At 37.7% G+C, this 144179-nt stretch overlaps 1 protein-coding gene across 2 annotated transcripts; it reads right to left on the bottom strand.

Annotated features, from left to right (window-relative positions):
• Window positions 1-74156: 74156 nt before the first annotated feature.
• Window positions 74157-143702, bottom strand: SNX13 (sorting nexin 13). Of its 2 annotated transcripts, none has more exons than XM_071805080.1 (26): window positions 143462-143702; window positions 121734-121846; window positions 116337-116439; window positions 111314-111403; window positions 110610-110731; window positions 108503-108624; window positions 108245-108346; window positions 107534-107622; window positions 107033-107116; window positions 104520-104658; window positions 103943-104031; window positions 102059-102158; window positions 100894-101087; window positions 98763-98867; window positions 97408-97540; window positions 96649-96686; window positions 93124-93193; window positions 90315-90487; window positions 87489-87596; window positions 86457-86567; window positions 85002-85163; window positions 83705-83776; window positions 81088-81233; window positions 79437-79505; window positions 78184-78296; window positions 74157-77713 (listed from the first exon to the last, which is right to left on the bottom strand). In XM_071805080.1, exons 1-26 carry the CDS (start codon window positions 143471-143473, stop codon window positions 77466-77468), a joined length of 2907 nt encoding a protein of 968 aa, XP_071661181.1. In that variant the 5' UTR covers window positions 143474-143702; the 3' UTR covers window positions 74157-77465. The 2 variants fall into 2 exon arrangements, with proteins under 2 accessions (XP_071661181.1, XP_065687220.2); XM_065831148.2 differs by having other exon boundaries at window positions 90315-90454.
• Window positions 143703-144179: the final 477 nt, after the last annotated feature.

The raw sequence follows: 144179 nt of genomic DNA, 5'->3' as shown, positions 1-144179 counted from the left end.
ATGTCTCTGCACCAGGCCCGAACAGACGGTGGTCAAAACCAATGTGTTCCTTTCCACATGCTTCAGGGACCTTCAGCTTGAATAGTTTGTAGGTCAGAAGGAATGCAGCAGAGACAATGCTCCCCAACTAGAGCGTGGAGTTTGCCAACATGCAGCTGGTGTCCCCATCCCAACTCAGAGTCCCTGTTTGATCCTTGGCCAGCTGCTTGGAACACATAATACACCTGCAGGTCACCACACAACCCAGCAGAGATGTTACCTGGGATCCTGGACATGGTACAGCTGTGCTGGCGGCAGTGTCAGAGGTCTCCTCTTTGTACATCCCTCAGGATCCCCGTGTGCCAGCTCCATGCACCATGTGCTCCCTCACAGGTGTCCCGATTTCCTCATCTGCACTTAGAGGCAGTAATTCCCAACTGCAACAGAACAGAAGTGCATTAAGATTGATGAACTCACATGCTGTGGCAGTGGAAGCCCAAAGGATAGCTAAGGTAACATATGCACAGTGTTACAGTACTATTTTTGCAAAATAAGGAAATGAGTGACATAAAACTTAATATTGAAAGAGCAAGTTTAAGTATCATTGATTTAAACAGCAGCTCTGAACTTTTTTATTATTACTTTTACCAGAATATTCTGTTATATATTTCAGAAAAAGTTCATCCTGCTTGTAAGAGGAAAGAGAAGGGGAAAAATAAGGAAAACAAAAAATTCTGAAAGGCCCAGAAACAATAAAAAAATTAAGAAGCAAGCAGTACATCCGAATAGTAAAAATGGTAACATAATGAAAATGTCTGTAACTACGGAGATAATATACTTTGAAGCAACCTGCTTATAACAAAGTTTCACTTACTGGATTACTTCAAGTATTTAATAACTTGTAGCATTGCCAAAGCTCAGACAAAACTATAGTTATTTTCCCTGTCAAAAGCTATTCAGCTGTGCAATGTCAAGCCACCAGAAGTGTTCTTTATAGCATCCGTATGAGAAAACCTAACCACATTTCATTTTTGTACAGTAACGGTTTTCTTTTTGTTTGCATGCTATGAATGTATTCAGAGATCAAAAAGCTGTTATTTAAAACAAAATGTTAGAATGGTTCAAATTAAAAATAAATCATATTCATTTGTTTAACTGGGAAGACAGTGAGCAATCTAGCTGTGTGATTGCAAATAACACAGACTAATAACATAGAAAATGAACTTATGAAATATAGGTGTATTTCTCATGACTTATTTTAAAAATATCCATGAATAGTAATCTTCCAGCTTTCAGAATGTCCCAAAGACACTCACACGTTTTGATAAATTGATCACAAAATAATGTAATCTCCAAGTTTTGCTGCTTAAATGTGAAAGTATCATCTCCTTACATGGTCAGGTCACCTTGTGAAAAGAAATACCTTATCTGACTTTCAGAATGCAAAAGAAAATTTGCATGTAAAGAACATGAAGCATTAAGTACTTCTTTTTGTCATTACATCTAATTTTTAGTCTTCAGTGTAGTGATTCATTAAGATGCCTTGGAAAGTATCTTTAAGCCTCCTGTTGCACCTGGTAGTTCATCTCAAAATTAAAATATTTTATTAATGCAACCAATAAAATTAAAACACTATGTAATTTAAGGTGTTTCTTGAGAGATTTGACTGAAGGTAGATGAAGCCTTCTGAAAATATGATCTGTTGTTCAACAAGTTATGCAGTTCTCTCACTTGGTAATTTGGACCAATATTTCTCTGTTCACTTAAGAACAGAGTCTGTATTTCCTCTGATATATTAGAAAGCATTAGATAGCATTTGTGCATTCATAATGCCATGCTGACAAAACTGGGCTGAACTGTGAAAAAAATATATATTCAGTTCTGATCCTGAGTACTTTTTTTGCTCTCATTTATTTTGTCCACAATTGATGGACAAATGTGTGCACAGTCTTCACAAATTCATTTTGGTATTCCAATGGAGAGCTCTGGACCTTTAACTAAGAGTAAAAATTAAGAGAGGATTGTCACTCTGTTTACATATGTAAGTATAAAATACTTTCTAAGAAAACCATGCCTGCAAGACATCCAGACAAAATATTTGCTTTAATGACATTCATATAACTATTAAACACTTTTATGCTTTAATGTCAGCCATCGCTTAGCCTATCTGTCATTTCTACAGAAATTCCACATGCAGTGGAATTTATGGTTTATCCAACCATAATTAGCACTTTTGTTGTACACAATGTCTTGCACAATAAAAAATTATTGAGAGTGAGGTTTACAGAGAGAAAAAAAAAAACAACAGAAAACAGCTTTAGAGGCTGCAGGCAGAGGAGTGGAAGCACTCTAGAAATAAGGAAAGCTAGAGAAAGTTGCTACTGAAAGGTAAAAAACAACAGGGAACAGTCTGTGTGGTGCCACATGGAAACCAGAGGAAGAAGACATCAAGAAAAAGTGAACAGAAGCCTTTACAGGAAACACATGGCTTGTAGGGAAAGCAAGACACTGAAGAAATGCAAAGAACTGGTGAAGAAGCTATAACAGCTGATATGACAGAAGTAGATGGAAACCGCCAAAAGAGAAGGTGGTACCGCTGGAATTCTTCAGATAAACATGCAGAAAAAAAACCCCTATAAATATCAGGATTTTAGGTAGAAAATCTGGCAAAATTTTTACTACCTTCATATGTAAAAAAGTTGACGAATTATATAGGCATTCATTATTCACTAGCTATTCATTAGGTTTTGTCAAATTTGTGAAAAAAAACAAATACTCCTCAGATACCTGGATTTACAACAAACCTGCTTCTGCACTGATGCAAAATATTCCCTGCACAGTTCTAAAGGACTGTTTCTTAAAAGTCTTTTCTAATTGAATTCAGTAAATAAACTCACATCAACTTTAATGTGTTGGGTATTTTTTTTTCCCTGTTAGGATATATATATATATAAAAATTCTCTTTCCACTCCATCTTCTGGAATACATTTATTTTTAAAATGTGTTTTTGGAAGACTATTTTAAACACACAGACAGTCTATTAGCTTTTTCATCTTGCTGGGTTATTACCACAGAATTAGCAATAGCAATAGCAGAACCATCTATTGCATATTCAGTATGCAGTACAGACTTCTGCTTAGCCCTAAGGGAATGCAATCCAGCAAGGAAGGAAAAATATTCCTCTTTTCTTTTTCCACAGGGTTGTTTTCATTTCCTCCTGCTTTCCACTGGAAGACATCAGACTTTCCCAAGAGAGGCCAGCTTCAGAGTCTGAAAGCCAAATGACCTAGAACAGATAGATCTGTGGCATTCTTTTTTTTTTTTACATCTATTCAACATTGCCTACATGTAAAAGCTACATAGAGGAATGAAAGGCAACTGTTTGTTAATTATTCCACCTAATTGCAGGCAGAAACTACCCTGTAGGATTGTATTTATTTTATTGTATGTGAAGACTTGTGCAAATGAATCAATATTAATGCAGGTAGACAGGAAACGAAGGCAACCAGCAGGTCAGAAGTGCAGTAGACTTGCCATCCCTGTCTGCATAGCTTGTCCTCAGTACAGAAGACAGGGAACTGTGCATAGAAATGATAGGAAGCAGCCAGCCCTCAAGTGTGATTATAAAATAGCACTCTAAATGTTATAACTAAACTTTCAAGTGTTTGAAGTAAATGTTTAGAATAGTTCTGGTTTTCTTTCATGATATTTTGAAATTCTAGAATGCTATGCAACATAATTTTACTTCTACATCCCTGTCTTATGAAAGGTCATATTAGCAGCACAGGATTATTTGAGTAGTACAGTAAATGAAATTATCACAGAGTGTTTTTTTTACATATGCTGTTTTTATAATTTCAGAAAGCAGATGTTAAATCCCAAAACTTTAACAAAGGCAATGCTGTGGTCAGGAACAGAAATGCAAATGCTCCTTGTGAGCAAGAATTTAAGCTATGGTGCTCTGGGATCACAATTTCCCTAGCATTTGCTTCATAGAAAATAATTCTTTCACAGCTTCAGAGCTTGCTATGGAGAACAGGATTTATCCCATGTAACTTTCAGTATTTAAAAATTAGCTTTTAGTAAAAGTCGCTGCCTTAATTAATAAAGTGCTCCTTACCCCCAAAGACTTCATCTCAAGCTAGAAGCCGTAAGACACTACTTCCAGAAGCAATGTTGTCTGCTCCTTTCCTCCAGTGAGCACCAAGGCAGGACACCTAGAAGTGTAGCTCAGGCTTCCTATCCAACTTCTCGGCACCCTGAGTGAGGTCCAACAAATCCCCTAATTTCACTCAGTGAAATGGCATTAAATATCTCTCTGTCTTATTTTATATTATGCCTCATGTCAGCAGACATTAAAGGATGTAACAGAGCATGTGACTTCCCTGTGGCTACTCATCCTTACAGCAGTGAATGAATCAGTACTATTTGCAAGGGCTGGGACTTCGATAAAGTCTGGGAAAATAACTATGGCTACAATTTTGAAAAGCAGTGAAATGGTTCTGAAAGCTGGCCAGAACAAGGCAATTTGACTTCTAGCTTCTAGTAAACAAGCTTGCTTGTTTTTTCCCTCAGAAGAAAAAATCACCTTGAGCGAAAAGATTCAGAGGTTGTCTATGTACAACTAGAAGGAAGAGACACATAATTTAGAAACAGTCTGTCACATACAGTCATTTCCCCTATGCCCATGCTTTTTCAAAATGATAAGAGCAAAGGTTATATAGCAAAAGGTTAAAGGTATTTCCTCTCTAAACAGGGCAAGTTATACTTCAATTTTAGAAGTCTTTGACCTTCCTTAAACTAAGTATGACTTCTGCTAATGATCAGAATTTTTTTCCCATAAAGTGGTTTAAAGTTTATCCATTTCTCACACCTCATTTTTTTGGGGTGGGAAAGATAGTTAGACTTTAAGACAAATTAAAGGCATTTTTGACAAGCCAGGGTAGTTAATTATAGTTACAGTACTGCAAGCCAGCATTTTCCATTTTACATGCAAAACCATGAGTAATTTGCCCAACACACTTTGATATTTCTTCAGACCATTAATTGTCAGCTGACCAATCTAGATTTCTCAGTATGTAGGGTTTCTTTTTTAAAGTACTTTCAAAATAACTTATGACAAAATTTATCCTCAGAGCTATTTGGGATCTCTTCTTTCTGAGCTTGTTCTACAAAATTTATTTCAGCAGGGAAGCAGCATACATTTGGAAATATAGTGTTGTACACATCATGAAGGAAAAAGGGTCTGGATGGAAGACTTCATGGAGCTGAAGAGCAGTGATGACTCTTAAAAGAATGTGACTAGGAAATAATCAGTGCACCATAAAAACTTAGTGAATTGCTACTAACATTCACAAAACCATAAGTCTTCAGGGTGTTTTTAGTGAACAATTAACATACATTCAATTAGTCATAAACTGCAATTATAAGATATCATAAAAATATAAGCAACAAAATATAGTAATTGCTTGTATTTATGACACTATTTTTTAATTACCTAGGATATCTTGAACTAATAATCAGTCAACAAACTTTTTTACAGAGATTTTGGGCAAATAAGTTTAATTTTAAAATTACTACCCTTTTTAAGTACCAATCAAACGGACTGAAAGGGAAGAATGCTGCAGAGCAAAATATTAGTACTCATTTTGCCTTGAGAGTTATGCTAAACTACACCTTGTGGGGCATTAAGCCAGCCTGTATGTCTCCGCAGTCAAGGGTTAGTTGGCCCACAAACACAGAAAACTAGATTGCATAAGGCTGGGAAGTTATGAGAATAAGGAATTCATAAGAAACTGTTCCCTACAGCACACTACAAGGAATAAGGATGTTGGCAAGCTGACAAAATTAAGTCTACAATTTGACTATTCCTGAAATATTACACAGAAAGCATCCAAATTAGGTGCATTTTCTGCATTCTCTAAATTACAACAAAATAAAATTCATCAGAAAATTCTCCAGCGCTGGTTCTTCTCCCACTATTATGTGTGGCTGTGCAATTCAAAATGAAGTGTTTTACAGAGACAGTAATGTGCATCTTTATAGTATAGTCCATGATTTATGTGTATATGGACATGTATTTGTATATTCTAGATATATATATCGCACATAAAACTGTCCATAATTCTTGAAAAAAGTTCAGTGATTCCTTTGCCATAAATACGTGGAGGTTTGCTTTTAACCCACTATAGTAGCGGCTGTTTGTCACTTAAAAACTCTTCTGGCAACAGAACCCAGACCGGTCTGAAATCCTCTTTCTGCTAAGAGAAGCATGATCATCTCTTCTAGCCAGGCAAAGCTGAAATCCCAAAATGTGACAGGGACTCTCTGGAGACTCAACTATTCAAGAGTGACTCACTTCTTTTGAGAAAGAGAAGGAAGATGAGGATCTTTGTGGAAGATGCCACAGGGGAGGCAAAGGAGGCTACTAGTTTGAATACCCAATGCAGGGCACTGGGGCCCTAAGCTGCATATGAGGCTTGTGTCACATCACTGCTATTATTGTGTGGGGAAGGGTGGAGGGACAGATTTCTTTCTGGAAATGCTGCTGAGTCTGTCTATTTATTCATCCTCCCACTGGCCGTTGACCTGGCTGGCTCTGCTTGCCCATTACCAGCCTCAGGCTGGATAAACATCACCTAGACACCCATATTAACTAATGTACCAGTGGTCATGAAGCACAACTTACACCCAAACCCATCTGATCTTGATGCAAGGAAGACCTAGGCAGATGAAAAAAAGTCTCTTCTATCAGCGGTAACATTAGTCAGTCAAAGTAAACGTCATCTCTTCAAATACCTTTCTAGCTAACATTCTGACTCCAAGGTGGTGATTAGTAGAATTTGAGGTTTTCAGCCTCAAAAACTGTCTTCTCCAATGCACATTGCGTAGGTTGCTCGCTTTACTGAGTTTTGGACAGATTTCCAGAAAATTCTTTCCTGCCCTGAAGACTTTCTTTGCATGTCTTGCACCAGCCTCTTGGAAGCTTGTGTCTCAGGCTGAGAGGAAAAGAGAATTTTCCTGTATTCATCTGGGGACCACCTGGCAGTGCATGCATTTAGTTGAATCTTCTGTATATGCTTCGTAGTGAGAGGTGCTTTTAATTCCTTCACCTAAAGACACCTTAAAATTAATATCCCACTGGCATTATTTTGATGAGCAGATATGATGTTACCCTATCAATGATGGGATAGAAGTCCCAGGCTTTTATTTTGGATTCTGTGAAGCAAAGTGGCTGAAGTTTGAACCATGAGTGTAAACTTTAGGTAAACCATCCCAAACAACTCCATGGTATGACAGTGGAAAATCCCACAGTTTGCCAAGAGGGCAATTTGGAATTTACCTGACATATCCCTATCAAATTTGTACTACTAAGCAAGCCAGAAAAGTAGAAGTTAATCTTCCTGACAACAGTTCCTACGGTTCGGTAAAAACCAAGATAATTGATAGACCTCATCTTTATAAGATGAACACTAAGTTTGATATGGACTGCTCTGCTTGAACCTTGACACAAAGGTGTCCTTCTAAACAGGATGTTTCAGATTTTTCTAAACTATGTTAATGACATTATTCCACAAGGATTTTTATATGAGGAAAGCAACAACAACAATGAATTTAGTAGCTTTTAGTGAGCTGTTGGAATCCATTGTCAAAGGAGAGCACAGGTGGAAGCATAGGGAGGGAGCACAAAGTCTGTTCATAAGGAGGGGTGGAGTGGCTCATCTGGTCTAAATCAGTCTAACTGACTTCTTAGAAGGATTTCAGTTTACACCAGCTAAGGACACAGCTCTAACAGAAAGAAGGGAAAAATAAGGGGGTGAGAGGAAATGTCACCTTCAGAAATTAAGATAAGGATTCAGTGCATTTCACTCCCAGAAGTAATATTTGCAACCACATTTAGCTTTTGGACTTTGATGGGGTTACTCACTAATCTTTAAATGAGCAGATCGGAGCTAGTACATTTCAGATTAGTAATTTCCATGATGCTTCCCAGGGTCAGTCTTCAGAGCTATACAGTTAAATATTCCCAAAGCTACATAAATGAATTCACTCAGAAAACAAAATCTGTTCTCTGGCTAATATAAATAAGAGAGGTAAAACCACAGGTCACATATGGGGACAGAAGTGTAAGGAAACAATTAAAGATTTAAGAAGCATTTTAAGTATGTAAAATACTAATTCTTCCAGGGACTATCTTCCAAGGACAACCCAAGGAAGCAAGGTTTCTTTTCAAAATAAATGTTATTTCCTTGCCCTGAAGCACAGAAAAAATATTCAGGAAAGAGGCAGTCATTGAATTAACAAAAATTTTCAGGATTACTGGTTGTTTTGGTTTTGATTTTTTTTCTGCCAGGTAGGTCATTGAAATTAATTATTGATCATGACAAAGATGTAATTTTTAAACAGTGATGTCCTAGATTTCACTTTCTTGACCTTTGATTTGCAACACATTTTTCTATGTTTTCTTTGGAAAAGCAGTTTAAACAAGCACCTTAGCTTTTAACATTTCATCTGACTTATGAACAGCAATGAGTTTACATAAGCAAGACCCAAGAAATCTTACTTTGAAATATTATTTGAAAAACTTCTATTTTTTCCTTTCATGAACCTGGGCCTTCGTTAAGTTCCCAGTCACACTGATGAACATTCCAAGTTACTCTAAAAAAATCCAACCCGTTTAAGGGTGTGAAAGCATCAAAGGAAAAAGCCACAGGATAAGTGTTCTATGAACAGCATGTGCTAATGGCACATGGTTAAACTAGTCACCAGGAGACTTGCACCCATCTACTCACAGCTTTTCAGAACACTCAGTTTAGAAGACGAAGTACAATGAGTAAGTCCTGATGACAGAATGGGATGGGATGGGATGGGATGGGATGGGATGGGATGGGATGGGATGGGATGGGATGGGATGGGATGGGATGGGATGGGATGGGATGGAGAGGCTCAGAAAAAGCATAACTTAAAGCAAGAGATGGCTGCCAATCCAAGGGGAAGCCAATGGATGCAAGAAGGACTCAGCAGCTGACATCCTTCATCTCATCTCATCTCATCTCATCTCATCTCATCTCATCTCATCTCATCTCATCTCATCACTAAAAATCCAAAGCAGACCGTTTGAACATAAGTGCCTTGATGACTGCGTGTCGAACAGACCACTTGTATACGCACATCTCAGTGGAGGAGTGACAGTCTGAGTATAAATGGGTAAAATCGGTTTTACTTCAGTTTTAATTTTAAATGAAATCCTCTTCCTCTCCCATCAGGGCTTGCATTGAGCTTTGTAAAACTGTTGCTCTCATATTTCAACAGTATTTCAGAACCTCAAAACTCCCTCTCAGTAGTGACTTGCCTGGGAGGCACAGAGAGTCCACATGTATCTGTATTCCTGCTCATACAACTCCCCAGACACTTGGTTTTTCTGGGTTTATCCAGGACTGTGTGACACCCGCACTTCCCATTGGGTTTGATCTTCAAGACATGCTCTGAACAGAGGAGGAAGTCATACTGGAGTGGGGCAGTTTCAAACAGTCGTTGCACCACATGGCAGGATAGCATATTTGCATAGTAGGCCTGCACTATTCCAGGAAGTGTTAAATATATGAATTTAATTCTGATTTACACTACACATGAGTAATATAACTGACATTTCCACCAATGATCTATGACACCAGTACAGAGCATCCAGCATAGTACAGGACTCACCCCTACACTTCTACACTCACCCTTACCTGTACTGCTACTGCCAGCGCGTCTGAAGTCCTGGGCTACCCCGCACACAGACACACAAATAACATGTACCTAAAGCTGGATTTGACAACAACAGTCTTTATCCAACAGCCAAAGGGCTGAATCACTCAGCCATGCTACTGCTCTCCCTGCTCTGTCAGAAAGGCAACTTTTTGAGCAAGGACTATAGCATCCTGAATAGAAGTCTTCCTTACATGGTTTTCTCAGTCCCTGTTCTTGAACCTATGCCATATTGTAGAATTATCTAAATGATTTGTGGAAGAGAGAATGAAATCCAGATTTCCACTTTCTCCAAGTTTTGTGACGTGCATGATTACAGCACTTTCATGAGACAACAAGCATTTAATTAAAATATAACAGCCCCAATGAGAGGGATATATTCTTTCCAGTTGTCTGTCCCTTCCTCTGTAGTTATATACACCAATAGAATTATTATCAAGCTTATTACATTTGTTTGGAAGATGACAAAGACTCAAAATTCAGCAACCAATAGAAGGAAATGGATTTGGTTATCTCACATTTGCATGAGTGTCCAAATCGCTGAATTATTGAACTAAAGAAGGGCAGTGTAGTACCAGCACAGCCACTACATAGGAAACAGGTAAACAAGCAACATTATTCAATAGCAATCCCCCAGCAAAGCAAGGTGTTTCCCTCACACCATATTAAGCATCTATCTTCATGGAAGTTTCCTCCTGTCTAGAATAGTCAGGTTTCCACTGCAAGATTACTCCAGGTTCCACAGTTCCACTGCTCCAGGTGCTAAATCCAGCCTAGTAAAGGTTTTTCAGATTTTCTTTTAGATTTTTCTATAGTCTATAATGTAGATGTACCTAGAGAAGAGACACACATCTCTTAGAAAACTTAGATCCATGCTTTTAGTAAACAGCAGATGGCCAAAAAGTTATACCTTCAAAGAAAGCAGAGACAGATCCATCACTGCCTCAACCCAGCCTTGAGGCTAATTAGTCTAGGTATTATATGGTGTTTATTTAGCTACGTTTCTACTGAAGCCCAAGATGGTTACTATTTATTGAGCAAGATAAAGTATTATGCCACAAAAATATAGAAACTAGTTTGGGTATAGTTTCAGTTTTCTAACATGCCATTAAATTATTTCAGCCTAGCCCTAACCTTGCTAAAGTAATCAAATATCAGAGACTGTGGTATTTGAGACTCTTTTTATCAAATTCACCATCTTTTGAGCAAGTTCCCAGAGCAAAAGTTTGATACCATCACTGTTAATACCACACTACCTGACTGAATAATTGTGTTTGGCTCCTGCATCATAAGGAATCACCTTCAATCAGCACAAGTAACAGTCCATCCTAGAATAAGATCACTGTAAAAATCAAATGAGAAATCACTCCTCAGGATATAACCATTTCAGACAAATGCTGGAGATCTAAATTCCATACTTACAGAAGTTAGAGTATTCAATTTTTGAGCCATACAATTCTATTTACTTCGAAATCAGCCTTAAAAATGTAAAGATACTGCACAGATTTGTAGAATGACATGGAGCAATTATGAAGTTAAAGGAGAACATGTTGAATATCAAGTCTGATCTCCCGCGGGTTTTTTTGGGAAGATTATTTTTTTTAATAAAAGGATTCTTGAAGCAATCTCAAGCAAATTCAACTTTTTGTTTCACACAGGGATATTAAAATCCAAGAATAAAGCTAAGAAAACTCATGGTTATAGTTTACAGAATTACATCTTGTGGTTCACAGAAGACCAGAATGATAGCTCTCATGTAAGCTTTTTACATTTTTCCCAATTAAAATAGGTCTAGCTTTCTCATAACTCTCTGCTGGTGGTCTGGTTATGTGACCACAAACTCATCTCATTCTCTTACCTCATTGCTGTGAGTGCCAAGTAAAACTAGTTTGTAGGTCTCTTGGAATGCACATTACATTTACTGCTGGACTGAATAGTTTTTTAGTAATTAAATAGCTCTCTCAAAGCTCACTAAAACTGGCTTTTCAGCCAGAGGGAAAGTTAGTGAATGGCATGTAGCAGAAAATTAGAATGGCATGCAGCAGCCCAAGGAGAACTATTTAGAGCAGGAATGGGAGTAGGAGAGATGTTAGATATAGAGAGAATATGAAATCAGTTAGGAGAGGGACTGGTCCCAGAAGGCACAGAGTTGGCTGAAGGTGATGGAGAAACAAGTTTCCCTTGTTTTAAAGGATGTGTAAACAGATCAGATAGATCAAAACCACCTCCTAGATCATCCCAGTAGGTGTCTAAAATATGCAATTTTAAAAGAAGTGGAGTGGCAAGAGATTTCTAAAAAGGACAGAGAAAAGTTTAAATCTAAAAACTATTAGTTGTGACAGAAAGGAGCAAGTTGGCTTCAGTTTATTCTATAGAAGCTCTCAAATACAACACAATACATAGAAAATTAAAATTCATTATTGCCAATGTAATAAAGGATAGCTACCTTCCCAATTTGGATTCTTTTTCTCCCTCCTTTTTTTTTTTTTTTTCATTTTCTTAAGCCACAAGTTTAAAAACATGCAAAGCTGCAAAAAGGAAATACAAATGTAAAATAAAGTGAAACATTAACCAAACATTGGGGGCATAAAATGCATACACACTTTCAGTAATAATAACCAAAAAGTTTGCTTTGACACAGAAAAATATAAAATGCTTTGTTTCCACCTGTCCATTCTTTTTTTTTTTCCCTTTTTTTTTTTTTAAGTGATGTATGAAAACTCACAAGAGCGAGAGCAGTTATAAAATATAAAATAACTATATGAAGGTGAAAACATTACATTTCTATGATTTACTATGTATTTGTTGAATATTTTTGAGTTTATAGCAATAGGTGCAGATACTGTAAAAAGCTCTTTTAGGAGCTTCTCCCTCATCAGGGAGAAAATTTTAGATTCAGCAGGTGAGATTCCAGTCAGCTTATTTCTAACATCCAAATCCAAGACATGGGGGAGCTGTTATCCAAGGTTCTCTTTGCAACTGAAAAGCAGCTGTATTAAAAATATTAATGTGATGAACATTCCTTCTCCTGTACTGTCACCAGTGACAGAAGTTTTTGCAGCCAGGCTGTGTAAGGCCATCCAGCTAAGTAAATCCATAATATTTCATGTTTTCAATGGCTTCTATTCAATGTCATTGCACATTTCAAGTGATTTTGCAGTTCTCACTTAAAGCAGAGCACCATGCACTAGAGAAATAATAGTTCAATTCAGTAAGTTTGGGCCGTGGAAATAAAATAAATAACAGAAGACAACAGCTACTTTTAAGTTGCTGTGTTTTAGACCATGGTTGTTACAGAGTATAGCAAAAAGTCCATACTTGTTTGATAACAGGATTTAAAATAACTACAAATTGCTGTGATACTGAGAAGATATTGCAGGAACATATCTGACTTTCGAAAACGCAGTTTGTATCTTGTTAAATGTCATCTCCTATGTAGAGTCCTAAAACTGGCAAGAAGAAATTTTTCAGGAAGAAGCAGCAAATGAGTTCCCAGATCTGATCACCTCTGCCACCTTTACGCTTTCTCAGATGGCACTTCTCCCAGCAGTCTCTCAACAAAATTCTCTCAGACATTTATTTTAGCACTTGCAACCAATCTCAGGATCTTTGTGCCTTAAAAATTTGGTGCTCCTTTCTTTACGTTGGAAAGCAAGACATGGAGATTTAATTAATTGTGTTTGCAGAAAGTTTAAACAGCAAAAACAGAAGAAAAATACAGACCTATGTATTTTTAGGCTCCTGCTGTAATTGTAGCAAAGCACAGCAGCACAGCTTGCAGTACTTTATAGGCTTGATCTCCTCAAGGGCTGCTGGCTGTTTCCTGGATCTGGAATTCTGGGTGCTCAGCCTCTCTCAAAACAAGATCTATTTTTATGCCTTGAATAGAGAGTCCTCCAAATCAAAACCTTATCTTAGCTCTCTGTGTCCTGATCTCCTTCATTGCTTTGTGTTGTCACCACTCAAGAAATGGCTTCTTGCTTTTGTGCTTAAAATCATTTAAAATTAATTGGGCTTTCATGAAGTGCCTTGATTCTGTGCTGACACTCCGGGCTCAGTTACCTCATGGACATACTAAATCCCAAACAAAAGCACAAATCTTATTCTCTTTAGCTGCTTAAACAAAACCACTCTCAGAGGAATTTTGAAGATGTTCACAGCCTTTGCAATTGGGAAGGATGGACCGCCCATGAGCTTTTCTCAAGCCTGAATCTCTGGCTTGAGCACATGGGGGCCAGCTGGCTGTCATTGACAGCAGGAGTTAGTTTTGCATTCACTTTCTATAACATTGGGTTAGATATTTTTCTGAAGGACATCTTGGCATTTGCAAATAAACACCACATTCAAGAAAATCTGTGTGTACACAGCCTCAGTCGCTTACAGAAGAGCAGGATGCTTCTGAATAAGATGTTAAATTTAGACTGAAACTTCTCATTCACAAACAAATCTATTCAAAATAATTTTTTCTTTTTTTCCCAATAATTTTTACATCTCTCCTTTTGAGTTTACCAAATATATATGATTATCTCCTTGAGCATAATAGCACAAAGTTTTCATCCAGAACCAAAGAGAAGGTAAGCAACAAATAGATACTTATTCAAATGATTTTTTTTTTTTTCAGCCAAGATGTGTCTTTTCTTAAGTACTTTGAAGTTTTCTACTGAATACTAAGGTGTTCGGTGTTCTTTGAACTAACATTTATGTAACTTTGGGAACAATTAAATGTTTGCTTGCTAAATAGGTCTTTCTAATGCCGGACTATAAAAATTGAGAAACAAGTCATTAAATGTGCTAGGAGATATACATAGCCAACAAAGCAAAAGAACTACTTTATTTGGAGTGAGCTTGTGTTTTTCATTTCTCTGCCATATTGAAAGCTTATATTTTCTCACAAAAAGACCTTCCCAGTTGATGTAGCACTATAAGTGGTTATTGTAATTTTATGTGTTTATGTTTTTATTATTGAATATATTAGAGCATGTAAGCATAAATTGCAGACAGATTTTCTAGGAGAAACAGATGTTGGAGTGACAGGGAGGGAAGGGGACCAGGTAGGTGGAATCAGACTATTCCATCAGGAACATTGGTGTTGCAAAGGCATTGATTTTAAAATAATCCAAAATGTAAATATATGACATACCGTTGGCAGTTTTGAAGTCTTAGCCTCTCTTAGTAGGATGTAGCCCCACAGAAAGAAGTATTCAGTTCCTGTATGCTAGTAATGAGTTTAAGCACATATGTGTTTTGAAAAGCAGCAAAAGATAAAGAGATGTGTGTAGTGCATTGCATGGAAAACATCAGCCCTGAAACTGTGATGTGGGGAGATCTGCGTGTATCCGCTATGATCAGGCTGTGCTAACGTTACTGTACAATCTCCTCCCCTTCACCTGCTTCTCAGACAGAGCACATCCTACTTCCCAACACAAAGCTCTTTTGGGCTCCCTACACAAGCTTACAAAGCAGAATAAAATAAAGGTATTTTTTGGACCTGGAAACAGAAGGTATCAGTGCTGAGAGGGTTCCGAGAGAAGATTTTTTTCATCTTATTGCAGGTATCACTAAAATTTTATGTACGTATTGTAAAGCAAGATTCTATCAAGTCTGACTCCAAGAAAAGAAACCATAGTAGAAAATAAAAATAATATTCCTCTGTTACAATGTTTCTTTTTAAAGATAATTTGATCTAAATATAGATAATAAGATCAGTCAGCAGCTGATGTGGCATTTCACTTCAGAACAGTCAAGCCATTAATGCCCCAGGCAGCAGCTTTAATTTCATTAGGCAAAAAATAATTTGGGTTTGCTGTCACTGATAGCTGAAAATAATTCTAAAAAAAGTAAATGGACAAGTTGTCCTTTAATGAATGTATTTGTGTGGCAAAGAGGGTAGAATTTAGCTGAGAGATGACATGAAAAATACTCTGATGCTTTTTGGTTAAGGCAAAACCTCTGCTACTCTGCCTATTCTTAGTTTAGATGATGTGAATGTTGTAAATAGCGACTCTGCAACTTCTGTAACAACATTTCTGGAGTAAATCTTTTCATATTTGGTGGCAAATGAATAGGTAGGATGGTGACCATCTTTGCATCCAAGGTACAGAGATACAGGTACTGGCAGTGCATTGTGCCAGAACAGTGGGCAGGGAAGGGGAGCAGATTTTTCTCTACAGCTACACTGTGTTGTTGGCTGGTGTGGCCATAGCTTGTTCAAATCCCCATGACTTTGATCTCAGAGAAGGGGAGTCAGGGCTGCACTGGATCTGGCTTTGTGGAGTGATGAGCGAACAAAGAACAACTCGTTTACCTTTGCTTTTCCATTTCCATTTCTTGCACAGAGAGTCTGGAAACAATCTTATTTCTTCCAGGTTTTGTTCTCTTCCTCATCCTAATCAGCCGTTGTAATTGAGATCTGCTGTTGTGTTCTTGAAGATGATGAACAGAAATCTCAACTCGTTCAAGAACCCATTTACTTTCCTCATAACACCTCTAGACTCTAGATAGCTTCTCATGAAAAAGAATTTAATTTATTAAATCTAAGATATAAAAATATAAAGAAAAGTAGTCTTGAAAATAATTCTCTTAATGCTTATATCACCTATTTATATTCTTAAGCATAATACATGATTTCACAAAGCTTTTTCTTCTGGTGTATAGGCATAATTCCAGTCCTTGAAGAAATGCTGCACTGTTTGCAGTTAGGGATGCCAGACTTTTAGGAAAGCCATTGCATGCAGGGGAGTTTGCTTTCTGCTTTCATGTCTGTAATAGAAATTTAACTCTTGAGGCAGAAAAGCTCACTGTAAGGCAGACATTGCAAAACAGGATGATATTCCTGGGCAAAAAACTCAAAGTCCTAGCCTGTTTATGCACAAAATAGATGGGGCTGAAATATTCATGCTCTGTAACTCTTGCAGTGGAGAATGGGCATTTAGGCCCTTTATAATCTGATGCTACTCAGGAAAGGGGGCCTAATGTAAAGTTTAATTGTGAGTAAAGCCTACAGTAAATATTTGCAATGTTCTTCAACTCCCTTCCCACAGTTCTGTGCAACAAACAAAACCATCACAACGTCAAGTTTCAAACCAAAATACAGAAACATTGTTTCAGAGATAACTTAAATGTTTATGTACCTAACGTAGTGTCACCAGGGTGTTTTCTGTTTTAGACAGAGATGGCAAACTTACGGCTTACTCCTCTCCTACCTGAGTTCTAGTATGCTTTCCTAGTGACTTTGCAGAAAGGAGAGTCCAGCTGTCATAACTTGATTTTGCATTATCTTGACACCTGGTAACATTATTTTCCCCAACATTTCATAGAGGTGCTTCACACCTTGAAGAAACTACTCAGCACCTCTTAGAGTCAAACATGGGCATGTTTTTTGGCAGCTAGATGGAGAAGCAACACGAGTTAGGAACATATGGCCTTGACAGGTGCATATTTAGCCATTTTTACTTCCCAGAAATACGAGATTGTATCTGAGCTGATAAAATAGTGAGTTGTTCTCTTACTTTTTTTTTTATTTTGGGACACCAGGAGATATCCATGGTCTTTACAATCTGATGATATTTGTAGTAACACCTGGAAGCCCCAGATGACGCATAAGTCTTACTCTAATACAATCATACAGATCGATGTTGAAAAGGATATTCATATAACAGTCAAGGCTTGTAATTTCACATCTGCAGTCTGAAAACTTCTATATGTGCCTTGCCATACTGGACTTAATGAGATAGTTTACCTAAGCAATGTCATGAACATGCATGTGAGCATGACTCACTCCTCTGATAGATATGTAGGTGGAAAAAAAAATGTTATGAATAAATAAGACAAAGGCTAAACAGCCAAAGGCTGTAGACCAGCCCATTCTCCAGGCCCTCCTTCTCTTTGAAAAATCATCATCATTCATTATAGTGGAGCACGTGGAGCTCTTTTTGAACAGGTACCATCACTGGTATTGTGGGAGAATGACTGACACCTAGTAGGACTAAGCAGGGATGTCGTAACTGTGTCAGTCATCAGGAATGAATCAGTAAATAGTAAAGATAAGAGCAGCAAAAAGGCTTTTTATGCTGTGTGTTTTGGACACAGGCAGGACTCTTTCAGTACATCAGTTAAATGTATGCTCAGATTGTAATGTCACCTTTGTGACCTCAAATTCTGTTTAGGCTGAAACTTCACTGAATGCATTTCATTTAATAAATTCATCAGTAAGTATTCATTTCTTATAGTGTTTTCGCAAGTTTTCCCAAATGCAAGGAATGTGCTTGAAAACGCTCACAAAAAAGAAGTTTTAGATACATTTGCACAAAAGCTTCCTTTGTTTGTCAAATATGCCTAACAAAAAAAGCATATTGTGTAAGATTTTTTTGTAGGGGAAGATGTGAAATGATTCTGAAGTAATTCATTTATGGAGCCGTAATTTTCCTTTAAGTAAAGAAACCCAATTTAAAGAGGTCCCTGTGTTGGTTTGTATACACTGTACAGGAGCAGGTGATTCCCATGGTGGTGTGTGCTGAGCGGATTCTCGTTTCATGAGTGTTTGTGTGGACACAATGGAGAAAACAAAGCTGTGGTGATTTATTAAATGTTTTCTGGGTATACAGAAAACATCCCTCCCTTCCCCTCTTTCCTCTGGTCAGGCAAAGGTCAGGAGGAAAACAGGCATGGTATGGAAGGAGGAACTGTGGCAAGAGCAGCTAGCTCCTCAAGCAAAGGCAGAAACACTATGATTTGCCTCAAAAGCCCCAACCAAAGCCAAAATCCCCTCAGATATGCCTCCTCAGCACCCTCCATACTAAGGGGTTGAGGGGGAGGATGGCTGTCCAGCCATTTCCTGGGCAGGAAGGGCACTCCATGAACAAGAAGCTGCTTGCAAGAGGAGAGTTACTAAAAACAAAAGCATAGTTTTGCCATGGAGACCAGGAGACTGTATCCTTCCCACACCCAGTTTGCCCAGGTACTTACTCATACATATGTACACTCACCTCTGTCCTGGATTATTACTAAAAGAAGGATGAAGAAAAATCAAACCCATACAAATCCCAGTTCAGCAAAGTGACGAGCATTTAATGCTCTGATGATTAAGCCTTCAAAGTAAAAAGGGTGAGCTGAACAGCATTCTGCATGGCAGAGACAAAAGGTTTTGGTGAAAACTATTAATTTCAATCAAAACCCACATAATTCTTAGCATAAAACCAAACAGCAGACAGTGATCCTACATTTGAGACATGGGAAATTTTAAAAAACCCAACCTGTAGGTAATCTTCCCTGTTGCCTTCTGGCAGTTCACCAGGGAGCAAAGCATGTTGCTTCCCCAGACCAACGAGCAGTCCCTCGTACATTTGCTGGACTGGGAGGTCACATAGCACTGCTGAGAGGGAGTAAACTGTGCTGAGATGTGGCAAGCTTTCAGTGATGAACATTTTCCATACAGCCCTGTTGGTGCCTATAGGGAGCTTAGGTTACTGGGTTCTCATTTTGATAGGATACATGACACCACTCCTGCTTTCACTGATATATTGCACGCACCCATGCACTTGGAAGCTCTCCTGAGCTGTCAGTTTGAAGAAAAATGGAAAGCTCATCAATGGTCCAAAAATGCTTTTTGTGGGCCATTGTTGTTTATGTTGGGCTGTTCACTCCAAGGGTTATTTTGGAATGTACTTGAGTTTGGGTTTGAGGTTTTCCAGAAGAAAAAACGCAGTTTATATTTACATTTAAAATACTCTTTTTTAGAAGAAAGGGTAAAATCATTTGTTTTGTATATTTATCCAAGATACACTTTATTGTTATATTTTCAATTCTTTATCCTGTTGTGCTGTATCTTTCTGTTTAAGTCATTGGTTTAAAATGATATAGGCCAACAAAGAATTTTATTTGTCCTTTTCCCACTTCACTCACACCTCCACAAAAAAAATATGCAAGTTGTATTGTCTTGAATGAAGGTCCTAATCTCAAAGGAATGAAAGGGTAGTGTGATATCACCTCCACCACCTACAGAATTGGTTTAGATCAGAAGACTTTAGAAAATAGTGAATTCAAGAATCAAAATAGCTTTCTTAGGAAAAATAAATTATTTTAAATATCATGAAAACATTTGTAACATTTAAAATTATAATGTCATTTACCCAAGAGATTATACATCTCACTTCTGCACTGTTTAACCCATGGACTGGAGAGGTAAATACAGTTCTTCTGGTAAGTAGCAAGGAAGTCAGTGGGCTGTGATTCAATACAGATTTGTGGTCTTGTCTAGCAACAATAAATAAAAGACGTCTTAGCCACTCCACAGTTTCTAATTCCCTGTGAAACAATTTTATGCATGAATAACTTTCATTCACCAATGTATACAAACTTTTAAGTCTAATATTCATGAGTTAATGTATCTAACTACTGTAAGTAGAAACACAGATTTCAGGCAATCAGAATGATATAAGTAGTCTAAAGAGTCATTGTTAAGTAATTACAGAAAATTTATGACTAAATAACATCTCTACTTGAAAGCAAATGCTTCAAATTTTCACTTAAAGGATTAGAACTTAGAAAATGTGAGGATTAAACTCACTATACTAACTTGTCTAGCATTTCTGGTGGAACAAAATCCCAGAAAAATAAGAAGGAGCATAATATCTCTGTGTTGTCCACTTTGCAGCCACTGTATAGAAGACCTGCAGTGACCACGTTTATGGCAGACACAAAGTGTGAGGGGTATTTCTTTGCTTTAATGTCTTCTGGAGAAGAATCAGCTAAGCAAAATTTAACAAAGCCCTGAATAAGGTTGTTCTTACCTATACAATGGAAAAAAAAAAAAATATTAGGAAGTAGACTAAAATTTTCTTGCTTTCTGCTTTCTCCTGCACTCGTAGGCAGAAAATGGCTTGGCCAGAGCAGAGGGTGAGGGTCAGTGTGTGCTTTTATTTTGACATAAAACACCATGACCCATTTAAGCTTAGGGGAAATACATTGCATTCAGACTGATTTTTAGCAGAGACCACAGAGAGGCTATTCTGTACTTAAATTAACAAGCACATGCCTTCCAAATTGTGCTCTGAATGGGATCTGGTTTTGGTGAGGAGGAGAGGTTTGTTGCTCCCACACCAAGGACTTATGAAACATTTTAATAAACAATAAGGCTTTGTCTGAAGAGGGAGCCTTGACAGCCAGTACGCAGAACTCAGATATATGCACAATATGTTCATACTGAACCACTGTTACATTCAGAGAAACCATGGCAGACTAGTGGATGAAGTCCTTACTCGCACAATTGTACGCTTATTGAAGTGGCCTTTCCCATAGTACTTTCACAGGGGATTTAACTCCATGCCAGTCATGTTTCCTCCTGTGTTCTATCCTGATGTGAGCATTTTTCAGCCTTTAAGTAACAGGCGATCTTGTGTGGGAAAATGTTTTGTCATTATACCTTTCAAAGAAAGGATCTCTCCCTCTGAAAGATGTTGTCATTAATTGCTCTAATCCCAGGTTCTATGTGTATGTTTATTCTGAAGTATACTCACAAAAGTTTATGAACCACAGTTTTTCTTTGCTCAGCTTGCTGGAAAAACTCTTAGGAAAACATTTACAGTATAAAAACTGTAAAATTTGTTCCTAGCTATATTAGTACAAGACAAATATAATGAGGACCATTCCAGGCTTCGAATACCCACATCTCTGGTCATACATGAGATATATCAGGCTCAAAAAGGCTGGAATACAGAATCGGAGATCTGTATACAACGGTGTGGGCATTTGTTTAATGGTTCACATATGAGGACGTACTATTAAAATGTCAGAAGACACTGCTCTCTGTCTCAGCATTCTCCTAGAAATGGAGTAAAAAATTTCTGTTTCATACACTCACATGGAGACTGAGGGATATGGAGGCCTCCTTGGAGTTTGATTCCAGATTTCATGACTCACCAATGGCGACTTTTTCATTTTGTTTTCCAAACTATCTCATTGTTTACTTCCACTGAAGTTGCAGGCAAAATTTCCATTGACTTCAGAGGAAGTCAAATGGCGCCAGTAAGGTTCTTGTAGTTTAATAATACTATCCAAATTTGTCACTAGCTTCAAGAATTTGGTCTGAAAAGTCCTTTTATATGTGGGTTAATTACTGTGGTAATAAATACAGCCACTTGTATGTACCAAGATTTTTTAGCTTCTCTTCATACTGTAATTATATGTATTATCATACATCACTAATTAAGTTCAAATGGTCTCTTCCTAACCCTGTAATTAATAAACTGTAAAAGAATGTCCAGAACAAAACTAAAGAAAAAAATCCACTGTAAAGACCACTTGTGAGAGCATAATCTATTTTTTTTTTTACAGCTGGTTTTCAGATACTGCCTCAGGGACTTCATTTGGGTGGTCAAGTAATTCTGCCTGATGAGTAATAAACAAATAATTCTACACCCAATTCTGTTTTATTCCCACTGAGCAGTAGTTCCTTATGCAAGTAGTTCCACTTCAGTATTTAGGCATGCAGTTAATCCTAGCTATTTATATGGCTGGATACCACTCCCTGAAACAAGGGATACAGTATTAGGCCATGTGTAAAAAAGTAGTAAATTGCCCAATAAAATACAAAAAATCCTATGTTGAAAAGATAGACATTATGTTCAGAACTCAGACACCAAACTAATTACAGTTTTCAGTTAAAAATAAAACTTCTGAATATCATGTCTTAAATTTTTTTGGTCTAAAATTTAGAGGGTCATTAATGAAATTCACATACCTGTTTTTTGATTAACTGGATTATCACTGATGTTTGGATCTTTCAAATAGTCAGATACTAATGTTAACAAGAGCTTTTTTTCATGCTAAGAATATTTCTCTGAATGTTAACTGTTGTTTTACATTATATTTCAGTAGTAGCTCTTTAGTAATTTTAACCAGATCTGCATTACTCTTTGGTTGGTTGGTTGGTTGGTTGGTTTGGTTTTGTTTTCCTGTAAAAATCACTCATCAGTAACTGTCTGCATTACATCTGCTACCAACATCCACCATAGGAGCCATAGGATACACAGAGCTTCAGGACACAGCAGTGCTGCAGGAACTGAATTTCTTAAAGACCTATCAGGCTTTGCAATTTCTTGGAAACAATATTGTTTATTTGTGGGAGGAAAAAAAGAAAAAGGAGAAAGGAGAAGGGGAAGGAGAAGGGGAAGAGGAAGGAGAAGGGGAAAGAGAAGGAGAAGGAGAAGGAGAAGGAGAAGGAGAAGGAGAAGGAAAAGGAAAAGGAAAAGGAAAAGGAAAAGGAAAAGGAAAAGGAAAAGGAAAAGGAAAAGGAAAAGGAGAAGGAGGAGGAGGAGGAGAAGGAGAAGGAGGAGGAGGAGGAGAAGGAGGAGGAGAAGGAGGAGGAGAAGGAGGAGGAGGAGGAGGAGGAGAAGGAGGAGGAGGAGGAGGAGGAGAAGGAGAAGGAGAAGGAGAAGGAGAAGGAGAAGGAGAAGGAGAAGGAGAAGGAGAAGGAGAAGGAGAAGGAGAAGGAGAAGGAGAAGGAGAAGGAAAAAAAGGAAAAGGAAATTACTGTACTTTCTGGCCCTCACTCCAAAACACTTTGGTGGAAAATCTAGAAAACATTATTTTATTAATGGTTTAACTAAAAACAGAGTTTGGCATCTAATCTTCTAAACATCTTAGCATAATCAACTACTTTCCTCCTCCTTTGGAGTAAAATATGTACCATACTTTGGAGACCAAAATTAAGGATGTGAAATACTTATTAATAATACATTTTGATATATAGGTACTCTTGCAAGTTTTTTTTAGAAAGATATCACTGCAGCTCAAGTTCTATAAAAAAAATGAACAGTTCAGTCTAGGAGTTTTATCTGCTAGTCTTTAGGGGTGAAAATTTGACTCCCTTATTGAAGTTAATCCATCAGAATTAGCAGTGAGATTTAGTCAGCATCAGTGAAAGCTGGAGCAGGCAACAGAGGCCCCTGCATCAAAGCACCATGGAAAACATATTGTTTGTGTCGTTGGTTACCCCTGCAGCCTAGTTGGGCTATAACTGCAGGTAGAAAACACAGTGAGCCTCACTATATGAATTTCTACATCTGAAGATTGTTTTCAAACACTGCCCCATTTCGCAGTGCATGCAAGCACACACACATATACAGTTACATGCCTGTATACACTGACAGACAGCAAAGTGTCAAAGGGTCCTGCTGCAAATTTCCTTTTATTGGGAACATCCTTATCATTATTTTTTTCAGATTTTGGCTCAGTTTAATCAGTTTACTTAAGAAACAAAGATCCTTATGGCCACTTCTGGCAAATGGGAGAACAGCATCTTAATCTCTGATTGCAAAACCAGCATAAAGAATTTTGGTTTAAGCAACTGCCTGTCTTGTTGAATTTCAGAGACTACATTCTGCTCTGCCTGTTCTCAAGCACTATAAAAATCAAATTTGGTAAAGCTCATGCAGCTGTGTCTGGCACAATTTTGGCTCTGTATTGTGAGACTGTTGCCATCTTGTATTGGTTACTTCTAATAAAAAAATTCCCAGAATAAACCTCAAGGACGACTAGCAAATGTGATTTAAAAGCAAAATGTGACAACATTAAAGGAAATGAAGTGTGTTTTCTTGTACCTTAAGATAACTTTCCATCAGAGTAAACTTTTTAATAGTCTTTAGTGTTTCAGGGCAGCAGAAACTTTGAAAAATATGTTGTTCACACTCTTAATAATGAATAATCATAATAATATAAAGATTAGGAATTAAGATTAGAAATGACAGCTTTATGTCAAACAGGATAAGGATAATTCACAGTAGGTATATGCATTTGTTGACTATGGTAGTAACTAGCGCCTCTGCATTAGCTCTAGAGATGCCAACCTCAGCCACAGAAAACACGCATTAAAGAGATAATGAAGATCCTGTGTAATATTTCAATAATAAAGGAAGATAAAGTAAACCAATGACTCTCCACCTCTGCTGGGCATGATTCTCTAGAAGGGCCCCTTCTTTGTCATCTGATGAATTGTCTCTGTGGAATGGGAGACAGCACAGCTACCAACCTCTGACACCTGCAAGATATATTCCTTGGTTTGGGATCTACCCAACAGCCTGTTAAGCTCTTGTTCTGAAGCTTTAGTAGTCTAGTTTATCCAGTGTGAGTCCTATCCAATATTTTGAAGGTTTAAAGCACAGACTGTGATTTATCTATGGGTTTATATTTTTTTTTGCTCTCAAGTATGAACTGAGGCTGGGTGTGGGAAAAATCTTTCCTTTTCTAGTGCTCTGTTTTCTTGCTGAATTAGCTGGGAACAGCAGAAGTTCGGAAACTCTGAAAATGAGCTTCTGTTATTTAAGCCGCTTACACTGTTGCAACTCTGAATTTTGTTGTCGAAGTGCATTAACTCAACTTAGCATAATAAATTGTACACTTTGGGGTTTAGGCCAAGAGACCCTTTAAAGTCTATTTTGCCTATGGATTCCTCAGATGCTAACTATTACAGTTTGTTTTCCTGTAAAGTAGTCTACGAATAGAACAGTAATGAAGAGCATTTGACAAGAAACAGAAGTGTATCGTACAAAACACCAAAATGCTCACATTCTTCCTCACCTCCACTAAGGGTTTCATTTTATTTTTTTTTCCCCCAGTCAAAAAAGTAGAATTCTGGAGCCAGCACCCACAACCCTTTATAAGCCTGTTTATAAGGGTAGCTCTTGCTTCATTCAGGACAGAGAACAGAAAGATTTCTCTTTTTTTTTTTTTTTTTTTTTTTCCCAGATATAAACATAAATCTCAATAGAAGGCATCAGTTTCAGTTGACTGTACCACAAGGCTGACTTATGCTTCTCGTTGGTTTCTTTGAAGTGATCTGGGACATAGCTGTGCTCTGTGATGAAACCCATTTTTTAGAGCTCTGAAGACATCCTTGCAGAGCGTGTGAACCAGTTACACCACTCATCTGTTCATTTTAGACAGTTGTTCTTTTTTATAAGATGCTACTAATGTCTTGAGTGATCTATTCTGAACACCTTTTTTCCTAAAGAAAAAGTTGCAATGTGTGAAATAATTTGAATTTTGATGTCCCCACCTATTACACAGGGCTGCTGTCAGCTCCAATGGGAGTAGAGCGGTTATAACCACATTGCTCTGTGAAAGAAAGGCAACTCTGCTCTAAGGTCTCTCTATGCAGGATCACCAAAGCATGGCTGTACTAAAGAAATAATTATACATAAACTAACCAAAACAACACAGTTAAAGGACAGGTACCACACTTTAGTTTTATTTCCTGAAGATTCATTTGGGTGCTGTGGAAACTAAAACATCACATGACATGTTTACTAACAGAACAAAACAAATGAGACTGGGAGAGATGCACAGACCCTGAACAAACAGGAGTAAAATCCATAAATAGGCACTCAGCAAGCCAGGTGCTATGTCCTAATGTCCTTCTTTAATAAACAGTGGAAGTACAAGATGCAGTCCATTACTAAGGACAATCCTGCTATTTTATCTGTCCTGGGAAATGTATGATGGTGAAAGACCCATGTAACTACAAATACAGCTTTTAACACAAGACAGTATTCTCACATAGAGACATCCAAAGAGAAAGATGAAGGGAATATTTGTTCAGCCACTCAGTTTATCTGTATCCTTGATAAGGAAGAAAGCTCTGCCCTCCTTCACATAAATAAATAACCATCCTGATCTGGTGCTCAAAATTCTGTCAAAAATATAAATATTTTATATAAAAATGTCTCAAGACAGCTGGTGTTTCATCTAAAAGTACAAAATACATGTGATTTTATTTCAATGGACACAAAAACATAATAGAAGACATTAAAATGAAATATAGAAAATAATTTGGGGAAGCTGCTTCACTTAGAACAACATCAAAGAGCTCATTAATATATCTCAAGTTAAGTAAGCATGCTGTTGCTCTAACAGACTGGTTTTAATTTGTTCAAACCACTCTGTTGGGATGATTTATATTCCAATATTTCTGGAAAACACATTTAGGAGAGTTAATTGTCTTTCCTGAAAAGCCTGACAAGTTTTCATTGACTGAACTGAGGTGCAGAGTATTTTCATATATGTTCAATAACTTTGAACAGGCTATTTAAATTGGATGTTTTAATTAAGCATCCCCAACACAAATCAGAATCTAGCATTTCAGTTTAAAAAAGGCCTTTTAGCTTTCTTTTTTTCTGATCTTGCAAGTTCCTTTCACTGCTTAGTTCTAGAGGAAGTTTGTGGGATAGACTGAGAACTTCAGTGAATCCACAGGAACAAATACTCCACCATAGTTTGCTGCCTGTTCAGCTGCACCAATGCAACCCTTTACAAGAAGGGGGTTTTTTGCCTTTTTTTTGTTTGTGTGGGGGTTTTTTTGTTTGTTTTTTTGTTGTTGTTGTTGTAAGTTTGTTTTTTGTTTGTTTGTTGGCTTGTTTGGTTTTTTTGTTTTAAGTGTAGATGATTTCAGTAATTCAGCTGAGTAGCCCCACATGTTGCTGTTCTTGTGCAATGAGGATGAGGTTTCTCTACAGCTTAAACCCATCTAAATTGGCTTTGCCGCCACCCTCCCTCCCTCTTTCTTGCAATCTCCACCCCTCTTACACCAGCACTGATGGTTCCCAGTGACTCGGAGCTGGTACAAAAAGCTTTACAGAAAGCTATCAGGGCTTTGTGGAGGGTTTCCTGGCACTCTCAGTGCCAGGGGTAGTACAAGAAAGGCTTTGGGCAAGCCAGAGTGAAGTATTCAGATGAGACCACAGCTGTGCTGACTCAGATTGGTTTAATTTGTCACAGAAGTGCAACCTGAGGGTATGGTAAACACTAGCGAGGGGATACAAGGCGCCAGGGCAGAGCGGGGGACTGGAAAATTCTGAAGCCAGCTTTTCCAGCAATGTCGATGTCTTGAGTAATTCCAGTCACAGGGCTAAGACTGGCATAGGTGGAGCCTGGAGCTCACAGTGTGTCCTGTCACAGCTAGGCCCCCTGCATGTCCCCATACTGCCTATTACGGTAGGAGAGGCAGTGGTGGGAAGCAGAGGACTGGTGGACTTGCCACAACTAGGAGACTATCCTCTGAAAGAAAACTCTATCGGCCGTGTTCAGACTGTTTAGATTCTTTCCCACTCTCAAGTAGCAAACTGCCTGTTATACCACTTTACAAGTTGGGTTGCTGCTTGTCTTTCTACTCTTCCACCCATCGCATCTGCAGTGTGTTAATGGCTAACTCTGTTATTTAGATTATTTGGGCGATTTCTCACTTGGGTCATTTTTGTGCCTTTTTCAAGCAGAACTGCGGATCAGAGTGAACATTCAGGATCCACATTCACCCAGTAAAGGGTAATCATGTTCAAGCAGAGAAAACACAGTCAAACCTGTAAGGATAATGTCATGTCTGGTCAGTGGAAGGGGATCACAAATTCCCTTTACAGACACAGCACTGTTTGAACTGGTTCACAATGAAGTTTTTAAACCCTCTTTTATTAAAAGAGGCGTTGCCCCATACTCTGTGTTTATGCCTTCAGTGGGTAGTGGTTTGAGAAGCATTTCAGGACTGGAAGGGGTTCTCAGAAATTTCCTAGACAACTCACCAGTGACTAAAACAACAGTATCATGGAGGAATTCAATTATGTTCCATACAAATTAATCTGAAAACATAGGGAAGAATAAAAAAAAATAAATAAAAAAGACACCTGTATTAGTTGTTTGTTTTGACAAACAATCTGCTCTATGCAATTCCATAGGAGCTACCAGAGAGTTTATGGAAGGTTCAACATTTTTGTTTCAATCTTTTTGGCCCATTTCAGAGTTCAATGACCTGTGGGAAGTACTATGGATGCTTACTCAGAAAAATGCCTGAAATACCACTGTACGCTCTGACTGTTCAAATGACAAGGAAGAATGGCTTAACTGCTGGCCATGACCAAATGTGAATGACAATAGTTAATGTGGGATTCTCATCTCAGTAGAAATTTATTTCAGCATCTCCGACATACAACAATAGAAGGAAATAGTGGAAACCAATAGCAGGATTTCCTTTGATAATTCACTTTTATTCTTTCTTCCCTTAAATTCCTTTATTCTTGCCTAGTAAAAATTGTATACATCAGTAGCAGCTGGAGGGAATGCAACTTCTGGCCCAAAAGCACCTCAATCCATCAGCAGAGAGGTGTGGCAGCTGGTCAGTTTACTGTCACATAGGAAGGAAGTCATAGCCTTTGCTTTGAGTCATGAGAAACAGCTAAGGAGGGAAATATCAATAGTGGATAGATGGTGGATACAGTAGGGTCAAGCTCTGGACGAAACTTGTGCATAGAAGATACCATCATGAAAAGCTGCTCAGTCACCAAGTTCCATCAAACACCAAATTATATCTATGTTCACAACAAGAATCTGAGATACTGTCTGTATCTGCGTTAGCAAGTGGCAGATTGTAATAGGAGCATATCTTTAGAGAGAAAAAGTTTTCCCAAGGACCCAGCTTCTGCACATTGCTCATTACAGGGGATTTTATGTCAGACTTGTTCTAGTCTGGTCCGATGGGTCAGAGTGGTGTGAGGGCATGAGGACCCTGTCTACATTTCATCTACTAATCCGGAAGCTCTTCAGTTTGGTTCACATTGTAATGTGGTCTTGGAGCAAAATACAAGAGGTGGGCATAGCAGGCAACTTGTTTCAGAAGTTAAGTCAACTCCTGATGTAAACTAAAATGATAATGCTGACGGTCTTATAGCAGCTGTTTTTCCTCTACTTCGCTAGCGAACAAGTTGGGAGATCAACATCATGATAACAGGAAGAAAGGAGATATGCTGACCTTGGAAAGGAGCTACAAGCAATGATCCTTGGAAGGACAGATCCTATCATTGCCCCTGCAGTCACATCAGAGGGGTGACTTCCGGTCATGAGTTGTGAGATCACAGCAAATTACTGCTGAGAATACCCAAGAAGCTATGGCATGACACAAGCTCTCCGTGACAACCTGTGTGAGAGGATATAAACTTAAAACACATAATACATCTCCAAAGAAAATCTTCCCTATCCATCACCTCTACAAGCTTTTTTGAAGTTTCTGAAGAATGAAGGCTAAAAAAATTTTCACCAGACAAGAATATAGTGTTCAGACCAGGTGAAAACAAATACTCCCTTTCTGTTCCTTTCTTGTGCAGAGCTTATTATGGTGCATCATAGTAGTAGAAGCACAACCAACAGCACTTGGTTATACAGGGAAGCTGAAGGATGCTGGATCAGCTCTTGGTTGGCTGCCTTGGTTCCCTCTGAGTTAGCAGCAGACTCCAGAGAAAACACTCTGAAGAGCTGAGAAAGACTATTGTGAAGAAACAGATCATATACAACAGCATCTTCTATCCACTGTCAAATAGTAATAAACACAAACCATTGGAAACGCAGGTCATTTATCTTCAAAAGACTACAGGAGAAGATGTGCTTTTTGGAGCAAACATGAAAAAGCAACTTGGCAAAACTCATGCTGTGCCCATCGTGCTGACACAGGCCATACAAGAAATAAAAAGAGAGAGAGTCTGATCTTCTTACACTCTGACCTGGCTATGTTTGATTAAGTGCTGTACAAAACATAGCCAAATACCCAGAAATGTTACAAAAACACTGTTAGCATTCTTGCTTCTATTTGCATAGGCAGAAGAAATCTAGAATTATGGCTGAAACTCCAGTCTCAACACATATTCATAGACTTCTTTTAAAATACTTCTTATGCTTATATACTTCGGAATATGTGAGTCTAGTTAATTTTAAGAAATCCACCCAAATCTGCAAGCTCTTAAAGTTGTTGGGTGTTTTAAATTTCTTTTTTTGTTTTGTTTTGGTTTTTTTTTCCACACAGATGATCAGCTGACTAATCAACATCAGGGGATTAGCTACTGTTGTTATTTCTTCACTGAATGCATGTAAAGATACAGATTTAAGTTCTTCCTGCATCATACATTACCAACAAATAAACCAAGATCAACTGAATTCAGTATGAAACCCCATTGATTTTACTAGAGCTGAGATTTTCCTGCGGTCTAACAGCAGAACAAGCAATGAGACCTCATCTTTCTTTCGGTGTTTTTTTTCTCTTGCCTACCAATGTCTTGATATTTGACTGTTATGTTAGTGTCTAATGTGTTTCAACTACTAAGTTTCGCTTAATAAAATGTTTTATTTTAAGAGGAAATTATTATTATTGTTAAATTACTATAACTGTTATTATTTTAGTAGAAATCAATTTTGCAACATCTATGAAATTGCATCACGGTTCCCCGGCCCTTCAGAACTGAATGTTATTAAGGTAATCCTTGAATGACTATTCTCTTTCATTTTAAACAAAAAATCTTTCTCTATAATGCTACAGCTCTTACTTTTGATCACGTCCATAACTGATGACTTCTGAAAATTTACAAAGTAGACTTTAGTAACAAAAACAGTGAACCTCTGTTCAATATCTATTGATTTCATAAAAATGCATGGAAAATTAGCACACTGAAATTAAAGCAAGTGGATGAGGATAAGCACACACTTGACTGTTAAGTCATCCTCTGCATTCTAAATTTGATTAATGAGAGCTGTTTTCTTCTATCAATGGTCAAAGCTTCCATTAAATAGAAATGGCTTATGTAAAGTTGGATGAAATCACAATCTCAAAGAAAACCTCCAAAGGCACGTGCATACATGTTTACTCATACAGACCATCACCTTTCAAAATGTTTCTAGCTGGCTGATCTCAGAGCAAATCTGTGGATATCTCAAATCTTGTATGACTGGACTGAAATTGAACACCTCATAAAAGGGCTTAGAATGAGCAAATGGGAACATAAGGCCCACCTCTCCTCTCAGACTCATATCAATGCAAATTAGGATTAATACTGGATTAAATTTTTTGACAAGTTGCAGAAGTTGCATGAAATAAGGCAGTTTCTAGGAAACCCAAGGCTGAAAAAACACTTCAAACAGGAATACATTTTTGGCATTTTATTCAGAAAGAATTTTCATTTTGAAACTAACTTTTTTAACTTGAAATGTTTTAATAAATCAAAAGTAAATCCAAACTGTATGGATAAATTATTTGTCCTTTCTGCAAATGGGAAAATGTTACATTACTTCTTGAGTTCTTTTTGTCTTTGTGAAGCATTTTGAACTCTATCTTCTTTGCTTATTCTTCCTTGAAAGACAAACAATTTCAGTGTTAAACAGCCCCATGAACTGTAGCATGGACTGCTCTCTGTGATGCTCTAGAAGCTGGTAAAATAGCTCTTCCCATAGTGAGTTCACTGTCTTAGCTACGTATCTAGTTTAGATAACTAGCTATTCAGACTAGACAAAGCAATATCTAGGATGGCAGAAGGGAGACAGTAAAAATATCAGTACTAGATGGGTAGGACAGATTGATGACATTGTTATTGGTTAAGTATTTGTTCTGTTTGGGTACAGGAAAAACGCTTAAAAATCCTCTCTGTCTTTGATGGAAAAGTTGAAGAATGACTGTGGCTTCAAAATGCTGGTCGGCTTCTGAATATTGTCATCACAGATAAGCCACTGGGAAAAAGTAGGAGTGAAGTCATAAGGATGAGTTTTGCCTTGCCAGCTCTTGTAAGGAGAAAAAGGATATTGCCAGGCCACTGCCATCAACAGGTTCTCAGGCCCTTCCCGCACGCTCTGAAGGACTAGGTCATTGTGTGGAACTGCAGCGCATTTCCTTTCCAAACCTGAGAAAGGAAACAGGAGCACAAGGGAACAAAAGAAGAAAGAGAAGTCCAGAGATAGTTCCATTATAACCACATGTGACACTGCAAAATATTTCCCTTCTCTTCCCCCATAAAAACATCTAAATTAAACTAAAGTATGAACCTGGACAAGAAGTGGTCTTCAGTCCACCTTGGAGTTGCCCTCTTTTAATGCATGTTCAAACTTCTGTCATATGATTGGTATTAACTTATTTTTTCCTTTCCTGCCCAGCAATAAGCCTGTAGTGCCTGACTAGCCAGCCAGGAAAAATACACAGATTGGTAAATTACCAGAAAACCTTCCTGATTAGCTCCTTCTCATTTTAAAGGGGATTCAACAGATTTATTGCTTAAAAATACAATTAAAAAAAAAAAAAAGCTTTTATTTTCCTCCCTTTCCCTGAGCAAAACAGTAATGCTCATTTTTTCCTGGAAAGATATCCACCCTAGTCTAGCAATAGAAGATTAATAAGTCACTGTTATTGCTAAACCAAAGGCACTAGAAGAATGCTTGCACTTCAAGACTCCATTGAGTCCAGTAGGCTTTGTACTGGGACCTCTAGGGGAAACGTAATATGGGATTAAACAGGTTTACCAGTAATTACAGTTATTCATTCTTCCTAGTGCAATAAGACACAGCAAAGATCACTCACTATTAACCAAGAAACTTTTTAGATTTCCAAATATATTTTTCCCCAGCTAAACTCATTTATCAACAGCTTGAGAATACAGTTTAATTGTTTCTCCAGTATTCATTATTGAAACACAAAAAGATTCGTTCACACTTCCACTGAAACAGTTAAATGCTGAAATTTAAAAAGGATCTTTCCATAACAGGATTAGGAGTATTACCTCTAGGCTAACGCATAGAGTAAAGGAAATTAAAAGAGGCTGCAAAGCAAAAGTAAAAGTAGAATTGGCTCTTACTGAAGTCAATGGTAAAATTCCTTTCAACTGCAGTAAGACAAGACCAAGCCCCAGCAGTCTGGATTCACTACAAAGCCAAGGGAGGCTTTAAAACATAAGTAATAAAAATAAGGAAAAGCAAAACAATTATGAATACTACAAAGTTAGAAATCACACTTCTTAGTATTTGAAATGCATTTCCAAATGAACACTTTAATTTCTTTTTAGGATTAGTACTTCAGTTATCAATACAAAGCAAGAATCTATTTTCTTAGTCTAATTGTTGTCGGTTTTTTTCTTCACAGTACATATGCAGTGTAAATGCATTCATATTTGTATATATCTTTACCATTTGTGCCTGCAGAGAGGGAAGGACCACAGTTACATGGGCAGGAAACAGAAAATGTTCCATTTTCCAAGCTTATCCTCACCTTCAAATCATTACAATGCCAGATTTTATCAGGAACACTGCTTTAAAAAAATTAAAGACAATTTCAGTTCCAGATGGATTCTACAGTAATGTTACAAAGATAATATAAAGAACAGAAAGTGGAAACAGATGTGTCATTTTTGCAGAGATGGATTACATTAGCATAAAACTCTCCAAATGTTATTTGAGTTGTGACATCTGCAGCAATATTTTCAGACCTGGGTAGATCTCTTCCCCTCTTCCTGTGGATTTCCTGGTTTGGATGGTCATTTCTCTCTTTGCAGCTTCATAGACTGCAAGGAACCATTTAGCCTGACCCTCTCACAGTCTGCAGGACTTCCCAGAATTAATTCCCAAAACCTTTAATTGCAGCAATAGACAACCCATGACTATACTTGCTAGACATATTAATGAATTTTTTGTTGGTAGACCAAAAAGCTGAAACCGAACTTCTCAGAAGAGGCATCCTCTGGGCCTGCTCACAGGATTGTCACCACTTTTGCACAATCATCTGCTCCTGGTGTTGTGTTGCTCTAACTTTTCATTCTTGGATGAAAATCCTATATGAAAATAAATTTTTCTCTCTCTCTCTCTCTGCATCAGTACCCTGGGCCCTTCTTTTTGCATGGTTTATTTCATGCCCAGTCTCAATGTCTCCTGAGAACCCTATCAGGAATAATATTCATGTTTTGTTTTGTATCAGTGATGAAAATATTACTGGTGTAAAGGCCAAGAACCACCTGTCCTTTTATTAATGACAACTTGCTGAGATGATTACAGTTTGAGAACTCATGCTGAGGTTTTACTCTATGTTGTTTACTGATTGTCCCTTTCATGCCTTGACCAGAATGTCAAGTGTCAAAACGTTTGTGTCATCATCTTTGTCAATAAAACTTCTCTCCATCTTTTGAGAATAAGAAATCAAAAGCTGTTTTCTGTAAATCTATGTCAATTTATGCTGACACTTAGGACGCTCCTTTCATTATTTGTATAAAAGTTCTTTAGCACCTTCCCACAATTGCTCCAGCTATTTGAGTTACCCTCTTGATCTTTATAAATATTAGTACAGGATTAGCTTTTCCCAGCTCTAGATGAGGACAAATATTTAGAGGGAGGTTTATCAAGCTAGCTGATTTTAAAACACATAGTTTGAATGGTATGCATTCAATGTCTTTCTTAAATACTGGATGACTGGTGTGACTATAACTCTCGGCTCTCTCTCTGTATTCAGGACATAACTACTTGCTGAGCAGTTCTGCCCCTTTGTGTCATTATAGACAATTACCACTTTATTTCAGTAATGGAGCAACACAATTGTAAGATTTCTCAGTATATTTTAAAACTTCCCTCTTGCACTTTAGAAATTATCTGGAGTTCTCTCTTTGTGTGCTTTTTTTTCCCCCCTCAACAAGTGTTGAATGATTCCTATCTTCTGACTTGTACCACTACAAAATCTGCCTTTCTTCCATTTTTATATAAATTCACATTTTTCCCGGTTTTGGTGGTTTTGTCTGTGTGTGTTTCATATCTGCTTCAACTTTCCCTTTGAGACAGGATTTTGTTTTGTTTTATTTGGGTGGTATTATTTTTTAAACCAATACAGCCTTCTCTGTGGTTTTTGGAGCATTCGGTAAAATATTCCTAAGCAGCTCCCAATTATCATTCACATTTTTCTGTTTAAATGCTTTCTCCCAAATGATTTAGTTCTTAATTGTTTTCAGATTTATGAAACAGATCTTTCAAAGCACTAAAAGAGTGGGTGTGTGAATTTTTATTTTTACTGGTTTTGCTAGTATGAGCACTGTTTTGTTTTCATATACCAAATATAATATTGCTGAAGATATAGCTAAGCATTAATGATAGTATTTACACTAGGTTGTAATTTCCTTGTTACCTATCAAGTTAAAGTTCAGTAGAGGGCTCAATATTCCAGAAATACTTTCAGAATTAAGAAATGGGTAAAAAGAAAATCCTGCAACTTTTATAACATCAGATATAGGCATTTAAAGCACCAGTCATCATAGTCTATCCTATCCCTTGACAATGTAATGTTCTTATGAGAAGAGGAAAATTAAAACTAGGGTTTGATTTGTAATTTGCCACCAGATAAGTAGATAAATCTTCTTCCTGTAAGACTGGTTAGATCTTCTCAAGAGATGTGCTCACCACTGCACTTCAGATTTCCATCATTCCTCCAAAATCTTCCTCAAGTATCTTGACATTGACTGAATCAATTATCTTGACTTTTGCTGGATGCCTGGGGAAAAACAAGCAGGCTTTTCAACAGAACACTGATCTGATCTCTTTAGGAGGGAATGGTTTTTGGAGAGACAAACTCTCAAATCAGTTTCTATATTCAAAAGCGATAAGGTTTATATATTCACAAGAAAGACACAATAAAATGTTTGATTTTTTGAATGCCCTAAGTGCTCAACTACATCTGATCAGCAGGTCAATAGCCAAGCTGTTTCAAGTTGAGTTGAGAGATACTTTGGTTTACTCAGAAGAATTACAACTAGGTGACAATATATTTTTTTTTTAGAATCCATCCAATGACATCTATTTAGATCAATTCAGCGGGAACATGGGGGAAAAATAAGGAACAGTGACAAAGAATAACATCCTTCTTTATTTTTCTAATCAAAGTTAAAAACATTTCAAACTGATATTCATTGCTGACCTGCTGGAACAAGCAAAGAAATTTCTCCCAAGTGTTACATAATTCAATTATGGGCTTTGTTTAATGATTCAGAGCACACTTTAGATCATTTTTCCAATGAGCTCCTTAACTAAATAATCACTATTCTCTTCTTAACAGGATTAGAAGATATGTAGTAACTCACATGAACTACAAGAGAATTAGTTGAAATAGTCACTTGAAGAGATCCAGTGTGGAATAGGCAGAAGTAATTTGGACGCCAAGATCAATTTTCCTGTTACTGCAGGGGAGTTGGTGCTTCTGAAATTAATGATACTGAATTGAAAGACCGTCAAGATTATATTACCAAATAGTTTTAATAAATTAATTGGAAGGGGTGAGGGATGGTCACTTATGGAGATGTGTCAAAACAAGTAGTCTACAATTTTAGTGACATATTGAAGGTGTTTCCAGACAACTTCTAAGTATGTGATTTGGAATCCCCTTTCGACATAATCAACTACATATCTTAATGCTGATGAGTTTTACCTGTGCCTAGTCAGTAATAATGCTCAGGAGGGGACCTGGGTAGCTGGGGGAGGGACAGTGTTTGTTTTATAATGTAGGCATGCAGATATTTATTCTGCAAACATGAATGTTACCAGTCACGAACCTTTTCAAGAATGAGCAGACTTATGTGGTCAGCCATCTCCATTTTCTGTATCAGAAGAATAGTACAAAATTTTTCAAAGCATTTAGTCTTCATTTCACTTATCATGTCAAGAAGTGAATGATTGAAACAGGTAAGCAGAAAAGTTCAACTAATTGCTTTTCTTAGTTCAATGACTGATTTGAAGGAAACAAAACAGCACAGAAATAAAAATGTTTTTCTGACTGAAAGGAATAAAATGTTTTTAAAAAGAAGGTGTCACAGACTGAAAGGAAATTTTTATTTAGAGAGGGAGTACTTCCTTCAAAGTGTCTGTAGTAAGAGCCTCAGAAACAAAAACTAGATTTAAGGAGAATGTTTAACACTTTTGCCAAATACCTCTACAAGTAAAATAATGCCCACACCCATAGAGAATTTGGCTCCATTTATTGAGGAGTTTTAAATCTACATCATCTCAATAAATGTCTGAACAATCAAGCTGTAGACTTGTATTGGAGAGAGTACCCTCAGACTCTCATTGCTTTTCCTCACTTCATGTTAAAACACAAGGTAATAATCAGAAATAATCACAGATCAGAAATCTGTTTTCTCATCTCCCAAGGTGATGGACCTAATTATCAGGCTGGAAAAATAATATTTTCTGTGCTTCCAAAAAATATTTAGATAACTCACAAAAGACAAAAAAGATAGAAGAGGGCAGCCTGTACGGGGATAATTAAATAAGGAACATTAGAGTACTCTTACGAGTGCAGATTATCCATTTTATGCGTGCAATGCTCTTAAAACCCTTTAGAGATGAAAAGTGATTAGGATCTAAATCTCTCAATGTCTAAATCAGTCCTCTGACTTCTGGCTATTATTCACCAGATTCTTCATCCCTCTTCTCATAAACACACCCCCAGCAGCATGTTAAGATAAATCTTATACCATTACTATGTATTAGGAACCATAGAAATAACAGCCCCAGAAATGAAACTTCCAAAGAACTAAGGCAAGGGGAAGTCTAATTTCTTGACCCCAAACATCATCAAGCAAAAGGTAAGCTACTGTAGGGAGTTTAGTCAAACCAGACGACCTTCTGGTGCATACCCAGTCATCATCTCAAGCGATTGGAATGGCTTATTTCCAGTCATCAATGGCATCTGTTATATCAGGTATGCTCCCAGGGGCTGGATCAGATTTCTTTTTCTCCATCTTCCACATGTTCAACAAAACTGCAGCTTAGCTGCTATTGAAAATCTTTCCCACCATGCGTTTACCTACATTTTGCAGTTATCAAAGCCAATTGCCATTCTGCATGTACAGATGTGTTGAGAAAGACCCAGTAAAACCATGTAATATTCTCCCAGGCTTCTGCTGGATTTCCACAGGCCAGGTGTCCACTGGAGCTCCGCCTTATGCTGAGTCTCTCCACTACTATAGCCAAGTGCAACACTTGACAGTTTTATCTTCCTCCAGCATCTAGATTATTAATACCAGCTCGGGAGTCATGCTTTACACTGTCCATTTCCATTTTATAGATATTACTGTCAGTCCTTGGTTCCCTGGTGAACTACCTTCCTTGCTTAGCAGATTCATGCTAGATTGTGATAATAAGAACTACAGTGTTTCAAAAAAGAGGAGTAAAAGGATGCCCTTGAGCATATTTTGAGGTTAAAGTCACCTCCTCAGTAAGAGACCAGCAGTATGATTAAGGACAAGAAAGGTGATAGGGGAGGGAAGGGAATGGAAACTTCCAGTGATGGAGATATACAAAGAGCAGAAGAAAAAAATACATATATGCATCCATACCGATGTAAATAAGCACATTAAAACGTAAATCAATAAGAAAACAAAATGAACTGGAAATAGAAGGAAGATTCAAATAAATGGTAATGGAAAGAAAAAAAAAAAAAGAGCAAGAAAATGAAAAATATTAGAAACCATTCAATCCACCTCATTTTTCACGGTCAGGCTAAACCTGAAAGCGAAAACAAAAACAATTTTCCTGGGAAAAAGATACATTATTAAATAATTTATGCTTGTTGCCTTTATAAAAGCTATAAATGTTTTTTCTTCTTAGCACCACTGAAGTGAATGGCAAAACTGGTTATGACCATTTTGGTACAGAAACATCTTCCATGTTTTTACAAAAGATATAAGCAGAGTATTTCCAACCTGATCAGGCCACTAAGGCTTGAAAAGCTATAACAAAAAGGGGAAAAATACAACAGATTCTAAGAGTTTAATTAGGAGATCCCAACGGATTGTGTCAGCTTTCCCTTTATTCAAAATTTAATCTGGTGTTAAGTCTGAAGCTGACATGGATAGAGCGATAATGATTAGAAGAAGATATAGAGCAAATGCCTTTCTCATTTAATTCTCATTCATGTATTTTTATATGAGTCAGCTGGCTCTCAAACAAACTGGGCAGTGGGAAAGATTTAAGAGAAGCAGCAACTCATCTGAATGGCAGCAGTTTTCCAGAATAAAGAGGAAAATGCTTTTTATTTACAAAAACTCAGATGCTTCAAAGTGGCAGAATATGTCTCCAAGAAAAAACATCTACGGTGAACTTAGCTGAGACACTGAAGTTTCGCAATTGAAAAAGCCTCCCCTCTAAATGAATAAGACATATATGAGATCTCTTTCTTCCACTGGTAATGGGCACCGACAGCGGTGCAATGTCACAGCTGCCCCTCTCCCCTTGCCAGTGACAGCAGCGATGCTGATGATGAAAATTAGATTTCCCTGGGTACACACAGTGTTCAAAAACCAAATTGGAAGAGACAGTGTCAATGAGGTTTTTAATAATCATGGGAATATGGAGGAGATTGTCAAGGAAATGGGGGTTGTGGGAAGACAAACTGCATTGAAGACGGAAGGTAATATCTTGAAATTCAGGAGTCAAGGGCAAAACTTCTGCAGGGCCAGGCACTCACCTTCAACATGTAAAACAGTGAATGCAAAACTTACTAAAGAGACTGAATCATTCCCATATGAGAAAACATTCTGTCAATGATTCACTCCCCCTGATAAACCTTCTATGATGATTTAGAAGAAAATCTTCTCATTGCCACTAATGGTGATGTAAATGAACTTTAAAATGACCATGAGAAAGAAGCTTCTGAAATTATGGGATGCTTGTTATGGCAGCATGTTAACTTGTGACAGGAGTCACAAGACTTCTCCCTAAGATGAATATTTTGAAATAAATTTCAGAGTACGACAGAGGTATGTCAATTCACAGTGGAAAACCTCCCTACACACTCAGGGACCAATATGTGTGAGGGCCTTCCTATAATCAAACAAAACTGAATAACATATCCGTAGCTGGCCTTGGTCAGAATACACACTTTAATCATCTTACTTTGCCTAGAAATAGGAGTAACATTACAACTGAAATAAAATTTGTAAGACAGCAGTTAACAACACCAGCAACTCAGAAGAGAATTAGCCTGAATGAAAAGCTGACATCCCAGTTTCCAAAAGTTAAAATCTACTCCAGTTCCTTCCCTCTCTGTTCATTTTCCTCTGCTGAAAAGTGACAGTGATTGATGTCTTCTCCCACCCGAAGTATGCTGCGGTTATTGCTCCTTATGGTTAGAATTAAACTAACAGCCCAGCTCAAACACTCACCCATTTAGATGAAGTATTTATTAGCCACGAATCTCTCTGTTCTTACACCACCTCAAAGTTCTTGTGTACGTCACTGAGGAACACAAAGGGAAGGACCCTGATGTTCAGTCAGAGGCTCCAGCACCAAACCCTCTAATAAAGCAAGCAGGCATGGAACAGCTCCGAAGGCCCAGATGTTGAAACCATATGAAGCTGCAGAATAAAATAAGGAACAGCTGAATTACAAAGGAGGGAAGGATACAATGTTTGTCTATGGTTAAACTACTGTAAACTTTGAAATCTGTATTATGGAATCCATTAGAAAACCCATAACTTTGATTTAAAAGTAATAGTCATAAGATTCTTACTTCACCATTATATATGGTATAATGAGAAGGTATGTTACTAGAATCCCACAAACTAAATAGATGGATTTCATTAAAACTGTCCTCATGAAGAGTAAAATTGAAGGAAAAAGGAAATAACAATTTTTATTTGATGCCAATTTATTTTCATAGAGCTCTTTGCACAGCAGAAACCTAGGAAGATGAAAAGACAAGGAATTTTTTTTCTTTTCTTCCACAGCACAGTGGAGCTTTTTAATAGTATTTGAAGGGCGGAAATGACCTACTTCCAGTTGTTTCTATATTAAGAATCTGGCTACATATCCAAGACTGCCTGAAGAATCAAAGCAATGTACAAAATCAGATCAGGATTGATTTGTCAACACATTGGTTAAATAGAAAATTTGTTGCTAAGAGGGTGCTGTAAAAAGGAGTACTTGAAAGTCCATCCTGGTAGGGTCCTTCAGGGACATACCTCAGATGCTCTCCTTGCCTCCCTCCCTGCTCCCTCTTCCTCTCTCTGCTCTGATGGCTGTCCTGGAGAAGCAGAAATCGCAGGAGTATTATGGTTTTGTGCCCCTATTTCAGGTCAGCTTTTCATTTCAAAGAGCCCACAAACCAAGTCTTCACAAAGTGGAACCAGGCCTGCCATGGACCCTGCACTTTTCGTGAGAATCCTCTCCCTGCTGGACTCAAAGGAGCAACATGAGCTCACCCACTTGCCCCTTCCCCAAAACAGCTCCTGCCAGAGTGATTTCTCATATCACTCTTCTAGAAAGACTACCGTGACTACAGCAAAGAGACTGTCCTGTCCTACAAATTCAATTTCAAAATAAGCATCAGGTGAAGTCTGCCTGTCTCTTTGGTGGGAAACCAGCACCAAGCCAAGGTCTGTCCAGGGCATGCAGCAGAAAGGCTGCTCTTCTCTCCCTCCTCCCCAAGAACATTGCGTAGTGGTTTATGCTTGTGGTATCGAGACAGATGATACATCATGTAACATCATTTCTGGGGCTGCACCCACCCCACGCAGATTGCTGGTGGGAGAGGAATGAACGACCCAGTATTTGCACATGATTATCTCATGGAGACATAGGAAGGACATAGGCTTTCCTGAACTACATACTCAGAATTAAAGAGACAGTATAGTCTACAGTTGGTTTTGTAATAAATAGAGGGGATTCTGTCCCCAAACTCCATCTCTCTACTTTTCAGCTCAAATGGCCACTTCCCCCCTACTAGTTCTGTGCTGCCACTTTCCTGCATTCTAGATCATTTTTCTGGCAGGCTACCATTGGCTTCCCCTGGCATGTTAGTGCTTGTTCACTTCCAGGCCACACTCACCACTACCCAAGGCTGGGTGCAGTCTTCCAGGTGAGTGCTCAGACGGCCCCAGGTCAGAGGTGCCAAAGTTCTTCTGACTTCACTCGAAAAGGCTCTTCAGTTTTATTCTAGATCACACTTAGATTTTTGAATGACAGAGTATATCAGTAGCCCATTAGTCACCACCATAACTCAAGCTTTCTTTTCACTTGTTGCCTCATGATGTACTTTTGGCTTACTGTTCCTAGATATGAGCCTTTGCATTTTATTTTAATATGTGTTTCTCCTTCAGATGGCTGGAGTCCTCATGCTCATCCACCCTTGCAGCACTGTGTTCCAGTCCTTATCTACATCAGCAGCACTTCCCTAATTTGTGTCACTCCCTCATTTTGTAATAGCCTCTGGTATGTTGTGCTGAGACCATAGCCCAGCAGAAGCTGAAGTCTGAAAACAAACCACATCTCACTAAATATCTGGAAAAATTAATAATTTTTTTGCAGTTTTTCATAATAAAGTTGCATCTACTGGTGCACACATGTGCATCTCACGTGTACTCCTGTGTGTACACACAGAATACAAGAATTAAAAGACTGATCTTTAAAACTACTCAGTCATTTTAGTAATTTCACACTCTCAGTTATTAAACTAATGGCCTGAGCAGCTGAATTTCTTTGGGATGACATGTTCTCAGATAGATTGTAAATCCAAATTCTGAAGAAACTTCAGTGCTCCCATTTCTTGTTCCTATTCTTATGTTTTAAAGTGTTCATGTTGATTTATTTGAAGTTACATAATTGCAAGAAAATAAAAGCCATGGAGTGCTTTTCATTCGTTTATCTTTAAATCTGCAGACTTTTTTAGCATCATTGCCTTACAGTGACACCTTCTGGAAAAAGCTTGGAGAGCGGAAAAGCTTCTCTGTGGAGGAATGTGTGTGGAACGAGCATGAATGAGCAGAGATCAGCTTTGGAGCACTCATTCCTGGCAGACTTCTGATGTTAAAATACCTGTGTAGTGCTGTTATAGCCATCCTTCAGCTTCAGCTGTCTTTAAGACAATTAATCTATTATTAAGTAATTAATCTCATCATATTCGTTTTTGCCATAAAAGAGTACTCAACTGTAGGATGGCAGTAGTGTCACACCCTGTTTGGCATTTCATAGAGTCAGGAAAAAAAGAAAAACAGAAGAAAGTATTTATACTGGATATAAATTTCTTCTGCTTCGAATCTTCTCTAAAAATGTTACTGTATTTAGTATTTTTGAGAATAGTCAAAGTAGACTTCTAGCTTGGTTAGGCAGACAAAACGGGGCAGGGGTGGGAAATCTGTTAAAGAAGAATAGCAGAAGATGTGAAAACACATTATCCATTTCTAGAGAGCAGTTCAGCTGCTGACAATCCACTGCCATGGCACAGCTCCCAGTTTCATCCTCTGCTACCTCAGTTTTTAACTCCGAAGGGAGTTACATCGGCATCAAGGGTAGTTTCTGAGGCTGCTCACAACACACTATTGCAGAACTGGCACTGTTGTGTCTCACTAGACTTCCAAACAAAAAGAGCTTTCAGATTTGTTGCAATTTAAGCAGAAACAGGTTTTACAAGTAAGGTCTAGGACCTGGGATGGCCACGTTTGGTTCGTTAGCAGCACTACGCTGAAGTATAGCTTGTGCAGGAATGGCGTAGAAGTAGAAACAGTGTATTATGAAAAGCTGAAATCTAATGGAAAGCAGAGCTCGAGGCCCCCGCAAAGAGTACGGAAGGGTGATTTTCCAAATTCTCAGCTATGGACGTCACAAAATGTCTCAACATCCTTACTCACATTGTCACTGATGACCCAGTGCCATGAGTCTCCATCCATTTATATAACAGTGCTAGCTGTAAATTTCCAGCTCTTGAGTTACTTTACGTAAGCATGTGTTAGAACTTCCCTAACACATGAAATCAGCATCGTCATCGTGATTTAAACCAGATGAGGGTCTGACCTTTAGTTTGGACACAGGATCGTGTGGGAGAGGAAACTATTATATGGGAAAGAGCCATTACAACCACCAAAACAAGGCATCGGTCAGGTGAGCTCAGCTGTACTTGTAGGGGACTGAAGCTTGTACCCAAAGCCACCAGGCTGGCTGGCACTGACTCAGCCCCAAGTACAACAGGCTGAGTGCTGCTACCACCAAGTCCTCACCCCTGAGAGATGAGGCAGGCTGGCACCATGCCATGATAAATCCTGGCCTGATCTGCCACCTGTGCAGATAGGCTGTGCTCTGACATACCTGCTGTGGGGACATCCCAGATTTCTGATCTCCAGAGCAGTTTAGGCTGTACAACTGGTCCATCTGGTCCCAACATGGAACTGACACAGGGCCAAAATCTGGATTCAGGCTGAAGAAACTGGAAGTCATCCCAGTGCTGCCATCAAGAGAGGATTCAGTCTTAAGGAGTTTGCTGAACTCACAACAGAGATCTTCCCAATGCTGATTATCACAATTATTCATTTATTTCCAATGGTTTCCCTTATTGCTTGTGTTTTGGCAGTTCCTTTTTTTCTGATTCTATCTTAAAGAGGACTTTACCACTTTCAAAAATAAATTGTACTTATAACACAAAAAGGAACTAAGAAGACTTTGCTATGCAGATACACTTTTCAGAAGAAAAAAAAATAAATCCAATGAACAATTAAAAAAAAAAAAAAATCATATATTCAGGGTTGAACACAGATTTGACCTAAAACCCCTGAAATTTCCAGACTTCTGGTTTCCGTCCCTTAGAACTGATTTAGTTAGGTCCTTCAGCCTCACGCGGAAGGTGAGGTCCTCAGGTGACAAACCTCCAGTGGCTGGTGATTTCAGAAATACCAGGTACTCTGGAATTTGCAATAAAGCAAAAAGTAGTCAACTTTGATTTTATTCCTATATAAATCTAACCTTGTTGTATCTGTGTTGTTCTTCCAAAGGTTGTGCCATCTTGTACCAATCCACTACGAAGGAGATCACAAGACTGGGTATAAAATGTGTACTACGAAGAGTGTGAGATAAAAGGACACGTAACATGTACTCACTGGAACTTGTGGGAGCATGAAGAGGGAGAAGCAGTAGGAATGAGACCAGCACAGTGATTTAAATCAAGGGGCCTCAAAGCTGGAATGCAAGCAGATGGTTTTCTCAGAATTTTATTTTCTCTAGGAAAAAAAAAAAAACCTAAAACAGGTAATCAGATTTTCACAATAAGCTCAGACCGTTTTTTGAAGACTCGCAATAGCTGCCCCTTACTACGAGTCTAGAAACATCAGTGCAGTAGAAGCATTAGAGGAACTGAAAGAAGAAAAGGCTTTTGCAAAGAACAGCTTAAGATGGTGACTATAATATTTCAAGATACAAAGGACGCAGGTATTTTTCATTGATAACTGTGGGAGTCACATGGCTATAACAATAAGTTCATTTCAGCCTAGATGTAAGCCACTGGTCTTGAGACCACAAAATTAGAGAGAAAGAGAGGAAAACTGAGACAAAAAGAGAAAGGGTGTGAATATTTGCAAAAGGATACAGTATGCTGGCTGATATTGCTCAGCAAAGGACAGCGAGTCTTCTTTATTGTATATATAATTATGATAAACTGCCCCTCATAAAATATTGAAATGCAAGTTTCTTTTCAATTCAAGAAGCAATCTTCAAAAAGGACCATTTTACTGCAATAGTAATCCATGTTAGTTTACTACAACAATAACAGAAGTTTGCCAGTTGGTCTTTGCTTTTACTATAAAGCTTGAAATGGAAACTGTGGCCTTGGTGAAAACTGTAAAGTTCCAGTAAATGGGATTAGTCATCCTTTTATGTGCCCCAGTTCCATGTATCAAATAACAAGCAGTGACACCCTCAGCTACCAAGTGGAAGCAAACATACTTCAAAGAGGGAAAAAAGCCACAGAGAGGATGAGTAACATTTGACATTTTTACATCTAGATTTTCTGTAAATGTCTCTTTCCCAGGGGATAAATATCTTCCAAAGTATTTAGTTCATTGTGGTAATTCTCTTTGATAGAGTACTGTGAAAACAAGAGGTGGGAAACCCTTGATAAAAACATCTTAATGTTTAATTAACTCTTTGCAACCTGGGACAGTTGAAGGCATTTCAATTCAAGGTTAGTATAGCTGATGGTAAATGGCAATAGATTTCAATCTAAAAGATTCCTGATGGTTGTGGAGAATTTCCTGCCTGCCCTTTCCCTATCTGACAGGGCCCTGAGGCTTTTAATTTCATCCTCAGGAGAAGAATTTCATCAAACAAGAAGCTATTTATCACATAAATATGGTACACCTAATCACTTAGGTTTTGATGAAATATGAAAGCCTTTAGAAAGGATTAATATTTCCATCCCAGACTTCAGCATCCCCAGTAGAAACCCTGTATATTCATCTCCTGCGCGTTGGTCACACAGTATATTGAGCCAAAGCCTGATACATTCTGCTGCTTGTGCAATCCCAAGCAAGGCAACTGGACTGAAAAGTTTACAGGTATAAATTTCTGAGTTAATTGTCTGTTGTTATGGAGTAAAGCACCCAACTTTCCTAAGATTTCAACATGTTGAATGGATCTTAAACAGGTTTCCAATGCAAACATGCTGCCAAGTGTATTCTATAACGAGGGCTTATTCTGATCCATGGCCAAATTACAGGACAATAAAAATACACTTTAAAAACATAGTTACAAGTTTCAACAATTGACTCAAAATGAAATTGACTGTAGCAAACCCAAATCCTTGCAAGTGCTTAGTGCTTTTGTAAATCTAACTTCATGCCATGGATCAGAAATAAAAATCCCAATATAATACCTCACTAACATCAGTTAAATCCTCACAAATACTGGTAACTCCACAGCACTGGAAACATCCCAGGCCATTTCTCTCCATCTTGCAAGAAAACCATGCTCCACAGCAAGTCTGCTCTTTAGTGCAATGAGGGCTCTGCCTCCAGAAACTCAGCCCTAGATGCCTTCCCTTGGCAGTATTGGTAAAAAAGCCAGAATAGAAGTGCTCCAACCTCCAAGATGGCCATGGCCTATTTCTATTAGTAAGTTGACATCTGAAGTTCAGAGAGTGCTGTTTCTTCAACCTGCAATGGTAGAATGTGGCCATAAAGGGATACTTCTATACCTCAGTCTTTCCACCTTGACCAATTGGCCCAAGAAAGTGGTGTACAGGTGAGGAGAAGAATAAAGCCCTTATAAAAACCACCTGCTCTGCTTCTCTTGGGCACCCACAGCTATGGCAGTAGGTTTACACCTCAAAATGCTTTATTTTAAATACTGGTCCCACAATGGAGATAATCCTGTCTTTATAGCTGATGTAGACATTAGTTGCAGAATACTCCCATCAGGAAAAATGAAAATTTACCTCCCCTTTTGAGATGAATGGGAGAATCCGCACTACACAACCAAGTCATTCTTCTCACATTGCATATGAGCATTTTGTGGACCTCAGGTTGAAATCCCCAATATTTCACTGATTGGTTTTCACAAGTTTATGTCATACATTTTATATCAGCTCTTTCTGAAGGAGCAGTAAGTTAAATGAAGACAATTAGGTGCCCTTCACTGCATTCACTTGCAGACCATGCCAGGCAACACCTGTGGATGAAAGGACAGCTGACACTGGCCAAGGTAGTTTGTACAACAGTAGAAGAAGGCTGTGTTCTCCAGGCTCACAGCAATTACAGCAGAGGGAGTGCACACATGCTACACAAAGCTCAGCAAACCCAAGTGGGGCTGCAGCCAGAGCTGACAGCAATGCCAGCAGAAAATCCCAAATGCACTCAAAATCCTCCTTTTAAGCTACAGCTGGCTGGCAACTGTTCAACAGCTGCAGAGGAGAAGGAACAGGGAATCTTTAATAGTGTATAGCTTTGATAGGAAGAATTTCAGGGAGAAATGCTGGAAGGAAGAAAACACACGAAACATATTGCCCTTCCCCCTGTTTGGAAAGGCGAACATCAAGGCCATTTGCAAACACCAGGTTTCTGTATCAGCTGAAAGACCAGCAATAACAGAACAGCACAGACTATACTGTTTCCTAGCTGGGAGAAGGACTGGAGTTTAACTGCCCTACAAATACCCAAATGAGACTTTTCAAGGTCTACAATATAAATAAAATGTAAATACCAATGCACAAACCCCAGTATTTTGACATTTAAAGAAAGCAAAGGCACATGAACAGATGGCTCAGGACACTTGAATCAGAGCATGGTTACCAAATGAGACGCAAGACCCATCAGCACACTGCTCTATGCTCATAGCATCCGTTGATGAGAAGATGTATCATCCATTAAGCTAAATTAAGATGCACAAAGGAAGAGTGACTTCTGGGAAAGAATTTCCAGTAAAGCCACACTGGCATGAATAGCATAGACCACGTAGTCTGACACAGCAGACCCACCACAGAATAGAAATTAGTATCAGAGCTTTGAGGTTCCCCAGGCTGCCTGCTGAAGGAGATCAATAGGTATGGCACAGAAGAGAAAACCAAGAGCAGCATGTCACTGCTTTTCTAAACATACTGATATTGGAGATTTAAACTCATATGCTGGTGATTTCTTCAATAGAACAACACTATTGCACTATTTGCAGACAAAGCTACTACCCAGCATGTGCACTATGTCCCTAATCTGGCCCTTAATAGGAACATATTGATACACACTCCATCAGATGGAATGCATTAGACGTTAAATATGAAAGTTGTTTTTGTTTTTAGAAGTCTATGTAACTTCACACACACATTAAAAAAATATCCCACAGACTAGATATTAATCATGTTTACTGATCTCTGGAGAGTATTAGTACACTTTGAAGTGAGCCTACTGTGCCAAGCCTCTGTCAGTTGAAGGCATAAATTTTCTTCTTTGCTCCTTGTGTAACTTTTTCTTTCTCTCCCCATTCCCACCCCCAAAGAAGCAAGGTTAGATTGGAACTAGATATATTTTTATATTAGCCTGCAAGAGTTTACTAGATGTATGGAGGATTTCACTTTGAAGGTACCTGTTCTAGTACCCAAGCCATCTTTTCCACCCGGTAAACTTTTCTAACAAGCTTTTTTTCTTTTTTTGAATCATTCTGTAACAGAATGAAAACTTGTCATAAGCACAACTCTACCTGTTAGCACCTCATTAGCCAGCCCAGCTTCAAACCTAGGGCTGCAGATTACCTTTAGAAAGCAGTGATTATAAATAAATCCTCTGAGATATGTTTTTCCCTGCATAACACACCTCCGTTACATGAATAGTATTTTGAATCAGAATACCAAAAATTCAAGTTCCAATTAAAACAAAACAAAACAAAAACAACACACACAAAACAGCTGCTAGGACGTAATGAAAAGATGTGCTGTTAAAACCGAACAGTCATACAAAATTTCCTTCCTTAAGACACAATGTCATCTAGCAGTGGAAAAGGAGTTATCTTTCAGCCATTGCCTGGTGTAGGTATGCACAGATACGGCATCAACATGGACATGACATCAGCACAGACGTGGCATCAGCATGGACATGGCATCAGCCAGGCAGCTAATGGCAAATGCTCTTGGCATCTTTCTGCAAATCCTGGTACAGTGGGAATATGTCTCGAGAATCTCTCCACAAAAGTCACTGAGAATTATTATGAATCCCAGGTATGAAAGCACTTACTGGATGCTAAAACATAAGCACTGCTTGATCAAAGCAGGTCAGGAAAGTCAGTCTAACTATAAATGCTTCAACTATTCACACCATCTTAGGCAGAGCAAACTAGTAAATGCAATACTACAAAAATATAACCCTGTTCACTCAGAAAAGAAACACGAACTGCATATAGAAAAAGGGCACACAGACATCTCAGCTGTAGCCAGCATACGTGTCAACATTAACGAAGTAAGATGAATTTTCCTTGCAGCCTCATCAGCATAAATGATTATTTGTGGCTGTGCATAGTCGATATCTGTATCCACGCTGCTTTTCAAAACAGAATTCTGATTTTGATCCTCTGAATGGTACTCAAGCAAGCTGCCTACAGCAGTCTGAAATCAGTGATGAGAATACATGATCCTCAGTATAGTTTTCATAGCAAAGAATTACTTCAGTCACGAGTTGCCATCTGACTGCAGCTGTTTAAGATCAAAGACGGCTATCTCAGCTGGAAAGGACAACAATCAAGTGGCCTTAAGAAAGCATATTGGGAGTCTTTTTCCTCTGCCTTCCAAAAAGTCAGTCTGCCCACAGCTAATCAAACAAAAATTGAAAGAGTGCACAGAAAGCAAAAGTGCCTCTGAAGATACCAGTAGCACCAAAACTAGCAAAACACAGTAGAGCATTTTGAACATATTAACAGTCAAATCTATTTATTTATTTAATTTTGGTGGAAGTGTGGGGTTTTTTTGTAGAGCCAGAGTTAAAAGCCAACTTGCAAGAAGTCCTGAGAAGCTCCTCCCTGAGGATGCTCCCAGACCATCAAGCAGGGGAAGAAAAAAGAGCCACCCCTCTGGATAAGGGCTCATATCTGCCATGGTGGGTAGTGGCTCAAACACTATTTTTCTCAACTGGTGGTAGGTTGGGAATGTATAACAGACAAGAATGGAGCACAGGAGGGAGATTTAGGACAGAGATGTGACACAAAGTATTGCCACCTCGGCCCCAGGAAACTTGCCAATGGGCAAGTAAATGTCTTTTATATGACTATGCAGCCAAATAAACATGTTTTTTCTGAGTTTCTGAGTTGTGAGATACCACAGCAAGGGCTGTGCAGGCTCTCAGAAAGAGCAGTTTTGAAAGGTATCTATCTCCATCACCTTGGAGCTGCCTGATCTGTGCTGTATCTGTAAACAGTGAGTGCCAAAATCTTACTCAGCCTTGGATGCTCACCAGTTTCTACTTTGCTTGTTTTCCACCATTTTCTGGGGACAAGAATCTTATATTTTAGTAAATAATTGTTGAAAAAGTCATACAGAAAAAATGCTACATTCATTTTTAAACTCTGAATAAATCATAAGACTTTCTAACCCACTGTCTTCCCATTACACCATAAACACACATACATTCAAAGGAAAAGGTTATATGAGAAGCAAACCAAAAAATACATTAGTAGGTCAGAGTAGCCCAGGTTACATGATTGTGTCACGAAAGATCCTGCTATCAAAACAAATGCACAAGGGAGTATTATTTAGGGGACAACAAGCCACCTGAACTCTAAATTCCCAATTTTAAAATTATATATCTGAAATTTAAGCTAGTAGGAGTATGATTTAGTGCATTAAACAGGATGGTCCCTTGGAAAAATACACCCATCAGCATGCTTATTGCTGCACTGACACAAGTTCTTTCTCCCTATTCTTAGTATGCCCAGAGTGCACATGCTCTTTCCCACATAACCCAGTATGAATAAGGATAAAAGATCAGAAACTCTTCAGAAAGCTTTAGAATTTGTTCCTACTTTGAACAGGTTAGTTATCAGGACTAGAATACAGTCCAGAAGCAGTTTTATGATGAAGTTGAAATGGCCACTCTCCTGGGCTGGGAAAGGATGTTACTCAAAGGGCTCCATTAGTTAGCAAACCATTTTTCTCTTAATTGTGCAAGTTTTTGACTTTGGAAGTGAGCAATATACTGTATGTCCGTTGTTGGTTGGTTTTCCTGAAGATTCACATCTCAGCGCTCAGGATGATGTTTCCCTTATTGCATTTCCTTTCTAGAACAATTTGCCATGGCTCCATTCAAGAAGGTATTTATCCAGCCTGGAAGGGCTTTTTGAGGCTCTTGGGACAGAGTCTGCTCCATTATCTCTGGCCAAGAAAGACCTGCCAGGCAGAGCAATCACAGACCTTCACATGATGCTAAAACCAACCAAAAGGATCCATTCAGAGCAGGGAAGCGGGAGGGAGGGGGGGAGCGGGGGGAGCAGGGGGCGGAACAACACAAAAAACCCAAAACCCAACTGTGTATGTATATATATATACACACACACATATATATATACATATACACGACTAAATCAGAGCCATCCTGAAACAGGGTCCAGTCAGCATGTACCAGGCCACAAGGGAGTTTTTATTTGCATTCAACTACACGCAGGGAGCTCCTAGTGTGTGAACAATGGTATAGGAAGAAGAGTGACAGCACTTATTATCAAAATCAAAAAAAAAGGCAAAAATGGAATAAAGACATGTTTTCCTAAATAATTCAAAAAAATGGAGTAAAACTACAAGTAAATTTTTTTCTTTGAGAATCTCTCTCCTTGAAAAGACAAATACATCAAAGAAGGAAGCAGTTACAATCAAGGTTGTTGATGGTAAGTGTTCTTGTTTCTAGTAACTATTTTGATCTCAAACATGTGCTTCGGATGGCTTAAAGAGAAAAAAAATAAATATATGTAAGATACACTTCTGACAAATACAGAGAAGCAATTTTTTTTTCTTGCTTTTCTTTCTATGTTACTTCCCTTTTGTGTGTGCGTATTTTAAAGCAAATACCTTCAACAATTTGTTTGCATTCACCCAAGCTGTGATGTAGAAGAAATGCAAAACACTGAATATCCTGTCTATATCTTCTGCAGATATGTAAGACTAATGCTTTGCAGTGCAAACCTCTGTGCAAACTTATACTATTGGGCTATGATAGAGAAACTCAGGTTCTATTTAGCCTTCCAGTTGAGCATGTTGTTAGTAGTCAAGACTGCCTGAAATCACTCAGAGTTCCACCATGTTAAAATAGTCCCTAGAGGAACAAAAAGCAGTCCCCCAGATCACCTTGGAGATGACAGATACAACATATGGATTAATATTTCAATCAAAGCCTGAGATTTCAAAGTTCCTTTTTCTAAAAAAAAAATTAAAAAAGCAGTCCAGCTGCACTTGATTTCCTGTTGTCATGTCCTTAAACCCTGCCAGTGAAAATGTCACTCAGGAGCAGCATTAAATGCACATGCTACCCTTGTGTGCATGCTTGAGCATAAAACAAGTTTACACAGACACAGAATGGAAAACTTTTCAAAGAGGTCATGAAAAATAACTCCCACTGGCTTTATGAGAAATTACATATCTGAAAGAAAACAGCCCATGATGTGACGTGTATCGCTTTGTGGCAATACTTTGCCAAACAGACAAGCCTTTTCACAGTAGCATAAGTACAGTGTGATATTTAAAGCTCAAACATTTCAGGCTTGAAATTCAAGGAAAATATATTTACTTCTTAAAGCTACCCTTTTAAGCGTTATGATATAGTTGTAGAAGTTGTAAACTCATTTGGCAGAGGGTTGTAGACGTTTGTTAATTCCTCTTTATTCACTAGGTGGCACTATTAGCCCGTCAGTCTTAGGCTAATGAATTTATTTTTTCCTACAGTTGTTGCAGACGTCTGTCTGAAAAGCAGCGTTATGCTTTAAAGTCTTTTTTAAGAGCTCTTCTGAATTTTAACTTGATGTGTTGTCATCTTAAGCAGGAGAGCAAATTTCCAAAATGACTGTAGAAAACAAAGCCACAAAATGCATCATATATCTATATATATCACCATATTTACAATGCTCTGAATGGTGATAAAACCACATAAAACAAAAGATCCAGCACGGAGGGGGAAGGAGTAACTGAAGTGTGTCTGAAGCTTCACTTAAAGTGTTTATGCTTTGCACAAGTTTCCTGTGAAGAAAATACTGAAGGAGGAAAAAAAAATTGAGGCAGCAGAAAACTTTTTCCGTTTCTATATGTTCAGTTGTGGAGCCTGAGCTGTAATAATAATACATTATAGTAATTCTGTTTGTAGGCATTTGGCTATTGATTACTAAAACTTAAAGCAATCACCCACATGGTAGAGGTTAGCTGATGTTTATTGAGAAAAAATTGTGAAAATGAGGGGAACTGGAGCCTGTCTTTTCTTAATATTAAGAGCTAACAACACAGAACACAACACGGAGAGCTTTCCAGCAAGGACCATACACTAACAGGGAGGGCAGATGTGCCAGCCCAAGGGTTTCTTACTAAAGCATGCAGTAAGACACTCTGAAACCCAGCTGGAGCTCTAATGTTGGTTTGGTCATTAGGTCAACACTATGAAAGGCTGATTAGAAAGAGGAAGGGGGGAAAGAAAAAAGCTGATTTTGGCAGAGGAAAACAGCAGCCCCTGCTGTATACCTCTGCTGTTTCTCCAGCACGCTTGGTAGACTACTTTTCCTGGAGAACCCTGCAGCTTGTCCGTGGGTCATGGACGTGGTAAGCACCAGCCCACAGAGCAGGAAAAGACAGAGGAAAGCCAAAATAAGAAATGATTGTGGCACTGCTCAGCTCAAGTGAAGACTCAATGGTTGCCTGTGAAAGGCCAGTGCTTGTTCCCCATGAGAGTCTCCCCCTTGATGTCAAAGTCCCAGACAGGCTCTGCTATGAAGGTCCTGTCCACTTCCATAGCACAAAGGATCTGTGTGTACAGGAAACAACTTTTAGGAAGTGGTCTGTGGTCTAGCCACAAAATAAGGCCAGAGGCTGCTGTATGGGAGACCTGAAGAGGAGAGGCCAGACTGGCAGGGCAGGTCTGACAGGTTCCCAGTACCCAGGGACGAGCTGCACCAGCTCTTGCAAGTGCTGCTGAAGGCCATGATACATGTCCAACTGGTGCATCACAGAAAAAATTCCATTCGGACATGTGTCCCAGACTTCCCAGAGGACAAACCACAGCCTTGCTCAGAGACTAAATCATGCATCAGCTTTCCAAATGACCTGTAGGTCTTTAGAATTCTGTTTTCAAAAGCACTTAGCAGTTTTTTTCTGAAAATCTGGATCTCAAGTGGTGAAATAGGAGGTGGGATAAATCTGATTCTTAGAAGGTGTCAGAATAATAACTATTAGAGGTGAAAATCCATATTAAATCATCCCTTCCATCTTAAATCTTTTTCCAGTGCTTCCATGTGGAGCATTTATTTTAAATCATATATTGAAATTCACAAGAATGGGCACTTTAAAGTAATTCCTGAGGTCCTTTAAAAGTATTTATTTGAATGTTTTTCTTCTTGCAATTTGTCACTTGCTCAGATATCAGAAGTTTAGAAAAAGGCACAGGGCACCACTGTGCTCACAACCAGCTCCCTGAATAGTCCCTCTGCAGCTGTAACTCAGCAGGAAAGCTGAGCTGCTTGAATGTGTTAATTAGTTGGCAGCTCTCCTCAAATTTTCAGCAGTAATGCTTAGTGCTACAGGTCTGTCTCCGGGCATACACTTTCATTTTGCTGTTTCACCAAGCAAATCCTGCAAAAGGAAGAACAAGCGCCGAGTTTAACAGGAGTTAATGCATTACTTTACAAGCTCTTCATGGTTAGGAGTCTAAATTCTTCCTTTCGGTGAAGTAACTGGAACAGCTGCGAAACGCTAGTAAGGACTTCCCTTAAATGAGCCAGTTGGTTCAGTGCAACTCCCAGCAGATAAATAATGGCAGATACATCTACCCTTCAGCTATTTGACTAAGCTTTGGGAAGGAAGCGGTGAGATGACCCTTGTCCTGCTGTAGCTGCACAAAACCAGCTGTACCCAAGTGAGCAAGCGTGAGGCTGACCCTGTAACTGTGATCTCACAGCCACTGTGAAACTGGACGACCCTGTCACACAAACCACTGGAGAGCATTAACAGCCTCTGACACAGCATCAGTTCGTTAAATATGGAACCCAGGCAACTTTTTGTTCTGTTTCATGCTGTCAGTGCCTTATCGCATTGCCTCAGCCAAATGCATGATCATCTAAAACTCTAAGATGGGGATTTTATTTCTTTATTAAACTCAAAGTAGCATCTGCAATGAAAAGTTAGCTCAACTGGTTCTTTTTCAAAGCAAAATTTTAAAACTGCTTGCTTTATGCACTTACCAGGTTAGTTTAAACACATGCTGGAGTATCATGCTTGATCTCCTCAACACTGAGGGCACTTTCAGACACTGCATTATCCAGCACTTGCCACACTGCAGGAGGCTACCTCAGTTTTCAAAAACAACATAAGGCAAAACGAGAGTCACCTCTGAGCACTGAAAGAGTCCAGTTTCCAAAAGCTTGAGATTTTTCTTTTTGTCTGTTTCATCAATAAACAGCAAGTAATTAGCACTCTCAAGATTATTTTTTCCTCTGTTTTCTGGAAGTGCTTAACAATGTATATGTATAGACTGAAAGGTTTCTTTCATGAGTAGTTTTTTTTCTGCATTTTTTCCTTATTGCAGGATAACATCATAAGAGGACTTCAGTCAGCTGTATGCAGTGGATATGAGATCAGTTCACTTGAAGTGACATATTGTAACCAGCAATCACATACAATTATTTGTACTTCTGCAAAATAGATGCATGAGCTAAAAATAAAATACAATGCACTAACATACTCAGAGTTCAGTTAAGGTAAATGGAGTTTACATAGTTTTGTTTGGATGATACAGTATTTAACCACTTCTCTAATATAGTCGATAAGTGGGTTTCTCCTGAGTTTAGATGTGTGGCTATACAACTTCCATATTGTTTGCCTTTTCACCCTTTACAGTTGAAAAAAAGATCAGTGAAGCAACTTCAGTCTTCATAAATGATTTTACATTGTGACGGTATGGCAGAAGTGCCATTTCTGGTGGCATTTGAACAGCAGAACAAAACTGACGATGAGGCTCTCCACACACAGTGATTCCAACCAGGCAGCTTTGAAAAATACTCCCTTTAAAATTTTTACAGACATAGTTTATTTTAAAAAAATACTGCCATTTTAAGGGTCATAAGGTCTTTAGCCTCACTGTCTTCAGAATGACTTATGCCAACTGTTACATGCATGTTTTTAAAAAGAATAACTGCAGTAAGAGATTAAATGTGGTGCTGCTTGCTCCACTGGAAAAATACGATTATACACTACCTGATCAGTGAAGCGATTCAGTTTTTATGTTGAAGTTTCTGCTTTTTAAGGAAGTCATATATAATTTGGAACTAAGTAGGACTGCAAGTGTTTACCCATACAGCTATACATTTAACACTGAGACATTATGACAGTGCTTGAAAGAAACTTTGCTAAACACATTTACAGGCTTTAAAAGAAGGAATTAAAAAAAAATATGAAAACAAAGCATTATTATTAAAGATCTACATTTCCCATCATTGTATTTGCCAAGAGATTGTCTAAAGGGATCAAATACAAAATATTTGTCCTTTCTTATGCCCACAGGAATATTTGAGGCACTACAATTTTTGGGGGGGGGTTTAAGGCGGCAAAGACAGCTCTCATTGGTTACACTTCCCACGTCTATAATTACTTAATACCTTCAAATTGGTTATTATGTATGTCTCCTGTATTCCAGGGCTTTCAAGGGGCAGCAGAAGTGGCTAAAACTGATGAAGAACACCCTCATCGTAATCGCAACAGCTTTCCCGCATCGCTCTCTCTGGGTATCATGGACTCATTACAGTGGAGGAATTCAGGCTTTGACCGGCCGTGCAGTTTCCTAGCACATAGTCAGAAAAGCAGACAATAATAATGACTATCATCTTAAGATTTGTTAAAATAAATAAATAACATTTAAAATAAATCCCTCCTTGCAAAGCATCCCTTTCCACTCAGTTTCCAAGGCCTTTCCAGAAGGTGGCAATCTTGTTTCGTGTTCATGCCGTTTCCAACCAGCCTCCTGCAGCAAGAACTGCGACCTGTGCCCCTGCAGAATAAACGGAAACAAACAAACAAACCAAAAACACCACCCCACCACTCGATTTTAAACTGGCAGCTACAGGCTTGTTATAGGCACAAAATCAAAGGAAAGGGGGGGAAAAAAATGCTTATCTTTAGAGATAAAGATGTTGAACATTTTGACTGAAAGCAATATAATTTTTAAAAGTTGTTCTTGATAGGTAGAATTATTTTCCAACTGTCCTTTTATTTATAATTACTTTTTAGGACTGAGAAACTGATCAGAGGTCCCTTTTTACAGACAGAACTTTTTAAGTGAAAGTACATGCAATGGAAAGCTTTTGTTCCTCACAAAATGAGCGCAACGGAGCTCTGTACAGAAAAGACACTGTGAATTTTGCTTCCTGGGAGAACCTGGAGTAATAGAAAAGTAATAGGTGTCTGAACACGCAAAATAATTATTTGAACAGTTATATGAAAAAAAAAGTGAACACACTACAAACCAATTCAGCCCTGGTTTGCAGAGAAAATAAGAATAATTTCCAAGGAATAAAGGGGAAGGAGTTATTTCCTGCACAGGGCCTAATCACACCTGCAACACCTTACTCAGTGAAGGAAATAGGAGATTCACCACAGAAAATTCTGTGATCCCTATTGAACTGGAGCAAACATGAGGCCAGGATAATTTTTCGCTCCCCAGGTCTACTCATCTTGCACAGCTTTTCTGTGTATTTTGTGATAGTTTTGGCCATTCTGCCCCTCTAAGTCCTTGGGTGCAGACAGAGACACACCACGACACTAAAGTGTGTCACAGAAAACAGTTTTACTGGGAACTTTCACAGGCATCGCAGTCACGGACCTGGCTATGACTTTTGCCAGTGCACATGCTCTCTGGGGGATTACTGTAACACACGCAACACTGCACATAATTTGGTATTTTTTACCCCAGACTGAGGATCTCTTGAAAAATAACTCCTTCTTACAACCTGTATGTAAGACCCAGAGCTTGGTCTCTACAGAGATCTGATCAGGTAGTAATAAAACATTTCTGATGTTAAAAATCTCAAAACATGTAATGTTAAAGGAAGATTTCATCCACAAACAGCACCAGAGGTTGAGGTTTCTCGTGAACGTCCCACAATGTGCCTGGTATTGAGATTTCCCGTCACTGTACCTCGGAGACGTGCCAAGTCAGGCTTTGGGTGCATTAACGTCTTAATAGTTCTGCACCTACAAAGGCAGCAGCTGAAAAGGGATCAACTTCTCTACCCCCTGGGAGTGGCTGTTGCTCTGGACATCAGTACGGCACAGTAACTGTAAAGGACAGAAGGTAAGAGTTAGGCCAATAAATTTTATGTTCCAGAGCACAACAATCATTATGTTGTGCACAGACATTTGTAGTTAGCTTAATGAAGTGAGAGTGAAGGCCCCAAGACCAAAGGGTGTAGAAACCTTCAGTCTCCTGCAGACACGTAATAGCAGCAACCACCCAACTCAACATAAGGCCAAAATAAATCACCAAGATAAGAGAAGATTTCTCCAGGAGACTGAAAAAAACAAAACAAAACAAAACAAAACCAAAAAAAAAACCAAAACCAAAAACCACCAGGACATCTGGACAGAAGGAAAAAAAAAGGAAAAAGAAAAAAGAAACAGTTGAATGTATGCTTTGGACGCTTTGTAGGAAAAATAGCTGCAAGAAGACTGTCTTGTCTTTAAGCACTGAACGTTGAGACCCGTGACATTTCCTGGGGATTAATAACTACGTAGGAAAGTTAATGACCTAGAGAAAAGCTGAGGGTCAGTAAAACCAGTCAGTCATCAGCTCACTGGGAAGTGCCCTCTGCTGAAGTTTGTTACGGTTGCTGCTAACACCCCCCCCCTCTTGGTAAATAAAAGAAAAAAAAAAACGAGCACCCTTCTTTTCGCATAGCCAGAAAGGCCTGCAGCCGTGTCTCTGCAAGGGGAAATGCTGGGGACACCACCATCATGCTAAGATTTCAGAAAAAAAAATCAAAATTCTCCCCTTGAATTTAATTGCAGCTCATAGACACTTAAATAAAATAACACTTTTTAAAAGCATTCAGCTGGCAAGGTACTGATGAGCTATCAACAGAAGAACGTCTCTAGCATTGCAGCATGTTGATGCATGACAGAAGCTGTCTCTCTCTCCTTGCTGTGAGAAGAACATCACAGTCTACAGGGAAGGGATGGAGAAAAATTGGCGCCAGTTTTCTGTGCGTCCCCGAGAGTGAACACAACACAACCGAAATTAAGGCCTAGAAATAAAACATTTATAGATCTGAGAGTGGTTTCTCCCTTCCTTACTTTCGCTTAGCAAGCCGCTGCCTCACTCCTGCTTCAAAGTACTCCCTGAGCCAAGCTGTGCTGCCCGTCAGCCCATGTGTGGGGGATTCAAGAGATGCCCCAAAGCTGGGTCACCCCCAGCAGTTCCATCTCACCCTGGTAGTAGGGCACAGGTGTGAGACGGAGACCTGCCGTGGCACAGCAGGCACTGCACGGGCTGGGGCACGGCTGCTAATGCACGCAACCCCAGCAGAGCCTTTCGAAAAACAGCGAGAAGTAAGAATAAAAGCATCATGACAGTGTACATCTCTTGCAAAATTTTGTGTAACCATTGCTTTCTTCTTCAGTTGACTTAACTCTGGAGTGTGGAGATGCACAAGGGGAAAAGACATGCTATGTTGTGAAAGAGATTGAATACACCAAGTTAGGCAGCCAAGCAAAACTTTGCAAAATCAGGTATTTCATCTATAAAATCTGCATATTTCAAACAGGAAAAGTAGCATTGTTATATCATATTTCAGTGGTCTTAGATTAGGTATATTTGTACCTGGAAAGCCTCAGACATTTTTCAGTAAATACTAGATATCCGTTAAAGTATTACTTATTTAAGAGGTTCTTTACATAAAATATAAACTTTTTTACTAAGTGCACTTAGTTATTAATAGCACTTTTAGCTGAACAAGGACAGAGCAGGTTTCTGTCTCAAGGTACCCAAATATTATCAGTTACTTGAACTCTCTGATTTAGCAATCAACACTGGGAGAAATATGCTTATCTGAACATTTCATTCCTCTGAGGGTTCACCAGCAACAAGGGTGAGTGCAACAGGCAACAACTACAGTCACGTATTTCCTACCATGTTTATATGGCGTGATACCATTGCAGGAACCAGCAGCCAAAAGCAAAGTCACAATTGCTCTGAAAAAGACATTCTTTCAAGGAAATCTGCAGGTGTGTTTAAGTTAAGGTAGTCAGCCATAAAAAAATGGAGGCAGCAAAGCTTCCTTTAACAAGTAGATTTGATGGCGAAGCGTGTCTAATCTAAAAATGCATTGTTACAAAACCTGAACAGTAAGAGGCAGGGGGATGCGTTTAACAAAGACAGCTTAAACAAACAGCACTTATCAGGTACAGCAAGCAAAAGACCTTAAACATCAGTTTTCGTTCTCAGCTGTGCACAAATATCCAAGCAGGCATAGATGGCCGAGCCAGTGGAATAACATGGGTACTACATTCCTCTATATTGTCCTCAGAGCAGATAGCAGGGCAAGAACAACCAGGGACTGCCCAGGCCATCTCCTTCAGCAGCAGAGGCTTCAGATAATATTCAAAGAATTATAGAACAATTTAGGTTGGAAAAGACCCTTAAAATCCAGTTCGACCATAAACTTAATACTGCCAACTCCACCACTAAGCCACATCCCTAAGCACCACATCTACACATCCTTTAAACAGTTCCAGGGATGTTGACTCAACACTTCCCTGGGCAGCCTGTTCCAATGCCTGACAACCCTTTCTGTGAATAATTTTTTCCTAATATCCAATCTAAACCTCCCCTGGTGCCACTTCAGGCCATTTCCTCTTGTCCTATCACTTGTTGCTTGGGAGAAAAAAAAAAAAACACCCTCCATGCTGCAACCTCCTTTCAGGTAGCTGAGAGAGCGATAAGGTCTCCCCTCAGCCTGCTTTTCTCCAGACTAAACAGTCACAGTTTCCTCAGCCACTCTTCAGAGGACTTGTTCTCTAGACCCTTCACCAGCTTTGTGGCTCTTTCACCGCATGGTAAAAAGCCTACTGCATCCTTCCCCACCACGCTGGGGTGGGCAGTGGAGTTGTGTATGAGCAATTTAAGAAGCACAGGGCAGGAGCTGTTCGTCTCAGACAGGAAAAATCAGACAGACACTGCAATATCTGTGCAGTAGGGACCTTCCGGAACTAAATTATCCAGAGCAGATAAAATAAATTCTGTACAAAATCTTGCTTCACTTTCAACTGGGAAACCTTCTTGCCTCTCTTGACTGATCATTTGGCTTCTCTTGAGAGAAGCGTTCCATCAAATTTCTCTTCCTCCCCACACCACACAGGAAAAGGATGAACCACTGTTCCTTACAGACTTTGTTTGGATGTTACTCCTCATGACTTTTCAAGATGTGCTGGGGCTGAAATACTCGGGATAGCAACTTCTCTTTTACTGCAGGCAAGGGAGAAAGCTTATTTTTAAATGATGCTACTTTTGAGCCAAGTGCCCCGATCTTTGGACTTCAGTTGTAGAATTTCTCTGCACTTAGAAAAATACAAGTTAATCAGGAGACAGGATGGTCTTAGGAAGTTTAGTTCAGCCCACTTTCAACAATGCTAATTAGGCAAATATATTTCCCCAGTGTTAACTTCCTTTCCAAGTTTCAGTTTTATTTTCTCTGTTTCAGCGTGACAATCTTTAGCAGCAGCATCCTTCATCAGAGGGAATGGGAGAGAAATTCAGCAGCCTCCACAGACTAACTCACACGTGATGGAATTTTAGCAGTCATTTCTTTGATCAGCAATATACACACAAGTAAAAATGTTTGTAATATCAGCCCAGTGATAACTTCTGAAGGTTCAAAGTACGTGTTGTAATAAACACAAAGAAGTGAGGCAAGGGAGAGAGAAAACTGCCAGCAAGTCAGAAATCTCTTCCAACATTTTATACAAACCTTTTGCTTTCTGAGTTCAGCTGGAAATCTGTCAAAATAGGGCCTTACCACTGGCACATTTTTTATTTGAAATAGTGGCAATCAGCATGAAATGTAAGTAAACACAGGCACATAAACAAGAAAAAGTCAGCTCAATAGTTCTATTATCGCAAATCTGCAAGGCTAGGAGAGAGGAAGGAGAATATATGGAAATTCAAAATGCAAATGCAAAACACAGGGAAGCCTCCAATTTCACTGGCATAGTATTGTTAGATATCAGGCACTACATGGAAGATGAATGTCAGCAAAACGAACCTTTATCACACACTAGGTGGATGTCACACATCACAGGGGGGTGATTTGGAAGGCGCTGCCATGAGCAGGTCCAGGTCTTCAGTGGCACCAGCAGCCGCCAGGCTCCACCTGGGGACCAGACTCTTTGCTCCACATTTGCTTGAAGAAACACTTGCTGTACACAGAAAGTAGGTGTAAGAGGAGAATAAAACAGTACAGCTGGGACAGGTTCTTGGGAAGGAAAAAAAAAAATAGTCTACTGCAAATCAAAATGGGTATGTGGAGGCTTTTTAAATAATGTATGCCAAACACCGGCAAAGAGGACTTTTCAGACTTCGTTATGGGATCTCTGTGGCTTAATTTTTCCTGTCTCAATTATTGCTTCTACAGGTTCTGGGGGACTAAGAAGACCAGGTACTCTGAAAACAGCTACAGAAGAAAAGGAGAAAATTATAATAGCCTAAGTTTAAAATACGGTCTTTGTGAGAGCACTCTGGAGAGGTAGGATTGCACTTGCCAAGGCCCGGGGAAAAAGCAAGCTACAATAACCTGTATGATGATAGCCTTGACACTTGTTAAGTTTCAAGCTTCAAGCAGTTACCGGCTGTGACAGGAGTGACTTTTCTAAAAATTCCTCTTTAGTCATCATATGCAAGCAGAGACTTACTAAAAATCAAAACCTGAAGACTGAAAGATTGCCTCTTCTCAAATATCTGTCCTCCATCCATGAAATACTGGTAGAACTAAAGTAACGTTTTAATAGATGGTTGTTCTCTTGCCCACCAGGAGCTTTTACAGACAGATGGAGGCAAGAAACATAGAGAAGGGCAACAAAGAACAACGTGCTGAAACTAAGTAGGATATGGGGACACCCTTCTTAAAACAAGGTAATTGTTTTGGGGTTAGGGAAAATACGAAGAGTTTCTAGACCTTCCTAAACACAGTCCCTGCGAGCTGGCAGCTCAGCCACAGCTTCCATCCAGGTCCTTGCCTTTTCCACGTACAAGATCGTGTGTCCAACGACAGCTCTGCCAACATCATCTGCAGCCACAGATTGTGCTGACCAAGATTGCTTCTAAATTAAATGTTTTTCAAATTTTTCCCATGAAAACACAACCTTCCCCACCCCCCACGTCCCCCCCCACTAACAACAAAACAAACAAACATACAAACAAACAAACAACTTCATGCAGCTCCTCAGTTTAGGACCCATTTTCAGAAATACATTTTCAATCTAGCTTATTATTCAAAGACAACTGTTAACATATTCACTTCTGGAATAACTTATGCAGAGGAAGAGGAGCAGTATCATTTAACACAAAGAATGTGCTACTCTACAGGGCTTTTCCCAAATTAAAACAGCACAACCTGGTAACAGCGCTCATATTCTTGCAACAATAACAAACTACTAAGAGTGACGATGAGCTCTGTAATAGAATGAGGTTATAAGGACGGAAAAATCCTGAGCTGACAGGTTTCAGCGGTAGTCAGTGCTGGTAACTTAGATGAACTTCTGCAGAGCAAATTAGCAGCCTATTTAATAATATGCACCACCTCATACAAACACTGCAATTTTTAGAAATTGTCAGAGCTGACAGAACACAAGAAACATTTGCTCAGGGAGAACAGGGCTGGGCAATTTGCTTCTTTCTTGACCTGGAACGCTGAGATCCTCTACAAAGGGAAGTTCTGGAGATAACACTGCCTTCTGTATCTTGCAAATTCCTTGTCTTTTAGTCTGTCCATTAATTTTGCCAGACAGCCATGCCTCTTATTTTTGAAGATAGCTGGTCTTGAGAGGAGGAATTAAGCCATCATAGCCTGACGTCCAAGAAATTAAATTTGCTACTTCTCTGAACGTCACTTTGGGACTGCCTTAAACTTTTCTGGGGCACGAGGTTGGGATGTTGGATTTCTCCAGCCCTGCTGCTTTTTGTGTACTTGCACAAAGGAGGGAAGGAGAATGCAGCCCTTACACATGATACCCTCACAACTGCCGTGCAGCCTACCCTTCTGCAAATACCATTAGGAATTTTTCTGTTCAAAAAAGCAAACTTAAATCAACATTAGCACAGTAATTATTGCAAAGCTGCTGAATGGGCCACTCTGTTACCTAAAGTCCATTTTAATCCCAAAACAACATAGTTAGGATGGGAAAGATTTTTAAAGGTATTTGAAATACGCATATTCCATTTCAGATCCAGGGAATCAAATTACCGGCCTGTAAGTGAGATAAGGAAGCAGAGAGTGCTGAGACCCGGGGTGGCAGTGGGACTTCGGTAATTTGCTCAGCTCCATCCTTGGGCTGAGCTCAGCCCCCAGTAACACCAGCTGGAACCTGTGCACTGCGGCCCCGGACAGCTGGGAGGAGAAAAGGCCAGTCACAAATTAAATTAAGAGGTGTAATATACTGTGAGAAGAAAAACAAATTGAGATTGTGAAAACAGGTGCCAACTGACATTTACTCAATACTCAGTCACACTTTCCTTTCTCTCTATGTGATTAGTAGCTAAGCTGAATTAGGATAGATTTCATGCTTCTGTGACCTTCCAGAACCCCACTACGGAAAAAGAAAAACACCTGTAGCTACAAGTTTTTTTTCAAGAGGGTAAATGTGTCCAACTGTTGTGGAGCTGGATTGGCCAGACTGATACACTGAGGCAAAAATACATGTATACGTTGGGTGACTGAAATTGGATTTTTTTTGTTATTATTATTCTAATAAGTACCACTAAACACGAGGCTTTAAAGTAGCATCACTTTGGCAAATTAATGGATTTAGTTATCTGCATCTCTCAAGGCTGTCTTAATAGCTGTTATTCGGAGAATAAGCTGAAACTCATGGGCACTATCCTGAAGTTCCTGGGAAGGACTGAAGTGAGGAACAACAGGCCTGGTGACTCCCTGCAGAGACTGGCAGTGTTCCCCCGCCTCTGCAAGCAGGGCTGTGATTTCTGGGTCACCTCCATTTGGGGTCCTTGAAGGAGAGGGTTTAGCCGGGATGGAGCAAGAAATCACCCCGATACAACTACACCTGGACATCATTCCTCCACTGGAGCTCTAGTTGGTCACACCACAAAACTCCCCGTCCACTCCTCAGGCAGCTCCTCCTGCCCAAGTATGGAGGCTCCTGCAGGCTCAGCACTGATCCTGGCTGCTGCTCAGCTGGAGGGATCACCTGAGCTTTCTCAAGACTTCTGCTCAGCACAGGCTCTGCACAAGTGGGTCCTACTCCGAGCTTCTCTCCTAGCAGTGAAGCTACTGCAGATTTTCAGCAAATCAACCTGCAATCAAACTGCTCATTTCTCTTGAGCCAAATTCAGATGCCAAAGCGGTCCCTGACACAAAGCCCTCTGGTAGGGTAACGTTAAGGAGAAGATGTGCCAGGTCTAACTGCTAAATCCAGGACAACCTCCTCATACACCACCAGCCCTGGCAAATGCAGAAAAGTTTCCTTTGAAATAAAAGAATCTGCAGGTCTGCTAAATGGCCACAGGGCAGACATTTCGCTTTTTTCCCAAGCCCACCAGAATTAGCAGAAAAAATAATTTTGGTGGAGCTTACCACCAGCAATGCAAGGATATACCCGACCTGATGACACCTGGCTCCAGCAAAGATTCAGCCTGTCCTGTGGGGTCAGTATCACACTCACTCCCACTCCCCAGTCTAACTGCAAAACATGCGCCACCCACAAACATGCTATGATGCACAAAGCCCAAGTGCTTCGGCAAAAAATTCTTCAAACTACCCCTTCCGCTTATTTTTATCTCACTGACTTCACGTGATAACATGAAATTTTGGGGCTCTGTTAAAAACAGCAGCGTTGAATTAACATTTTTTTTCTCAAAACTCTCCACGGCTGAACAGATGATGGCAAGCGTGCACCGTGAGACCACTTGATGAAAACGTCAGGGGCCTTAGAAATAGTTTGCATTCTCTGGCCTTCAGTTTCATGATCATTATCATAATAAAATGTTTTTGCTTATTCCTCGCACACCTGCTGTGTGTCAGTTTTCCCCCATCGCAGCTCCATTACCGCAGGCACTGCTCATACTGACATATACAATCACTTTCTTTATGCCAAGCAGATCTTAGGCACTTTTGGTCCATCACACACTGATAAAAACCACAGCACATAAAAAACGCTTTGTAAAGAGAGAGGAATGCAGACTGGGAATGTGGTTCAGGGTTAGATTAAATGAGAACAGAAGTCTGGAACTTGCCGTCATGAAATTTTGGATCAAAATTCATAAATATTTCTGAAGTATTTGTTTTCATCTCATCCGACCAACTATTGTGAAATGTCAGCAGCAAATCAAGCCAAGAGATGGGCTCCTTGAGTTTTGAAGCCATAAACCAGAACCAAAACACCCTGCAGGGAGCGGGAAGTATGGATAGAACGGGTACAGGTCCAAGAACTCCACTGCCTGACTTCTTTTAAACCTCTACAATTCAAGAGGGGTTACATTTGGAGTTTCAGCTCCTCTATCCCACATCTTCCTAACTGCCCTCAGTAACTTCATCGCCTGTCCATGAGTACCTAATCACATGCACATGTGCAGCATGCAATTTCCTCTAAAATAATTTTGCTTTTAGAATCATACTATCCTGGCTGCACTTAGAACAAGCCAACCCGAGGAATTCAAAATGGTTAAACATCAAAAACATAACTGAAATAGAGCACATTTTAAATAATGTTTTATCTGGTTATAATGTATTTGGAAGTGTTTTAGATTTTTGGTAGGTTTAGCTAGTTGAACAAAAAACCAGTCTCTCATACATATTCCTACACTAAGTAAACAGTAGCTGCTGCAGCAAAACCTACTAAGCACAAACACGAATAGAAATGTCTGGTTTGCTTAAAACACATTTCTAAAGAAAATCAATAGAAGCGCTTTTTTTTTTTTTAACTCGACATGTTATACCAAACAAATGTTGGAAATCTCAGGTAGCTACTCTTGCAAGATCTTCTTGTTAGGTCTTGTGAATTGAAGTTACTTAGAAGATGCAGCAGGGTATCAGTATTAAGTAACGGAATTTATCTTACATGTGGAATTGTTTGTAATAAAGAGAAGATTCATTTAAGTGAAATTATTCCAGGGCCATTAGAGACATGCCTAGAAATAAAAGTCCTAAGAGAGATTTCTTTCTCAATTAACCCAAGGAATTGCCATCATGTCGAAGGCAAAAATGTACATGGCCAAATTGGGCTCAAAGACAGAAACTCATGAACGCAAAATTTGTATTACTGTTTTGTTATCAGTTTCTGTTAGCCAAGATTTCGCTCTGTGTCCCTCCCTGCATTTATACTGAAAAAGTGTTCTTTAATAATTTAGGTATTTCCATGCTCTGAACATCTGTAATTGCCACAGAACACAATTCTTTGTCCACATCTTCTCTACAGACACAACCTGTCTACCTTTAAGCTCGTCCAGTGCTCTTGCAATGCGCAGATCTATGGCACCACTCACCATAAAGGTGCTTATAGTGTCCATATTTCAAGAGCAACTTCACAGAAAACATTTCGAGTATCAGAAAACACTCAATATCACTGAAAAAGACATGCAAATGTATAGCAGTTTTTTAAAGCCTCTTCTGATGTAATATCAAAGTACTACGATGAGACTAAAAAAAAAATCTAGAAATCAATCAAAATGAAGTCTTTGAAACAAACATTAGCATGGTCATTTTTTAAATGAAAAATCAACAGCATAATGCTTTGCTTCCTCATATTCAATTTCAAAATTGTAAGTTCCTCAAAAGATTGAAAAATGATCTGTTTGTACTTAATACTTTGCATTGAAACATATTATAGAAATATACAAAATTGTTGTATGAAGTACAAAACCCCTAATGCTACAAAAGGTGGTAACGGGTGTATATTTCAGAAATTCTTGTTTTATTTTTCCTTGGAAAAAGGAACACGGGATTCACAGATTGGGAAAAAAAAAAAAAAACACAAAACAAAAAAACAGTGAAAAACTGTACATTATCCCTGGCAATTCCTAGTGGTGCTTATTAATCTGTTTTGTCTTCTAACAAACAAATATTTTCTAGATAAGCTGACTGGCCAACACAGACTGAACTGATTTTTTACATGGTCAACAAACACAATTTACAAAGACTATGCAGTTTATGTGAAGAGTAAATCTCTGTCTGTGGTAAAACCTACAAATAGTTTATAAGAAAGGAAATGAGTATTTCTCTTGAAATAGTATTTCTCTGATGTGAAATGCTAAATGTGAAATGTTTGTGTCAGAATCACACATGCACACAATATTAGAGATGAACAAAAAATTAATAGACCAGTAAAGAAAATGCCATTCCAAACCTGTGAAGGTCAATTGTTTACAGTGTATTCAGCATAAGCAATGGGAAAGTTTAAAGTGTTGGGGTGGGAAGGTAGGTAGGTGATTTTTTGTGATTTTTGTTTTGGTTTTTTGTTTGTTTTGGTTTTGGTTGCAAGATACAGAAGGCAGTGTTATCTCCAGAGCTTCCCTTTGTAGAGGATCTCAGCGTTCCAGGTCAAGAAAGAAGCAAATTGTCCAGCCCTGGTCTCCCTGAGCAAATGTTTCTTGTGTTCTGTCAGCTCTGACAATTTCTAAAAATTGCAGTGTTTGTATGAGGTGGTGCATATTATTAAATAGGCTGCTAATTTGCTCTGCAGAAGTTAATCTAAGTTACCAGCACTGACTACCGCTGAAACCTGTTAGCTCAGGATTTTTCCGTCCTTATAACCTCATTCTATTACAGAGCTCATCGTCACTCTTAGTAGTTTGTTATTGTTGCAAGAATATGAGCGCTGTTACCAGGTTGTGCTGTTTTAATTTGGGAAAAGCCCTGTAGAGTAGCACATTCTTTGTGTTAAATGATACCGCTCCTCTTCCTCTGCATAAGTTATTCCAGAAGTGAATATGTTAACAGTTGTCTTTGAATAGTAAGCTAGATTGAAAATGTATTTCTGACAATGGGTCCTAGACTGAGGAGCTGCATGAAGTTGTGTGGTGGAGTTTTTTTGTTGTTTTTAAATTTTTAGGCTTCCAAAATAATTCTGAAGTTAAGGGATATTTCTGACCCATCTCAATTTTTTCTTCTGCAGTGCTTTATTTTCAGTTTATTCAATTCCCTCAGGCAACAGTGAGAATATTGTACTTCACATGCTGTTACTAGATGGGTTCACATTTTCGTGTTTGTTTTTCTGAATAAACTGGCTAACGGACCCATTATGAGAGTACATCTCAGTTCAGTAAACTATCACTTGACTTGGCATAAACCATCAGTACAGTATTTTTCAGTTAAAATATTTTTTAAAATTAAAATGTAGCTTCTTATGGATTCTTATTAATTCTAGTCCACAATACTAAAAAACCCTGTTAATAATTGAGCTCTGGTTTAAAAACTAAAACTAACGCTGATGTGACTTAGCCAGCTGAATTCAGCCACGTTTCTGTTCTGTCTTTTCTCCACAGAGATTCCAGCAAATCAGAAATTTGTCCCCCTAGTGTTGTCAAGAAATGACACCGCTCCTGAAGTCAAATGTGCATGTAGTACAACTGATGTTGATGTCATTTTGTTGAAAACTGTCGAAGATCAATCCTACTTTTTAAAAATTAGAGTAGGTAAAAAATAAAGCAAAGCCATCCCTACTCCCTCTCATTTTCAGACTGCAGTAAAGCCCCTATGATACACACAGGCTCTATTGGTATTACAACATCCCCCATTATCCAGTGTTCTCAATTCAATATACTACATAGAATAAACAGATGACAGAGTCCAACTCAGAGACTTCAGATTATACAAATCCCAGTAAGACAAAGAATGAAACTAGTCACATGAGACCTCACTTTGCTAAACTGCCCATATTGATTCTTTTAAATTCTTCCCTTGATTACGATAAACTCAATTATAAAGGAAATTGCTGAGAACAGTTTTATGTATGAATTCTACAAATTGTAGTGAATTATTTTTGAGATTAAATAGTCATGCTATTACTCTTCCACCCAGCAAGTAAATCATGAATCATTTCAACCAGTGCTCAATCAGTAGTGGCCGTAACAGCAGAGAGAGAAAAAAAGATATTTTATTACAAGTTTAAAGAATCGGATTCTTGACAGAGGCATCTCTTTCCATACTTAAATCAATTTATTATTGTTGTTGGTTTTATTTTTCTGTTGGTGAGTTGGACAAAAATGCAGAAGTTTGTCTCTGCCATCACAGTCAGAAAAGATTTGGAAAATGCTTTCCTGTCTGGTGTCCACCTGCACTCTAGTCCATATGAGGTAGTGATGATCTGTTGTGACAACCTCCTATGATTACTATGAGATCAATTCTAGCGTTTGAATCACGGTACAGCCTTTGCCACAATTAAAATCTTGCCATATGAGGTACCAAAAATTGAACTTAAGAAATCCAATGACTGCTTAGGTAACCCCATTTATGCATTATTACTTTAATAAACTATTGCTTTATTTGGAGCAACTACTACTTGACAACCTCTTTAGCATCATCCATGAATTTTACTCCTGATCCCAATACTGTTCAAGCCAAAAGAGTCCACCTACAGTTGTCTGTTGAATTTTACTATACTTCTTATGGCTCAAGACAAGACACTCTCTGGAGACCATATTGTTAGTAGTATCATTACTATTGGAAAAAAAAAAAAAAAAGATCCTGTAGCAAGTGAAATAGCACAAATGTCTATATGTGGAATCACTCAGGTACTTCAAGTTCTTCCACTGGTGAGAGCCCATGTCTCGGTTCTAAAGAAAACCTGTTGATAAACTCACACTCTTGCAGGCTGCTTCCACGTTATTAAGAGTTTTGCTACAGCACATCCAAAGACATTTAGCACAACTGTTAACTGGAAGCCTCAGCATCACTTACAACCTTCCTATATGAAAAATACCCTTGTTTTCTTTTTATATATGTGATATGCAGGAGAACCCTGGGCCCAAGTTTCCCTTCCTTTGCACTGCACAAAGTCAGAAAAAATGGTCAATTCCAAATTGCATGACAATCCAGTTTCACTTTGCAGATAAGATTACCCAAGACAGAAGAATACTGAATGAAGTTTCCATCCTTGTCTCCCCAAAACACCTGTGCTTTAACTAGCAGGTAGAAGCAGGCCTTGTTTGTTCGCAAAAATGAAGTTATGGATTACTGGCAAGCCAGTGATTTAAATCAACATAGAGAATACAACATTGAGCAGGTAAGATGTGAAACCAATTTTTAAATAAGACTATAAAGGAATGTTTTCTATTATGTCCTTGAAACGAAAAAGGAAGATGTTGTCATTGATAACCAAATTCTAACTTCACTTTCAAACTGAAAAATAAGGAACCTGTAACTGTTCAATGTGAGATGACTTGTGTAAAGAAAGTTTTGTACCTACCTGAGTACTAGCTGGCTATTTTAAGACAAAGAACAAAAAGAATAAAAGTTCCTTTCGAGTTCTGGCTATTCTGTGCATGGAATCATGAGGTAACTCGTACAGTCATCTTCCACATATTCTAAATGAAGAAGAGTTTCCAATTCTCATAGTTTTATCAGAATCTCTTACCTAGAACACCAGTAAATTGGTAACAATAAATTGGTATCTCTACTTAATTCAGATTAACATGTTTTTAGAGCTCAAGATGAGAAAATTATGAACACAAAGACTCAAAAGACTACTCGGGACTTGCTTTTAAAACCTTTCTGAAAGCTACATTTTTTACTCCCACTAAGTGGCTCTTGATTCAATATAATCTAGTTTTCTATTTAAACCCAATCTCAGAATTAACTTATTCCCTCTTCAAATTTTAATGTCAGAGGAAAATTCCAGTTAGCCCTTTCTGAACCAGGTATCAAATAATTTAACTGACCCATGCAGATCATCTCAACCCCAACACACCATAGTAATTCAAAGAGACACAGCATGCATGGGAAACAGATATTTGAGATATTTGAATAGGAAAGTATTCAAATACATTTTCATGTGTGGGTGGTGGAAACTGCAGTGACACAGATGTTTCACGTGTTTCATGAAAAATAAAGCTTAATTTCTTTCTAAGTAATTAACAGAAGTGAACTCATTGTTTTCATTATACCTTTCTTCCAAGAGATAAATACCGAAATTTGTAGTCAAATAAGTGGATGCAGAGTGATGCTGATTACCAAACTTTACAAAAACTTTATCAATCCTCACACATTCACTAGACATCAAAACCAATAAAAACCAGACAACATGATAAGACTGGAGAGTTAAACAAGCACCAGACACACGCTACCCTCACTTAGCAAACAGAAGATATTTTTAAGCCTTCAAAAAGAAGTTGATAATGGAGTTAATTTCTTTCCTTGAAGTGATTCTAGGATAACAGCTTCAACAAATAAGAACTTGTAATCAGCTAGTGGATGAGATGTGTCTATATCCTCCAGCAAAAGCATGTAAGTTAGTGAAAATGGTAAACACTTTACGCTAGGGTCAAAGAACTACTATAACATCTCTGCAGCTCAGGACATCTTTTTGATGAATGTGAAACAGCTGGAATAAATTCATCAAGGGTAGCAATTGTGCTCTCATGGTAGATCCAGCTGCTGCAAAAATAAACCCAGGGGGAAAAACCCAAAGAGTAAAAAAACCCAACAGTATAAAAAAACCTCCTATCCCATGCAACTCCACTATTTTTGCACATCCTTTGAAAATACAGGACTCCCTGCAAATACTGCTTGAAAATGATTGTAGGTATTAATTTGTTAAAAGCAAAACCAGTTTATAAACTGTTTTAATAAAATAAAATTAAAAAAAAATCGAGGAATGATTGTTTTATTTAAGCAGCACTTAACAGTAATACTTTAGAGATTTTTCCAGACTTGAGGAACACTGGTACCTGCTAGTGAGAAAAGTTATATTTAAAGTAAACAGAGACTCACAATAATCCTGTTAATACTTTATTAGTGTAACTTTTTAGCTTTCTATTGGACAGAACATAAATGCAAACTCCAAAAAAAATAAATTCAGAGTCCTCTGCCATACAGTAGAAGTGACCATGGCAGCCTGTTTCATGTTCATTCTTTTGTTACAGAAACGAGAGGTGGGGGAAGGGAGGGAAAAAGCATCAAGAGAACAATTAGGCACACAGCTGACACTTACTGTACAATGATATGCACAAGTAACTTATAACAGCTAAATTCATGAGATGTGCTCTTCACATTTTTCCCTTGAAATGCATGAGCTTTGCTCAGATGAGCAAGGATCATTGAGAACAAGGGAATTAACAAATGAGTAACAAATAAGACTTTTAAAACAAGTCCTTAAAAAAACTAACACAACAACAGAATGCAAAATTGTTCAGCTGAGAAGACATTTTTAACCTAGACTTCAAAACATTAAAAATTCATTTATTTTCAGTTATTCAAATACACATGCATTAAATGAAAATATTGCACAAAATTAAAATTTAGATTGTGGAATCCACGTGTTTTTATTTTGGTACACATTCTGGTAGCACTTAAAAGTTACTCTTTAGGTCTAGCAAACACCAGCAGCACAAGCTTGAGGATGAACCAAATGAAAAATTCAATTGCTCGTTTTCTCTTAAAAATAATTAAGGCTAAAACAAGTGCATTTGTTGACAATGGCACAATTTTCAGTGGCCAGTCACAGCACCCAAAGGCCAGAAGATACACCCAGACACTTAAGTGCTGTAGATTAACATTCAGTTGTGGAGAATTTCTAGAATAATAGGCTGCATGGGTTGACTGGGCAGGTATTTTAAATCGTCAACAGGAAAACCATTTAAATAAAGATACATACAAACTCTTTTTAACACAAAGTATTCATTTCTGATTATTCTTGCCAGCTAACAGGCACCACTGAATTATGAAGCCACATTCTGTAATTAAATACAGAAGACAAAACTTCAATACATATATACATATGCACACACATGTATATAAATGTGTGGATAGGTATATATATGTAATAAATTCATTAAGTAAAACGACTAATAAACATGGCATATTATGCTCAGTTCACATTCCTTGAGATATTATTTTACTTTTGTAAATAAATGTACCAGATAACTAAAAAAAAAAAATCCCAAATTTGCACATGATCACTATTCCCTTGAAATTTTTCATGGTACCTACAGATAAATAATGTGACAAAGATGTGACAAAACAGTATTTGAACTTCCCACTTTCATACTGCATAACAAATTCAGTGATTTAAAAGACAAATTAGATTGGGTAAGGATCTATGATATATTTACTATATCGCCATGAACAAGTGCTGAACGATCTTTCATCAGTCAGATGTCAGGTATGCTGGAGCACCCTGACATCAGAGGAAGATACACACATGTAAACAAGAGGAGCTGGCTATGTTGTTTACTTCACACAGAACTCAAGAATTTTGTTAAATTCAACAGCATTTCATCATCACACTTCTACAGAACCTGCAGAGAGGAAGGGCAAAGGGTTCTTACACATTTACCAACTTGTCTTCCTAGGGATTATAAAAGGATTTCAATTACAGTATTTATTTCTGCAATATAGAGAAAAAAAAAACAAGTGCACTTGAGCCCATGCATACTGTATGAGAATGTTAACAGTACAATATGATCATCATAAGTAGTATAATAAAAGGCTACATTGCATTAATAGAGTCCATGAGAAAAAATGATCTATATAGAGGCTTCAGTCAATTTAACTAGGTCCTTTGAGAGCCTTCTATCTTCTCTTAGAATGCTTTCATAAAGGTCTATGTTCCTCCCCCACATTAAAGGATCATTTGTTCCCATTTAGACACAGATTACTGTAAGGATCCTTGATCAATAGCTGTATCTTACCCTGTGTTTAGCATTCAGAAAAAAACGGACTCTATAGGATTAACTTTCTATTCACCCCGACAGCGGTGCTCAAACAGTAGGGGACTACAAAAAGGAAAACACAAACTGAGATATGCTGTGGCCAAAAAGTATGATTCAGTTGTTACTTTATTTTTAATTGGACAGAAATTCTTCAATGGAACTAACCAGATGGATGTGGGGCCTTGATGTCAAACTTTCATTAAAATTTTACACTATGCAAAAAATAAAAAAATTATATAAAAAAATATTGTCGTTTTATCTCCTTTTTATTTTCATATATACAATGAGATGCGTTCAGGAATTTCCAAGTGTTTGCATATGACTAATGAAATCTTTTACCTGTGAGGAACCAACTAATTCTAATATTATTCCATATGAGGTTTACACACTAAGCAGTAAGGAATCTTTCAATTAAGTAGGACATAGTCTTCTACACCCAGAAAAAGATTCAAATTTTAGTGGGGAGTTGCGTGTAAACTGTGTCTTAGTGCAATTTCCTCATCTTCTAATATGATGTCTATCCTCTCTGAAACATGTACCCCCTTCCTTCTACATCAACTTGACATATGTTCAAATACACCAAGTTAACATAAATAACACGCCCCTTCTCCACTGAGGTTACATGCAAAATGTATGCCAGGTGCCATAAGAGCAGAATATGCCTCTTAAAGCTACAAAACAATCAGAATAAAGAGTTTATTTCTACTGCACCTCTGCCTTTACTGAAACTCCCATTAGATCTAATGTTAGTTTATTTTTCAAAACATGAAAGGTAAAGTAAATGTGGCATAAAAGTCACATTACCTTAACTTTTCTTTACTAAATGTACTTTTTTGATGGGGTTGTAACTATTATTCCCCTCTCCTATGAACCTGCTACTCTAGAGACTGCTTTTCCTGTCAGCTCAGCCTTTACAGGAATGTTAAAAGAGCCCTACAGAGCCTCAACAGTCGTAACACAGAACCAGTTCCACCTGATTCTCACACATTGCACTATCTCCCAGTGCCAAAACATCCTCTTCTTCCATTGTATCACGCAGTTGTGCTTTACTTGAACAGTCTGGCACTTTTCATTGCTGGCAAATCATCGACTCAGGAACGGCAGGAATCAGCATTCTTGTACATTGGGCCAGTATTCTTCTCAAAGTTGCATGAAGACGCACCAAATCATTTAAGACACACAAACCCTTCTGGTAGTGGTTGAATTACAAGTGAAGATGAGAAGATCCACAGGTCTTACAGATGCATTAATAATCTAATATGTGACACTAGAAGACTGGTGCAGAAATAACAGCATGTGAGTTTGAAGCCCCAGAGAATCTGCCCAAGTAATTAGTCCTGGACAAGCATACACCAGCTTAATAGGTTTGAAGTGTCACCTTTTCTGCAAGGAAGGCGCTTGAGTACAATGTAGTCTCTGCTTATACCTCTGCATCTGCTTTGACCGTGAATGCAGTTTGTTGAAGAGCTCATGAAACTTATTTTGAGGAAATAAGGTTTCTAGGAATCTCTCCAGAAACACGTACACCATTCTCTTATTGAGTTGAGTGTGCTGGAACATTTCGAAGACCCGAAGAATGCCTTTCCGTGTTGTCTCAGCACCTATGATGTGCTTCAGTTCATCTACAAAAATGAAAGTTACACAGAAGCTTAAGCTAAATTGTGCTTCTATGTTAACAAACTTAACCTGAATATTAAGTCTTTCAAATTATGCAGCTTGGAATTTGAAGTAACAGTGCCTCTGTTATACAAAACATGACTAAGCTAAAAGTTCTCTTACAGTAGAAAGGATTTCTGAAAATTACTTCACTTTTACACTATATATGTCGAACAATGTTATTTTATATGAAATCATGCTGCAAAAAACTTCAGTCCTCTAATGAAACTAGATACCAGGTTGGTTCTAAGAGAATTACAGTTGCAAAGTCATAATACATGAGAAAATGTTCAGTGCTTTAATAATTAAAAACCTTTTTATTTAAATACAATTTGTATCTCCAGGTTTCCTTTCAACAATCAACAGGAATACTGACATTAATTCCCGTAACAACGTATGGTAACAATTATTAGGCTTCAACCCCCGACTCACTTACCTGGCATTACCTCCAGTAATTTGGTCTTTCCTGCCACTCTTGTTCTCATTCTAATAGCTTTGTCCCTTCGTGGAACAGTTTCTGCTAAAATGCCGTTGGGCCAAAAAGCATCTCTGTAACAAAAGCAAATCTGTCAAAATACATTAAAATTTTATCAAGTGAAAGGCTCTTTTTAAGCCCTCAAAGCTATTTCATAAAATACAAGAAAGTAATTTACACACAACCTAACACACACTTGAAACATTAGAAAAAAAGATTAAAAAGAAATCAAAAGCAAGAAGTACAATACGTTAAACCTATTAATAGTTAGCATATACTTTTTTAGTACAAGAATCAGATGAAAGAGAATTTTAAGAAAAATTTAAGAAAATATTACACACCAAAAACATTCAAATACCACATGGTCATTGCATAAAATGTATCTAATATTCGCCTTTATCAATCAGCCTCTATTGCCATTGAGAGACTTCAGGCTTAAGTCTATTAAATGTTTCTTTAGATCTCTGACAGCAGTTAACTTATCAACAAGCTAAAGCTGAGATGAAGTAGATCCAGTGTAGTATAAAGCCCATGGCGTAAGACATGCCTTTGTTTGAAAAAGTATTTAGCCTCAGTGAATGACATTCTGCTTCTGAGCAAGAAGTGTACATTCTTTCTTGATTTTATTAAAGAATAACAGAATATCTGTGAAGCATGACCCTTTGGCTAATAGGCTACTCTATCTCTTGCACCCCATCAAAAAAAAAAGAAAAAGGCAAGGGCAGAAGTGGCTTTTGCTCAACAATATTGCAGAAACCATTGATACTTTTAGGAAACAGAATGACAGAGCATTTGATACATTCAAACTCAGACTTCAGTTCTGTTGTATCTGCCCACATGCAAAACATATTAGCTCAGAGCTGTGGGGTTTTTTCCTGTAATAATTGTTTACCTTTCACGAGAAGGTAGGTACATGCCTTCAGCAAGGTAAACAAGACACTTCATCCAGTAATAGGATGAAATCCGTAAGTATACCCATACTCTAGCTCTTTTAGACTGGTTAGCAAAGAACTTCCTAAGGAAGATGAGAAAACTCAAAAATATTCTTCATGTGACACTACTCTCTCTCACTTTACACACATAAAAACAGTGTATGCTCCAACTAGAATTCTGTAATAATACTCTCCTCACATAAAAGGAACAGGAAGGATACACAGATATTAGACATCGATTGGCAAGTACTTCATGTTTATCATCTGTGATAAAAGACATACCTGAAGCGTTTCACCGCATCTGCTACTTGCTCAGGAGATGTCATCCAATCAACATGATCAACTATTTTTCTAAAATCAAAGCAACAAGTCTCTCATTTAATTTTTAAAACAGAGATCAAGTAAGTATGGCATTTTAAAGAGAACTCTAGGGCAAAATAAGTATAATTTCACCTTTCTCCAACTCCATAAGCAGGTTATACAAAACTTCACGGTCAGAAGGCAAACACTGATTGTCAAGACAGAAGTCTAAGCTCAGTGACCACCCAAAGCTAAAGTGATGATAGCTTTTTTTTGTTTCTACTTTTTCTTTTTAAGTAAATGTACTAAGCAGTCTGGAAAATTGATGTTGCAACTCAATTCAAAGAAATGTTCTGCTTGTAGAGCACTCGTCTTCATGGAGCACTCTTCAAGTTCTGCTTCTGTAAGCAAAGAACCTACTTAAAATCTCAAATTACCATACTTATGTATGCAGTTCATAATCTTTAACAGGAGATACACACTGGTCATAAACTCTGACCTTCATTCATCAACATACACACAACTCAATATCCTTAAACCCCAAGAATCTGCTAGGGCTGACTACTGGCCTGGCTGCTGAACTAGAGGAAGCTGTGAGTATTTGGAATAGCTCCAAATGCAGAACATCTGCACACATCTCTGCAGAAAGAAAACACCAGCCTGTGCACAAACTCCGCTAGTTATACTACAGTCTGAAAACAGCAAAAAGGATTCAGAGTTGTTCAACAGGACAGCATGTTTTTAGAAGCTGCTGTTATTACATGGCTGCATCACTACTGGTACCACAAGAACTGTCTATACGTTTAACAGTGATGATGAAAACATCAAAAATTTACTTGTGAAGGGTAAAAAGTAATGATATAATGAGCAATGTTCTTCAGAAGTAATAGGAAATTACTTCTCGCCTGCCAGAAATTAAGTTTTTGATTCATGGCACTAATCCAAAGTGATAATTTAGTGCTAATCCTGTTTCAAGAATTTTTTTCGTTCTGCATTTTTATTTACTTTTCAGAAACAACTTATTAGAAGGTAAAGCCTGGAAACAGTAGATTTCTAAGCTGAAGGAAAGAAACATTGCTTATTTAGTACTAGTAATTTGCTTTGCATTTGCATGAAAAAGGGCCTATGTGAATTATAGAGAACACAGGTGGCAGAACAGACCCCCAGTCCTTTCTCTTCTTTTCAAGTATGACAGCAAAACCTTAACACAGCAGCTCCGCACAGTTCACATAATTTGACAGTGTCAGCATATTATTTGTGGCATCAAAGAGGTGTAAACAGAAATAGTGCAGAAAGCAATAAATAGAATTAAAACCAAAAAGCATAGTGTAAAACACAGAGCAAGAAGCACAGACACCATCAGTGTTAAGTTACATTCAGAGAAACGTGAACTCTTGTTGATAATGTGAAAGCTCTTTCGGAAGCTCTCCAGCATAAAAGTTACTGGAATTTGTCTTTAAGGAATGTTCTGTGTTTATCTCCATTTTACACCACATCTGTGCTTGGTTTATTGACCCTCTTCAAAGGGAAGTGCATGCAGATCTACACCACAATAATTTAGTAATACTAAAAGGGATTTATACACACATTCTACACAGTCTCACTCACACAATCGCCCTAAGAAAAGCATTACCTATTAATTGTGTCACCATATGTTGCTCTAATAAGTTGCTGAAGCAGATTTTTTATATTTCTTCTTAACCACTGATTTCTTTCCTTTAAATCAAAGACTTCATCCATAAGGAGGAGCATTACTCTCAGAGGAATATTGTCATCCACCTGATCAAGTGAATAAAAAGTATAATCAGTAAATTTTTATTTAAGAAAGCTACAGTTTTAGTAGCTACTTCACAGACCAAATACTTCCGTATAAGGAGAACAATGCCAGAAATATTTTGCTCTGTATTTTACTGGAATATGAAATCTTCACTAAATCTTCTGTAACATCACTGATAGCAAAGAACGATAAAAATTAAAAGATAAACTCGGCTCAAATCCATTGAAGATTTAAAACAAGACAAAAACAAACAGTTTTTTCAAAGTTGAACAAAATTAATATTAATACAAGTAATAGGTCCTAAAGAGAGCTTGTCCCTGACGTCTTCCTTTAGCACCTGTGCTTTCCACTGCCTAACATGAAAACTCTGGAAAGAGCTTCGGTTTGGCATCTTTTTCTTATGGATGCGCCATGCCAAATTCAGAACCTCCTAAAAACAATGACATTTTGCTGCAATGAACTGCCCTTTATTTGAATATCATACCAACCAGCATGGCTATTAAGTGCTTTTATGCTTATAGATTAAGAAAAGCATCATCATTTTACTACTTAATAGAAGACGCTATACATACTGGCTTATAAAACCCAAATTTTGTGGAAATCCTAAACCAGAGGATTCACTAACTTTGGATGGCATACACTTGCAATAACTGACAACATTTTTTCAAATATTAAAATATGAGCAAGAGTTTACTAAATTCTGTCGTATGAGATTATTAGATTTTCATCTTATTTGTTATTAACGTTTCTCTTATAGTATCAACTGTAGTTTCTCACGGACTGCTTATATGCCAAAACAGGAGCCTACATATTGTTAAGCTATTGCATAAAAGATAGCATTTGGAGTTAAAGTCATATTGCACAAGACACCACAAATATTTATCTCATATACAGCATATTAATTTGATGTTTTGACCGATTCATTATTTAAACTTTGTGTTTACTACTAAAAACCTTATAGAATACCAAGCTAAAATTAAAATTTTACTATATCCTCAGCAAAATGTATTTAAAGAGTGAATGTTCTTTGGCTGTTTGCTTGTTTTAAATAGGATTTTTAAATTCTAAGCATAACATTCAGAATTTTGTTTTGCATTTTAAACCTGATACAGCTCTACCTGGAAGAGTAGCAGTTTGCACTATATTGTTAATCCTACACTGTAAGCAGTAGCAAGATCTTATAGCTCTGTGGACTGCACAACTACATCTCTAAATGAAACACAGACAGCGGATCCATAATTCAACTGGAGATTTTACAGATCCATGCCTCACTTTTACAGTGCTTCTCCACATTTAAGAAACAGGAAATGTAAAATTCTATTCAGACTGACCTATTTTTTGACTGATTTAATGACTAAGTTGTGAACGCGTCTTAAAAGAGCAGCTTGAGAGTTGAAAGGTTTTACAACATTTGAAATTCACCTTTCAGAAACCTGGTGTGTTAACTTAGAAGCTTTCAAGAACTGTAGTTTCTATTCATTTTAGAAAACATCAATGAAAATATTTGCAGAGAAGCCGCTCATATACTTCAATGACATTGTTTTGGTTTGCCTGTGAAAAACAGAAGCCTTGGGACTATCAAAGATATATATTTGTAATTACAAACTTACAAATACAGTCTGATATAGTGAAAAATAATGGTGAAAAAGATTCCAGAAGAACTAAAGGCTGTGTTATTTGAGCAAAACTACATCTATCAAGTCATCATGCCATCATAGCAGCTATACACAGAAAGACAAACTGGAATGCTTTGATGTGACCAAAAAACCCAAAATGTGAAGGGCAGAACAGGTGCAGATTTATGACCATAACAAATTGCACATAATCACTGGTAATCTCCTGGCCTTTCTGTCCCACTTAAAAGTTTTTTTCCCAATTGTTTTCACATATATGATCAATATTTCAATCAAAACAACAGCAAAATACCACAGCTTATGAAAACACCAAGAGCTTAAAATTCACTTTCAAGTTTCTAATACTACTATTTTATATATTTTAGGTATGCACATACTAGAAGCTTACTGTTTAGGAAAACATTTGGAAGGTTTTTTTCCATAAAAACATAGCAAACACTACTTCTGATCCATTAAACAAATGCCCCCTAAAAATGTCACATCAGAAATCAGAATCCATAAAATGCCAACTGAAATGATGCTAACAGTCTGGTATCATACATTCTTTTAACAGACAAAAACACGAGGAAGGAGGAAAAAACCAAAACCAAAGAAACCCTCATCCAGAAAACACAGAAGCAGTAGCACAGACACTAAGTTATTCCACTGTTGTGCAAACCATTTTAGTACTAATAAAATGTTAATTTTAGAAGGAAGCATCTATGTTTCTTTTTAAAAAGCTAAAAATCTTGTAATTGCCTGGTATAATATCAGAAAAAAATAAATATGTAGTTTAACATAAAATAAGTAACACATTGATTTGGTTTTAGAGAGGCCAACTTTGAATTTGTCCGACTCACATTATCATCAATTGGTGCTGCAACACGGCAATGTTCAGGATCTGAATAAGTTTTCTGGATCAAAGGAGGCACCTACAATGAATAAAAGGTAATGTTTATGAATGAAAATATACTTTAGAATGTCAATAAAAACATTGTTTTTCATAATAAATTTGGTTAGGAAAATGGAAATCAAACATATAATCAAAAGCCTACATACTACCACAGATGAGTATACAGCAGTCCTTTCATCTTGCAGCAAACCAAGTCTGTACGTATTATCCTATAGCTATCAAAGTTATCAACACCTTTAAGACAATCCACATATATTTTCTCAAGTGCCTAATGTTTCGAATGAAAAAAACCCAAGAAATTCATATAGGACTGATATTTCTCTTGGTATTTCCTCTTGATCTTAAGTACTGCCCAGCCCAGGACTTCCCAGTGAATGTAACTGCAGATACAATATATTGTTAGTCACACCAGGGAAGTTACCAGCAATGAGAAAGTCCAGAGCCAGTCATTTTACCTCACAAGTAATATAAAAACCCAAACAACCAGAAAAACAAAAGGAAAAAGTCCTCCCCCACCCCACAGATTTATTATTCCATTTCATGGTCTAAGGGTTAACTCATCTTGGTTGCTGTCCTACATCTGCCACATATAAGTGTTGTGGTCACACCAAATAGAACAATCCCTGATCACAGACCTTACAGCTACACAGAGAAAGCGGAGGGTAAGGGAAATGAAGTTAAGATGGACATATTAGGAAGATTACTACTTTCACAGGACTTCTAGATAGCCTGCCATGCAACCATTCCCCATCTCTAAGGGATTATGTTTTAGGAATATAAGATATGAGGAAAGATGACAGGAAAGACACAAGAAAAATTAATTAAAAATTCAGCAAAGAATAAGCAGAAAAGAAGATAACTCCTTATTCTACATTTCAACATATATATTTTTTTCTTTTTCTAATGAAAGCAATAGATGCAGCAAACTAACTCTGTGAGAACAGTTAGTTAAAATCAGTGACTCTCATATTCTTCTCAGTGGCTGCACTGAATTAAGTGAAGGACCACTGTAACAGACTGCAGATGTCATCTTAAAATGTGTTACTTAATAGCAAAAAAACCTTCATGTTCATAATATAATGACTGCTGAATCTTATTAAAAAAAGGGTGTAAGCATAATCCAGATTGCTCTTCTGTCTAATGACTTGACTCCTCATTATAGTATACAACATAAGTTTAAGTGAGTTGATAGCTAACCTCCTATTAATTTCCTAGTATGTTTTAACTACCAAATACATTCTTACCTTGAAAAATGATTGCTTTATGTCTTGTCCCAATCTCTCTGACATTTTACCCATGTTGTCTGACATTTTAGTCATTCCCTCTGCCAGGCTGTCAGGGAGAGACTTGACTGCATTTGATACATTTCTCATAGAGTTACGCAGTGGGTTTACAAATGTGTCCATCTGAAGAGGAAGATGTTTAACCACAATTGTATAATCTGAGGACACTAGTACATTAATACACTATGAGAAGTATCATACTGTTCCAGAGAACAATATCATGAAGAACAACTCAAATTGCTTAACTTCATTACAAAATGCAGAATAAAGTTTTAGCTTCACTTTGATTTATATTTCTTGTTCCTTACAGCCCTACTGTAGCTATCTTCATCTTTCAAGAGATCTTTTTCCTAAATCATTTCCATTTCCCATGCCTCAGTTTTTCTTAGCATGAATTTCTTTTCCTTTTCTTCTCCATTCAATGCCATGTCTCCCTTCCAAGTTTCCTGCTTCCAGATGTTTCAGATCTGCTTTCAACTCTTCATCTTCAAAACATGCCTCTTAAATACCACTGCAGTAGTATGTTTTAATATCATGGCAAGTATAATTAAAAAATATAAAGTAGTTCCATAGAAACTGTTACAATTTTTCTTGCAGTATATACTCTAAATTCAGTCCAAACAGAGGCAAAAATACTAGTGTGATGACCTTTAAAAGTCAAGTTTATGAAGAACATGATAAGCTAGAAATCTTAGTCATTACATAAACCTTGATAAATATTTAACTGTTTCATTATTAAATACTTAAGGTATACAGGTAGATCAACAACTTGAAGTGACAATACAGTTGCAGATGCTTTTTATATCAAAATCACTAGAAGTTTAGAAATAGCTATTTTTGCAAAGCAGATGCCCACACAAACTGGTCAACTAAACAAAGAATCACTTGTCTGAAGAGAGTTCTGGTGGCTTAACAAAAAGGGTGCACAGCTCAGGGCTCCATATTTGACCAATGACTGCTGTTAGTTAAAACATCACAGCTGCTTTTGAAGGGAAATGCATTTCATCTTTTTGGCTGAAGAGTGGAGAGCATGGTAACAGCAGCAAATACAGAGAAAAGAACTGAAATAAGAAACTAGAGGGAATGAGACTACAGAAAAAAAAAATCACGGGTATCTGACAGAAAGTAATTTGTAGTGAACATATTTTAAAGTAGTTTTGGTGCAATACACTGTTTGATTTGAAAATTCTATTTCCGTGTCACACTAATAAGTTTACCTGGTATAAAACCAGTAAATTTTTGGTTCCCTATGTCCTCAGATACTCTACCACTCACAAAGTATTGAAGCAACTCACCAGCAAGTTGTTTTCAAAGTGCTATATAGCTGTTTAATATCAGCTTAAACATCTCTGTTTAATGGAATCGTTGCACTAATTAGTGTTCTTAAGTTTTCTTGGCAGTGCAAAACATTCTTACCTTCCGTGCAAAATCCCCCTTCCCTTTGCTGTAGGCTTTATTCTCCAGGAAGTCATACACGTAATGGGCTAAAGCTGGAGAAGCTTTCATCATTTCAGGATTTAACAAGAGCTGAGGAAAAAAATTTTTAAAAGCTGCTTTTTAATAAAAAATGAAAAAGGCTATAGCAGTCGATTTACTAAAAGTTTAGCATGCATAATCAAAGACACTACATCTTGCAATGTATTTTTTCGTTTATTCTCTGAATTTTATAACATTACACTATTCTCAAGATGAAAACAAAGTGCTTCTTGGTAATTCCCATAATTGACTAGTATGTTAATTATAGCACCTCACAGAAAAATATACACCCTTATCACCATTCAAACTGCTTCTAAAACTCCAAGAAAAAAAAAAAAAGCTGTGACTGAAAAAATATATCTATTAAGACTGGGGTGCATATGCCACAGAAATTAAAATAGCTATGACTGGAAAAACGTTGCTATTAAAAATAGGGCACACAAAGAAAAAAATATATTAGTATTCCAAACAGCACAATCAGATTTCACAATTTCTTATTCATTTTCACCATTTCTTGTTAACATGCCCATTGAGTTGGTTGACAGACTTTAGTGCTAAATGACCAGAAAGTAGCTATGAAAAAGAGAGCTTCATTTAGTTGGGCTGATACAGGCCGTATCCAAAGGGAGAAGCTGTGTGGTTTGCTGCATGGCCAGAATTGGTGCCACGTCCATCCTTATGCAATGGCACAAGGGAAAATAACCACAAACACGAGTGTGATGTAAGAATGAGTTACTAGCATAGAGCTCCAAACCAACACAACTGGAACACCATCAGCTCAGAGCTGGGACAGAACTCATTGAGAATAAACCAAAACAGCAAAGAAAAGGCAAACTTTAAGATAATATGAAGTTCTTACAGTATACTATTTAGGATTGTGTACGACCTACAGCACAGCTGCTTTTTTTTTTTTTTTACCTCAGTAAAAAGAATTAAAACCAAAAACACAACCACAAAAACATAATAGCTTACCTGCAAATATGCATTTAAATCTTTTTTCCTCTTTTCCAAAAATTCTCTGTCCATATTGTTAAATGTCTTTTTGCCAGGAAGTTTCAGTATATTTGCAAGGTTTTCAAACTAGAAAAAAAGAGAAGATTTTTTGTTCTTTTTTAAGAGTTTCAAATCACAAAATAATCTCAGAAATGACAGGGGTCATTACATTCACCTATTCTTATCTACCATGCAACACCTGAAAAATAATTTCTCCCTCAAGTCCAGAACTCAGATTCCTCGGAAAAGTGAAAATAAAAGACAGATCATCAAGAACAAATGCATGAAAATTCTGAGGCAACTGCCAAAGGTAAAATTTAATTTCTGAACACACACACACACACACACATGATACTCACTTTTGAAATACAGATTAGTGTAGTGTGCAAAAGGTTTAAACTCAATATTTATCATTACTATTTGGGCAGAAGTTAGGAAGGTTATGAGACTACATCAAGAGAACTTGCAAATTTTTCTAAAACATCTTCCCTTTCCTCTCCTGATCAAACCTACTAAGGTAATGATTAAGCTTTTATCCCTGGAGCGGATGGCAGCTCCCAGTTTACACATAGGTTATCACACCATGCTTGACAGGCCATCACCTGTGCCTTTTCTACAGGTAATGACAGCAACTGGCACTGGTTGACATGTCTTTCGCTATCCCAGTTTTACAGAAAGAAAGTGTGTTCCACGGAAGTAGGAGGGAAAAAAGAGGCCCTAACACTTAAGAAAGTTGAAAATTTTTGCTACAGTGCATAAAAATTAAGAAGTGACAAGAATAAAACTCAAAGAATCAGGATTATCCACATACAGAATCCAGACTTCCTGTAAATAATAAATAATACTGTTAAGGTGATAAAGAGAGAGAAGTATAGTATCTAGGATCTATGAAACAACCTGGAAAAAGGTGGTGTCCTTTTTGTCTCTAGCAAAGACCACAAAATTACAGATTTAGTGAGAGATTGATTCCATTCAGTCCCTGCAAAGTGCCTTTTTGCAAAGACTTCATTGAACTTGGGAAGGTCACAAAGCTCATATGACATTTATGGTCTGTAGAAGCACCAAAGAATAACTACTTCCAAACTCACTAATCCCATTCCCTTACAAAAAGGTCACATGTGAAAATAACTGAACAGAAGATGGTCTAGGTGTTTATTTGGATACTTGTATCTAGATTAACAAAAAAACAAAACAAAACAAAAAATCAAAGAACAGCCTCTATTTTAAATATAGTATCTACTTCAAATTATATTTCTTACATTACTGACTAAAGAAACTGGTGCGAATCTATTCAGTACTTCAAGGAAAAAAGCTCATACAGATACTATACACAACTAACTTCAATTCCATTTTGGATCAAGTATCTATTTCATCTGAAAAAAACACAAACAATAATCTCTGCCCTTCCTATTAATTTTAAATAAAAGATTCTAACCTTCACCCTCAGCATGTCAACAAAAATGTCCCAGACAAGCACACCAGAGGGGTGTTCAGTGTATCGGTGACATTCCTGTGCCCCTAAATCCAGTAGAGGTGTCCATTTTCTTGTTGAAACAAAACAAAGTTGTTGGGAGTTTCTGAAATGCTACAGTAAATCACAGGAATCTCCTCACCTTTCGCAATATTATTGTTCTAGAATAACATTTCTATTTTCTGTAAATCCAAAGAACTCATATTATAGTAAAAAGAAATTTCTGAGCTTTAAACTTTGAAAATTTTTGCTTCTGCCACTTTTTTCTAGTCATTTACTGGCAGGTCAGTTTTAAATGACTGCCCCATACCAGCAGAACATTAACTCCACTATAACATCCATGAACCCGTAACTGTTTCAGATCACAAATTCTTCAAAACAGTGAAATGATTGAAAAAAAAAGAAAACCAATGCAAAAAGTCATATTCCAAATTTACTGACAGCACACTAAGATAATCAGAAATTAAAAGAAAAGTCAGGCTCTGCTTATAATACAAATATTCAACACAAAGTTTGCCTAGTTTTAATAAATCCTCCTTTGTTTTTACTACTGTTATGACTGTGCTAACCGACCTGCACAGAATTTGTTCTCTGTGCCTCTCTATTAATAACAAGCAAAGGGATACAATCCAACACTTCTGACTAGTTCAAAGGTTATATGCAGTCATATCTGACTTCTCCAAAACCTTGGTTTAAAAGCATTTCACCTTCCTCTTTTAAAAGCACTGCATTTTCAACACTTTTTCGTGTCAGCAGGTTCTACGTTGTACCAGCTGCTGAATTACAAGTCTCTGTTTATTCTTCTTTCATCTTAGGAGGCTTAAGAGTCTGAAAATACAAGTACAGCAATAAAAGGCAGACTGTCTAGCTGTACACTGAACTGCCAACAGCTGTCCCTTTTGAGACCCCAGCACTCCTTAACGTTTCACTTAAAACCTAAATACTTATTTTCCAAGCTCAGTTTTTATTTCTTAATCTCTGTGACAAATATAACAAATAAAACACACCACTGTTTGAGACCAGTAGCACTTCCGTACAAACATTTTAAGTAAAATTAAGCAAATGGGGGCTAGGGGAAAAGCTTTCTAAGTTCCATTTCTATTTGTTAGAGCAGCTATATTGCTGCTCTAACTACATACACATGCACCTGTAAACTGCTCCATATGAATAATGTACAATACAAACGGTACGAAAAGTACACTTCAATGGAAAACAGCGTATTGCTGTAACTCCACATCTTAAGGCACTTTGAGAAAGCCAATGCTCAATGCCATACCATCATACGGAAAAAGCACCTTCCAAAGAAACCTTGAAAGATTTATGAGATTAATTACCTGCTCAGTGATCCTCATGTGAAAGTCATGGAAGTCACTGTAGCGTCGATATGTCTTCCATGTCTCTTCGCCGTTTGGATTTCGCCGATGGACTGTGATAGCGTACAGCGCGTATGTCTTGCCATGGTCATTACACACTCCTGCCACAGCATATGGGTCATAGTCAGCATAGACTAGTAGTTTAAAAACAAAAACAAAAAAGGAACAAACAGAAAAAAGGAAGACGGAAGGACACAAACGTGAAGTGAAGAAATGTCTGGAATGACAGACTTGAGAGACAAAAATGGACATGCAAGCAGAAGAATAAGCCATCCCTTTATCCAAAACCCTGCATAAGTGACACCCTTCAGAAACTTATTACGTCAACTTAAATAGAGAGATTAAGCAGCCTTAGAGTTGGACAAGTTTCACTGACATGCAAAACATAAAGCATAGAAAAAGGTTTCAACTTATAAGAAGAGTGAATAGAGCTTTTAAAAAATAATTTCAACCTAAATAACTCAAGATAGAGGTGAAAGCTGTAAAATCAGAAGAAATTACAGTCTGCTGAGTGCACTAATGATATTGAAAAAAATTGGTTCGTCAAAAAAATCTGTAAATACAAGACAGTGCTAGCAGGTTGTAAGCATTTGGGTTTGTTATCAACATGAGCTGTTTGTTATTAACTGTAAGATAAAAACCACCACCCACACTATTTATGTATAACTATATATATACACACACATATGCATTCTGTATGTGCATTACATTTATATAACGTATTTTGTATGTGCACACACACATTTTATGGAAAGAACACATCCATCTTAAACAGAAGTAAACATCTTTTTGTTCTCCATTGAATATTTAATTTCTCATGGACATTTGTTCACCACAGAATCCTGCCAGTATAGAGTTTGTTTCAAAAATTTTCATTTCATCTACAGAATAACCTAGAACCAATATTGTTTACACTGCACAACACGTTAGCAATTTAAAGAGTATATCTCAAAATATTGAGCCAATATCCAATAGCAGCAATTTTCCAGTAGCTAGATTAAACTGATTTTTAATCCAGTTCTGTGAAATTTTCCATGCACCCATAAAATACATTTTTACTGACAAATGTATTAGCTGCAACATCTGTTGTGCTTCCAGCTTTGATTCCTCTCAAGTATAATGCCAAAGTCTGAGCAGCCAGGGAGCGGAACCTCTAGAATAGGGGGGAGCTACTTACAATGTAAGAATTACTCCCTAGCAAGGTGCACAGTGGGCACAGAACTTCTTTGCCATCTGTCCTCTATAAGAATGTTAAGTGCTGAACCCCAAGAGAAAAAAGCAGGCAGTCAGGATGTTGCTAAAAGACTGCCCAGAGAATGGAGCTGGGAAAGCCCAGTCCCAACGACAGGGAGCAAGCCCAGTTCTCGGAATGCCCACTGACCACCTTGCTGTGGTCAGACCACATCTCAGGGGCACTGTTGCTCAGCTGCACCTTTAGGAGAATCAACCACTTCAGGGCAGGAGTGGCAGGAAAAGAAAGAAGTTGTCCCTGCCACCGCTTATGTTACAGCCAGTTAAACAGTGTTTGTTTTGAAACATGAGACAAAGTGAATCCTCAAAGATGATGGAACAGACCTTGTTTACACCCCTCAAGCACAGTAAAGAGTAACCATCAGCAGAGGAAAGGAGCCTGCACACAGATGCAAGATGCACCTACTGCCTGTAGCATCCAGAGAGCAGGAACTCATATTTCTTGTTCAAACACGAGGTGAAGAGCACTAAGATTGCCAGTTTAACCCTGTCTTACAGCATGACCTGGTACATATCCCCTGGTTCAACTGGGCTATTAAGGACTCACAGAGCCCAGTTGATAGTTATCAATACACACTGCCATCAAGATTATGAATTGAACATAATTTGTGTGGTTCTAAGTTTACCTTTTTTCTTAGATCAAAACTTCAGAGTTTAATTCAGAAAAAAAGTATCACATGTCATTTTAATTAAGAAGCTAAATTGTGATTCTTAACTTTCAAATTATTTCTCCCCTTCTCCAAAGACTGACTACATGAGACTTGCACTCACACTGGGTTGGAGGAACAGAATTCAATTAAAATATCAGGCAGCTGAATTCTTGCTCACAGCTCCTGTGTCCGCTATATAAAGATATAGATTTAAAACTCTATTGCATAGAAAAATCTACCCCAAATAAGTACCTGAAGATTCATTCACAATTTGATCACCCAGTGCAATCTCATCTAACTAGAATATTTGCAAATAATAACTGAGAAGTTTTTGCTATTTATTCTCATTTAGTATTTTTTTTTATTACTAGGCAATTGTTTTCAAAAGACAACCAAAAATGCCACCACTGTAAAGACTGAAGCGACTACCTTAAATGAACCTAAGTCAATATGGAAACACAAAGAAATAGGTGAAAATATTATAGTAAGAGAAGTAACAGTCAAGAGTTAGAATTGTGTGGTTAGAAAAAATACAGGTGCTTTTTTGAATTTGTTCTTCAAATAATTGTTAAAATAAAAGCCACTCAAAATTAAGTTTAACGAATGATTCTCCAGAGATGTGAAATAATAATACCATAAACAACAAAAATTAAGTCACGTTTTAAGTACAGACATACAACTTGTGACCTACAGCACCAATTCTGTAAGAATTTCCATTACCAGGGCTTCATGGGAAATATGAATTCAAATGTTTTATGAGGTTAAAAAAAAAAGCGAAAGCATTAGGATTTCAAGGGCCTGTAAATATCAAAAAACTGAAAACAAATGGAGGAAAACAGGTAAACAGCCATCGTAACAGATTCACTTACCAGTATCTGAGATGTATGCATGAAGCTGAACTGTTTCATCAGAAGGGACATTTGAAAGGTCATCTAAGGACTGCAGGGTTGGGGAGAAAGAAGAAACGAGCAGAGAGAATAAGACTGCAGATACATCTGAGAGATGCTTTTTGATTCATCTATTTTGTTTTCAAACTTTCCATTCACTACACTAATAGAACAGCTTAATGCACTGTAACATTGCAAACAAGTGTTGCTATTACCTGGTTACTAAAGCCTTTTACGGAGGGTATGGTCCCTCATTTCCCCTACCAGTTTCACACAGTTCTGTGGTCACTCTAACATATTTGCCACTTTTGTTTGATTTCTTAGTTTCAATAGAAAAAAACCCCACACACTGTGGAGATGCAGGTGTTGTATACTAAATCTTTCGTATACCATTCTGTTTTCTTTCAACTGACTTTAAAGCACTACACAAAAGTTACAGTGTAGTAAAAGCTGAATAATTTCTCTGCTGCATGTAAAAAGAAGCAAACTCTTTTCTCAGAAATATTTTCCCTCATAAAAAAATGAACAGGTATATCATCAGATGGCTAAAATCCTGTCTCCCTATGCAGTGATTATTGACATCAAAAGAGGCCTAACAGGTCTCTCATAGCAGCATTTTTATTATTTAAAATTAATACATTCGACTACTAAGATTTAACAAATCCCTGCAAGATTTTTGAGTGAAAAACTCGTAGCTACTGAAGTAGGGATTGGGATCCCAGCTTCTTTATATATTTTACTCCTAAACTCTAAAATTCTTCAGATACAAATTCAGAATGAAAATGTAGCTATCAGCTATCTTTTATAATTTAACCAAGCCAGTTTAATAGCAAATTGCTACAAAAAGTTACCTAGAATGGGACCTACTGGCTAGCAGATTAGTCCACCTGTGTCGAACTAAAACCTCATTAGGGGAGGCCTCACCATGGCTACAGCTTCCTCACAAGGGGAAGAGGAGGGGCAGGTGCTGATCTCTTCTCTTTGGTGACCAATGACAAAACCTAAGGGAATGGCAGGAAGATGTGCCAGGGAGGTTTAGGTTGGACATTAGGAAAAGGTTCTTTACCCAGAGGGTAGTGGTACCCACAGGTTCCCCAGGGAGGTGTCACGGCCCCAAGCCTGACAGTGTTCAAGAAGAGACTGGACAATGCCCTCAGACACATGGTATGAACTTTGGGGTTGTCATATGCAGGTACAGGAGCTGGATTTGATGATCCTTGTGGGTCCCTTCCAACTCAAGACATTCTATACACATCAATCAAGTTTCCAAACTGTTCTGTTTCCTTGAACTTAAATCAATTTTATGTGATAAAACATAGGTTGTACTTGAAAACATAAATTATTTAAGACTCTGCTCTTGCCTCTTCTTCACCTGAATCTTTCTCATCTCCATGATGTCCCAACATAACACTCCACTCCTTCCTTCTCAAGCTCTCTAGAGGGAACAACTCTTCTCTGCCTCAACCACCTCAATCAGTCTCTGCCTAAATATCCACCATGGAAGGTGAGGGGAATAACCTTTCTGTTATAAAGTCTAGATACTGACTAAATGGCATTGTTAAAAAGGTCTGAATGCACTAACTATGCTTTAACATGTATTGCAGCAAGGTGTCTCCTAAATACCTTATGAGACAGTTTGTAGACTTACAGCACAAAGTCCCAGATTAAAAAAAGGTAGAAGAAAGAGAAGTCTGTTCAGGGAATCTGTTTTGTCACCACATGCCATAGTGCTAAAAGCTTATGTCTGTTCCATGGTAGAACTAATGAAATACTGCAAAAATATTTTGTGAGCAAACATCATCTTTTCCTCAACGATTCTCAAATCTGTAAGTCACTGGATGCTGAAGACTACTCTGGTAAAGTATTGCTATCAGTTGACTGTTCCTATAATCTTCATTAGACACTCGCTTTTGGTCACTGTTGAATATAGGGCTGACGTAGTCCATTCTTAAGAAACTCACCCACGGACAGCAATAACCCTATACAGTGTTCTCTATACTGCAGTGTCTAAATTTCAGAGCAGATTATCACCTGACACTGATTAACAGCAGGAATTTGTGGAAGCTTGGATAAGTGCTTGATATTCTGAGAGCTCTAGGATTTGATTATCAGTAAAGTGGAAGGGATATTATTAAAGAAGACAGGTAACAGTCAATTGCTCTAATATTTTGTTTGCTATGAAATACTGATATTAAGCTCTTGTATTTTCTAAAAGGCATCATTATTTCTTGTTTTCCTGCCTCTAATTCCACTCTGACAGTTCAGTTTTCTTCTTGATAACTGAATGGGGTTCAAGCTGACATACTAACTGCTGTCAGAAGATCAACCCTGTCATTTCTGCTGCCATTCAAGGTCTTGGATATGTAACACCTGTGTAACTCCTATTTACTCAATGCAAAAGCAATATGTATAGCTCACACTATGGATCCATTTAGATGAAATCTGCAAGAGTCTATAAATATTCTACAGTGGGTTTTCTACCCCCAAAATACACCCTACTGGTTTAATATAGTAGATCAATGTATCAAATTAAAAGGCAGAAATTAAGAAGATATTTTTGTAAAGTAACTATTCCTCAAAATAGTTTTGAGTCTCTCTTCCAAATAGTCTTAAAACACATTCTTACAGTGAAAGTATAAACTGCAGGCAATGTATTTTATAATAGAAACTTTAGGAAATACTCAACTGCTGTGGCAAGGCACTATGCAGCCACAATTAATCACAGTAAATGAAATGGTTAAAACTTGAACAGATAAAACCCGGACAGCTGGTATTTAATATAATCAAATACCTTTGACTTTAGGTGTATTCACTGGAACAGAAATTAATTAAAAAGCAAAAATATCACACCACAACCCAATGTTATTTAATGCACAGTTATTAGCTACAAGTACAGAATTTCCCTGACCTTTGAAGTAGCCTCTCCAAGGTCTATTTTTCTTCATGCAACTGACTAACACAAGGGACCTCAACTATGTGTACAGAAATTTACACTTGACATGGATTTCAGCCTGGAAAAACTCATCTACCAGTATTCAAACACCTGTAAAAGCACTGAAAACCCTGAACAATATGTACTACAGAAAGCAAAAAGTTTTTTTGCATAAACACAGTTTTATTACACATTTCTGCTACATTCTTCTTCATCACTCTTTACAAAAACAGTGAATGTAGTACTCTAAGAACTCCAAATTATGTGTATTTATAAAACCAAACAGGGATAACAAAAAGTATGCTTTGCATAAATTAACTGCAGATTATTACTGTTTCTGTGAAAAACAATGAAAAATGTCATTAAACACGAGGGAAAGTCACAAGGGAATTTTAACTTACCAATTAATGGACGTCTTACATGTGCTTCAATTTGATTCCAGAACTTTTTCAGAAATTAAACTGTAGTGAAATAAAACCTCTAGCTTACATAATTTCAACTATTTTATCATGCTTTGCCCAGTGTTGAGGAGAAAAAGTAATAATAATTAAAAACAAAAAAATCCAAGCACTTACCAGATTTATGCTGCCAGTTGGAGACCCATTAAAAGATTCTGGAAACAGTGAGGAAGTGGAAAGGAAAAAACAGGTTAGAAATTTTTTCCAATGTAGAGCCACACAAGAAATAAAAAAGCAAATACAAACTATCATGGAAAATAAGAGACTGTGGCATTGGGCAAAATGTTACGCCCAACACATAAGCACTTCAAGTTCCCAGTGAGGACACGTAAAGAAAAATGTATGTAAGTTTATACAACTACAGACATGAAATAACACTCCAGAGAACATTCCTTTTTAAGCTTCATGAAATTGCTTCATTAAGGAGTCGGTTGAATAGTTAAACAATTTCCATTAGATTTGTACTTCAGTTAACAAGAAGAATGATTTTAATTGCCTTTAAAAGCCACATCTCCTACATACTCTGAATTTCTATTTCCAGGTGAAGAATATAGTTATGTATTAAAACAACCCAGCATGTTGAAGAACCTCAAAAAAATGAGAATGAAACAGTCACCTCCTTATTTTAGCAAAATACTTGTTAGCAAGATGTGAGCAAAAACTTACATGAGATGAATAAAGTTACTACATAAATAACTATTTGACTCCATAAACAATTTACAAAAAAGCACAAAGAGAAAATGTTAATTTAAACATCAGAGATACTACAGGAACTTTTTTATTTCTCAAAAACAGTGTGGATAATTCTCTTATTTTTATTTTAAAGCCGAAAAAATAGTGGGTCCAGGAAATCCACCTTAGAGGTATACAGCTCACCTCCTTCACCATCATCTGATCCTCTGAAACTGGGATCCTTCAGCATATCCAGCTCAGCTAACATACGTATATACAACACATTCTGTTTGAACGAAGGGTAGAACCTTTCATCTCGTAGCATCAATTCATACACCTTATTGAAATAAAAATGCCAACCTTAGCAATACTTATTACATTTTTTAATAAATCAGACAAGCTTTCATAAATTATACTTGACCAACACCTATCTGTGTTTCCTATTATGTGTTTCTGGGTTTTAAAGGAAATGTGAGTCTGAAGTTTCAACTCATGCTTACTCTTAATGGAAAAGTTATAAGGACTAATTGTGCCAGAAGTATAAAAATACTTCTCCAATTAGTGAGACACGCATACATGGGAAGAGAAGCGGCATGTTAGCTGTAAATATTTCTTTCCTCTCCTCTTAACCCTTCCAATTGCACTATAAACATATTTGGTCTCTACACATTTCACAACAGGTTCTCTCTCAGTGCTTCCTTGTTGAAAAACTATAAACGTGGACCTGCAAACAGTATAGGGGGAGAGGTGAAAAGAAGGAAAGGAAGGGAGAAAAGATATCACATACCACTTTCCCAAAAATTTCCAGTTCAGCCAATAAAGTATAACCCTAACTCACAAAGATTCAACCACACCATCTCAAAAAGTTACCTATACAGCCTACACAGTGACAGTATATCTACATACACACATCTATCTGTAGTGCAAATTAATTCATACTAATTTTTAACATGAAAGAGAGCATTAAGTTTGACCTAAAATAAAAACCTCTCAGACTGGGTATATCATTTACTGCCAGAATACTAATAATTCATTTTTTCTTTTTTTTTAATATATATATTGGACTTGTGTGATAAAGTCTATGTATGCGGTTAGTAAAAAGTCTGGTTTATCTTCAGTACTTTCTGCTTCTGAGTGCCACACTGTGCAGGCTTGAAGAAACAGAACAGTCAAAATAACTTCTGGAAAGACCTACAGAATTTAACAGAGTAACATGGTTACATCCACCTTTAAAAAAGAGAGCTAAAACTGGACCAAAATTGTATCACTTAGTTACTCTACATAGGCACGTTTTCACAAACTGGTCTATAAACAAAAATAATGATCCCATAAATTCTAAATTGTGCTTCATAACTAATTTCAAACAGGACACCTACTCTTTCTGTCTATAGCTAAGCAGATAATGTTAAAACAGGTTTTAGGGTTCAGATTTTTGAGTTCCTCCTTTTCCAATAGCTGTAGTGACATTTAATACTCTATAGTATTAACAGTTCTTATGAAATACAAGATGAATATATACATACAGTATATACAGTATATATATATATAATACAGTATACCTTTCTCTGAATGTCATCAAAGATTTCAGGTGTTGGATCCTCATGGTTCAGTGTTTCTGCCAGTTTTGCTACTAAGTTGTCATCAATATTAACTCTCGGAGATGCCTGTGATAAAGATCTAAATCAACTTTTGCAGCATAAAAATAAGAAAGCTTCTATTTTCACAAATTAAATGCAATACAATTCTGCAATTACATAAATAAACTAAATTTCTTCTTGATGAGTATCTCTAGAATCATCTAGAACACACAAGAGGATAATCAGATCACCTCCTCCCCACAAAATGAAGTTCAGAGTTTGTAGTAAAACTCAGAAGTTTCAGGACTAAACACTAAGAATCACCTCAAAAACAATTTATGCACATTATTTTGAAGCAATATCTAACCCAGATTTACTCAGACTTAAAACCAGATTTGATTTATTTATGAGCAGAAAGACTGAGATTCAGAAATGAAGAATGAGCTGGTAAGAAAGTCAATGGATGAAGTTCTGAAGCATCTGAGGAAAGGGTAACAGTTCGTCAATCCTGCCAACTTCTAGAGAGATTACCAGTAGCTGTATGCAGACTTTATCACAGCTACCAGCATCCTAACTATATCAGCCATCAGATTCCTAGTCATTCCCTGGTATGACATATTTCAACCATTCTTTTAGATGGGCCCAAGTTCACACATTTTCCCCATTTTCAGTAAGAAAGATGGGGATCCTGCACTGAAACAGATCCCACATCACTTGATCTACTAAGCACAGCTTAGAGGCTGTATTTCTTGGCTTTGGAACAGCTCTGGTGTTAGGCGGCTTCTGACTTCAACCTGGTGAGCATTCAGTCAACTCAAAAACCCATCAGAGCAAGCTCTGCACAATCTAAAGACCACCATGTCACTAGACTACTGAGGTGGAAAAACAAACTGAAGGAAACTATACGGAAAGAGCAGTATCCTGTAGGCAATCCAGGAGTCTCCTGGAATACACCGAGGATAACTTCTTGAGCCAGGTAACAGACAGACCTACCAGAGGGAATGCAGTACTGGTCAGCAACACCAGTCAGCTAATCAGTGACATCAAGACTGGTGGTAGCCTGGGCCGCAGTGATCATGCACTGGTGGAGTTTGCAGTCCTTACGGATACACATCAGGCAAAGAGTACAATCAGAATACAGAATTTCAGGAAAGCCAACTTCCTGCTCTTCAAGGAGTTAGTCAATAGAACCCCCTGGGAAACTGTCCTCAGGGACAAGGGAGCAGAACAGAGCTGGCAGATCTTTAAGGATTTTTCCATTGAGCACAAGAGCTCTTGATCCCCAGGTGTAAGAAATCAGGTAAGCAGGGTAAGAGGCCAGCATGGCTGAGTTGAGACCTGCTGGTCAAACTAAAGGGCAAAAAGGGAATGCACAGGCAGTGACAGCAGGGACAGGTATCCTGGGAAGTGTACAGTGACACCACCCGGTTGTGCAGAGGTGGGGTCAGGAAGGGCAAGGTACACCTGGAGCTGAACTTGGCGAGGGATCCAAAGTATAACAAGAAGAGCTTCTACAAGTAAGTCAGATAGAAAAGGAAGGTCAAAGAAAGCGTACCCCCAAAGAACAAGACTGGCAAACTGGAAACAACGGCCAAGGAGAAGGCTGAGGCACTAAATGACTTCTTTGCCTCAGTCTTCACCGGCAAGCTCTCTTCCCACACTGCTTGAGTGGATGGACCGCAAGCTGGGTTGCATCTTTCTGCAAACATTTCTTTTTGGGGCTAGGGAGACGTGGGGATGCTGGCAGAGGACAGGGTAAGTAAAAGTGAAAGGGGAAACGACAGCTTACAAAGGGAGAGAATTTTTTATTCTGTCTTCATATTTGCTCTAGCTTTTCTCCATTCTAGAAAGTCAGCTTCTACAGAACACATATCACAGGAAAGTCAGTACCAAAGCCTTTTTAAATGGAGAGGAGAAGAGGTAGACATTTTCTTAGTGCTTGACATAAGGAGAGAGAAGATACACAAGTAATAGCTTTAATGTCAACTTGTAAACAACTTGTGCTACACCACATCCATTTCATATTATTGTAGCCATAACTAATAAAGAAGCATCTGTACAAAGAATAAATTCCAAATAAATTCCAAACAATACAGAAATAAGTTATTCCTACCTTTTCTGATAAATATTGCTCATAAACTCCAAATGCAGCTGCTCTTAATAGCCCCTTGGTTTGATTAGTCTGATGTTTTCCATCTTTCTGTCGGCTTTGAAGTACCTCCAGCTGTTGCTGTGCCGTCACTCTGTATCCTTCCACTGTCATCCAGAAAAACAGATGTGCTTGGCCACCAGTCTGCTGCATGTAATCTACAGAAAAAAGCCACCAAACAACCATAGTTATTGTTGTGCATCTTAGAATAAGAACTCTCTGTGATGTTAACCATATATGGAACTCCAGGATCCGGTTATACTTCTGGAATACTTATCTATAGTTGAAAAATAAAAAGTGCTATATACATATTGGAATAATCAGTAAACAAAATTGTGAGCAAAGTCCAGAAACTAAGGACTGAGTCCCAAAACGCACATGTAAAAAGTGAATCCACCTTTACTTGTGTGGATGTAACCAGCTTGTACAGCATGATACGAGAGGAACTTCAAACTGGAATCCTAAAAAATCATGCGCACCTAACTGCATCAACAGGACTATCACCACCACCAAACAAATCTACATTTTTAATAATGACCATCAGCAGCCCAATTAATTTACAGAAGAGAGTTAAGCATTAGAAAGTATTAAAAATTAATTACACAACTTTAATCCATCTATCAATCTTTTAATTATATAATAAACCTAAAATAGTACATAAATTACTGCTGTATTAAATAGAAAGTCTTCAGTAGCCTTGTAATCCTCTCAACTTCAGCCTAACGTCTATAGTCATTAGTTCCATTAGCTTCAGTGATACCAGCAAAAGACTAACAATTGCAATGTTTCAGTGTAATTCCAGTTATAAACCTCTAAGCAATTATTGCAATTATTCTGTTCTAAACAGAACAAACTTGTTAAGTGACAGACCAAGAGTCATTTCAAGAACAGTCTTACAAAGAGATCAGTATTAAAACAAGCTTGAGACAAGCTTTTGGAAGTACTGAGTACTGTGTTCTGAACAGTTAATTACAGACCGATTTGCCAAAAAGGTTTTGGTTCCCTCTGGCAAGGGGCTTATACACATTTAGCTCTCAGTAGACACCTATATTTAGCAATTTCAACTGTACAGCCTTGTGAGTCAGCATATTCTTTATAAATAAAAAAGATCAGATAAACTAACACTCACCCATAAAAAACTGTAGTGCAACATTGTCTACCAGAATGTGGTCCAGAGGGACTGTGCAAAGTTTTCCAAAGTTTGCTGCCAGTTTCACAGTATCTATTTCCTGTAAGACACAGTTCAGCAAGTTAATAGGCCTTATTTTTTTTATCAGCTTTTAAAACTCCTGCTTACCAGAAAGCAGATGTAATAGAAAATAAATTACATTACAGATAATAAAGCAGCCTCTCAATGATTAGTTATTTTCACAGTCACTAATAAGTGAAGATCTACATCATAAGCTCATGGTCTCTTAACTACTTGCCTTCAAAACAGATGATCTCTACTACATGGGAAGCTGGCTTTTAAGACTGTCATTTATGTAACACTATACAGGTCAAATTAACACCAAAACCCTCACCAACAGCAGCAGTGGCATGAAAACGAATTCACAAGATGAACTAATTTCAGAATTTGACGGGATGCAGGTCACCACAACTTAAATTCATCTCTGCCCAACTTTCTTCTGCTAATATGACATATCTTGGTCTTACAGTATTGCTTCCAGGTGCAGCTGTAGAATACTTGAAATTTTAAAAGTTGGCACAAGATTACATAATCTTGAAGACACATCTAGGTCCAATTAAGAGAGTCAGGAAACTAAGCAAAGTCAAACATTCTGACTCTGTCAGCCTCAAAATATGTAAAACAAAATATAAAAAAAAGAAAAAGTTGTAACACGAGGTTCTTAAATTTAACATCCAGTTTGCCTCAGGCTTTTCGTTGAACTAAAGAGGCAAATATGTCTGACAAAAGGCAATACACTGGGTGTACAAGTGTCCTGGTTTTGTTAAAAAACAAGTTTCTCTTTTAGTGAATTTGCCTGTCAGCTAAAGCCTTCATATTAGCTGCATTTTCCGGGAGAACCAGATGCATGTTTTGGTAAACACAGCAATGGAATGCGAAGTTATTAATAAGCATGGATGTACATCTCACGAGAGGGGCAACGAGAAACTAGTGACCAAGAAACTGACCAACTGTGTATAACATTCCATTCACGTGAATACTTCATCTAAAAGTGGGAGATCATGAGGATCTCATCTCTTTTGCTTATGGCCGACAGGAGAGGACCTTGCTAGTCATCCCTGCGAACTGAGGCCTAGTGAGAGACTGAATCCAGTTCCGGTTGGCTGCAGAGTCCAATCCAGGACTTTGGGTGCTGGCTCTGCAGTTGCTGGGACTTACAAGATTGGTTTTGTATATTTTGTATTATTTTCTCTATTCTTATTAGTAGCATTAGTAAAGCATTTTTAATTTTTCCAACTCTCTTCTCTCTATCCTTTCCCTCCGGATTGCCTGTCCTTAGTGGGAAAGGGGAAGAGGAAGGAGCAAGAGAGGGAAAGCGGGGAAGAGAGGAGGTTAACAATATATCTGCCAGGGTTTTATTGTCACCCCACAATCCAAACCCTCGACAACAAGGCATTGCAAAATAACCAGCAAGTGGTGCCCTTATCTACAAGAGATCTTGCCAAAGACTAAGCTTGAAGCACATAAGGTACACACTGGAGCAGCAAAACAGAACTCGATCTAGGTATATAAACCCAAAGATGCTTTGCATCTGTGTAACATTTTGGTTTAACTCCTGTATTAAGAAGATAAGAGTAGCTTTAAGATATACTGACATATCTAAACTCCTAAAGCCAGAATAAAGAAAACCTCAAAACATGAACCTTTAGAAATTATTTCTATACTTAAATTGCAAATTCAAGACTAACTTCACCTGTATAATGCATTCCTATAACCACATACTTCCAGTAGTGTTTCAAAACGCAAGAATTAAAAAGCTAGACCAAACTAGTAAGTCGTCTGCAACTTCACTCTTTCAGAATTAAAAAAATGTAAACCACTTACTTTTCCTGACTGCAACCTCTGAATTCTTGAATCACATACTTTAATAACATATAATAAACTGTTTATTTGATTTTTTATAGTGTTGATATCTGAAAGCAAAACCAAAGAGGATTAGCAATGCAGATAAGTAAATACATTCTTGTTTCAAAATGTTCTAAAATGTAACACAAAAAGTGACATACCACATATAAAACATATCAGCTTTGAAAATAAGGACTTTTTTCAGTTTAAATACCTTACTGATAAAAGTGAACAAGAAAAAAGATTTTTCTTTTCTGTTTTTCAAAATAACTGGTAACTGACTATCCATTAATACGTAAAGTATTACTGAAATTCAGAACTGCCAGTCAGGCAACGTTTCAATTCAGTGGAAGTACACATACCTAACCAATCTGTCTACAATTAAAAAAAAAAAAACAACCACACACCAACTAAATCAACATATGAAGATTCAAGTTTTAACACTTCTATTTTATACTATGCTGCATCATTTTTTATTTCCTAAATTGTTTTAATATTCTTCAGAGATCATACTGATAAATGCATTTCATATTTTGCACAAGAATACAGCACTAACCATCTCCTGCTGTATCTAGAGATCGAAGATATTGCAGTTCTTCACTTGCTTTATCTTTCACTGCTTCCAATTCTCCTATATTATCGCTTAATTTAATAATATTCATAAAGGCCTCATAGTTACAGTTGGAATCACGAATCTGAAACAAAGTTTTACAGTGTGAAAAACACAAAACAGGTAAAAGCACATGACATGACTCTTCATTAAATTAATTATTTTGATACAGCACTGCGAAGTGGCATTTTGAAAACACTCGGATGCTTCTAAACATTCTTTGTGATGCTAAAATTTTACATGGACTGAGAAAGGTGATGCATGCATACAGTCAAAACCTATTTCACACCATCATTTTCTGTTTTGTGTAAGTACAAAGACACATGGAAAGTGCATTAACGTCCTTAGTGAAGATCTTGTCCAAAACCCAATTAACCTTCCTCTGCTATTAACCAGCTCCTTAGCTAAGTAGGCAGAAATCGGTGAAATCACTGAAGAGGTTCCCTGCAAGAGTACATGCTCCCAGTGTAACGGCTTCTTAAGATACAGGATTACAAAAAGAATTAAACCATTTTACAATGTAACCTTAACCTACTGGGGAGAAAAACAAAATAGGAAATGGCTGAATTAATACAATGTCTGAAACACTAATTCAGATACCCCTGTAACTACTATTAAGCTATTTCAATACATCCTATTTTCCTACTATTGGCATAGGGTAAACCTGCTCTGGAGACCCAAATGACTTTATACTAGTGAAGGAAGCCTGCTGTGCTGCTGAGATCCTGGATGCTGTGCTGTGAACGCAGCACGAAGCTCAGGGGAAGGCTGGCAGCTTCACAGCATGGGCACCCAGGGGCAGAAGGTTCAGTTCTAATGCTGCCCTTGCCATCCCAAACCGAAAATAGTCACTTCACCCACACCCTTCATAAACGCTCGCTGTGATATGGAAATGTAATACTCAGTCTGCACCGCAGAACTGCACTCACATAAGCTGTGCGAGCAGGGACCAAAGCAATGGATATTCTTTAATGGAAAATCTACCTAGAAATCTGCTTTAAAGAAAGTAACAGTACAAGCAACACTTGAACATCAGACATTTTGTGAATATATGAATTTCACAGTGACGAGACAAGTTTGGATTAACTTCTAATTTTATATTGAAGCTTTATAATTTATTGCAAGAAAATTAGTATTAAACTAAGGTGTTCCTAGAAACATGGAATTTAACTTCTCATATTCAGAAATCCATTTTTTTCATTCAAATCTGATTTTATGTCAAAGATTCTAAAAGGAACCAGAATTTGAGTCATCTCTACTTATTACTTTAATTCATGCAACAATCTTCATTTCATAAGTCTTGTATTAAGTTTTTGAAAGCATTTACTCTTCCTTATTTTTACCGCAGCACATTTACTTCCTCATCTCAGAAAGCAATTATGAATATTAATATTTGGGACACCACCATTATAACAGAAAGCTTTATAAAAACCACAGAACTCTATCTTTGGATGCAGCCGGGGGCAGTGCTCAGTAAATAAAGAACGAGGCCAAGTTACAAATAAAGAACATGTGTGGGAGGAAAGGGGAAACAAAAATTGAAAAGCTTGGTCCATACAAGCAGCAGTACTTTTTCATTTTAAAGCTAGATTCCTGTAAGAAAAGTTGCATGGAAACTTTTAGATAAAGTAGAGGTGGCTGGAGTGCACAAAACATTGTACGCATACACCTGAATTCATTCCACAGATCAGAATTTTTACTGTGAACTCTTCAGGGTACATTCAGCGTAGTACTTGAATGCACCTTCTAAGACAAAAATGTAGAGAGAATGTGGAGAAAGGAAAAAGCAAGCAAACAAACAACAACCAAACTCAAACCCTGACTCATGACCTACAAAAGATAATGAACTATAAGCTTAAACTGGCTTTGCAAAAACTCAATAACGTTAGAGTGTGAATGTTCTATTTCTGTTAATTTTACTACATATATTTCTTTAAAAATTGTTAAGATGCATTAGAAAGATATTGAAGACTTTGTTTCTTCTCACTCAGCTAGATTATTAAGGGTTACTACAAATATCCTTAAAGAAAACACACCTTTCCAGAGGCAAAAAGAAAATTAAAAAAAAAAACTTTATTATTTGTCATCCTGGAGGTCTCTTAAGCTTTAAAGGACACACTTAAAAAAAAGGAGTCAAGGAAAAAAAACAACAGCTTTGAAGGTTACTGCCATACTTTCCACACAGATAAGTAGAAGCCAGAGGACTCAACGTTACACTTTGCCATACATCTGTCCTCATTCAAGTTTTGCAAAAAAAACAGTACATATAATATAAACAGTGTGTGTGTATGTACCTGTGTGTGTAAATACATATATAGAAAAAATTCAGTACAACAGCTGTGAGTTCACCATCCCTGCCAATATACCCACTGGTAACTTTTCTACCACACACCTGTCTGCCATGATTACAGGAAACACAAGTAAAGCTTGTTTTTAATTTTAAACATTATATATCTTACCATCCATATGACATACTGATTAATATAATCAGGATCACTGAGCTGGTTTATTAATGGAAGAAGAATTCCTCGGGAGAGGATTTCCTGAAAAACAAAATAGAATAAACAATTTTAATACATGTATTCATAAAGCTAATATAACTGCAACAATTTAAAAATAATTGTGTAAAGCCTAAATAAAAATGTGTAATTACAGAAAATATTCAGTAGGCACTACTGCATTCCCTTCCAATTAACACTAGAAGATGTTAATATCAAGAAAAACAACAATCACTTTGTCATGCTTTTCTAATGTTGCTAGAGCTAAAAGGAACTTCAAAAACATTTCACACAAGCTGTTCTTTGCTATTAAAAACTTTTCAAGATTGAACTGTATTTAAAATCATCTAATATTTAATTTGGTCCGTTTTACAAAACAAAATAAGAAGAGCAGCTCAGATATAAAATTTCTGAAGACATTAAAGCCAAGGAATTGGGATGGTTTTTAGAGTCTGTACTTACCCTGACAAAGTATCGCATGATCTTGTTCTGGAAGTCTCCAGGAGGTAGCAATATATACAGTAAAACCTCACACAGATCCCTTAGGAATCCTACAGAGGGAGAACAAAAAAAAAAAAAACAAACAAAATAACAAAAAAATACTCAGCACAACTATATATTGTCTTATTACACATCTTCTTTCATATCATAAAAAACAGATAAATCCTTAAAATGAAATTCAAATATGCAGTCATATACGTCCTTACAGTCCAAGCATCCCAATAACACCTTTCAAACTGAATATAAGGAGCACAGATACAAACCAAAGCGAGAGAGATCTAGAGTTTCAAAACGAAGACAAAAGAAAGCCAAATTCCAAGAATCAAAAAATTAACTCCAACACATACAGGTTTTTTTTTCCCCTCCTTGACACTTTGCCCAAAAAGGTAATTTTTTTTTTTTCAATTAAGAGTATGAAGCAGTGATATCAAAGGCAGATCTAACAAAAAGTAATAATAATCCGCGAAGTCACCACCTGCATCCCAGAAAACATATTTCTACCTTAAAATTGTTCCAATGAAAAGAGAAAAAGCTATATATACACATAAAGATAGTATTGCTTTGAAAGTAATATGCTACAATTTCAGTGTATTTCATACTGTTAACAGGACTGTTAGTATTTTAATTTAGTCTGCTATACTAAAATAACTTCAGAGGATAATATTGAGAGACCTTCTTCATCTTTGGGAGAAGTGCAGACTAGGTCACGACAGACTTCTTTTTCCATTTCAACTTCAACCTCAAAGAATGTATCTACAAGTTCCTCAGCTTGGTCTATAGAAAAGAAAATAAAAAGAAACATGCTTTTCTGTAAAGATCAGAAACTTGAGAGTAAGCTTGAATTATAAAATAAAGCTAGCTATATTACATACAAGTAAGATACCTGGCTACTCGGATCCAAAGCAAAAAATATTTAACTCATTACATTACCTTTCATCTGATCACCTTTCTCTGCTATTCTTTGCTGAGCTTTTCTGAAAACTCGAAGATGAGTGCCAAAGTCATCAACAAGTCGTGTAGTGAAATAAGGCTGCCAGTCTATTTCCTTTGACCTATCAGAAAAGGGCATCCATGAGAATGAATTATTTTATCCTGAATACAAAGAACAATAATAAATTTCTACTTCTCCTTCAGCCCTGCCAAGAGGCATACTGATAGCAAACATGGAAAAGCAAATAAATAACTCAGTCTCCTAATCGCCTATTCACTGAACACAAATAAAATATTGTAAAACACCACTCTTGCACCACATTAATATTTACGCTTTATTTACTTTAAGGTAAACATTAATATCTGGAAATAGTGTTCAGATTCATCATATTGTCAAATATCTGTGAAAAACCCTGATATACACAGCCTACTAGCATCTACAACCTAAAACTAAAATACCCCTCAGTCATCCTTTCTATCATTTTGAGAGGCACCTAAACAAAATAATTTTCCTCTGAAAATTCTTCTCAGCTGTCTCCAAAGGCCACCAACCAAAACCACCAATAATGCAGACCCATCACCTGTTCAGTCAACAAATCACACACAAGCACTAGGTGGCAGCCTTACATCATTCTTCCAAATGTGCCAATCAAAGAAAAAAAAATATACATATATATATATATATCCCCCTGTACTCATTCTCTCCAGAAGCTCGCAGGATACATGAAGTTAGACATGATAACACTAACCTAAGACTGCTACAGCTATATCCAACTACAGTCATTATAAATACACAATATCATTTTATCTTAATAATAACAATTAACTGTTGCAGCCCTATGAAACAGATTTGGTTTGTACAGAACACCACAACTATTTCTGAAGAGCTATATTACAAGGAAAAAAAACAAACCAAACCAAACCAAACAAACAACAAAAAAACCACCCCACAAAACAAAACCCACACATCAATTTGCTATAACTTGACCTGCTTTGACACAAACCCAGTGGTCGATACTCTTCATGAAGTAACTTTGTCAAACACACAAAAACACTGAAATTGAGTAGCCATGTCCATTTCATGTAAGCACGGGATTGTTTGCTGTAAGGTACCGTTTATTTAGCCCTGTTTTCACTATTTCCAATGCTGCTTCCTAGGGTTTCCATTATTTCACAATTAATGAGATATTATGATAATGAATTTTTCCTAGCATTAAACCTTGCTCTCAATCTTGACCTTCTTGCCAGAAAAGCACACTAATCTACATTTCCCAGTCGGACGGAGGGGATAACAACACCTCAAAATTGCTAAGAAGTTTACTATATTTGGGTGACCCACAATCTCTTCTGAAGAGACAACGGATAACAATCAACACAGTGGAACAAATACCTGAAATCATTACTTGAGAAAGAAAAGAGGAATATAAAAGCATGGGGTACCCGGGCTGAGAAATCAGCCATACTAAAGAAGATAAATAAATTCCCAGGCAAGTTCCCTGACTTCCTGCTACATGATTAAGCAACAGCAGAAGAAAACATGAGACAATTAACAAACTATCCATTTATTCTGAATCAATCCTATTTTTAGAAAAGATTTACACTTGTGACATATTATTTCGTTCCCCAGATTACCATTCCTTTAAAAGTACTCATTGTTGTTACATACTGAAGAGCAATACCACTTTCAAAAGTTATCTGAGGTGATACAGACACTTGAATTAAAGGCTTACAAGTTGACTTACCTTGGGAATAGCCCTGCTGTTTATATGAAACACACCTGCATATAAAAAGGTGATGATTCATACAACTCAATGCTTCAGTTGCAGAAAAAAACGATTTGGTAATTTTAGACATTAATCTAAATTCTGAAAAGGCCATTTTGCAAAAGACCATGACTACACACATCATTCTCCATTCATTCCTTGAGGGATCAGCAACAGACTGTAGTTTTTAGATTATGATCTTAAAATTTTACATGTTCTTTCTGTAAAATGCACTGAACTATGTGAACAGATAAACTTAATCATTTATCTGCTACCACACAGTCCACAGAGGTATTTGCTCACATGCTTGGAAAGCATATAGATGTAAATACACATAATCTTACCTGGCAGAAAACTGAACAAGTGCATACTGAAGAGCCTGCCTGATTTCCAGAAGAAATGATTCATCATCACTTAGTGTGTAATACCAATACTGCACATAGTCTCTCAGGGAAAACTGGATTACCTGAAATTGAAAAGGAAAAAATAAAGACAAACTGATGAACAAAAGACAACAAAACATAAAATAGCTTTTTGTGCCTGATGATGCAGCATCACTTGTCTTAAAATGTTAGCATAGTGAACTATACTCCCCCACCATTATGAAATTGTGAGTGAAACAATAAAACTCAGATACTGAAACCCCTTTTTCATATTGGTTTACATGCATCCATTACTGCTATGCTGAGAAACTATAATATACAGAAAGCAGACTCATATGTTGCCCAATATCCCGGCTCACCCTCAATGTTTTTTCACTTATCACTCTCAAATGTAATAAATTTTTTCAACCTCTATTTGTATCTCAAAATTAAACCTTGCTCTCAATCTTGACCTTTCTTGCCAGAAAAGCACACTGACCTACATTTCCCAGTCAGACGGAGGGGATAACAACACCTCAAAATTGCTAAGAAGTTTACTATATTTGGGTGACCCACAACCTCTTCTGAAGAGACAACGGATAACAATCAACACAGTGGGATTAGATATTATGTAGTCAGTACTTGCGAACATAAAAATAAGTTGAACAGTCCTGGTTAGAGCTTACCTGTTGCAAAGGCTCATCAATTATATTCGCACCTGTCAGTCTTCTGTCAATCTTAATAGGTCTGGCTTCACGTTTCATTTCTTCTATGCACTTGAAAGAGATTAGGAAATGTAACTTTGAAGGTTTTAGCTAAAATTAAAAACCATCTCGACTGTTTCTGATATATCTATACCTCCAGTAACGACTTTATAGAACATTCTCCCCATTATTATAGTTTATAGAGTAGATAAGATATAATCATAGGATGCGTTGGGACCATTAAAGGTCATCTAGTCCACCCTCCCCTGCAATGGGCATCTTCAAGTAGGTCAGATTGCTCAGAGCCCCATCAAACCCAATCTCAAATCCTTCCAGGGATGGGGTATCTGCCACCTCTCTGGACAATAATAATATCTTTAGTTTTCACTATATAGTAAATAATGATGAGGAACTAACCTGAAAACCTACTTCTTGCTTACCATAAAAGGGCAAGTTTGCTAAAATACTAGATCAGAAAGAAATAAAACTCAAATAGTTATAAAAGGAGGCAGGGGATGGACACAACAGCAGCACAAGATAGTTTGTATTTAAAACCCCAGTTCCGTACTTGATTATCCTGTGCAACTTCAGGCAGGTAATTGTTCAGTAGGTTTAGAGTTTTTTGTTGTTGCTTGGGGTTGTTTGTTTGTTTTGTATTTTTCTTGTTTTGGTTTTGTGGGGTTTTTTGTTTCTTTGTTTTTCTCTCAGGTTTTTTACCCGTTGCAATTTATGCTGTATGTCAGAAGAGAAATTACTCTTTCATACCACCACCACTTGACAGATGAGTCTTTAAAAAGTAATCAATGACGGGGCAAAAAAATAATTTTACAGAAGGACTTGCAACTCAAAGCAGTTAGAATTACTTCATCAGAGCTGACTTTTGACAAGTGACATACTGAAGAAGACAACTTTTTATCAGTGCTTCTCTGAGTAGACTAATATAGTGTCTTTCTACAAACTTAAGATGAAGTCTGCAATAAACCCCTTTATTTTCACAGGAATAACAATGCAACAACCTACAGTATTGTTCAAAAAATCAAGTTATTTTATTCATTGATCCAGAGAGAAAGTTATGACTCTGTCAGAAACAGAACTGCCAAAAAACGTAAATGAAAACATTTTAAACACGTTCAGTGCTTCTATTCTACGTGACTTCCCCTAAGTATCTCTCATTCAAACCAGTTAATAGTGAATGGCAGTGAAACACCTGATGCCAGAAGACATTCCTCCTACTACTTACATCAAGTGCGTATCACAACGCAAAAGTATTTTGTTGCAAAATTCTGCATATTTTTTTACTTTCAAGACAAGACGATGGTTCAATGTTACTTTAATATGAATAAAGTTCACTCATATTCAAACAATACTCTAGCTATAGTGAATTTGCAAGTACCTTGTCTTGACAGTGTCAAAAATACAAAAAAAATACAGAATGGAATTATCAAGTATTCTACTAAGCTCAACATAGTTCAAATTTCCAAAAGAAAAAAGTTAAAAGAGTTTGAAGACTGCATGCATAAAACCACATTTGGAAAACACAGAAGAAAAAGCAGCAGCAAAAAAAAGCAGCAGCCAGGGGAAAAAAAAAAAAAAAAAAGAGAGAGAATGACACAGAGAATACACAAAGTTACTTGGTAAAAACTTGGTAAAACTCTGAATGTTCATAGGCTCATGGGGTTTGGGTCTGGACTTCAGGAATTCACCTTGTCCAACCTCCTGCTCAAAGCAGAGCCAACTACAAGGCTAGATCATTCTTTCATATTCTTAACTGCTTTTATTTCATTGCAGCTACCACAGCTGACCACAGCTCACTTGGAAAGCACTGCCAGTTTTAAGCCTTACCTTCCAGACATGAACTTAGAAGATGAATTTAAAAGGAAGCACCCAACTCGCATGAAGAAAACTTTCCGATTTGACTGTCACTTCATACAAAATAGTAGTCTGCCATACTCTACCAGTAATAAATCACTAGTTAGGAAAAACTAATACTATTCATTATTGATAAATTTGACACCTACTCACTTCACGTTGAGCAGGCAGGATGCATTTATGAGGAACGTGGGACGTACACTCTGCAAAGCGCGATGCAGCAGAGTACAAGAAAACCAAGTACGTAAGTGCAGTGACTGAGAAGAGTTCAGACTTTTCCTTCGCTGCATAATAGATAGTTTTTAAGTCCCTTTTTGAAACTACACTAGATAACTGTTAAATATGAAAAATGCCCCATTTGGACTGTGCCACTATTTCCCAAATCCCATACTTTCAGTCACAGGTCATGGGCTTTCATGAGTGGACAAGACACAGGGGATTTAAACATCTGCATCAAATTGACGATAGAGCATATGACCAAATGACGCAAAAGAAATAGATTCACAGACTGGTCAGGGATCAAATATGCAACTAGCACTTAAAACAGTGATAACTTATCCCATAGTAATTTGGCAATATTGTACCCAGCCTACAGAAACTCCTTGTCTTTCAGATGAAGCATAAGAGACATCATTATGATAACTCCACACTTCTGGTAAAGATGGACCAAATCTATATTTTTTTAATTGAAAATGGCATTCCAGTTAACAGTTCAGAAGGCTCTAAACTTGCTTTTCATTCAACATTATTTTAATATAAACCTGCGGCCAACTGTGTATTTAACAGCCAGTACATTATAGCATGATCAAATACATGCCTGACACAACAGTTATATAAAACAAACTTGCAAAAGGAAAAGCAGGTTTAATCCTAATTTTTAACCTCCCTACATGTATGCAAACAAACAAAAACCAGTAGAAAGGTAAATAATCTTACATCAAACTTACGTAACTATATCTCTTTAACATAAGGCATTCATTATATATTCACTAATAAGTACAGTAAGTGGCAACAAGGAAATCTATGTGCACCAAATCCTGTATTGTAACTTCAGAGTCTGGTACATTCTACACATTATTTTCACCCACAAGTTTGGTGCTCTGAATTATAATCAACACAACTCCGACTGCCTTTGGGGAAAAGAGCTTCTTATAAAGAACCTACATCATCAGACTACTTCTGAAAATACAGTATCACAAAATAACTTAATCTTGAGGTGAGTTTGGTTTGTACTTGGTTCATGAAAGAAGTATATCCTATATATTAGCCACTTGAAAGAATATTCATTATTCAAGACCACTTAGGACCACAATGGTTTTAAACATAAAAACAATTTCAAGTTAAAAATATTACTTTCCAATAAAGGTAAGTCAGCAGAAATTGAATACAGAAACGGTAAATACAAATCCCAAGCAAACCACACATTTGATTTTGATTAGGACTCTTCTTGCACTGCTACTGAAAAGCTCAGCTAAACTATCCAATGCTATTTTAATACAGTGGCAAAAATGAAATACAAAATGCTACTGTAGAAGACAAACACATTTTAGCTGGAGAACAACTTCAAACAGCATTTGGTAAGCCAGCTAAAAATAAATAACTTTGTACTAAAAAACTTAAATCCAGAGACCAGTCGAGACAGGCCAGTTGATAAAAGTGATGTGTCAATAATCTACACTCAAATCAGAAGACAAACTACTGAATTTGCGAGGATTACACACACACACAAAATTTATTGTTTTATAAAGCAACCAGAGCAAACATATTTACTGAGCTCAAAGAAGTAACATTAATGTAAAAAAAGTTTCAACAACGTAGAGAAAACAAAAAACACAGTAAAACTTCTTATAAATCTGCCCTCAAAACATGAGACATAAGCAACACTCCACAAGCTATATTATATAAGACCTAAAGTCTATATAGCACTAAGAATTTAGGCCCCTAAAATGAGGTTTCATTAATGGAACAGAACCATTAGTTGATTGCTGACTTGCCCTTTTTCAGCCTTCAACTTTGTAGTTTTCATTTGGACCAGTGACGTTATTTTATGGTTTAAAATTTACTTAAGTTCCAGATTTCTCTTAACAGATTCAAAGACTTAAGTGTAAAGTCACCAAAAAAAAAAAAGCTATTAGAAAACATACTGTTGAATCACAAAATAAATTTCTTTCAATGTGCTACTGATAAGAAAGCTGAACATTCCCCCTGCTTTCACAGACCACATGAAGTGTGACAGGTAGGAAAGGGCAGGATGTTTCAGTCAAAACAGTTACAAGATTAAAAATAACATTAATGAGGAATCTTTGGGTTAAAGTGTTTTCTCTGTTCTGCTGAGTGCAAATGGATTGGGTCAAGACATTTATAATCTTCTGAGCTACCAAGATGTATTGGTTCATAAACAAGAAATTCCAATAAATGCTACCTCTTGGTTATTAAGAATTTATTCTGTACTAAACAGATGCAGATTTATCCAATTAGGAACCCTGACTTTAGGTCCATCAACCACAATTATGTGTCTGTTAACAACTCAGAAGAAAAAAAAAGAGCTGAAAAGGGGATACCACTCCTACTCCACTACTTTGTATAGATTTCCAGGATTTTCACTTGGTCTTAAAGACAGTCAAAGACGATAACTTCTACATGCTTGGAGTACTGTAAATCTCGACTGAACAGTTTAATCTTCTTATCTAGGCAAGCAACTTTCTGACCACAACCAAAAGAATCAGAAGCGGTAAGACTACAGATCCATTGATGGAAGAATCTTAAATAGTCACAACAATTGCACAAGTAAGAAGGAGCTACCACTCTCCAAAAAATACACATAAGTACTCTAGGAAGGAACAGTTTAGTAATTGCCTCATAGATAATATTAGCTGGTTGCATCTTACTCATTTCTCAAAATGAAGCCAGAAACAATACCTGAAATAAACTTTCCATAAATGCTTAAAAGGCTTTTATTTCAAAAAGAATTCTTGCATTTCACTTGCACATTGCAGAAGACTCAAAACATAAACCCAGGATTATTTACCATGGGAAACGGGTACAATTCCCAGATTAAAACGGATTATTAGTGTTATTCTAATTTTCAAAGTCATAAAATCTGATCCAGGTGTTTAGACCAGTAAACTCTCCTTACCTTAGGGATCCCAACTGATGTACAAGGAAGAAACGAATGTTCACACTGCTCAAGGTATTTTTCTGAGTTGCTTTTTCCAAATAAAAGAGTAACCACAAAACCCCTAAAATGGAAAAAGAAGGGTCAGTTAGAACAACAGGTACCTTCCCCCCGCCCCCCAAACATTTCATAGCAAGTTACAGAATGGCAATATATGCCAATTCTCACTGTTTACTCCCCTAGTACAGTGGTCTTTCACAGTGTAGCATGCTTCTCAAAATAACTGACACAATGCTAAGGACAAAGTTTCCCAGTTTTTTATTATCAGTCTCAATATATTCTTATCACACAGCAGAACCATATAGCACAGTCTATACTAGGGAGCCTGCTGCATGAGAAGCAGGTGATGGTATGCTACCTGGGCTCACAAATATTAGTACACAGAAAGAGGGGCAGTACATACATAAGCTGCTCTGGTTGTATTTATACGAAGATTCTTTTACTTCAACACTACAAAGAAATAAACTCTTTACAGATACATTTAGGCCACTGCACTGTAGCACAAGCCACAGAAACACAGAACAGGAAGAAACTGATACAGTAAGTATAGCAACTAATTACTGACTGCATATGTTTAAACAAGAAGAAAATTTTAAACTGGGAACTCATTTTAAGTTGCAAAGAAACAATAACAAAACAAAAGCAAACAGTAGTCCTGTCAGGTTGCATAAGAACAGAACCAAGGAAAATGGCAAAAACAAAGTTTTGGGGGAGTTTGTGAGCTTTTTGGGGTGTTGGGGTTTTTGTTCTTGTTGGTTTTAATTAATTCAGCATACAAAATCTAAATAAATGCACTCCTGCATCATTTAGAATGTTAGATCTGAAATTCATTATCTTCTTTCCTCACAATTCTACAATGATATTTAAATTATGACTGTTAGGCAGAACGGCAGTTAATTTTATTATTGTTTTCTTTATGATATAATGAAGGCATAAGGAAAAAGGAACCATTATAAAAATTCAACTTTGCTACAACAGCATTACTTAATTTACAGTTTACGACACTAGGATACAAAAACACATACACAGAAAGCTGGTTTTACTAAGACATAGATGAAAACCTAAAGGCTGTGCCAATTATAACAAAACCAAAGTACGTAGTCTTTGAACAAAGACAAGCATTAAAAAAAAAGGATAATATGAAGTTACTGCTGCTCAGACTAGCCTTGGGATGGCAAAATACACATGGCTTTTTACACAAATTTCAAGCAGTCAATTCGAAGGCCAGCTGGCCAACATTCGTGACCACAGGAACTCACAAAGTTATTTCAAGCCTGAAACATGATGAAACAGTATCTTCTATTAATATCAATCACTGCTGATATACAATACTCTTAAATTATTAGAAGAAAATTCCTCACTGAGGTAAAATACACTGTTTGAAGGTTTTAATTCCCATATTGGCAAACATGCTTTTTAAGTACCCCAGAGGCTCAGTAATTGAGAAGCAGGGAGGTGGTCATTTATAGTGGAACAATGCCAGGAGAATACTCTGATTCTCTCACATTCATCTTTACCTGCCAAGCACATGTACTTCCTACGTATGAGGACAAAAAATAAAGGTCTAATTACTCTTCTGCTCCAGATACTTCCAGACAGCTTTATGATTGTAACACTAATGGTGCTAGTAGCATCGTAACTCAGTTCAAGGACAAAAACTCTCAATATTATTTTCACTATGCTTAGAAGTTAACTAACTAATTTTGGCTTGGAGAGACAGGTGTTTTGTTGGTTTATTTTTAATTATTAAAATGTTTGAGTTTTCATTATCTATCACTTTTCAATTAGAAACATCAGTCTTCTTTTAAAGAAGAGTATACACCTTTTTTTTTTTTTTGCTAAAATAAGTTTTAACTTCAAGCATTTATCAGCAACCTGGTGAAGCAGTCTTTCTCTTCTATTCAAAAAGAGTGAATCTTGGAAATAGCTGGCTATATATATGTTTTGTCTCAAATATTATGACATTTCTAAAGTTAATAACTTAATTAAAAATACTAATATGCTACCAAAATAATTTAAGTATATGCTCAGTTTCTTAAATGCCTCTATGCATTTTCATTCTTGAGCAAGGAATGCTAGGAGCATTTGCCTCTGTAGCAGAAATTAATACATTTTATTCTCTAATTTAAAATCTTGGGTACATTAAAGAGGTATATATAGCCTGACCATTCAGTACAAATTGGTAGATAAATTCATCAAGAGGATATTCAACACACTAAATGAGAAATCATTTTAGTCTTTCTTCTAAATGAACAAAGCAGGAAAAAAGAAGGAAAATATTGTATTTTACTTAAATTTCTGTTAAGTTTTTCCAAAGATTACTGGAAGACCAGATTTACATAGAGGCAGATTAACAACAGAACAAAGGTGACAGATAGAAAAATGAAGTCTACATTTTCCCATCAAATCTAAAAAGTAACAGACTCAGCTGAATGGTTTGTGAAAGTCAAAAAGCAACTTCAGAACCATTCCCGATTTGGTTAGAATCATCAGTGCAGGCAGCCAGTCACATATATGTGGGTATGATTAAGTATCAATAATTATGTTTTTAGATGACAGAGCAAATTCTTTTAAACAGCAAAGCAGTGGATGGTCCAAGAAATTTCAGTTCTCACAACACTGGAAGGCTAAGCCTGTTGTCAGAGCCATGATTCAGATTATTTTACTCACTTAGGACTGAAAGAGGGAAGGAGATAGAGTAAGGTAAGAAATATACAAGGTACAAAGATAAGGCAGAGGGTAAGACAGGCCCAGCACTCAGGTTAAGAGGTTCGCACCAATACTTGAAGACAAAAAATTTCATGAATATGAACACCTCACAATGACATTGACTACACAGGTTAAAGAAACAATATCTTTTTGCCTCCTGCTTTTGGTGAAAGAGCTCAGCTTCCTGAACAATGAGTTAATAGATTCCAAACTGTAGAGGGACATACTACAAACCAAAAAAAAAATATATATAATATTCTATAAATCAGACTTGAAACAAAACAGAGACAGCTTTTGATCTAAAGTTTTTATTTGTACACATAAATTATTTCAGTATCCTTCCATGCACACAACAGTACACTTACTACAAGCTATCTGTGTAAGAGGAAACGCACAGCTAAGAGTAAATAAAAAAGAAATAATTAGCATATAACAGAAGGGAAACCATATTAACAGATCTATTGTGTTGACAAAGCTATGGCATCAACATTGTTTCCCATTGCAACTCACTGGCATATACTTTAAATGGCCAGGTCAATTCTAAGGGTGTAACCAGCCACAATTCAACATTTTCTTTTGTTAGAACTGCAAAATGCGACAGAAGTGAACTCCCAGCTAGTGGAAGTCAGAAACTGTTGATATATGCCACTGGTTTTGAGCAAGTAATAAAAAGCTAGAAAACTGCATGCCAAATTGGATAAGGACTCCAACTTTAAACATAAAATTCTACCATAAAAATCCATGTCCAAAAATATTATTTTGTTCCAGGTAAGGGTAAAGTATTAAGGAAAGTACTATAATATTAAACCAGAATCAGATTTTAATTTTCTTAATTTATATAAATCATGTTATGATATATAATTACTAATCGTAAGTAAAAACTTATTTCATAACATTAATTTCTCCTGGTTTCCAAGAGAAATAGTACCCGGTATTTTGCATAACTTCACAGGAATTAATTCAAAAATAAAAGGCTGGCGAGAATAATTTGGACATAAATCTATTTGACCTAGTTAGCACTCAGATCTGTATGCTGAATGTTAAAAGATAAAGTAGGTGTGTCACTTTGAAAAAGATTAATAGTGTAAAAAAAGGGCCAGACCACAGTCTTGGCCAAGAAGATGTGTATGTTAAAGCTGCAAAGTAAAGGCATTCTACTGGAAGGGCTGCGACTTCATACCTACCCGAGTAATGACATAATAGGAAGATGGATACAAATTCTGTTTTAACAAATAGAGTACCACAAGACTAATTCATCCCTAAGAAGATCAATGTTCACCGACTAGCCACAAAAATGAACCAAAGCAGCAAAAGAATGACAGCAAAGAGCTATCAGAGTTGAGCTGGGAAGGAGCCAGCTCAGGCACCAGAGGCTGTCATAGCAGGAAGCTGTGGTCAACTTCAGACACACTCCATGAGAGCTGCTGGGACTGCGGGCTTTGGAAAGCCAAGCAACTGAAACTGAGCAAGGAAGGATAAGCTTCTAATAAATTATAATATCCCACATTATTTTTCATACTCCAAATGCTAAGGAATAGTAATACAGAAGAGTAAATGGAGTAAATTCTTGCCCTTTGGATGAACTATCTGCCTTCTGCCCTGGACAAAGAGCCAGCAAAATATGCCAATCATGCATGTATCAAGACTTAACAGGACAAAAGCATTGACTCTGAAGTTAGTTTTACTTCAATTAAATCCTCTCTCTGGTAGACTGACTACTCTGATTTCTCAGAGATGTAATTCCAAGTTTAACAGAGCTGAAACCCAAGTGTAGCAGCTCTAATTTTAGCTACTAAACTCTTACATTTTTATGAGACATACAGGAATACACATATATTCTCTACTGTATCCAATAGGAAGGTTAAAAGGATGTTTCAAAGGAAGAAAAAAAAAAATTAAAGATAGCCCAAACACCCCGTTAGAAATCAAGTAGGTCTTTGAGAACCTACAAGTGTTACCATTGTGCAGATGAGCCTTATGAGCAAGAGAAATGTCCCACTAATACATTTAGACTTGGCATTAAAAATAAAAGTTGTAATCGTTACAAGGCAGACATTACAAAATACAATGCAATAATGATGACTAAAGACTATAAAAATATCACCTGCTTGCTCCCTTGCTGTCTATAAATAAAATACAAGAAGTCTACAGCTGCTGAATTGATCTACTTGTTCAAGATGCAGCATCATTTCCACACACCCACGAAAACACCCACTCACTTTCCTCATGAATCAAGTATCTTAGGTAGGAAAATGAGACTGCGATAAGAGGACATAATTACTTAGAAAGTACTTGGGAAAAGAACTGACATGGTAACAGAAAGTATAAAGTTAAACATTGGTTTTATGTATTTGTCCTCCAACACCTGTTATAAATAGCTTGGGGTGGTGTTGTTTTGTTGTTTGTTTTTTTTTTTTTTTTAAATCAAAAATCTTATTTTTTGCCTGGGCAAATGTAGTACAAGCACTATTCAATAGCAAAAAAAAAACTTTTGATAAAATCAAGATCTCAAGAAAAATGCTTGGCTCATAAGGAGCTGCTCAAATGTGGAAATATTAATCACACAGAAGTCACTTCAGACTTTCAGAGCAAACTATTTTCTAATGTACACATTAAAATTTTACTTTCATAGTGAAGTAGTATACTTACCCACCCACGAAGCAGAGGATATAAAATGCTAAGTAAAATATAGCGAAGGGTCCAAAAGTTACTAGAAAAAGCACAACACCAAGACTTCCCCATCCCCATATGGAAAGACTGGCCTGTAAACAAGAACACATGGAAAAGGAATAATTAATATGATATTCGTACAACTTTAAGTTTCCAAAGCAATATTTGTAGTTTCTACAAAGCGTTATGCATATGAGCTAGATATGAAATAAGTTTTGCTTGATACAGTAAAAGTGATCTTCATTTTTTAAAAGCATATTGCTATCAAGTTATATTGTGGGCTAGTAGTCCAGTTTAGCCAACGTTAGAACATTTTTCTTTCAAATATGGTTACCCATCTCTTGCTTCTGATGTAACTATCGCCCTTTAAAGTATCATTTCTTTCTCTTCTCTATTCTCATTTAATGTACTTTTATTTCTTGAGATCCGTTTTTTTTTTTTTTACGCCTGTGAAATTCTCCACTATTTCCAGGCTTTGTAACAAAATAGGGAGAGATTAATACAACGTAATTTTACACAATTAAACATGTAATTTTCCACAGCCAAGCAAGGCTATTTCTTCCATAGATTAAATCAGACCAAAAAAAGTGTCCCTTTCTCCAGTTAAGTCACACACAGGTCAGCAGGCACACCAGATATTTGGTGCAAGTTTACTTTTACTCTTTCCTTAACACAAACAAGATGGAAACTTAAGAAACTGGCTACTGTATCTAACAATTTTTACCACAGAAATCAAGAACCAACAGTTCTCTGACATATCTAAATACAATTCTATTTTTAAATCAGCAAATTCAATACATAAAAAAGAGGGATCACAGCTGAGCATCTTCTCCATGCAGGTATTACCATGTTCCTAGAAAAGGTCAGGCTTAGCAGGCAGGACTGACACTTTGGCCATGGGGGGAGATGAGGGTTGTTTGGGAAGCCCATGGTGCAGCTGAAGGCAGCCACAAGCACATCTGTGGGGCTGGTGGCATTTGGGGGCTGGTGGCTACGTAACACAGCAGACAAAACCTTACCTGTGCTGGCAGATTCACCAGGACTATGAAAAACGCAGCAAAGTTCAGGTCATTGTGCCAATATAGATTACAGCATAAGTGCATTCATGTACACAAATACATACACACACACTTGATCTATCTAGATAGATACGTGTATGCATGTATATCCACATACATGCAGGGTAATCTAAAGAGTGGGGTAGTGAAAACGTGACTGAACTGAGCTACAATAGTTTTGGACCTTCACAACACTGCAATGCAGTCAACAAAGATTATATAAATCAAATTCAATCTAGTCTTGAGTTCAATATGGAAAGCATGTTTCAGTCAAGTCCCAGGAGTGTGAAATCGATGATGACAAGTATTTATAGGCCACCAAAACTGTTTCCAGCTCCAAGGTTCTCAACTTCTCTTTTTTTGTTGTCTAATTTACACCTCTCCTAGCCGTGATCCAATGACACCCTGATGGGAACTCAGACAACTGTGATGTCAACAAGTAACACTAAGAAAGTATTTATATAAACTTGTCTTGCAGTTTGACATGTAGAAAACAAGCAGAGATCAAACACCATCTTTGCAGAGAGCCCTGTTTTAGCTTTTAATATGGAGTACAGGGGAAGCCGGACTACAGCTCTTATTTCTCTAAATGGACTATTTAGACTTCATCTTTCCATCTTAGGCAAGGGATTCAGAAAAAACAACTTCCTGACCAAAAAAGTTTAAAAAATTCTATAAACAATGAAAAATAATATAAATGAGGCTCCTACATGAAGCAGCTTTGGTTCTTTTCCGAGAGTAAGACATCAGACTGCCCAAAAGCGAAATCATAGCTCTAAAGAGAGACTGTTTCATAGATGTAAATTGTAATCATCAGAATTTAATTATTCCTATTTTAATGTAAGAATTGAGATTAAATTCTATTTTCTTCCTCATTAAAGGTTCTTAGAGAGAGAGAGAGAAGCTATAGTGGCTTTTCTCTTAGTGTTTGAGGCTGGAAAAAAATACACTTGTCTACATACTTATGTGTTTAATTAAAAAGTGCTACAAGTCAAAAACTGGCTTGCAAGTGATTCAGTTCTCTTCAAGCTGAAAAAGTGCTTTATTAGATGATATTAACCATACAATCCACACAGCCAAAATGCCAAAAAATGGTGCTACGATAAAGAAAAAAAAAATTGGCCCCTGTTGAATAGAAGATTTCTTTGACTCATAATAAGTACATGCATAGACAAAGTGCTTGGGGGATGGGGAGGACAGAGAGAGCAGGACATCAATCTATAGATAACTGTCTTTCTTAGTTAATTGTTGTATTTGACATGAGCTCTCATTATACATCTACATTTCAATACACAAAGAAGATTCCTCGTATTCATGCCCTCAGAAATGCATTTTAACACTTCTGCAGAGCTATACAAGCAAGCAGAAGATACGCATATGAAAGATCACATTTAATGATTTTTTTTTTTTGGTCAAAAAAATCAGAATGCTTAATGGCATTGTTCAAAAAAAGTTTAAGTTCTAAATATGGGATAAGGACTCTCAGTGACTTGACAAAACTTAATTAAACTAGATGGCAGAATGCATATTCAGAGTTGCATGAATGCATAATTAACAATGAAAGTTCTATAATTCTAACAGATAAAACAGTGACCTTTTGTCCTATGCTCTAGTTTTGCAATTTAGCATATGGCTACAGAGATTCAAATCTCATTTGGTATTTTAATAGGATTTCTTAAAACTCACGTAACTTGGTACACTGTAGTAAGTACAACAGATACTAGCCCAATTCTTGTATACTTTAGATGAGTGGTTTATAGCCATGGATTCTGAGGCGTTCAAAGGGACCTAAACATCAGCATGGTTCCATTTAAGCTGACTGTAAATAAAACTTCCCATAACTTCACAATTGTTGAAGGGACTTAAGCAGTATGACTCCCAGACAAAACTGAAAACTTTGTTTGAAATTCCTTTACCATGTCAAAAATCAAACATTAAAGGCAAAAAAAGTCCAAACTTCACAAAAATAATGACTAGGCAGCTGGTCAGTACTGTGGAACTAGCTCAGGTATTTAAATTCAAACCTCACTACTTAAAACTTACCAGTAAGTTTTATTAATAATATCACTTTTTAATAGAGTCAGATTTACTGAAGCTCTGCCTAGCCTTGCTAAAGCTAACTGCAGGGTGAACACTGCTCACTCCTGACAGAAAGAACAAACCAGCCTTCTGAAGAGATGGTGTAATGCTGGCATGTAAGTAGCAGCTATTAAGACCCTTTGAAAGAAGCTGACACGCCCTAGGGTAGGACACAAACTTCTAAACTCAACTGTCAAGGTACTATTGATCAGATTTCAAGTATCTAGGACAGTTACCTCAATGCTAGAAAATAATATAGGCCTCAATCCTGTGGTAGGCATGTATGGGTACGTACTGTATACATACATACATGCATACACATGTGGAAGATCTTTATTCCAGATCAACCACCATTCCACCTCATCAGTTTTAGCCACTTTTGCTTACCACCACTACAGATGCCATATGTTAGCCCCACCATCGCCACTGCTTCTCTTTCATGTCTAAAGTCTTACAAATAAGAGTTCTGCAGTGCTTTAATAAGGTCATATACACAAAGGCTTAATGTAGCATCATATTCACTCAAAGGAATTTTCTGCCCCTGGTGTGGAACTGCTCAAGCAAAATAAACTGCAACGGCAGCAAAGGGCTGCCAGTAAGACCAAACAGTGCACTGAAGGGCTGCATCAGGTGGAAGAGACACACCAAGGTGAATATTCACATGAGCTTGATTCAGTTGTTACAGATAACAAGACTATCACCTCTCAATGACACACGCTTTGTTTTTTGACCAGGCTTTGTCCATTTTTCGCATTGAATGTTGACAGTATACAGCCAACTACTAGAAGTACATAAAGAACTTGCTTTCTTATATACATTTGCTTTCCCTTTTTTTGCCTTCTGCTTTCTAATTAATAAAGCATTTTGATGATCCCTGTTGGACGCTGTCATGGCTAATAGTGCTGAGGTAAGACCGACTACAGGACTTAACGTGGCCACATGGCAGGTTATGTAAATCCACACGATTCACTGCCTAGAAACTGTGTACTAAGGCCACACAGACAGTCTTAACTCAAAAGTTTAAGGGAAGAAAAATCCCACTGTAATTTAGTATGCATGCAGTTATGCATGATATAATTTACTAGTTATGAATTAGCTGAAGTATTTTGCAGACAAATCAATGGCAGTGTGGCAAGGATTTAATGTACCAACCACAACAGCAATGATTTACTCCACTAACAAACACAACTATGTCCTACTACACTTAAAAGCAGCTTCAATAGGTTTCTTCTTTGCTTAATCCAGCTGACAAGCTTTCAGAGTTTTGCCTCTATCCCATCTTTAAACAAACCTCACAGCCTTGATACAGCTTTCACTAAAATGATTAACCAAGGTAAATATAGGTGTGTTATTTTATTTAAACTGGTGCTGTCAATTTTAGTTTGCAAATGGCAGGAAGATACCTGTTTCCCATTTACTACAAAAGCACTGCTACTTCAGAAGTCCAGTCCACAGGTAGCCCTTTTCTTCCTATCATCCCCTTTGCCATTCAGCAGCCAACACACACATTCCATCTCTGGAGGCTCTGGATGCCACGGTCCTCCCGCTGCAGGTAGGAACTCCTGCTCCAGACACCCGGCTGTCATCACAATTCCTCCACGTCCTCAGAGTAACTGTGGTTCCAAGTTTGGACAGAGGGCAGGAGGGGTAACTAGGAACATTCCTACAGGAAGGCTGGGCTCTGCAAGGATCCACTTGTCAGTCTTAAAGCTTCACCAGCATGCTACTGAAATCTTACAGCTGTAGCATTCAAAAGGCCAATACCACTTCTGATAGTTGCCATTGTGATTGTTTTCAAATTTGTTACTAAAGAATAATCTGAACATTGAAAGAGTAGCATCATTTAAAAACAAAAACATGCTTCTTTGCCCACAATTCTTTTAGTGCATCCAGCTACATTTGTCCATTAATACTACAAAAATGACAGTAGCTGACCTGTCCCTAACTAGACAGTGATAAGTATTCTTTGCCATTTGGGTAGTTCAAACTATTTTTTTTTTAATATGATGTTTTGCCAAATGTATTTAATGCCATCTCAGGGCTCACATTAAAAAAAAAAAAGTCAAGGATTGCATATACAGTAGATGTCAAGTTTAATTTTGTTAATTCTACACATCCGCCTTTTAATTTGACTTTCATTTTGAGTGTAAATGGAACATGTTCACGTGGAAATCTTCCTATAATTAAGGTGGGTGTCATTTTTGTCAAGTGATTAAAAACATTATTTTAGGATTCAAATTACTGTCTCTTCACTAGCATGACAAGTAAAATTGGAAAGCTGTATCAACTGGAGAGCCAATTTCATCTGCGGCAAAATTGTTACATTATGCTACTACAAGAAATATTTAACAATTGTGAAATAAACCATTAACACCTTCGTAGTTACATTCTCCTACCTGCCAAAGTTAGAGCAATGAAGTAAAAGACATGTCAAGTGGGGTTTTGAAAAAAGAGTTCTGCATATCCTTGTTTTCTAACCTCATTGAAGGTCTCTTTTTAAACTCCTCCTTCTTTTTGCCCTTTTCCTTCCTTAGGCCAAAAAGGCTAGGCAAAGCAAAACCCTAAGCTCCATTTCTACTTCAGACTAAGTAAAAATAATTGTAATGAATCTATACAACAAATTACTACCGTATTCGCAAGGGAACTCCTGGCAATTTTTGTTTTTAAAGGAACGTCTATTTCGGTTTTATTGTTTTACGTTTAGATTTATTTTTTTCCAAAGCAAGCCTAAAACATTAAAATATATAAACTAATCACCTTTTAAATAAAAAATAAAAATAAAAAAAAACCACTACAAAATTTATGTTAAGTTTTAACAAGTCAGACCAATGAAGTTTTTTCTGGCTAAGTGCAGTATCCTGCTGATGCCTCCTGGTTACAGAGGCTGCAAACCCTCTTCCCTACTAAGCTAGAGTCCATCTGTCCCCTCCCCAACTCACCACCTCCTCCTCTTCCGCTCAGTGCACACTTCGTATGTCAAATGGCTTAATTGATTAACAGTTGGATTAATTCAAGTGCAATCATGTCTAACTGTATTTAGTTTGGATTTTCCTGCTGCTTCTCACACTGCACGAGACAAAAGCCTTTGGGACCATTTTTTCCTACCCTTCTCCACAGTTACACAAGGTGGCCTAACAAAGCTCTCATGGACAAGTAATAACTTTTCATCTCTATTTTAAAAACACAATTACTGCACTGTTTTGATGATTCATTAAATTAAATTTTAAAAGTGCAAACCTTTACATGAAAAAAACATGCTAGTATTCTCCAGAGAGCAACAAATTCCATTACTAAAAAAAACAAAACAACAAAGACCTGCCGTTTTCCTATAGTCAGAATGCTACTATTAAAGAAAAACAGAAAAATTATGTTCCATATTTTGACACAACTGGTTTGTGCAATAAAGCTGATGAAGAAAAATAACGTTGTTCTGATTACCACTCATAATTGTTGTACCAGAAATGGTAAATAATTTCAACACCAAACTTCCTTTTCAAGGGAAAAAAAAAAAACAGTAAAATTCAAAATTCAGCCTGGATTCAAGAGTCAAATTTTTTTTTTCCCTCTCTCACAACACCTGCTCTGCCAGCATTGCTGATCAGAACATGAAATTGGGAAATGGATTTTTTAAATTTTAAACTGACCTTCATTTTACTAACATTTATTTTGAACACTAACAGCTTTTTTTTTTTTTTTTTTTTTACATAGCAGAACTATCAGCAAGGGACAAAAAGCCTCATTTCACGTAACCTTATTCTGAAAGTGAAGTAAGTATTTATCTTGCTGCGAAAAACAGGAGGCCACCTTCACAGATACAACTTTTTCTGATAACTTTTTAAAATTGTTAAAGTGTCTAGTTTAAAAGTATATGAAGTTGTGGTCAAGTTTAAAAGAAGCACTTGACCATCCTGGATAACTATTGGGAATAGGAGATGCAAGCCCATTTTTAGGTACATTCTTAAATATAGAAATGAAATACTCAAACTCATTTTAGTATAATTTCAAAGAAGGCGATCCTTCTCCTTTGTAACAAGCCACATTGACTTACTTGTATCTAAGCATTTTGGATCGCCTTAGGTGATCCAAACGAGGCAAGGCTTATTGCTTGATAGGATCACCTAAGGTGATCCAAAAGGAGAAAATAAAGTAATCCCTCTAACTCTAGCTTGAATTCAAGCCAATGAGATAATCTAGGCTGTTCTATGTTCAGTCTCTGGATAAACAGATTACACCTATTTCAAGTTTCACTACTGCAAAACAGAGGCAAAGAGGAGAGGGGGGAAGCCCCCAGAATCTTTATCAAGTAAAAAAACCCAAAACAAAACAATAGTCTGTTCTCCTAAATAGCTAAAAATAATGATGTCACATGTTCTTTAGTCAAGAAACTGTTAAAGAATATTTCATTTGTGATTATCACTTAAGCAGCATTTTAAACTTCTTACTTTCTTGCCTAAAACTGCAGAAAGCAGTTATTGAGAAGTTCCTTTCAGCAATATTTTATTTCTTTAACTGCTAAATAAACCTGATCCCACCAAATAAATTTGAAAAATCATCAAGTTTGCTTATAGAACAATTTCTACCACTTAAGATTCCCAGTATTTATCCTGACAGAAATATATTAAATCAGTCTCTCTCCATGGGAGTCTGATGCAGTAGGTTGTGTCTTCATGTTCCATCTAATTAAAAACTTGGAGGCAGAGCTCAGGGCTACTGCAGAAACAGTTGAACAAGACACATTTTTTAAAAAAGGTTTCTTCATACCTTAAGAGCTATGCTTTTGAAGGCAGAAAAGAAATCTCTTCAGCTTTAAGCTCATGTTCCATGCTAGTAGTAACTTCAACTGAGCTTCCTTTCTGCCAAGCAATAAGCAGTCGCTTATTCCTTTAACTCATCTCCACTCTACTGCCCAAATCATGCTACTACCTGTATCAGCTCCTACTTGCTAAGAAAATAAATATTATATATTTAAATGGTGTGGGACCCAGCTTTCTGTTCAAAGGTAATCCATTCTTGTTCACAATCTTTAGAGGGAGGAGAAAGTAGAAAAAGATGGTTTATAACACATCTGATGAAAAGTGATTATTTTTCTCTGAATAAATCCATTGTTTCTTCTACAGAGGTACCACACAATTTCAAAGCTGTTGCTGTGTGTGAAATAGTTTGTGCCATCTTAAATCGACAGAAAACCTCAGAAACTTCAAAAAGCAACAGCCTTGGAAAACCAGAACGTCAAACCAAGAGAAATTTATTGGATTTTGCAAATAAAGATCTGTCAGGGACATGAAGGTATAAAACAACTCATCACATGTCACACAAGAGACAATACCTTCAAAATTTTCATTGAAAAAGAATAAAGTTTTTGTTTCTACCACTTGATGACTTGCCTAGAAGCACCTATAAGCAAATAACTATTCTCAAACAAACTCCTTAAAACCAATACTTTCTTCTAAAAGGACTGATAAACCATCCATTTTAAAGACAAATCTGCAGGATGTGCAGCTCTGGCGATCTCAGCACAGGAAAGACATGGATCTGTTGGACAGGGTCCAGAGAAGGGCCATGAAAATGATCAGAGGGATGGAACACCTCTCCTGTGAGGACAGGCTGAGAGAGTTGGGGTTGTTCAGCCTGGAGAAGAGAAGGCTCCAGGGAGAACTTATTGCAGCCTTTCCGTACTTCAAAGGAGCCTGTAAGAAAGATTAGGACAGACTTTTTAGAAGGGCCTGTTGACACAAGACGAGACGTAATAGTTTTAAACTACAAGAAGGTAGATTCAGGCTAGGTAAAAGGCTGAATATTTTTTACAATGAGGGTGGTGAAACACTGGCCCAGGTTGCCCAGAGAGGTGGTGGATGCCCCATCCCTGGGGACATTCGAGGCCAGGCTGGATGGGGCTCTGAGCAACCTGATCTAGTTGAAGGTGTCCCTGCTCAGTGCAGGGGGTTGGACTATATGACCTTTAAAGGTCCCTTCCAACCCAAACTATTCTATGAATCTATAATGTGTGTGATTTTTTTAACTGAGAATTAAACTTGTTATATGTGCTTACGTATATTTCATATATACATAAATATTATGTCTATACATACACACACACAAAATCCAGTACTGAAGTTTACTGTAGAAAGATTTAGTCATTAACTTCTGAATAATCTTTTAGTACCCTGGTTTCCTCAGGCTATAAAATTAGTGACCTCGGAGTTCTGCTTATGTCTTTAATCCACTGGTAATATTATTATATCTGCTATTTGCTACTTGCAGCAAAATTTTCAGAGTCCTCTGAACTACAACATTATCCCACAAACTTTAAGATTAAACTGCTTTGGATGCAGTACAGTATTTTATTGTAGTATTTTATTATTTTAAAAGCATATACAAAATCTACACGCTCTCAAATAAGCAACACTCCTCATGTAGATGAAAATGTTACTTTAAAAATATTAAGTTAGCAACACAACTTTATAATATTTCTATCTGAGACCAGACTAAATATGAAGAGAGACTCTAATTGTCTTATTAGGTCAGGTTACAAATGTGAAGGAATACAAGTGAAAGAAGCTAATTCACATTACATATAATTGCCAGAAAGTCCTCCAGTAACAGACATGCTCAACAAGACTACACATTAATTTCCACATTGTCCCTGGTGATCAAGGCTGTTGTCTGTAACTACTGTCAGTCATGTCATATATCTTTCTGGAGTTATTTTTGTAAACAAAATAATCTGGTTAAAAGATCCCCATCCCTCTCTACCTCTGAAAAAAAAAAAAAAAAAAGTATTTTCTTTATTAAAAAGGAAGAGAAAAGCTAGGAACAATACTGTAGGTCTCAGAAAGGAAAATGACATTCTCAGCTGTGATGTCAAATGGCACCTTGACTACAAGGCAGTATTGCAACCGGTACACTATGGAATCCAGAAAGCCAAAACTCAACAGAAAGCCAACATAAATGATTTCTCAAATTACACTGGCAGCAGAAGAGGATCTGCAAGAAGTCCAGGCCAGAAAGAAAGGAAAATACAGCCCAGCCAGCCTCATCTCAGTCCCCAAGAAGGTCATGATCTATCAAAATGGATCTACCAGGGGCAAATCATGCCTGATCAACCCAAAAGCTTTTTATGACGAGGGGACTTATGTTGAGGACAAGGAGAAGGACTTAGATGTTGTGTATCTTGTCTTTAGCAAGGCCTTTGACACAGTCTACTTATCACAAAATTGGTGAAGTATGGGCTGGATAAGTATATGATAAGTGAAAACAGACTGGATTGCTGGATGCCAAGACATGATCAGTGGCACAAAGTTCAGCAACTTTGCGGGAACCTTCAAGGATTAACACAGAGACCGATGATGTTTAATGTCTTCATTAACAACCTAGGTGACAGGACAGAGTGCATTCTCAGCAAGTTTGCATAGAATACCAAACTGGGGGGTACTGTGCAGGGGGATGTCGATTGGGCAGAGAAATAGGGTGACAGGAACCTCATGAAGTTTAACAAAAAGAAGTACTGGCTTGTGTCTGAGGTAGAATAACCCTGGGCCACACTACACTCTGGGAGAACTCCCTGGGAAGCAGCTCTACAGAAAGACAGCCAGGGTGGTCAGTAAGATAAACACGAGTCGGCAGTGTGTCCTTGTAGCAAAGGCAGCCAATCGCATCCTACCCTTTATCAGCAAAAGTGTCACCAAGAAGTCTAGTGAAGTGATCCTTCTTCTCTATTTGGACATATAAGACTACCCCTGGAATCCTCTGTCCAGTCTTGCTCTCCCCATTACAACACAAATCCATCTGGAAACCAATGTACAATATTCAATTCCACCACAAGGGATTTTGTGTCAAAACAAAATATATCCATATACTGAAGCCACATATTGGCTGGCTACCCTGGCCACCAAGGCAATGGTAGATTTAAAAAGTGTACTGGTGCTCCCAATTAATATTCTGACTCCTCCTCTATGTGAGTGGGAAGTAACACAACTTTTAAAAGTATTACCTCTCTGCTCCATGCCCCAGCACTCACCTTTATATTCAAAAAAAAAAACCAAGAGCAGTTGTCTCCTATACACCTACCACCAACATAATAAAGGGCATCTACTGCCTAAACACTGGAATCCGAAGAAACAGCTACCAACATTATATTCATTGATTTTAATATTTTGGGGGGTTGTTCTGTTCTTACAATTCCAAGACCTCAATCAGTGCCACAACTGTGAATCTAGTTTCAGTTTGGACTGCTGCTTGCAATGACTCTTTCATTATATCTGATTTCTCAAAAATGTACTGATAGTTCCCCAACATTTTTAAAAGTATGTAGTGCTTTATTACCAGCATCATAATTAACAAACTACAAAGTGAAATGAATGTAAATAGAGGAAGTTCAAAGATCAGAATATGCACCATAAAGAAGCGGTTTTCAGTAGTCAAATAACAAATAGATCCCAAGTTGCAAATACAGCACATTTGCAAGAAGAAACATAAATCTACCAACAGAATACTAGCATCTTTCTCTGAAGACTGTGATGTTACCCCACTGTTTCCTTCTTAAGTTTAAACTTGCTGCTGTTCCTTAAATGCCATAACCCTTCTCCAGTTACAAAATACAGAAACTGTGATACAACCACTATTTCACTGCAAATTCCCAGTAGCCTCTGAGAGTACATCTGAATTCCTACAAGGCCAAATTTCCTATGAAGCATGCTTAACGGATGAAGACAAAATAACCATGAAAACAGATGTTACACAAAATGATGAAAACGTTTACAAAGCTACAGTAAGCCTCAAAACTTCCAGTTCCTTCCAACTGTTTTTCTGGACAGAATATCATCCAGTTGCATAAAATAAAGCAAGAAAAAGAGATTAGTTCAGTGTCTCCAAACTGTTCGGTGGTCTATAATATCAAAAGACGACTGCAACTTCTTTAATGAGCCATTGATGCCTAACTCTTGGCAGAATGGACAGTGCCAAAAAAAAAAAACCACAAAAAAACCACCATGAAAACAAAAACCACCCACACAACACCACACACAGCATTTTGAAGATATGCCTAAAAATGCCTTTACTTAGAGGGGGGAGGGGAAAGTGTTTAAACATTATGGTCTTTTTCCAGTGGAATAAATGCCATAGGAATATTTATTAAAACATTTCAAACCTTTCCCCCTCATGTGCTTCATATCCCCCTTCCCAATCCCTCCTCCAATCCTTATCTGCTTGTCTGCTTCACCCACTTCGCTTCCAAGATATCTTTGGTTGACCATCTCTTTTGGGAAAGCATGATCACTCTAAGCATCTTCCATGGTCCTCTCCCCCTTGTTTTTTCTGAATAATGTTACTGAGAAAACAATTCTGCTTGCTGCCTCTGCAACCGCTCAGAAACTTCACAAGTGAAACGCTGCTGACAGGGGCAGATATGTGTAAGTAGAATGGAGCCTCCTACAATTGCTTCCAAGCCTCTGCTCCATAATGTCTGCCCCTCTGGCCTGTCTATGGAAGCCAAGAGCCTGTTAAGTATCCTAGATGAATCTTCTACCCTCACATAGTCTTCCTCTCAAAAAATCTGGGCGCAGAGTTACTGTGCCAACTACTTCCTGGCTATCTTCCAGGTGTATATACTACCTCCTGCTCACTGAAGAGGGAAAGCAAGCATGAACATCTGCAAATGAAGTTTACACTGACAGACAGTTCTATGAACTCAGTAGAACAGCTCATTCCCAAACATCAGGGCATGGAATATTTCCAGCACATTTCAATGAATTTGGAGGGGGGGGTGAATGGAGGAAAGAAACCACAGAAACAGTGCAGCAACTCTTGCCACTAGTATTTAAAGATTATCAACTGAAACTATCTACAGATGAAACTAATTAAGTCATTTCAGTATTCAGCTCTCAGGGCAAGTTTACAGAAGACATCTAAAAATATCAGTCACTGCCAGTCGCTCAAGAACAAAAAAGAAACCTAGCAAAAGTGGAACTAGCTAACCTTACAACTTTTTCTGGAGGCACAGACACAATCAGAAGTCACAGAAGGAATTATGACATTCCCTGTTTTCAAAAGGACAGGAATTATTTTGGATATTGATTAACTTCAGACTTAAACAGAAGGAAATGCAGGAAAGCACTATGCACTTCCTCACACCGGACCATGCAGCTGTTGATTCGGCAACTTCTCCTGAGTGCCCACCCTCACCCGTACCTCTCCAGAAGGGTAGTTCAACAAGATGAACCAATTCCTCATGCAGTTGCTGTTTAGCTGCTAGACCTGATACAAGAACCAGCATCACACCAGCTTGTGTCTGGTGGGAGGGAGGAAACCTCTTTAGCAGCAGCTGAAACTAGATCCAGTTAAGTTGAACGTGAAATGGCACTTTCAGTGTTTTAAATTGCTTTATGCATGTAGGATATGTAACAAAAAAATATATGGCCAACACAGTGACAGCAACAGGAAAACAAACAGATAAGGAAGAAAAATAAAGAGGAAGGAAAACACACAAGAGCAACAAGGAATAAGCAAAAGAACCAGCACACAAACAGCAAGGTAGAAGCATCCATAGACTAACCAAGGTATACTATTCCATACAGCAGGAATGAAGTTACTTTGATCAGTGGAAAACAGAAAAGTTATTTGCATAATGCATCAAAAAATAAAAAAAGTTACGGGCAAATGTCTAGAAATCCAGAAATAAAAACTAAGAAGAGTGCAAGCATAACGTTATATTGAGATTATTAAAATAGAAAAATAATTTCAAATAGAAAACAAAAGAGGATATTGGTAAATATGCACAATTAAAAGAAACAGTAATAGGCAAGAGCAGACCATCATTCATCAGAGAATTCAATAAAGGAAAATACCCAAGTAATGGAAGAGCTCAGAAATATTCACAGAAACAGGAAGTTCAGCTTTGGTCTCGCTATTGCTAACTTGTGATCTTTTCAAGAAGTCTTTAAGAAGCTGTAGTAGGGACACAAGACCAATACTATTTAAAGTCCAGACCTTAAAAAGCAACATAAGGAAATTAATAAGACTTAATTAAAAGTTTTAGTCACATATGCAAGCCAAATTAATGCAAGCATGAAGCACAAAAGAGAGAATTCAGTACATGCAGTTGTAAGACCATAAGGTAAGGTGCTAGAACTACATGCTTGTACACACATAATGAGGGCAAATTATATTTAACACAACTATTGTAGTGTACTCGATTTAGAAAAAAAAAAAGGTTGACTGTGAAAAGGAAAATTGTGGAAAAAATGAACATTTAAAATAAAGCCTTATTCTCTTAGCCTAGCATTATAAAGAAATACTGTCTTATCAAACCAACAAAAGTTATATTCACACAATGTTTTTCATAAGAATTTCAAAATTATATGTAAGCAATAAATTGTCATAACTAATACTCATTTCACTGTATGTACCATCAGATTAAATCTGTAATTGAGACATTAAATCACAAGATTCAGTATTTCATAATTCATTATTTTACTTTACAAAGTTAAAGAAATTTCAAGTTGTTAGCACTGTGATCAGAAATACTAATTTGACTATATAAACCATAAAAAGTAGTTTTCTTCCAAGTATGTTAAAAAAGGTTAGCTACCCCAATCAAACATAAATTTCCTTAAAAATTAAGGCATCAGTAATAAATATGCCAAGATACATGCACACACAGAAAAGAAAAAAAAAACCAAACACACACACAAACAACACTTGGCATAGCACTTAAGAAGACCAAAAAAAACTTGCACACCAAAAGACATGTAATTTCAAGCATAAATAGTTCCTTCAGTCGATAAGGAACACATATAATTATTAATATTACCGATCCTATTATTTTCAAGATATCACAAATATCATTACACATGCTTCAGAAAAGTAACACAATACAACGTTACAAAATACTACAACATTTGGGAAAACAAAAAATAAACAAACTTTTGAGTTACTAAAAAGGACACAGAACGCAAAGGTTGAAGTGTATAGGCTCCAGGCCTCACACAGAAGGATCTGAGACTCAGAGACATCTCTCCTCACCTGCAGCAGCCACTGCTAGAACAGCAGCCTAACAACCAGCAAAGCTTCCTCATGTCTCTATGCCAAACAGTTCCAAGATCATTTCGACAATGAGGAAAATTTTAAAGCAATCACTCTTTTTACAGTTACACTGCTTGGCTATTTCCTCAAGCATGTACACCACCAGTTTTTTTTACTCATCTGCGCAGTGTGGAATGCCAAATGCTGAACAGGGGATGACTGGGAACATCATGTATATTCTTTCCCATTATTTTCAGAACCCATTAAGAGCTATGAGAGAAACTACCTCAAGTCTGAGACACTGTTTCATAATCAGTTAGTTCACTGTGGCAAAAACTTCACCATGAACTTTCCAAGTATTTTCTACTTGGCCTTGCCTGACAGCACCAACAGGAAGAGTGGAAATGCAGAGCATCCTAAAGGATATGTAGCAATTTAAACTTCCTGCTCAAGTTCATTCCCTTACATCACAAGATAAGCCTAACCCCACTGTCTCCAAGGCACCAGAAGTGTTGAGCACAGCTATTTCTTAGAACTGCAAAAATATACTGAAGAATAGGAATACATAATCTTAAAATAGTGATATTTGTGAAATAACAGCATTCTGACAAAAACAGATTTTATTAAAATAGAACTGAGATCACCCCATTCCTCCCCAAAGCATGGGACTAAGGGAAGAGAGGCAGATGAACAGACATTAATAAAAATAAAAATCACACTGTAACAAAAGCACAGCTGCATTTTAGCAGTTAGTACTCTTCAAAGTAAGCCCCCAAATTCATTAATATTCTTGGAAAGAAAACTTGTAAAGCTCAGCTTCCTACCCCAAACTCCAACTGCAATGGGATACTGAATTAACCATTTTCAACATTTATGTTATGGACCAACAGATACCTGTGAACTTTTAATTAGGCCACATTACATCTCACTTGAATAAACACAGTTCTTTTTCCACCTGCTAAATAAAAAGCAGTTCTTGATATTTAATATTTTTGATTATGAAAAAATGGTTCTAACCAAGTCAAGGCACAGAAAGGACATCATACAGGCCATATGATGCAGGAAGGGACTTAATGGAAAGCAAGCAAGCAGAGATGGGTTTCTCTCCTTCTCCTGCTGGCAACTGGCAAAGTTCAAATCAAATTGGCCTTAACTAATCTTGCAGTTACTGTCCAATAAAATATGCAGAGCAACAGGACTCAAGAAGTTTAAGGGCCACTGGTGAAATAGCTTCAAAACAAACTACTGAACTAACCACTATGGTCAAACTCTATATTCTGTTCTGGGAAATCCCTGGATTTTCAGAGAATCCCACTTGCTCAAAACTAGTTTAAAAATAGTGGGGCTTTTAAAATGCTTGTAAAACACCCATGTTAGAATACAAGAATGAATTTGACTCACACTGTTTCAACTGCAACACTGAGATCACAGCCCTTCCATACAGAAAACAGAAAGTCAATCAACACAGAAAATTCAGAAACCCATCCCCTCCCTCCAAGGATGTTACAGGTTCTTCTGCTTCAGAGCAAGAATAAAATCTTTGACAGATATTCCCAGCCTTTGACAGGACAGGAACTGACCTCTTTTCCAAAATAAATGGCAATTATAAAAGGAGGCCCCTAGCTGATGTTTACTCACATTAAAAAGAAATGCCCCTTTCACCTCATACCCATTATAAAAATTACGGAGTCATCATTTTAAGGTGTAATACTATAGAAATTCTGTAAACAAGGTTAGAGTGCTCTTGTTAAAACATTTCAATATGTTTACATAATTAAATGATGCCTCATTTTTTCAATTCAGAAATCTGACATTACTTATTGGGGGAGGGAAGGAGGAGAACAAGCAACTAAGTCCAAGATCACAATGCCTTCTACTTCTTGAAGTTTCTCTCATGTAAATGAATGTGCCAATTGCAATTGATTTTTCTATTTTTCGTGACTTGGTATTCTCAGCCAAGCAATGCCAAAAAGTGCTAATGAGTCTTCAAAATATTATTTTTTTAAGTATTGCCAATAACTTACATTTGACACGAACAGTTTCTGTTTTCTAATAATAGCAACTCTCCTAATGCTAGTTCAAATGCTTTGTCATCTTCACAAGGGTGGGGAGAAAGGGACAAACACATTTAAAAGAGAGATAATTCCCTAGAGTGCAACCAGACAGAGGAAATCAACATTTGGAGCTCCTTCAGCTGTCTGACCAGACAACCTACTACTATTTTTTTGAACTAAGGAACTTTACAGTTTTCCTCTTTCACACTGTTTTGGGGAATAGTCCAGACTGACATTTTAGAGTTGATGCAGAACTCTGCATTCAGCCTCAGCAGGGACAACTGTATGCTCTAGTAGATCCGAGCATATATGACACCCATTCTTTGTAAAAGGCTAATTTTCCTAATTTTTCCATTCCTCATATAATTTTAACTGACACGCCACAGAATATGGAGTTATTAAAAGAGCTGTCATAGCAAAAATTAGGAACACAAAGCAGACCAGCTCTAGTGTAGAATTTATACACAAAGAGAGGCTTTTTATCTCCCAAGGGCTTGCAACTGATCCTCTAGTTAGATCTCATCTGGCAAAACACTGACACCAAGGCAAAGCCTCAGCATACGAGTTCCACAAAAGGACAGAAAACTAATTTCTTTCCACACCCTGGCTCATTGCCTACACTCTTGAAGTTGTCTCTACCAGCAAAACGTATTTCAGTCACATGAAGCATCAGAATAATCTTCCACAGCCAGGTACCAAGGAACAGAAAAGATTAACAATGACATTATATATCAATTAGCTAACTGTGAACTGCACCTTTCAAAGCTGGTCTAACATATACATTACAATGTGCTACTGTTTCAGTAAGGCTAATTCATTGTTATTCTAAAGTAACTCAAACCAAGCTGCTGAGTCAACCTTTATTCTTAAAAATCAGGCTAATTTGCTTGGTTTTGCTCAAAAACAGTACTCAGTGGTTAGCAGCTATCAAAGCTTAACAGAAAAGTTTCTTAAATACCTCTTATAAATAAAAAGTAGACTGTTTAAAGGAAAGGAAACACTACATGTAGTTAATGAATTAGCTTGAACAGTTGCAATAACAAGAAACACCAGCATGTCAGAGCTCATTTTGTATGGCTCATTTTCAGCTGCGGACAAGAGGAAAAAAAAAGTTTTCCTACTTTGTTAAATTTCAAAAACCTTCTCAACAGTCACTAGTCCTGCAACTAAGTACTCTTGCTAATCTGAGATTAAGTTGTCGAAAAATTAGCTGCTGACAAATTCAGAAAGAAGGCCTCACTAAGCATTTCAAAGCAGTTTAATGAGCAACCGGAGGAAAAAAATGGATAAAGAAGTCTACTCCTTACTTTCTTTAAAGTGCCTTCTTCAGAGGCAACACAGGCTGCAAATGCAGACAGCAAAGGGCATTGATTCGAAAGATATTCTAAAACTTCTTGTAAACTAAGTCCCACTGAGATCCTATTTAATGTTCCCATCAGAATTTAAGACACTGTTGACCACGAAGAGCCAGAGCTGCAGAACACCAGCTGCCTTGTTGTGGTCAGGGCACAACAGTTGCTACCATATAAGAGTCAAGAACGGTGAGGACAGTTGTCTGAAAACACAAGAGAGGAACCATCGCAACGCGTGTCTGCCATGGCCTCTCAGATGAGAAAGTGCTGAAACAGTCAGCCACTTGGAAACAGGCCACATGCGGTCTTGAAGAGCAAAGGAGACATCTGATAAACAAGAAAAGGGGAGCAAGTGAAAAGGCACAGAAAGGCCAATCCAACAGGCTTGGGAAATGATCGTTGCAGCAGGACTCTGAATGCATGCAGACAGAATGTGACTGCAGAAGCACATTCCAATCACCAAAATGACGAAAACTGGGGAACAGTGTTTGCTAAGTAGGTAAATAAGTATATGTGCTTCGCATCCAACAACATGATTTCTGATGCAAGCAAAATAAAAGACACACGTGATATTTTTTCCTGACGGGAAGTGCAATCTTCCCCTGAAATTACTGATTACAAGGTCCTACTCCTAACTGCATCCACACAAGCCTGGACCAAATCTGCTGCGGTCTGCATATACGGATACAGTCAAAGGAAAAAAGTAAGAAACTGGTCTCAAAAAAACGTAGGTTATGTTTTAACTGCAAGATAACAATAAACATGGAACCAGATTCTGTCTTTCCTTCAAGAATAATATTGTCTATATCATTAAATTATAAAACTAACAGTTACAGCAGGAGAATGTTTCTAAATTTTTAATCACTAAAAAAAAAAAAAAATTACAGTGATCTTGGCCATTCTAGATAGTAGCAAACTACGCAAGTCCACAAGTATCAAGCAATTTTTTAAATTTCATTTAACTGTAAGTTCTTAAATAATATACTTGAGAGAGAAAAAAAACAAAACAAAACACAAAAAAACCCCAGACTTCCTGACTGTCTCCTGCTTCCCACTCCTCAAAGTTATTAAGATAAATTCAGGCAGCCTATAGACATGTACAGTTTTCACCATTGCCCTGCTCTATACATTCTACCTCAATTCACACGTTTAAATTAAAAAAAAAAAAAAGAGAGATTTAGATGTTTATGGAATACTATACATTTATCTGTAGGCTTGAAGCAATCTGCATTTTTCTGCAAAGCCTGGAAAGGGTTCACGGGTGTGACTGCATACAGTTTTCATGAAGCATTTTAGCCACCAAGTCACCATTGGAGCACCCAAAAAAGCAGACTGGAAAGTCCTCCCTCCACTTCACATATCAGATGGATCCTTTGACAGTCAAGAGCTGTCTGGTTGTTTGAAGAACTCCCCATAACTGCTGTTCAGGCAGGCAAGCAAAGCCTGAAAATTTGCTAGATGCCCCCAAATTTAAAGTCATCTCCTTAGCAGAGACCAAGCCTGGAATACTTCATCCTGAAGCATCTTGCCTACAAATATTTTCCATAAAGGAACTAGAAGTAAAGGACATCAGAACCCAGTCCTCCAGTCACCCAGGCAAAGTATCATCACTGGCCATCACACACACAACTGCTAGGTTTTACTTCAAAAGGCCAGTGGAGCAAGTGCCATCCACCCTGCTAGACCAGTGCTATTTGGGGATAACAAACAAACAAACAAAAAATCCACTAAATCCCAAGACAACAAAGTGTCTTGGATAGGCACACGCAGCCATAATCAAACAGCAGAGACCAGTATGGGGCACTGACCCAGAACGTTCTATGCCATCCCTAAAATAATCTACATTACAATGCTTAATGCTTATGCATCACACTCAGCAATACTATTTAATGCAGATTATTAACCCTAACAACCCACCAAATACTGTTCGTGCAAAAATAGGTCATATATTTCTACAGGTTTAAGTCACTTGGCAAATTTTACCTTCCCAGGGAGATCTGAGAGCTCATGGCACTACAGAACCAGTTTCCTAATGTCAAAAAACTTCAAATTGATGCACACTGAAAGCTTTAGGGTACTTTTTTAGTTATCATTCAGGAAAGTAAAAGTACATTTTTCAGGTATCAGAAAACAAGCCTTCACCCGTCAAGATGCTTAAAGTACAAGACAACTCAGTTTTGAACAAATAACCTTCACCACAGGATGAAATAACAAATTATAAAACACTTATCACGGGTAATACAATCATCATGTTGGAGAACTATCAGTATGCCAGACACCTTGCTGACATATTAAAAATAGAAAATCGATTGGTCTTTCTAGAGAAAACTGAGTATGGGGGAAAGTCTCATTTCCAGAACTAGAAAACACAGCGAGATTCCCCCCTTGAGAGCACCTCTGGACACAGTGGCCATTTCTAGCCCACACTGATCCCAAAATACCTGCCTGCCTCACAGCTTGGCTGTCCAGCTGCTTTGGGACAGAAACCTCCGCAATGGGGAGAGGCAAACTGAGGCAGCTAACTTCCACCAATTACCTACAAACTCCCGCGACAACTATTCGGTTACAGCCGTTTTAGGGAAGAAAATTTAAAAATGCAAACACGGAGCCTTTATGAGTCTACCGCAGAGAAGGAGGCCAGAGGAGCTAAGTCAGAGCCGGCCTTGGGGGCCCGGGCGTGGACACGTCTCCGGCGCGGCCTAGGGCCGAGCAGGCCCCTCCTCACCAGGTGCGCTCCTCCAGCTGCGGGGACGACGCGCAGAAGGGGCCCCTCACCGGGCGGCACTGCCCCGCCGCCGGCGGATCGCGGGGGAGGGCGGGCCCGCCCCGACCGGTCGCCGCACGGAGCAGCCACGGCCGGGCGGGCTCCACCGCGGCGCTGAAGCGTCTGCCTCCCGTCCCGCCCTGAAAGGGGAACAGCACCCGGCCGGGGAGGGCGGAGGGGTAATAAAAGGGGCCCGGCGCTACCCTGAGGGGGCCGGCTAGCGCCTCTGCTCTGCCAAGGAGGCGGCTGCCTGCCTGCTACCTAAGCAGGTTGGAGGCCCCGGCTGAGGGCAGAGCCTCCTCTCCGCCGCGGCGCGCAGCTCGGGCGGACAGAGAGGCGCCCCCTCCCCTCCTGCACCCCGCGGGCCGGGCAGGGCTCTTACCTCTGCTAACATTATTACCCCGCTGCGCTGCGGCGCCTCAGCGGCTCTAGCCCCGCAGCATGGTGAAGCCTGGCGGCCGCGCCGAAAGCTCCCCCTCACCCAGTGGGGAGGCGAGGCAAGGCAAGCGCCGCCAGCCCCTGTCACCTCCCTCAGCGGCCGCCCGCCGCCCCCAGCCCCGCAGCCGCCCTCGCAGCTCGGTCCAGTGAGGCCGCCATCTTGGGAAGCTACGTGCACCACCGCCGCCGCTCCCCGCCCGGCGCGCCCGCCCATTGGGGCTGCGGGACGCGGGGCCGCCCCTGCCGGGGCCGGCTCACTGCCCTGCCCGCCCCGCCTGAGCACGGCCCGTCGCTCTCCCGCTGCCTACCTGGGTCAGGGGGACCATAACCAGCCTAGACGGCCCGCTGCCCGGATTCGGCGCCAGGGCTGCGGGGTGGCGGCCGGGGAGGCGCCGGGGCCCCGTGGTCCGGTAAATGCGGGGCCCGGGTATGGCTCGGGGGTCAGTGCTGCAGCCCTAGCCAGTGCTGCTGTGCAGCGGCCCTGGAACACTGTGCAGCCCCAAGAGAGAAGTTGTGGGCTGCAGGACTTGAAACATTGTCAAAGTTGCCTTGCTCTGGGTTTGGAGGTTTTTTGCCCTGTCTCCCTTGGGACGCCGGTGTGTCTTCTCTCTGAGCTCTGCGGTGCCAGGCAGCTTAATTGAAACGCTTTTTTGAATTTCTGA

The sequence above is a fragment of the Patagioenas fasciata genome, chromosome 2 (genome assembly GCF_037038585.1).
Source record: "Patagioenas fasciata isolate bPatFas1 chromosome 2, bPatFas1.hap1, whole genome shotgun sequence".
Taxonomy (NCBI): domain Eukaryota; kingdom Metazoa; phylum Chordata; class Aves; order Columbiformes; family Columbidae; genus Patagioenas; species Patagioenas fasciata.
This window is presented reverse-complemented; position numbering and strand designations above follow the sequence as displayed.

Excerpts from the sequence above, each read along its gene's own strand:
- SNX13 (XM_071805080.1), bottom strand. Across the intron at positions 111,404-116,336 it reads CATCAGTTGGGATCCCTAAG|TGCATAGAAGAAATGAAACG; the intron begins GTAAGGAGAGTT and ends ATCTCTTTCAAG. Across the intron at positions 107,117-107,533 it reads TCATGCGATACTTTGTCAGG|GAAATCCTCTCCCGAGGAAT; the intron begins GTAAGTACAGAC and ends TTTGTTTTTCAG.